General features: G+C 40.8%; 10 protein-coding genes, 1 long non-coding RNA gene and 1 other non-coding gene across 16 annotated transcripts; 11 read left to right on the top strand and 1 right to left on the bottom strand.

The window, feature by feature from the left end:
• Positions 1–224: 224 nt before the first annotated feature.
• Positions 225–17,666, top strand: uba1 (ubiquitin-like modifier activating enzyme 1). Of its 2 annotated transcripts, none has more exons than XM_042408594.1 (26): positions 225–432; positions 3,665–3,781; positions 3,870–3,928; positions 4,025–4,193; positions 7,042–7,176; positions 7,270–7,376; positions 7,476–7,566; positions 7,683–7,815; positions 7,905–8,002; positions 8,991–9,137; positions 9,484–9,660; positions 9,935–10,042; positions 10,150–10,230; positions 11,472–11,624; positions 13,099–13,264; positions 13,357–13,553; positions 13,909–13,973; positions 14,269–14,464; positions 15,255–15,329; positions 15,437–15,626; positions 15,789–15,874; positions 15,994–16,086; positions 16,490–16,681; positions 17,065–17,166; positions 17,258–17,358; positions 17,472–17,665. In XM_042408594.1, the coding sequence occupies exons 2-26, from the start codon at positions 3,665–3,667 to the stop codon at positions 17,605–17,607; spliced, it is 3,174 nt and encodes a 1,057-aa protein (XP_042264528.1). In that variant the 5' UTR covers positions 225–432; the 3' UTR covers positions 17,608–17,665. The 2 variants fall into 2 exon arrangements, with proteins under 2 accessions (XP_042264528.1, XP_042264529.1); XM_042408595.1 differs by lacking the exon at positions 225–432 and adding an exon at positions 1,871–2,108 and having other exon boundaries at positions 17,472–17,666.
• Positions 16,831–16,951, top strand: LOC121896541. The gene has a single exon (XR_006096037.1). It is a non-coding gene; the product is annotated as a small nucleolar RNA U6-53/MBII-28 (small nucleolar RNA).
• A 1,421-nt stretch (positions 17,667–19,087) lies between the features above and the next one.
• On the top strand, positions 19,088–25,686 carry arhgef3l (Rho guanine nucleotide exchange factor (GEF) 3, like). The gene is made up of 13 exons (XM_042408618.1): positions 19,088–19,516; positions 19,954–20,002; positions 20,118–20,168; positions 20,779–20,832; positions 21,004–21,111; positions 21,204–21,362; positions 21,727–21,789; positions 21,973–22,069; positions 22,580–22,656; positions 22,838–23,095; positions 24,036–24,206; positions 24,758–24,947; positions 25,167–25,686. Exons 1-13 carry the CDS (start codon positions 19,479–19,481, stop codon positions 25,412–25,414), a joined length of 1,563 nt encoding a protein of 520 aa, XP_042264552.1. The 5' UTR covers positions 19,088–19,478; the 3' UTR covers positions 25,415–25,686.
• Positions 25,687–26,529: 843 nt separating this feature from the next.
• On the top strand, positions 26,530–31,171 carry usp21 (ubiquitin specific peptidase 21). The gene is made up of 11 exons (XM_042408625.1): positions 26,530–26,870; positions 27,404–27,460; positions 27,554–27,671; positions 27,769–27,883; positions 28,209–28,328; positions 28,439–28,503; positions 28,615–28,802; positions 29,218–29,296; positions 29,389–29,496; positions 30,193–30,307; positions 30,454–31,171. The coding sequence occupies exons 1-11, from the start codon at positions 26,715–26,717 to the stop codon at positions 30,545–30,547; spliced, it is 1,215 nt and encodes a 404-aa protein (XP_042264559.1). The 5' UTR covers positions 26,530–26,714; the 3' UTR covers positions 30,548–31,171.
• A 643-nt stretch (positions 31,172–31,814) lies between these two features.
• Positions 31,815–35,729, top strand: LOC121895481 (rho-related GTP-binding protein RhoA-C-like). Its single transcript, XM_042408651.1, has 5 exons — positions 31,815–31,887; positions 32,486–32,641; positions 33,552–33,672; positions 33,777–33,907; positions 34,007–35,729. The coding sequence occupies exons 2-5, from the start codon at positions 32,486–32,488 to the stop codon at positions 34,178–34,180; spliced, it is 582 nt and encodes a 193-aa protein (XP_042264585.1). The 5' UTR covers positions 31,815–31,887; the 3' UTR covers positions 34,181–35,729.
• A 283-nt stretch (positions 35,730–36,012) lies between these two features.
• Positions 36,013–47,249, top strand: rbm10 (RNA binding motif protein 10). 2 transcript variants are annotated; one of them, XM_042408601.1, is made up of 23 exons: positions 36,013–36,162; positions 36,714–36,785; positions 36,871–37,417; positions 37,518–37,688; positions 37,803–37,872; positions 39,735–39,808; positions 40,736–40,822; positions 40,957–41,017; positions 41,128–41,286; positions 41,770–41,930; positions 42,052–42,149; positions 42,465–42,552; positions 42,681–42,885; positions 43,009–43,118; positions 43,213–43,294; positions 43,542–43,633; positions 43,752–43,946; positions 44,459–44,653; positions 44,842–44,898; positions 45,043–45,237; positions 45,447–45,494; positions 45,588–45,640; positions 46,000–47,249. In XM_042408601.1, exons 2-23 carry the CDS (start codon positions 36,769–36,771, stop codon positions 46,088–46,090), a joined length of 2,856 nt encoding a protein of 951 aa, XP_042264535.1. In that variant the 5' UTR covers positions 36,013–36,162; positions 36,714–36,768; the 3' UTR covers positions 46,091–47,249. The 2 variants fall into 2 exon arrangements, with proteins under 2 accessions (XP_042264535.1, XP_042264536.1); XM_042408602.1 differs by having other exon boundaries at positions 36,017–36,162; positions 36,874–37,417.
• lrrc23 (leucine rich repeat containing 23) lies at positions 47,075–49,965 on the top strand. Its single transcript, XM_042408634.1, has 8 exons — positions 47,075–47,361; positions 48,085–48,194; positions 48,320–48,440; positions 48,547–48,688; positions 48,899–49,029; positions 49,145–49,281; positions 49,404–49,608; positions 49,697–49,965. Exons 1-8 carry the CDS (start codon positions 47,290–47,292, stop codon positions 49,736–49,738), a joined length of 960 nt encoding a protein of 319 aa, XP_042264568.1. The 5' UTR covers positions 47,075–47,289; the 3' UTR covers positions 49,739–49,965.
• Positions 49,966–50,699: 734 nt separating this feature from the next.
• tktb (transketolase b) lies at positions 50,700–58,674 on the top strand. The gene is made up of 14 exons (XM_042408611.1): positions 50,700–50,973; positions 53,241–53,358; positions 53,481–53,594; positions 53,688–53,785; positions 54,744–54,935; positions 55,377–55,504; positions 55,606–55,802; positions 56,111–56,275; positions 56,660–56,816; positions 56,901–57,031; positions 57,125–57,208; positions 57,332–57,428; positions 57,619–57,738; positions 57,844–58,674. Exons 1-14 carry the CDS (start codon positions 50,867–50,869, stop codon positions 58,014–58,016), a joined length of 1,881 nt encoding a protein of 626 aa, XP_042264545.1. The 5' UTR covers positions 50,700–50,866; the 3' UTR covers positions 58,017–58,674.
• Positions 58,675–64,894: 6,220 nt separating this feature from the next.
• On the bottom strand, positions 64,895–69,768 carry LOC121896468. Its single transcript, XR_006096007.1, has 4 exons — positions 69,687–69,768; positions 69,245–69,387; positions 68,463–68,873; positions 64,895–65,709 (listed from the first exon to the last, which is right to left on the bottom strand). It is a non-coding gene; the product is annotated as an uncharacterized LOC121896468 (long non-coding RNA).
• A 3,554-nt stretch (positions 69,769–73,322) lies between these two features.
• On the top strand, positions 73,323–86,054 carry si:dkey-32e6.6 (extracellular matrix protein 2). The gene is made up of 10 exons (XM_042410392.1): positions 73,323–73,527; positions 73,679–73,833; positions 73,988–74,258; positions 74,372–74,620; positions 75,065–75,180; positions 76,911–77,043; positions 77,127–77,284; positions 77,508–77,647; positions 84,394–84,720; positions 85,495–86,054. The coding sequence occupies exons 1-10, from the start codon at positions 73,323–73,325 to the stop codon at positions 85,664–85,666; spliced, it is 1,926 nt and encodes a 641-aa protein (XP_042266326.1). The 3' UTR covers positions 85,667–86,054.
• A 4,754-nt stretch (positions 86,055–90,808) lies between these two features.
• bgnb (biglycan b) lies at positions 90,809–106,239 on the top strand. Of its 2 annotated transcripts, none has more exons than XM_042409320.1 (8): positions 90,809–91,116; positions 99,752–100,016; positions 102,859–102,971; positions 103,569–103,782; positions 103,930–104,040; positions 104,614–104,707; positions 105,241–105,379; positions 105,504–106,239. In XM_042409320.1, exons 2-8 carry the CDS (start codon positions 99,767–99,769, stop codon positions 105,699–105,701), a joined length of 1,119 nt encoding a protein of 372 aa, XP_042265254.1. In that variant the 5' UTR covers positions 90,809–91,116; positions 99,752–99,766; the 3' UTR covers positions 105,702–106,239. The 2 variants fall into 2 exon arrangements, with proteins under 2 accessions (XP_042265254.1, XP_042265253.1); XM_042409319.1 differs by lacking the exon at positions 90,809–91,116 and adding an exon at positions 92,303–92,524.
• Positions 106,240–108,233: 1,994 nt separating this feature from the next.
• Positions 108,234–114,968, top strand: b4galt3 (UDP-Gal:betaGlcNAc beta 1,4- galactosyltransferase, polypeptide 3). Of its 2 annotated transcripts, none has more exons than XM_042410162.1 (8): positions 108,234–108,508; positions 109,091–109,203; positions 109,289–109,845; positions 110,005–110,240; positions 111,736–111,926; positions 112,032–112,154; positions 113,063–113,167; positions 113,711–114,968. In XM_042410162.1, the coding sequence occupies exons 3-8, from the start codon at positions 109,563–109,565 to the stop codon at positions 114,066–114,068; spliced, it is 1,296 nt and encodes a 431-aa protein (XP_042266096.1). In that variant the 5' UTR covers positions 108,234–108,508; positions 109,091–109,203; positions 109,289–109,562; the 3' UTR covers positions 114,069–114,968. The 2 variants fall into 2 exon arrangements, with proteins under 2 accessions (XP_042266096.1, XP_042266097.1); XM_042410163.1 differs by having other exon boundaries at positions 109,114–109,203.
• The last annotated feature ends 6,928 nt before the right edge of the window (positions 114,969–121,896 follow it).

Raw genomic sequence — 121,896 nt, forward strand, 5'->3', positions numbered from 1 at the left:
AAAAAATATTCGAAGTTGCAAACAGTGAATATCCGATTGAAACAAGCAATAGTGTAGAAGTCAATATACATTCGACTTCTAGGTTGTGTGGTTGAAAACTAAGAGTGAATAATAAACGCTACTCGTGATATATCAATCTGATTAACTTTTCGGGGGACCCCCCTGGACCGGAATGATGGTTGTGCCTGTAACGTGCACATGTTGCTGCTTTGCTTTGCTTTCAACTGAAATAGAGTGAGGGGAAACGGTTTGGGAACAGCCGGGCAGGCAGCCGTCCAGCGGAAAAACTCACACACAGCCCGCCACCCTGACACACTTTTCAGGTCGCCACCAACGGCAGAGTTGAATTCTCACGTTGTTTGTTAGGTTTTTTTTGCTTAAATACAAGCCGATTTTTAATACTACAGATCAGGCCGAGTACTATCGGATGTGGTAAGTTCTGCACACTTGTGTAACAAGCTCTCGTCTTGTTCATGTTAGCCCCAGCTAGTTGGCTAATGGTAGCTAGTTAGCTAACGCAGCGGCACAAGAAGGGAAAAAGTCGTTGGGTGGCTAGATAGCTCGAAAGCTAGCTACACACAAGCTAACAACTACGCAGTCGTTTGATCTGCGTTATTGGTAGTCGTTAACGTTAGTTGCCGTCGGCTATCTGAACCATTTCAGCTCTCCACCACGGCTAACCGTTGCTAAAGAGCTACTGTAGCGCAACTGTTAACGTTAAACTAGCATTTGCACATTTGATGTGCACGAGACTGCTGTGTTAATTAATGTTCTGTGATAAGTAACGGTAACTGGAAAGCTAGTTTGCTACAATCATCAAGATGTGCGCAACGTTAAGAGGCAGCCACTTGCTAACTTGCATCACGCAACGTTTGCTAGAAACCTACTGGCAATATTTCATCTTGATAGGTGTATTTTGTTTGGTTAACGTTTCAATAGCACGGCAGTCGATGTTACCACAGTAACGTAATCATCTTAGCATGCCAAGTTAGGCAGCCTGTTAACGTGACATAAATGATTAACATTCGTTTCAACTCTGATAGAATAGTGAAAAATAGTGTTTTTGTAATCAGGTAGCAGTAAGAAGAAGAGAATGGGGATCCCCTCGACATGTGTACCCGAGAATATGCGGCCCACTCTTTTTCCTGGGCCTTTGTCATTTACCAGGCACCCCCTCCCCCAATACTCCTCCTCTGCAAGGAATGCTCACCCCTAACCTCAATGTGACTGAGGGCCCAGACGCTCAGCATCACTACAGCTAGCAAGTAGCCCTACCTAATGTTTTACCTGGCTCCATTTATCGTTGCAGCGCCATCAAACATCATCAGTGATGTGTTTTGCTCAACTCAGGAAATAGGTTTATCTCTTCAAACCACAATACACCAATTGGTGTTGCAGTGAGAATACATCCAATTCGCTTACATACCCTAAGAAGTGTTATTTCCTTTCATAATGCATTGTGGCACCTCTGGTGTGAGCTTTGTGTATGCAGTCTAACGTTTGTTCCACGACGAGTCGGCTTCACAAAGATGCAGTTATTGATGTGTGACGGGTCTTTACTTTTAAGAAAGCACAAATAGTTTATACTTGGCTGGAACTCTTCTTGCACTTTGTGTCAGACTTGCTTTGTGAGCGATTTTTTTTTAGAAGAATAGCGGTGTGTTTCTTGCATGGATAGCTGGAGGTCTTGCAGTTCATTGTACAGTAATACATGGCATGCATCTTCTGGCATCAGGGGGCGGGATGAAAGCGCGTTGGCTTTGGCTTCGCAGCCAATGAGCTGAGGGCCTGGCTGAGCAGCGTGCTCAAAAGCCACCCTTTCCTGTTGAATATTTCAGCCCATGCGTCACAGCTCCTCCGCCCCTTTCTCCCCATCTGCCATTTTGGTTTTGTTCCCGTCTGCAGTCGCAAAGCCAGCAACGCAATTACATAGGAGAGACTCTCAGCACAACGACATAGTGACTCGACAATATAGTGCAGACTATATTAAATCCCGCATCGCGTTTCTCCCCCTCGTACTAATCGTCGAAATCATCGTTATTACTGACATCTAGACACTGCTGGAGAGGAGCGGGTTCGCATTGGGAAGGGCCCGAGAAGGATTATTGGTAAGAAAAGGGAAATCAATGGAGCACGAGTGTAATGGCTAGTCTTTCATTTGCAGAAATTGATTATACTGAGCGATAAAGTTAGATGGTGGTGATTTTTTTGGGTCAGGTGCCGGAACATTGAACCACATCGACAGAGGAGCCGCGTTAGCAAGCTGTCAAAATAAACCCGTTGCTGTCTTTTGCGAGCAGGTTGCAACATAGCTACAGCTGCTAGCTTGTAAAGTTGTGTTCCGCACTGGGGGCAATACAGGCCTCGGCCGAGCTGCTAATGGAGAGGCTGGCAGGCTGCTGTTTTCTTGCCTCTAAGTTATTAATGTTCCGGCTCCTGCCAAATCACTTAACTGATTAGTGACACGCAGCCTACTTAATCGGTTTCCTCTTGGTGGTGGTGGCTGATTTTCACCTTTTCTTAAACCTTGAAAGTTTTGAAAATTGGTTTTAGTTACCATATATTGTGTTTAGCAGATAAAGTAACGTTTACAGTAACAGTACTAACTAACCGTGTTGCTCAGTGCTTTGCTGTATCATGCCGGATGCCTTCATTTTCATTTTTGACGAACAGCGACCGCTTAGGTGAGGCTAAAAAAAAATGTACATTTTGTTTTAGCTGGGTGTATTTGCGTAAAACTTGGCCGGATTCATTTTTATCATTAGAAGTTGTAGAAAGTTTTTTTTATATAAATGTTTAAGTTTGACTTTGGTTACTTAGCTGCATTGGATGCGGAAATTGTCGCTGATCCTGTTCGCCGTGCGGTGGGAATGTGTTCGAGATATTGCGGCCTGTTTCACTTCCCGAAGTGACTCGGTTTGTCTGGATTATTGCCTTAATCACAGTGTGCCTGCGTGTTATTTTTAACCGATTATTATCGCTAATAAGCGTGTCTGTTTCTATATATTTATACCGATGATAGTTCAGCGGTTCAGTCCTTGTGTCCACACCTGCTAGCAACGGTGAGGTGTTGCTCACTTTACCGCAGTGAAGTTTTAATGATTCAGCTCTTTTTGTTGAAACGATGTTGGGGGTCCTTAAATACCGGTATAATAAACAATAGTACTACATAAACAAGCCAGCGCTGTCTCTGAGCATGAAAAGGACTGATAATGCTGCTATTCATGTCTCTTCCCAGGCTCAGTTCGTTTTCTAGCAGATTTGTGTTTGGCTTTCAGCCAGCCCAGCTGCTCCCTAGACTAGAAATCCTTTCTCTCCAACATGAAGATGATTGGGTAGCATTTAACTTGGATACTCATCATAATGGAGTCATGGCAGTGAATTATATTTTTCACTTATTTGGTTCTGAGTGTGAGTCTATTGTTTTTTGTTTTTTTTTTTGTTTTTTTTGTTTTTTTGAAAACCCCTGTGAAATACAAGTGTGGACACTGAGTTGCATCTCTGTTTGATTTAATTGTTAAAGCTGCCAAACTCAAATTATTTCATTTATCCATTGTAAATAAATAAAAACTTTGTAAAAAGGGAATGTGAAGTGCCAGGAACAGCTTGTTGTTCTGCCTTGAATGACTGGTGAATGTTCTTAATGGTGTTTGTTGATGCACAGATGTCCAGCTCGCCGCTGTCCAAGAAGCGTCGCGTGTCAGGAACAGAGACGAAGACGGGATCCCACTGCTCCTCCTCTAACTCTGTCAGAACTGATCTGTCCCACACACCTGCCAACGTAAGCACATACACTTGATACATACATATACATTTTGGTTTAAAAAAAATTACATAAATTGATTGCAACCCCTTTTGTGTCTCTCTAGGGCATGGCTAAGAATGGCAATGATGCTGAGATCGATGAAGGCCTGTACTCCAGACAACTGTAAGTGTTTTCTCTGTATAATCTTTGTCCTAATCAAAAAAAACAAAGAAATATTTTCAATATTCGTTGCTGATGGTATTTTCTCTCCTTCTTTAGTTATGTGTTGGGCCATGACGCCATGAAGCGCATGCAGAACTCCAATGTCCTAATCTCTGGTATGAGAGGTCTTGGAGTGGAGATTGCCAAGAATGTCATCCTTGGAGGAGTTAGAAGTGTCACTGTGCATGACCAAGGAGTTGCAGAATGGAGAGACCTTTCCTCTCAGGTGTGTGGAAGCATGCACAGATATTCCCATTTTGTAGTAGTACAGTTTTTTTTGTTGTTTCAGTGATTTAGACAGTGGTTCACTTGGTCATTCAACTTAATTTGAGATTCGTCTGGTTTTACATAGCCTTTGAACCCGATTACAAAGTGCAGCCTGGCTCTATCTGTTATGAGTCATACATGTTTTATTGTTGCCATCCAAAAAGAGTAGTGCAGCCACCCCCTCCCTTACTAGCCATGGGCTGACCCAGATTTATCAGTGGGTGGCCTCTCCCTGGGTCATAATCACAGTGGAGCTAAGGCCTGTTTTAGGACATTATTACTGTGAGGGATTGTGTTGGTCTATCAGCCTGTGACCCTGAATTCAGACGTGTCTATTCAAGGCAGATTAAAATGTGAATAGACTGCTCAGGTGTGTTCATTCAGGAGTCTCAGCAAACACCTCTTTGTGTGAATTTACAGAAGTGTATATGATTAGAGCCTTATGTCAGCTGCTTCATCATCCAGTCTCAGTTTAACCATGTGCCCTCAAACATTTCTATTTCAGCCCCTGGCATTTTTCCCAGGGTCCCTTTCTCATTCAAGTTTAATTAAATAGCCTATTTATATTTCTGTCACTTACTTGACATGTCATCCATCTTTTATAAAAAGTGGCCTTTAAACTACCACTTTCAAAACGGGTCTTCTCCTCTCTGATGTGCTCTTCCTCCCAAACTAAATCAAAATTTTGTTCACCTGGGAAAAAAGAGCTTTACAAAAACTTTTCCATCTGGATAAACCTGTCTGTCAGTTTCATGTTTTCCAAACAGTGACACATTCCTGTACAGACATGGTCGGGGGTTGTACAGCAAGATTTTGTATGTTTTACAACAATTATGTATTTGTTTTAAATGATCTGCACGTATGTTGTCAGACAACTTCTCAAGTATAAAATAAGTGAAATTGGACAACAAAAGACTGGAGAGAAAAAAAAACTAGAGCTGCAACAGTTAATCGATTAGTTGTCAACTGTTAAATTAATCACCAACTATTTTGATGATTGATTAACCGTCTGGTGTCAACGATGTTGTATACAACATAAAAGTACTCTACTTACTATTTTTAGAATATCTCTAACAGATGTATGTAGCGACTTAACTGCCCTGTAGAGCACTGTTGAGCCATTAGGAGCAGTCACTTGTTCTTATAATCTATCCAGGGCCTTCATAATCCATCATGTTAATTTTGGACACTTCTGAGAAATCACAAAAGTGATAATTTGATGTTTTTTGTGCTTATCTAATATCAACTGTATAAACAACTCTTTCCTGTTTTGGTCGCTGGCAACCAATCACAAGTTGTGTTATTGGGTGGGGACTGTGCGCAAAGGGCTGAACTAATGTCGGTTCCAAAATGTGGTATCGCCGATTTACAAACATGATTGTAGAGATCTATGCTGTGTCCTGAGCATTTAGAAAATCCACTGAAACACGGAAGCGACCATTAGAGAGTAAATAATGTCAAGATAGTCATCTGAAGTTTAATGAGCTACATAAAGACATGATCCTTCCTCTGTGCGCACCACTGGAGCATGAGCATAATCATGCACATAGTGAGATGTGTGTTTGCAAATGTTTTATTACTAAACAGAAATTGAGGAACAACAAGATCAGATTGGTGGAAGGGATGTATCAGGCAAAAATGTTGTTTTCCATTAAACAAAAAACCACACACACCAAGAAACAGATATGGCCAGTTTTGATAAGATAGAGTAATCCAGACTTTGTGAATAGAGATTTTATTTGTTTTTTTTTTGTTTGTTTGTTTTTTATCTGAGGCATTGGTCTACAAATGTGAAGACAGCAAACAGTTGTTTGTTGTAAAAAAAAAAAAAAAAAAAAAAAATCACCCAGACACTAATCTGGACAGTTGTGATAAAAATGTAAATAGTTCTGTTTTTCTTTTGAGACTTCATTTTGTTTTTTACCCAAGGCCTTGAGATATAAATGTGAACATGTTAATCAATTGCACATAGTTTGTTTTTGTGGAAAATGGATGAAATGTGAATTCAAATTCTGTTTTACTTTTTCTTGTGACTTTGTGGTCTTTTAACTTTTATTTGTCATGTGATATCACTGCAGTATGCCTTAAAATAGCCCATGTTGTCCTGAAAAAAAATCAATTACCTGTAATTAACAGTATTGAAATTATACAAATATTTATATATTAAGAGAGTTGTAGCACCAGTAATAGAAAAAATAATGTCTCAGACACCAGGTCGTTAATCAGTGTGAGTTTTTTTTGTTGTTGTTGTTTTTTTTTTAAGGAAAAAAGTCAAAATTCTCTGATTCCAGCTTCTTAAATGCAAATATTTTCTGGTTTCGTTAGTCTTCTATGACAATAATCGGAATATCTGTGGGTTGTAAACGAAACAAGACATTTTGAGGACGTTGTCTTGGGCTTTGGGAAACAGTGATAAATAGTTTACCATTTTCTGGCATTTTCAAGATCAAACAACTAATTGATTAATCGAGAACATAATCGACAGATTAATCAATTAAAATCGTTAGTTGCTGCCCTTGAAAAAACCTGTATGTACAAGTGTAAATACTATATTGAAACACACATTAAATCATTGTGTGGAGTAGTAGGTGACAGAGCTTAAGTTTGACATTTTGTCAGCCAACTGAAAAAGATAGAAAAAGAAGTAAAGTTGTCTTCACTTGTAAACATTTCTTTTCTCTTTCAGATTTATGTGCTCTCTATTCTCCTTTATTATATTTGGCACCAGTTTCCTGGAATTGGCAGTTATTGCTTGATTTACTCGGTATCACTTCTTCCCTTACATTTTACATTTTTTATGTGGTCAGTTTTACCTTCGGGAGGAGGATCTGGGGAAGAACAGGGCAGATGTCAGTCAGCACCGTTTGGCTGAACTCAACAACTACGTTCCTGTGACAGCCTACACCGGAGCACTGACCGAAGACTACGTGACCAAGTTCCAGGTATAACTTGAGTAGAAGCTTGTGCTCTATTCATGTCAACATTCAGGAAAAAAGTGTTTAAAAAGTGTTAATTTTTCACTTTTTGCAACATAGGTGGTCGTGCTGACTAACTCCACTCTGGAAGAGCAACAGCATGTGGGCGAGTTCTGCCACAGCAAGGGAATCAAGCTGATTATCGCAGACACACGCGGTCTGTTCGGGTAAGATCCTGACCATTTGTTTAAGGTTTACATGAAGTGTATACCCACTTGTGTGTCTGACACTGTCTAATATTTATGTTCATACACTCTGTTTTATAGCCAGCTTTTCTGTGACTTTGGTGAGGAGATGATAGTCCATGACACCAATGGAGAGCAGCCACTGAGTGCCATGATTTCCATGATCACCAAGGTTAGTGCTGACATCAAACCCAGAAAGTTTTTCAAACCACTTGCTCCTTTCTGAAATAAGGTCAATTTATTTTTAAAAAAAACAACAAAAAAACTGTTCATTCTTGGTTTCTTCAGGACAATCCAGGTGTTGTGACATGTCTGGACGAGGCTCGTCATGGCTTTGAGAGCGGAGACTATGTCACTTTCACAGAAGTCCAGGGTATGACAGAGCTCAATGGCTGCCAGCCTGTGGAAATCAAAGTTCTAGGTAAGGCCTATTTCCATTTCAGAAAGACATGTTTCGGTTCGTCTGCCTGTGACTGTTACAAATTGACACGACATGCTCTCTCCGTTCAGGTCCATACACCTTCAGCATCTGTGACACAGCTGGCTTCACAGATTATGTAAGAGGAGGAATTGTCTCCCAGGTCAAGATGCCCAAGAAGATCGCTTTCGTAAGTGGCTGCCATTTTCCACACCATATTATGGCATGATGACATGGCAATAAACTTCTCAAAATGCAACTTTTTTTTCCATTGTACAGTCCCTCCAGGATTTTGCTGAGTTTTTTTTCCAATGAAGAGTCTTAAGTTATGATTTCCTTATGAAAAGCATACTCCATATCACAGAAACAACTATATTTCCATGCTAATTTTTTTTATTTAATGAACATTAGAACCATGGTTTCAAAGTTATATAAAAAAGAAAATAATGTCCTCGAGTTTCATTTATAAGCCTTTATTAAATACTTTCACCTCAACATTAGCACCAAATTAAGTAGGTCAATAATACCATTAAAATAAACCCATTAACATAAAAATATAGTCAGTCACAGGCCTCGATGCAGCCACTTCAGTCACAGTAGAAAAGTGACCGTCCAGTGAGGATTTCCGCTCGTACTCTACCACAATGTAACGAATACAAAACCATTTCCCTCCACTGACATGCAAAACACTTGGGAATAGTTTTGCACGGTCAATGGCAGTAATTTTTTGTTGGCAGGTGAGATTTGTCAATCTTCCATCTGAATGCGTGCCTGAATCCTTCCTGAATGCACTCTGCTATGATGCAAGTTACCTCGACACGAAATGCGACAATTAGTCCAATTCACAAGCGGCCTGTTGATTTGGTGATTTTCATGTGGAAAAGGTTGCGGTAATTCAGCGAAATTGCAAGCTCTCACGAATATCGCACAGATTTCTTGAATTTGTGAAAATTACTGTGATTACAAAAGCGCAATTTCCTGGAGGGACTGATTATAGACCTCTTGGATTATGACCCTAATTTTCTGATATTTTTTTCTTTTTTGCCTCTGATCAGCAAAACAACTGTTTCTAATCTCATCACAGTGCTTTTGCCACATTATTTGCTGTTGCTGTCACTAGTGGAAAAATTTCTGCTGAGTCCAAACTTACTATCATGCATGCATGTCTTGCTGTGCAGAAATCCCTCTCTTCCTCCATGGCTGAGCCAGAGTTCATGATGACAGACTTTGCCAAGTTCGAGCGTCCAGGACAGCTGCATGTGGGCTTCCAGGCTATCCACGCCTTCCAGAAGAAACACAACCACCTTCCTGCACCTTGGAGCCAGGTAAACCTCACTCGTGTTGGTGGGAATACTACAGTGGCTGGAAGTTACTTTGATTAAATTTAATGAATATGGATTGAACCCAACTCTTTGCTCTGTGTGATGATGGCCATTTGACTTATTAGAAATATTAGTCATATTGGGGAAACTTGGTGTAAGTAACTACTGTTTTCAGTCTGTTTTCTTCTGAATTTAAATAACCTCTATCATGATATGCAGAAACTAAAATCACTGTGCATGAATATTTGTGCAGCACAGCGTAACAAAACATAAAATCATTTAGTACAAGTCGGTTAGCTTTGTTTAGTATTTTGTAACATTTCATAACATGCTGAGGTCTGTCTTTCAGGCTGATGGTGAGGAGCTGTTGACATTGGCCAAGGAGGTGAACTCTGCCCAGACAGGAGCAGCTAAAGTGGAGCAGTTGGATGAAGCTCTTATTAAAAAGCTGTCATACCTTGCTGCTGGTGACCTGGCCCCTGTCAATGCCTTCATTGGAGGTCTGGCTGCACAAGAAGTAATGAAGGTCAGTGGGGAGCTGTAAGCCAATTGAAGCAGATAGGCCAGTCTTACACTATTTACCTGTGTTCTGTATTTTTTTATTTTTTTAGATCATGTTTTCAGTCATAAACTGCTGTTAAGTCAAAGAAACGGGTTCAGTGTTGTGTGAAGTGGTGTTTTTCCTCCCTGTGGTTCAACATGTTTGGACATGATGCACTGCTCTAACTTGTTTAGATCAATCTATTTGTCTTTCATAAATGCTTTTCAAAAATCTTTACATGCTCTTTGTATTTTTTTAGGCATGCACAGGAAAATTTATGCCCATAATGCAGTGGCTGTACTTTGATGCCTTGGAGTGCCTGGCTGAAGAGGATGGAGTCACTCTCACAGAAGAAGAGTGTGCCCCTGTAGGTGTTCAGAGCAAGTCACACACACACACACTCTAATACTGAAGGCGCATGATGGTGACAAATGATGGTGTTAAACCTGTTTTTGTCTCATCTTTTTCTCCCAGAGGAACAGTCGATACGATGGGCAGATTGCAGTGTTTGGCACCAAACTGCAGGATATGCTTGCCAAACAGCGCTACTTCCTGGTGAGTCGGCCAATGAAAAACTTTCCAACACGTCCTCTGGCACGCTGTTGCTGAGGGAGATTTAAAGGACGAGTCTGGTGATATTTTTCTCTTGTCAACAAATCCCTAAAGGACCAAAACCAGTAATAATCCTGTGATAAACGATCCTACCAACAAGTATTGTCGGCATAGTTGATGTTTCTCTGTGCAATAAACCTCCATTTGTGTCTAAAAATCATTAAAACCATATCAGGGAGCCACATCATTGCACTGGGTGACATGTTCATTTATTATAGAGCTGCAACAATTAGTTGATTAATGGCGTAGCTGACCAACAGAAGATTAGTCCCTGACTATTTTGATAATTGATTAATCGTTTGTCTCCTTTTTTCTTTTTTTTTCTTTTTTTAAAAGAAATTCAAATTCTCTTGTTCCAGTTTCTCAAATGTGAATATTTCCTGGTTTCTTCAGTCCTCTATGATAGCAAACTGAATATCTTTGGGTTATGGACTGTTGGATGGGACAAAACAAGACATTTTAAGGTTGTGCTTTGGGCTTTGGGAAGTGATGATCACCATTTTTTCAGACTGAACGACTAATGGAGAAAATAATCAACGGATTCCTCAATAATGAAAAGTCATTAGCTGCAGCCCTAATTTATTACCATGAACATGGGCCCTGTAGTTTATTTTGAGTTGATTCCACATTCACTGTCCTGGTGCTATAAATATGGACCAAAGCATCAAATCCATGGCTGAAAATAGTCCCTTACAAATGCACTATTTACATCTGTAAAGAGTAATGTTGGCTAGAAACTACAGAACCCATCTTTTAATAAAATTATTAGGGCTTTTTTAAGAATGAAACTATAATATCTGACCTACTTTTGTTTTTGTTAATTATGACTTCAGTGGGAATGAATGGTCTTGGGGCAGAGAGTCACACAGACAGGGGAAGTGGAAAAGTACATAACAGGCAGAATAACAATGTTGTTTTTTGTCTATTTGTGGGATTTGTTGACAATAGCAAACAGAATATTTCCAGCCATATCCTTTAGCAATGGAACTCTCTCTGACAATCTCTGACATTGCCACATTACAACATTTTTGACCTGGTATACTGCAGGCACCATCTGTCACTATGGTAGAATACATGGATTTCTCTTCAGAGTACTGTAAACAGATGGTATTAAATGGTTTCTTAAAATGGATCATACAGTAGAGCTAGGATGACTTAACTTGTTTGTCCTTTGACTGTGCCAGGTTGGAGCCGGTGCCATTGGCTGTGAGCTCATGAAAAATTTTGCCATGATTGGACTGGCTTGCGGGGAGGGTGAGGTCATTGTGACAGACATGGATACCATAGAGAAGTCCAACCTCAACAGACAGTTCCTCTTCAGACCATCAGATGTCACGGTCAGTATTACCACAGTATTATATATATTATTGTGCTCATCTGGTGGATAAGAAGCAGCTAGTGCACATAAGTTCACCATTTATTGATTGACTTTGATATTTCCGAGCAGCGCTGCTTATGGATTTCCTGCATTGTAAACTGAGTGCACTTAATGTAGCTGCTGCTAATAGATGATGTCATGGTGCAACATTACATGGAGGAGACGGAATGCTTTGAGTCATTGTTGGTCATCTTTCATCAGAGTATTATTTCTAGGTTTGCTAAATAAAGATGAGACTTTATTGTCCTAGAGGGAAACTTGCCTTGGACACACAACAGTACTACACATCACACATCTCATGAACACTGTGATTAAAAAAAAAAAAATACAATAAGTGACTCAGGATTAAAAACTGCAAATCAATAAATACTTTGAAAGGTCACTGCGTTTTATTCTCAGTATCTCAGAATTCAAAGTAGAGCTATTGGAACACTTTTATTGATGTAACTGTCTAAATATTGGAACATGACATTGTTCGCTCAGCTTATTCAAGGGCAACATTGTTTCCAAAAAAAATTGTGCATTGAAGAACTAGGGCTGTGACGGTATGGATTTTTTTTCTTACTGCGGTGAAAAAACATCCCTGCTGATAGGTCCCCCCCCCCCATTAACATTTCTTCTTTTTTTTTTTTAGTCTTTCTTGGACTTTACAGTCCAAAAATAGGTTTTAATTGATAAAAGGTCTACATCTGAATGCTAGAACCTCCGTTAATGCTGACCAGTGTGCAGATGATCGCCACGTTCGTACACTTGTCTGTTAATTTAAACACACAGGTCACCGCCTCAGGTGTTACCGGACAATGAAGCAATCCTGTCTGAGTGGAGAGCAGTTAGCCCGGCTAGCTGGATAGCAGAGTCGGAGATACTCTCATGCCACCACATCTCTGCAAAGATGAGAGCACAGCAGTTTGTTTTTTCTCTCCCAAGTCTAGTTTATTGTTGATGGGGCGACGTTGGCGAGGAAGATTGACAGGAGAGCTGGTCAACTGGGGTTAGCCTTTAGTCTAGCTTGGATGCCAGCTTGCTTGCCGTGCTTCCGCTTTCTCAGGCACCACTTTTGGCGTCCCCTAGGCAGTCGTTCTTGTGGGGCGATTTCTAGACCTTGCAACCTGGTGCCCAGAGCAAGCAGAGGCAACTCAGATTTTCCCACGTATCTCCATCCTGTTGTGTTTGGCGTTTAAAGAAAATTTGTGGTGTTGACAGTAATAAGCTCAACCCCGTGGTAGGCGTCACATGACCACGGTTATCGTCACAGCCTTACGAAGAACCCACAGCAGACAGATGTGCATTAGGCCATAATTGTTTAAATGTCCTATTTACCATCATACAGGGCCACAGCTTTTTTTATATAAGTTTTCTCCTTCTTTAAATTTTATGTGTTCTTTGTTCAGTTTAACTAAATTAATATCATTGGTATGTATGTGTGGTAACAGAAAATGAAGAGTGACACAGCTGCTGCAGCAGTGAAGCAGATGAACCCATCCATCAGGATCACAGGTCACCAGAACAGGGTCGGCCCTGACACAGAGAGGATCTACGACGATGACTTCTTTGAAAGCCTTGATGGAGTGGCCAATGCACTGGACAATGTTGATGCACGTAAGTAAAGCAGAAATTTTTAAGTTTTTAAAACATCTTCTTCTCTGTACCTCCTGTATTTAAGCTCTTCCTTGTGTGTGCCTTTTGTACAGGTATGTACATGGATCGGAGGTGTGTGTACTACCGTAAACCCCTACTGGAATCTGGTACTCTTGGTACCAAAGGCAATGTCCAGGTCGTGATCCCCTTCCTCACAGAGTCCTACAGCTCCAGCCAAGACCCACCTGAGAAGTCCATCCCCATCTGTACCCTCAAGAACTTCCCAAATGCCATTGAACACACACTGCAGGTCAGTAGATACAAACGCACAAAGCTGCTCTTAAGATTGATTTTATGATGTTTACAAAGTCAAAATCACACAATCACAAACTCATGGTCATAGCATTCTGTCACATATCTTTTTGTTAATTTACTTGACCCAAGATCTCATGCCATAACTGTATTTAATCATTCATTCAAACATGAGAACTGAAGACTACAATGTCTCTGAGAATTGTGATTAAATGGAGACATAGATGATTTTATTGCACAGCCCTAGACAATGCCACTACCTCACTCTTAATAAAAGTTTTACACACATACTGTACTTCTGACTTACTGAATTGAATGTATTTATTTTGTTTTCTATATTCTCCTCTATTCAGTGGGCCCGTGATGAGTTTGAGGGACTTTTCAAACAGCCACCAGAGAACGCCATGCAGTACCTCTCGTGAGTAGACTTCCCTGGCATTACTGTAGTCACCCGTATATATCTTTTGCTCTATTCATCATGAAAAATTGTTCAGATTACATTAATAAGAAATTTCTTTTGATATTCACAATTGGAACCAGTGATACTGCCTACAAATATTTAAAGAAACAAAATCCCACATTTAAAACAATTCTTAAACTAATCCTGCTAACTCTGGTGAACAGCAACAGATGTTCAAAACTGCTCTCTGCAGCTCTTCGCATGCTCGCATCTAGTTTTTTGATTGTTGTCCTTTATTGGATTGTCCTGGCAGAGATCCTAAGTTCATGGAGCGTACTCTGAAACTTCCCGGAGCTCAGCCCGTGGAGGTGCTGGAGGCTGTTTACAAGAGTCTCGTCACAGACTGCCCCCACAGCTGGGCCGACTGTGTAGCCTGGGCACGCAACCACTGGCAGTGCCAATACAGCAACAACATTCGCCAGCTCCTGCACAACTTCCCCCCAGATCAGGTACACATTGAGCTCACTGCATTCTGAATATCACAGCTGTTTTGGAATCAAAATCTTGATTGTATTGTTAACAAAAAATCCCTAACCATATTGCAAAGTATTGCTCTTGCGCTCCTCTAAGTATATAATAATGAAATAAGTAGAAAGGAGATTGGATGTAGGACTCTCGTCACTGTTGCTGTATGAATCTGATGTTCATTCCTCAAAGAATTGAGTTCACATTCATAGCATCATTTTATAATCTCCTGGCCCACTGCACACATTGTACAACATGTGTACACTTTCAGAATAACCGGTGTTGTGAATAATACAACACTGTAGAATTAACAAGGCTGTATGCCTGCGATAGACTGATGGTTGTTTTCCTGCCTTTTGCCAATCTGATTGGCTACTGTTCTTCTGAAAATGCAAGTATGGAGGAAAGATTTATGGTATGAACAGAAACTCATGCTTCCGTTTTTGATGACTCAGAGCTCAGTTATGGTTTAAGATGCTTCAAATATTATGCATAAGGAGGAGGTGCAGATCATGAACCACAATGTGCTCGGTTTGAGGCTGGAAACTTCAGTTGCGTGTTGTTTTTCTTTCCCCTCACTTCCTGTCATGTATTATTGGTTTAATAAAGGCATGCAGTCCTTAAAAATATCTTTTTAAAATGTAATCCATAAGTAATGGGAAATGTTATTTGGCCATTATTGTAAAATATCCATTACCCAACCCTAGCTTTTTATGTTTTTTTTTTTTTTCTATTTTAGTGCTTAAGTATTAATTTATGATCTGTGTCTTTCAGCTCACTAGCTCTGGTGCCCCCTTCTGGTCTGGCCCAAAGAGATGTCCTCACCCCCTAGAATTCAGTACTAGCAATGTAAGTATGCATTCATTATGCGTTTATTTACGCCTGCTTAAAGCATTATTTGCTCTGAACTAGTCTATCCAGTCTCATGATAATAACAGAACTCCTCTCTTTTGTAGGACCTGCACATGGACTATATAATGGCAGGAGCCAACCTGTTTGCCCAGACATACGGCTTGCCAGGCAGCACTGATCGTGCAGGTGTGGTCAAGCTCTTGCAGGAGATCAAGGTGCCACCCTTTACCCCACGTTCAGGGGTCAAAATCCATGTCTCTGATCAGGAGCTGCAGAATAGCAATTCCTCTGTTGGTAAGATGCAAATCTGTTTTTGGAGAGGTTATATTCTTAGCTAATGTCTTGCATGCATATGAATTATTCATTGTTTGTAATAGCTTATACATTAAAGTCGTGGTACGGGGGTCATTATGGATGCCGTGAGATTTATGGAACCTCTGATCTGTTTGTATTTAGATGACTCCAGATTGGAAGAGCTGAAGGTCCAGCTGCCTTCTCCTGAGACCTCCCAGTTCAAACTCTGCGCCATTGACTTTGAGAAGGTACACATCTCTCCTTCCATGTCTACGTTTCTCCAATCGCCTTGAGTATAATGATGGTCTTCATCCTCCACTGATTGTATTCTTGTTTGTGTGACTGTGGTGGGCTTTTTGTTTAACAGGATGATGACACCAACTTCCACATGGACTTCATTGTGGCAGCATCCAATCTGAGAGCAGAGAACTATGACATTCCCCCTACTGACAGGCACAAGGTGGGGAAACACATGTTTAAGACCTGGCATTGCCTGTGGGGGAAATAATAACCTACCAACTCCTGATCCTTCATGGCCTATGCTCTAGATGCTGCCCAGAAATTTAGAATTTTCCTGTTATTCTTATAATGGAGGATATGTCTCTGTGACAGTAGTACCCACTGCTTATGAGTAAATCTGACATTGTGAAAAAACTATTTCAAACCCAATAAGTTTTATCTGTTAAAACTAAAATGACAAGAACTCTATCAAGCCATGAAGAAAAATATGTTAAACAACCATTTTTTCCCAATGTTGTGTTCTTTTGCTGCAAATCTAACTCTTTCAAATAACAATGAACCCTTTTTTTTTTTTTCATTCTTTCTTTTTTCATTATTCTGGCATTCGTCACCATCCACTCCAGAGCAAACTGATAGCTGGCAAAATCATCCCTGCCATCGCCACCACCACAGCTGCAGTGGTGGGTCTGGTTTGCCTGGAGCTCATCAAGATTGTCCAAGGACACAAAAAACTGGAGTCATACAAGAACGGCTTCATGAACTTGGCCCTGCCTTTCTTTGCCTTCTCTGAGCCCATCGCCGCTCCCAGACACAAGGTAGGCAGCTGCACATTTCCGTCACTGCTTGTATCGGACATCTGATGTATCCCCACTGCAGGAAAAAATGTTTTGCTATTAATACTCCCAATGTGTTTCAAGTGTCCTCTGTAAAAGGCAACACAAATGTAGTCATCAGACGTTTTAAGCTCCAATGATGATCCAGCCATGCTAATACTGATGCACCAGGCAGATGCAGTGCGTCCGCCTGGGTGCAAATGAGTTCAGCTCAACTTCTCACGCTGATGCAATCAGTGTGTGCTGAGGAGAAAAATATAATTTTATAGTGTTTTATGACTTTTAGTAAATGTTTGATGGAAATGTATCATGTCTTTCTGTGTGGCTGACATTAGCATCTCATTATCCCAAAATTATTTTTGCAGTACTATGAAATTGAATGGACGTTGTGGGATCGCTTTGAGGTCACAGGGATGCAGCCCAATGGGGAGGAGATGACACTCCGACAGTTCCTGGACTACTTTAAAGTAAGTTCTCCTCATCTCCTGTTTTCAGTTTGTCACCATGTGGTTCCATACGCCCAATAACTGACCCAGTTTTTTTTTTTTTTTTGGTTAGAATGAGCATAAGTTGGAGATCACCATGCTTTCTCAGGGAGTGTCCATGCTCTATTCCTTCTTCATGCCTGCTGCCAAACTCAAAGAGAGACTGGACCTGCCGTGAGTACAGCGTTCACATGCACACGACTACTTCTCTAGCCTGAGGCATGTAAAGTTTGAATGACTGTTTTATTCATCGCCATAATGGTATTCCTCTTCTGTGTGTCCCATAGGATGACAGAGATTGTGACTAAAGTGTCTAAAAAGAAGCTGGGCAAGCACGTGAAAGCCCTGGTGTTTGAGCTATGCTGTAACGACCTGTCAGACGAAGACGTGGAAGTGCCCTATGTCAGATACACCATCCGCTGAGCTCCACACTGAACCCACCCACAGGAGGGTGGGGGTTGAGGGATGGGGGGGTGGGGAGGTGGATGTTCTAATTGAAGAGTTGAGGTGGGAATTTCGGGGTGGGTGGGTTGATCCAGGTCAGCTGTATTGGATCAATCATTTTTTTTAGGCCTGTGGTTTGTGTAAACCTGTGCCTGAGTGTACATAGCCCCAGTAAGCTGACTTAAGGATACCTGTATGTGTGTTAGGGATCCAGTTGTGCTCAGCTGTAGGAACAGGGGTGTCACCGGAGGAAGGGAGCATGTATACTGGAACTCTTGATGTTTCTAAGTGGCAGAACCTCTCCGCTCAGTTTAATTCTAAGCCTTAGATCTCTTGGTACTTGATAACCCAACTAGTGTCCCTCAGAAACATCCTGACACTCTTCAGCACCGAAGGAGGAATCTTTTAATCCAGCAAACTGTCTCCCTTCCACTCTACTTGCTCTCTTCCCTCCTCTAACCCCTGTCTCTTACACCTGGCCCCACTTACTGTTTTATTTTATTTTTCAAAGATGCACCTCATTAAGTAACGTTCAGCCAAGAAACCCAAATATAGCAACACATGTATTGAGAATCAATTTTGCCCCAATGCCATGTCACTGCCCTTAATTATACCTAAAGCCCCAAATTTTAAACCGTTGAACCTGAAGACATTGAAACCCAACTCGACTGCCTCTCCTGACTGGATAATTATCTGAGTATCTCACGCCTGCAGAATAGGAGCCCTTGCCGGTTTGAGGCGTCACCAGGTGTTTTCAGCACCCGTACTCCAACCTCATCTAGCACTCTGTGGCTTTGGAGGGGCTCTTGCACATGACATCAGTTTTTTTTTTTTTTTTTTTTTTTTTCTTTATTCTCTTTATATTTCGTGTGTTTTGTTATTTTCTATTTTATTTTGGGGGGGCAAACTGAGTTTTTGCTCACACACCTTGTAGATCATAAACTGTCTTCTTTCTACTTTGTTAACTCCAAATGACATTACAATATAAGAGCAAGGCAATGAGATGTATCTTGAAATGGGAGCACTTAGTGTGATAGTGAATAAACATGTTAAAAAAAAAAAAAAAAAAAATTTGAATGTTGTGTCGTTATTTTATGTTTTTTAAGGTACTGAGAGAAATGTGGTTATGTGTCAGGCTGAATATGTCACTTCTGGTTTAACACTTGAAGCCAAACAGAAAATGTGCGTGTCAGATATTTGCAAGGGTTTTCCTGTTTGACCTGCTTCTGGCTCTTTAATCAGAAGTTTCGTTACAGAGCATATCCGGGAAGTACAGTCTAACACCAGCTAAACGCCTACCTGTGAATTTACAATTAAAAACTAAGCAGATTTTTTTTTTTTTTTTTTTTTTTTAATGCAGAGGATGCAAGAAATTATCAAACCTAGCTTTGAAATTGCAGAATATTTCAAAGTCATTTAGTTATTCAAAAGTGCGCTTAATGAACAGTTTGCTGTAGTTACAAATTCGCTGTCACTTCCTCTTGTGTTTCACACAGTATTGTAGTTTATTCAGTCAGGTATTCTGCACTGCAAAGTAGTTTTTTTCTAAAGTTCTCTCATCCAGTTGAAAGTTTGGAGTGATAAGTTTGTACAAACCAAGTTTTGAACTCTTCCTGGCGAGAGCGGATATATGAATAGGTACAACCCTAAAGGATGTGGTTGAGTCTGAGATGAGGAAGAAAGTGAGGAGGAAGGAGAGTGCAGTGAACTCTGAAAAAGCTTCCTGCAAACAGCTTGCCGTAGGTTTACTAAAACAGACTAAGGCTGGTGTAAATTTGGAATATTTCGACAGTTCTCATTTTGAGAAGGTGTAATGGACTTTTGAAGATGCGTTGAAAGACAAAGAGAAGATGGAACTGGAGGAGACTGGTGAAACGAGGACTTCCTGGTATGCTTTTTTACATTCATCGTTATCTGTTTCTGGGTTGCCACATACTGTATCTTAATGCTGAAAACTGACCGATAAGGGGTACTGTAACATTCAACTGAATCTTTTACTTTACTACGTAGGAGGCATGTATATTATTTAAAGTTAGCAGACATCTGGCATCATGGTGACTAAACTTATCGTCTTGACATTACTCAAAAGTACTAATTGAGAAATGAAAGGAAGTTAAGATTGTCCTCAGTAATCAGTAGTGTACTTCTATACAACTGGAATCACAAAAGAAATCTGACAAATCTGTCACTCATTGGGCACACGCTACCCGGATCCCTTTCAGCAATTTGTTGTTTTATTTTTTTTACAGATTTATCTCAAGGAAAATAACACAAGTATGTGTGTGAATGTCTGCTTGGCACCCACTAACAGTTTTACCTTTTTAGGACTGTAGCACCAGGAGAGTCACACTCCATCATCTATGACCATGCTGGGGTAAGTCACACCACCTACCTGTTTTTTATGACCTCTGTCCTCCTGCCTACAGCCTAGCTCAGCACTCTTCTAAAAAACACAAGAAACTCACTTTCACACAAATTTCTGCTTTTAGAAGAAGAGAAAACAAGACCCAGCCCCTGAACATTTGAACAGAACCTTAGAGGTGAGTGATTTCTCACATTCACCATTAAACTCTTTACGTTCCAGTGCCCCATCTTCATCTTCATTTCTCTCTGTTTCTCTGTAACTAGCGGAAGTTAGTCAACCTTACCTTTGTGACCGCAATGCTGTGTGCTGAGCTGAGTGAGAGACGTGAACATGGTGTTCATGTGTGCAGCCACAGAAGCTCTCTGAATGCACAAACCTATAAATGCTATTTATATCATTTCTTGTCGATGTGACTTTCCACCTTTGGTTTTGTACTTTCTTGTTATGCTGTAATCTTTATCATGTCTCTATCATGCACAGAGACATTTACTGCTGTTAATTTAAATATATCATCCCCTTACTATGCTGCACATACAGCTGATGTGGTTAGAGTGGCAAAAAAACAGGCAGACATCTTGTATTTTACTACAGAGGCAGTGTTTCAACCTTCTTCCTCTTTGAAAGAGTCACACAGGAAATGAGAGATCTGCACCACCATGCAACATCTCACACCTCTCGACATCTCTTTCTTTCCACTTTCCTGAACTCTCATGTCTCTATCAGGCTCACTTTTTTTTTTTTTTTTTAAACTCATTCCGTTTTATGTCCGGCTCTTGTTTTATTAGGATGAAGAGGAGGAGGAGGATGAGATGACGTGTGACCATATGAAAGATTCAGAGGTGAAGTTTTACTCATTTGCAGATGCCAGATGTGTGTTCAGTCATGTTTAAGTCCTCTAACATACAGCCAGTAATAGTTGGATGAATTGGCCACCCTGATAAGCGTGTTGACCTTTTTGTGTAGACATATCAAAGCTTGACTCTTGAGTTTGAATGCTGATTTTATTTTAGGAGCCCAGTAATAAAAGGGTCAAACCTGTGGCCAAGTCCAATAGCCTAACAGGTGTCATCACCCCAGTGAAGACCCCTGCTCTTAAACGCATTGGACAGTCTATTTCGGTAAGAACGCATGAACACGTTCTTATTGTTTTATGAAATGAACAACTAACGACTTGTGCATGCAGGCATTCAACTACTCTGCTCCTCCACAGCGGTCTATTAGTTTCCGCACAGAGGCCCGACCTTTGCCCCCAGCTCCCTTACGCTCTCGCCCAAAGGCCTCATCGTTTCCTCGGAGACGCAACAGCCAGTGCTGGAGTGACACCGTGGAGATCCATGACCTCACTGCTAAGGAAATCAAACGTCAAGAGGTAAGAGGGGCAGTGGGAGTTTACTTCAGCTGCAGAAGCTAAACATTCTGCAGGGGATTTAATGTAATATGTAGTTTTTTGGGGGTTGGAGGGTTATGTGGGTCAACCTGTGGAGCTGTGGTTGCACTGTGGGGGCAGGGTGACTAGTGCCTACTCTTCATTTCCGTAAAGCAGCTCTACATGGGGATTATGAAAGAGGATGTGAGCTGGCACTAGAGGCTCAACTTCCTTTATTAAACAATCAGCTGTGAGAGCCCACGCCGTCCTGTCATCTTATGCAAGTGCGTGTTTGTGTGTGTAAATTGTCTGCGCTTGCCTTCAAATGCTGTTGTCCAGTTGTTTAACAGTTTTGACTCTTCTGCAGGTGATCTATGAGCTGACTCAGGGAGAGAGACAACTCATTGAGGACCTCAGTCTGGTCAAGAAGGTATTTGTCTACTAAACGCATCCACAGGATTGACCTCTATTGTTTTACATCAGAACAAATTCTACTGATGCTGGTTGAATATATGGAACCAGTCATTCCAGTTGTCCTGACACAACTTGCACACACTTTCATACACTTCTGACTGCACATAATACGATTCTTTGCCTCTTTGTGTGCTGTCAGGTGTACTATGAGCCCATGTTGAAGTTGGACATCTTGACAGAGAGTGAGCTCGGGCAGATCTTTGGTACTCTGGACTCTCTCATTCCTCTCCATGAAGGTGAACAAATAATCTTTGCATTGCACTTTGCATACTCTTCCATTATCTAATTCTGGGCTTGGTTGGTGATAATAAAACATTATCATTTGTTTACTTTGAGTGGAATCATGTCATGTTTCCAAAAGATTACAGGCAAATAACCAACTATCAAAATTCATTATTGAATGTTGTGTTTTACACATTTGAAGAGTTTTCTCTGATTTATTAGATTGATTTTGTTAAATGTGATTTTGCACACATTTGCCATACATGGATTTATATTTAGTCTTGTAGATATTGTAATATAGATGCTAACTATGTTTCCCAGCCCCAAAAGCAAGTGTGTAAAGCAAAGCTTTAGGGGGAGCGTTCTTGCATTCTTTCACCTATGGTTAATGCTATAAATAAGCCAATGTAATGTCTTTTTTTCAGGTATAGGAAGCTGAATAAGCTGAGTGTGATGTTTTTGTGTTTATCTGTCCTTGAGCTGTAGTAACACAGGCATTCTTGTCTGTTTTTATTTCATACCAGATCTTCTGGGTCGTCTTGAGCGGCTGAGGGGATCAGAGAAGACAGTGGGAGAGGTGGCGCCTACTCTGATAAGTTGGGTGAGTATCTCCATGGAAACCAAGGACAGAGAGAGAAGAAGAGAAAAGGGTACAACCCACCTTCACTCCAGTTCCTGTATCTGCTCTGCTATCTTCCTCTCTAAACCAGAGTCACTGAGTTCAATCTGTCTGTCTACACTCTCATCTGAACCGCATTCTCCTCCCCTCCTCTTCTGTGCAGTTCCCTTGCCTGGAGGCCTATGTTACATACTGCTGTAACCAGGTGGGAGCCAAAGCCCTGCTGGACCAGAAAAAGCACGAGAAGAGAGTGGAGCACTTCCTGCGCCTGTGTCAGGAGTCTTCGTTCAGCAGGAAACTGGACCTCTGGAGCTTCCTGGATCTCCCTCGAAGCCGTTTGGTCAAATACCCCCTTTTGCTGAGAGAGATACAGAAGTGCACACCTCCAGAGCACCCTGATGAGGACGTGTTGCCTGATGCTGTGAGTTGATGTCCGACATGTTCACTTACTTAAGATGATTGCTTAATCGATGTCAACACTCTGGACTTCCTGATGTTGGTCTTACTGTGACAGGTCTGATATTCTCATCCTCATTATATCAAGTTTTTGAGCAGGCTGGGATGTGAGCAGATAAAATGCACAATGATCCACAATTCACTGGTTGCCATGACAATAACGAACACCGCACTGTGGACCCTTTAATTCAAATATGAGTGTTTTTTGGAAAGGCTCTGAATGAGATCACATTGGCAGTTTAAGAAAGATGCGTGTACAGTCTGCTGCTTTAGATAGACCAGAGTTCTCCGTATTCATTCAGTACTGAAACTGCTCATTTAATCATTCTCACAATCTTGTAGGTCAGATTTTTTCATGGTAGCTTGAAAGTAAACCTCTATCTGTCCGACTCTGTAGATTCTAACACAAAAATCCAAATTATTAAGGCCTACATTTACGTACGTATATTCAGTATTAATGGGTTGTGACTAACATACTGTAAATTGGTATATCCACTGAAATCCATCAGTCTGCATGTGTGGGAAGTCAAGGCATTTAGATTCAGCTAATATTTACTTTTTAAATCAACAATACACATTGGCGCCTCCAAATGGCAAACATGATTCAGTAGCTAGTGATCCTGTGATGTGACATTAGCAACTTGAAAATACTTCAGTCATGTTCACTAATTTGGTTGGTCTGTAATTACTTATAGCAAAGGAGACTCAGGGAATGAGAAATGGAAAATATGTTGCTGTTCAGGAGACAATTTTGGCATTTGACATGTTTGCGGTCTCTTAAAATCTGTATAAATGTATATCATATGTAATGAGTTTTATGCCATTCTGTACCCAGCCCAGATTCTTCATTTGGGACAAATTTAGCAACTCTAAAAGGTCTCTGTGTAACACTTTGTTCTGCTCAGATGGACTTGATCCAGAGCATTGTGGCGCAGGTGAACAAGAAGACGGGAGAGGCTGAGTGTCAGTTCTACAGGCGGGGTCTTAACTACATTGAGGACAGCCAGAGAATACCAGAGATCGGGCAGTCCCACTTCCTCCACTGCCACGGAGAGCTCAAGAACAACAAGGGCCAGGTAGCAGCTCAGTGTTGTTATGTTTAACTCTTCTAATGTCCCATTGATTGACCTTTGGTGTTGTTGATTTGTTTGTATCTCAGTTGAAGAAGGTCAAGTCATCCAAGATAGGGGTGTAATGTACTGATAAACAGTCTGGATCCATACACTCACAGACCTTTGCTTCTCTCTGCCTCAGTGTAGATTTTTAGTTCCCTCATATGAGTGTAGCACATTACCCTGTATTTTGAAATAACCAGGAAATCCTGCACAATAGTGACCACTAGATTTGTCTGTAACATTTCAGTCCTCAGACCTTCGTCAGATAAAATAAATAGCACCAGTATCAAATGTACATAAACATTTCTGAATTTATGAATTTCTAATATACAGTATAACAATACAAAGTTTGTTTTATGTGGTAACCATAAAATATGATAATAATAAAATATATTTTATTATCAGAATACAATTTTATTCTTCGTTTTTGACATTTTTATTTCCCCAATGTCTGTTTGAATATTTTTTGTAAAGCCATATCTCTCTCTTTGTGTGTCTGTCTCCTCTGTCAGCGGCTGCATGTATTCCTGTTTGAACAGGCTTTGGTGCTGAGCAGACCCGGGGAGGACAAAGATGGAGGTCAGGTGTTCAATGTCTACAGACAACCTCTGCGCAACGCCCTCTTAAATCTGGAGGAGATCCCAGATGGGGAGGCAGGAGGGAGCTCCTTCAGGGGAGCCTTCACTGGAGGAAATGATAAAGGTAACATATACTATATAAATCATATGAAAACATGATGTAGATCTAATTTCCTTGTGTATGCATGCATGACCTACATACTCTTTGTCACATTGTTTTGAGTTAAATTTAGGCTGCTACAACTAACACTGCCCTGCCACTCCACCCCATTAGCTGAAGTGAAACCTACAATCTCTTGTACTCAATATCCTTCCCTCTTCTGTCTGTCCTTCCCTCTTCTAGTGAAGAACTGTTTCCGTGTTAGCAGCAGAGGGCGCTCCAAAGCTTACTCTTACAGCCTGCAGGCCAACGACTCCTTCAGCAAGCAGCAGTGGATCACCAGTCTGCGCCAAGCAATTGTCCAGATGCGAGATAAGAAAGCTCAGAGCAGTCAGCCGCAGCCACCCCCCCACGCTGATACCCCCCTCCATCACATGTCTTATCTCACCATCAACTCGGATACAGAGATGGTAGACCAAGACAGTCACTGACTGTCTGACTGATCATCAGGAGGCCTTTGGAGTGCCTATATATTTGTACATTGACGTCAGAAGGCATAAAATATGGACTTATGATTGTGCTTGGATGCACACATAGTATTTTCTACCTGGTTAAGTTTCTCTTCTTGCTTTTTCTGATGGATTATATGAATGTAGTAATGTGTACTGTACAGCTTGGCAGTATTATTGACTGTGATTTTAACATGTAAAATGTTTCTGTTGTTATTATGTTGTTTTTTTTAATAAACTGACACTTAAAAGTTTATCGAGGTACTCGTGAAAAGTACACAAAGAGAAGTCTAAGTATAGCCAACAAGATCTACAGAGAAAAGATTAGAGATGATTATCCTCCCTCCCTCTTTCTCTCCCTCTTTCTCTCTCTCACTCTCTCTCGGACACCAGTGACAGGGCAGGGGAGAGGGGTAGACTTTCAGTTCTAGCCTACAGACTCACAGTGAAACAGTAGACGTCCCCTTATGCATTTTTAACAGCTCAGCAGGTGATGGGAACAGTTTGGTTGGGACAGTTTGTCCACAGATAGAGTGACCAAGTGATCAGGTGAGTCCAAACTGCTCTGTTTATTTGCGAATGCTACGATATTTGCCAAGCGTTATTTGCAAACTAACTTTATATGCAAGATTTTATCCTTTACCTGCACAGAACAGCAAAAAAAAGTTGATTTGGCTTTAATAACATGTCAAAAGATACCTTGGTTGTGAGATTGGCATGTCATCTTTTATCGGTTATATAATCTTTCTCTGTACGGATTAATCAATGAACATCTGGGGCGAGGTGTCCAAAAATCTTTTTATAAATATGTGCCCTGAAGCTGTTATGTTAGTATCTGGATTCATTGAGGTCTCTGTCAGACCTTGACATTCCAAGCTGTTCTGCATACTGTAATTACGAGAAAAAATTGTGTGCCAGAATGGATCAACTCAATCTATTCAAGATAAGGATTTACCTTAAAGGGATGGTCATTCACAAATTAATCCTGTTCTCTTTCCCTCAGCTGTGAATGACACCCCACTGCATTTTCCTGGAAAGAAAGGATTAAATACCCTACTGTGCATCATTCATTTAAAAAAAAAAAAAAGAGGGACTCTTTCTCTCTGTCAGGCAGCTTATGAACCACCACCACATTCTGCTCACCTTTGACCCTGCATGTGAGAAAACTGAAACTTACCCAGTCTGATTTGCAAACTACCTGCTTTGCATTTCTTGGGGAAGTCTTCTATCTGTCTCAGGATCACTTTTGGTTGACACATCTGAGGTTTACCAGTAAAATAGGATGCCTGGAGCCAGTGGCGTCAACGTGGAGACCTCCTGTGAGGCCCTGTGTCGAACCCTGGTGTCCCAGAACGGCCTCCAGAGAGAGACGGCCGACATCTCCCAGTCTGTCCTCTACACCTCGCTGATGGGCCTGCTTCTGGTCACTGACGATGAGGTGTGCACAACACAACATCGCATAGATCTTTCATTTATTTTCAGACCTTCAAGTCCGTAGTGATGTGACAACAGAAAATCTGTCAATCCTGTTTTGTTCTTTATGTGGAATTTATTGGACGCTCATGACACAAATGTAAACACAAAGAAATCGTACGAATTAATGGCGAGTACACATCAACACACACGTGTTTAAGCACCTGTCAGCACTCCTTGGTCTCTAATAGGATGAATGCGGCTGACCTCCTTTTAGCCTTTCTTGTTATGCTAACGAGATAAGAGGGCTAAATCTGTCCTAGCTATTTTGAACACACATATACACACAATGACATGGCGGCGGGGTTAGGGCAGACAGACAGTAACATGTTGTACGGACACAGCCAGGGGTCAAATAGTAGGACACACGTTATGACATGCATGTGTATACTTTTACAAACTACTTAGACTAGTTAAATTAGGCTATATACTGTACTTAGATGTGACAGGTTATATATTACTGGTCAGTAGCTCTTCTTTGTTCACTTTATTTTCCAGAAAGAGCAGCTCGCCTTAGGAAGTGGACGGGTTGGCCTTAGAAACATTGGGAACACAGTAAGTGTTGAATGATGCAGGATGTTATTTAAACATTTAAAGAAATACTTTCAGAGTCACCAGAATAAATTTTATACTTTGTCTCCAACTTAGTGTTTCCTGAATGCAGTAGTCCAGTGTTTGTCTCACACGCGTGGCCTACGGGACTACTGCCTCCTCAAATCCTACAGGCATGAGAAGTTCTCCAAAGAGGAGGCAAAACTTATGGAAGGTGTGTTCTCCTCTCCTGCTGTTCCCCTCCTCTGCCTATTATTCTGTCTGTGTTATGTTTTCCTATTGTCTCATTGCTGCTTGTCTTCCTGTGCCAGCTTTCTCTCAGATGCTGTCAGGCTTATGGGATGTAAATGAAGGAGACACAGTTGTAAATCCACGACAATTTTACAATATTTTCAGAGAAGCGGTGCCTTACTTCAGTGGATACAGGTGAGAAGATACGTGGAGGATGTTTTTTCTTTCTATGAAACTTTTGTGCAGGCAACATTTCTGTAGTTCAAAGGCAAATCCATTAACTACTTTGTATATATATATGAAGGTAGATACATTTTTTGACTGTAGATACCAAACAGTATGCCATCCACTTTTGTATCAGCACAACTGTTTCAAGGACAAGAGATTAACTGTAAACTGCTTTGCCACCAGTACAAATGCTCTTTTTTTGGTTTTGTTCTAGAGACTTGTAAAGAAGTAGCTGCCTATAACAGTGACATTAAGAAATCTCTGTGTGTCTTCCTTTCTGTGTTTAATCCAGTCAACAGGATGCTCAGGAGTTTCTCAGGTTCCTATTGGACAAGCTGCACACAGAAATCAACCGCAGACCCTATGTTCGACGAACAGGGAAGGACCCCGAACAAAAATATGCCCGATTTAGGTGAGTATTTTTCTGTGGCAAAAAATTCCATCCTTGACATTTTGAAACCCATCACATGAACACATTTTGCTCTCTCTCTCTCTCTCCCTTCATTTCTAATGCTCCTGCAGGATTTCGGAAGAGGCCGCTGCCATGTGGAAGAAGCACTTAGAGAGAGATGACAGCAGAATAGTAGGTGAGGAGAGCAATCCAGTGATCCTTCAGTCTCATCTGCTACATGAGTTTAATGTAGGCAACCACTGATATTTCTTGCCACTGTTCACCCCCCTTTTCACTCTTCTGACAGACTTATTCTCAGGCCAGCTGCGGAGCTCGCTGCATTGCTCAGTGTGCTCCCACTACTCCAACACATTCGATGTGTTCTGCGATCTGTCGCTGCCCATCCCCAAGAAGAGCTTCGCTGGGGAGGTCACACTGAGGGATTGCCTGGACCTGTTCTCTCAGGAGGAGAAACTGGATAAAGAGAATTCCCCTGTGAGTTAACATAGAGAAATCCATTATGTTAGGGTCAAAGGTCAATGACTTTGTATAGTTCTTGCTGAGAGCAGTGAGCTAGGGGTGGTTTTGTCAAATACTGATTTTTTTTTTATCAGTTTGTACCCCATAATTTATAATTTTATTAATTTAACTCATGATCTTTTCATATATGTACTGTAAACAAGGAGAAAACGTAACTGTAGATAACATGAATTGGTGTAGCTCTCTGATGATGGGTGCTCATCTGAACCCTAGTTACCTGCTCTTAATCGTCTCTTCAAACATACAAGGCAGACATCCTAAAAGACTCACTCAGTTATCACATGGGGTTAGTTATGTACATCAGACCCTGTGCAGTTTCAAATATTTTTTAAAATGTTGAGGTTTGCTTGTGTTTGTTGATGTATTTCAGATGTGTGAGAGGTGTAACAGGCGTACAGAGTGCACCAAGCGGCTGTCCATCCAGAGGTTTCCCCAGGTTATCGTCATACGTATCCTTGGCAACAACTCTTATTTATTAACCTTATTAGTGAGCTATGTTTACATGCAGGAAGTTATGTTTATGCTTAACAATCTCAATCAGATCTGAATCGTTTTACGACGTCACGGTGGTCTATCAGTAAAAGCACCGTGTATGTGTCTTTCCCGCTCACTAACTTGGACCTCAGTCCCTACGGACCTGTCGACTGCGGTAAAACTACCAAACTTTTCTCTCAATTTATCTACTGTGTATACATGTCTCCTTTATTCCTCCATTCATGCATCAGCCCCTTTCATGTGTATGCTTGGGTCAACCGTGTGTGCCACTGAGTATGGTGTAAAGTATGGCGTACAATGGTTGAAATGATAAAATATGCAGGAAAGGTCTGTCCTACCTTAAAAAGAAAGAAAAGCAGCCTATGTTAAAGCAATTATTTGAAAACTTTGACATCAGTGGATAGAGCACACTATATAACACAATAATAATGATACAATATTCCAGCTGTCTCCAGCTGTACTTGAAACATGGATATTATGGTTTCATGGCATGACGGGACACAAGGACAATGATTAATTGATGAATTATTTAGTTTATGAAATGTCAAAAAATAATGACAAATTCTCATCCTTCATTTCATGATACGGAAGTATAAGAGTGTAGAGCTTTAACCAAAAATGTATGTATGTTTGCTTGATAATTAAAACATTTCACTGACTGGCAAAATTATAATCAATTATGTGTAATAATTAACCAACTGAAATACAATGTAATGGAAAATGAAGGTGCTATGTTTCAATTGATATTGTTAGTAGTTTCTTGAATGTAACAAGATGATTTCTTTCTTGGAAAATTCACACAACATTTTAAGTATATAATAAGTCATTGTGTCTCTGTTTGTCCCCATAGGCCCCATTCTGTATGATTTATATGCAATATGTAACCATGCTGGGACGGTGAACATGGGTCACTATACAGCCTGCTGTTCAGATGAGAATGGTTGGTGCTTCTACAATGATTCCAGGTGAGACTTGTCCTGCACTCAAATCATTTTGTTTTAATATGCAATGATCTGCCAACTGCAAAAAACCTTTTTCGTCTGTATTGAGACACCCTCTATATAAACCTGGAGCTGTTCCTCACAGTTACTCTCCATCTACCCACCTACAGTGTGACTCCAGTCTCAGAGAACCAGCTTCAGACCAATCAAGCCTATGTGCTGTTCTACCGGCGCAGCAACAGCACCGCCACCATAAGGAAATAGACCTCAGACTGGCTGAGGCAGGCAGCCAATCAGAGCAACTTTACCTCCAGTGTCCATAGAAACAAATAGAAGCAGCAGTGCTGTAAAACTGGCATCTATGAACTTCTCAATCACAATAAGCATGCCCTCAAATAAACTCTGAGGAGCAGCAGAGAAAAGCCTTGTTCACTGTAGGGGGGCTTGAAAAGGTGATCGACCCTTCTAAATCATGGAGAGGCTGTTGAAGAGTCTCAGTGAGGGTGATAAGACAGCTCAGGCAGACTGTAGCCTTAAGAGTCCCTGTGCCCTAGTTCTCAGGCAGGAGTGAGCGATGTACTCACGCATGATGCAGAGCTCTTATTGTGAGATAATCGTGACTCATGCTTTCTAACATAACCCCAAATAAACAGAAATATATCTTGGGTGAAATAGAAATTAGGCAACATTTTAAGCTACAGTTAATGGAAATGTAGTTTAATTTAATATGTAAATATCTGTAGCCTATGCTATATCTATGCTGTCTTTTTATCTTAATCTCCCTGCACATGGACAGATGATGTATTTATTCCATTCTGGTGACTTGAACATATATATGTATATATATATGGGCTATATTTTCCCTTTAACTAAATTATGATTTCTATGTGTATATATGCATATATGTGTGTATTTTTTTTTTTTTTTACATTTGTGTCTGCTGTTATAGAACAAAAGTTAAAACATATTTTGTATATATGGGCGAATACACAATTGAATGTATTGCATAAGTGATCTTTGAAACAGTTAATAAAAGATCTATGAACAAGTCTGAGACTTTATTTTTAATGAAGTTAGAGCCACGCACTAACTTCTACTAACTGTAATGCAGTATTTTTACATTGTTGTATTGGTACTTTTACTTGAGTAAAGGATCTACACACTGCATACAGCGCTGCCAGGATCCTGATGAGTGTGCGAAAACACAAACATATAACACCAATTCTGTTTTCATTGCATTGGCTCCTTGTTTGCTTCAGGATTGACTACAAAGTCATGCTACTCACATGTTTAAAAAAAGGCCTAAAAAACCTTTCAATTCAGACTTTTTCATCTTTTTCATCTCAACTCTTGTCATTATTATTTTCTCTATGTTTTGTGTTCTATTTTATTAATACTGTAGCACTTTGAGTTTCACTATGAATGAAAACTGAGGTACAGATTAAATGTATTATTATTATTATTGTTATTATTATTATTATATGTAAGTAAGGGGGTGTCAGCCTGCTGTCGAATGACGTCGCTGCGCACATGCGTATGAGCGGTGGGCGGAGTTTTCCAGTCGGTCAGGAAGAGGAGAAAGGCGGACACAGAAACATCAAGCGGTAATCTTTTTCAGCGACGGCTTTTAAACTTTAGCCCGACTCTTGTTTTAGGCACATAAGTATATCAGTAGTGCGATGAATGCTGTCGTTACAATTTCAGAAAGTATACCTTGAGTGACAGCTATAAAAACCACGGGAAACACCATTAGCTTTCCTGCTAGCTAGCTGGTTTGACAGGCCCGGACTAACGTACACTGTACAGCTTTTCAGCCAGGAATGGGAACACAGCACGGAAATGTTTTCTGTTTACACCCTCTACCTCCAAGGCACCCTCCCTGTTAGCCAGCTGGATCGTTTTGGTCTAGATTAATGTCGTGCTTTAGGATTTAATGAAACTCGGAGGATATTAGGAGACCAGTCTGCTACCGTTACCAACGTTTTCTGAGCTGTTACCTTTGCTTAGTGCAAGCCAAGGGGAACTGTTGATAATGCATATCAAGTATTGTAATATCTCCTTATAAAAAGAACGTTTGAACGTCTATTTCACCCTGTTTGTGTGTGTATAATATATATACACTATTGGTTAAAATATGTTTGTGTGTATTCGTAGTGAGAAGTAGTGACATGCAATAACCTTGTTTCGGGCACTTTTCTGTAGATGGCTGCTATCAGGAAGAAGCTGGTGATAGTTGGGGATGGTGCGTGTGGTAAGACCTGTCTGCTCATCGTCTTCAGTAAGGATCAGTTCCCAGAGGTCTACGTCCCAACTGTGTTTGAGAACTATGTGGCAGACATTGAAGTGGATGGGAAACAGGTGAGACATGAAACACTGGCTGCAAACTTGGCATCCCCAGACCAATCCTTGAAGAGTGGGTCCCTAGCAACATGAGTAATAATAGTTCTAGTTATGCTGTCAAAGTTGTTATAATATTGTGAGCGCTTACATGTAGTGTTGTTGCCTGAATGTAAAATGCAAAGTATGCAAAGTAGGGCTGCAACTAACAATTCTTTTCATTAATGATTTATCAGCTTTTTGTTTTTTTGGTTTGTTTGGTTTAAAAAAAAAAATGTTGAAAAATGGTGCAAATGTTCATCACAGTCATGAACAGTACAAAACCTGAAGACTTTAAGTTTGCTATCATAGAAGACTAAGAAATATAGCATATAATCACACTTGAGTGGGTGGAATCAGTGACTTTTTGTCCTTATTGCTTAAAAAATTATTTGAACAATTAATCAGTAATCAAGATAGTTGCAGATTGATTTATCTGGCTATCTAATTGATTAATTAACTAATTGTTCCTGCTCTAAAAGCAATTTCCATTTTTTTCCAAAATTACCTCTGAAAATGACCAATTTGACTTTGCATAGCTAAAACATGCAATGCAATGAACATCTAGACATGATTTTTCATACCTAAAAAGATATTTGTATAGGTATTAATATTGTGAGTCTGCTTTTTCTTGTTTTTCTGTGTCTCCCTATCAGCAGCATAGACGCCCTTCTCGCTCTCTCTCTCTCTCTCTCTCTCTCTCTAGTCTGTCCATCCCCCTATATAAAGTATAAGAATAATATAATATGGGTCTGCTTAACCATGTGACTTAAGTGCTTGGTCTTGAAACTTAAATGCTCAAATGGCCCCCTCTACATATCAATTGTTACAGATTTTCCACTTTATTCATGCATGTATCCGTCCGTGTAACTCTCTCTCTCTCTTTTCTCAGGTGGAGCTAGCACTCTGGGATACAGCAGGTCAGGAAGACTATGACAGACTGAGGCCTCTCTCCTACCCTGACACTGATGTCATCCTCATGTGCTTCTCTGTAGACAGCCCTGATAGTTTAGGTACTGTTTGTGCAACATTCACATCGCTAGGCATTGAACACCTTATGATTATTAAATTAATATATGTCGCTAATTATGGCTCTCTCTCCCTCTGCTTACTGTAGAGAACATTCCAGAAAAGTGGACACCTGAAGTGAAACACTTCTGTCCAAATGTTCCCATCATCCTAGTTGGTAATAAAAAAGATCTGCGCAATGATGAGCACACCCGACGAGAACTTGCCAAAATGAAACAGGTCAATTTTTGTTTTTTTTGTTCAAAACATGCTGGTGTGCCCACAGTTGTGGGTTTAAATGTTGGAAATTAAAACCTTCTCTCTGAAATGTGTTTGTAGGAACCAGTTAAATATGAAGATGGCAAAGAGATGGCGAACCGCATCAGTGCCTACGGCTACCAAGAGTGTTCTGCCAAAACCAAAGATGGCGTGAGGGAAGTCTTTGAGATGGCAACTAGGGCAGCACTGCAGGCCAAGAAACGTGGCAAGAAGTCCACCTGCCTTCTGTTATAGGCCCTGGGAAAAGAGGGAGCTGCTCTCAAGCACAGATGGAGAGGGCAGCTTCCATTGAGATTTGACATAGGGGAGAATATCGGGGAGGGCCCAGAAAAGTTATACGGATACTCAATTTCTGATCACCCAAATACCCTCAGAAAATTAAAGCAGATCTGAAATGATTTGATAGGCTTATACACCTTGGTCCTTGGTCTATAAATAAGGTTATGTGCCATTTTGCTTGTGCCTATCAAAAACTTTGAGATCTAGAGGTCTGATGGGCAGATGGGGGGGTGGTGATTTGAAGTTGAGTAGATGTAAACAGGGGTTAAAATGTGCCATGATGGGAATGAAGAGAGAAAAGGTCCTTTCCAGGCCAAAGACAATGGGGACACAAGAAAGACAGAAAAAAAGACCAGAAAAAAGATAAATATATAAGATGATAAGGATTGAATTAAGACCATGTCTAAGTGGGTTTTACACAGTATCGCCTACATGTAGTGCCTTGAGAGCAGTGGTCAGGAAGAGTAAGGTGAGGGGTAGGGATTCATAACCTAGATGGGGTACTTTGTCATTTGTAGTGTCCAAACCTTACGTTTGTGAATGCTTTCTCCCTGTCATTGGCTTGGCTCCTTCAGGCCCATGTTCTGACTCAGGCGCTATGCAGGGGTATGCCTAAAATAGATTGTATGAGATATTTTCCCATACTGAATTACTTACCTGTACTTAAAAGAGTGTGTGTGTGTGTTTGCGTGTGTGCAACTGTATGGTGGTTTGTTTTCTCCAGTGCAGGTCTGCATGCAGTGAATGTGTGTATATTTGTGTGGGTGTGTATTAACATATGTGTCTATGTACTGTATGCATGGAAAGGCCTTCTGCGTCACTGACTTAACCCCTTGTTTCCATGCCAAAGTTACCACTGATGGCCACATTTTATGCCTCAGATGGGTAATGGAATTAACAGTTACTCAGAGTGACATAGAAACCTTCACTTTACTGGAAGACATTGTACTATAGCTAGAGGCACAATCAGGTTAAACATATTCTGAGTTTTTAGGACCTTTTTTTTGTGTGTATACAAGAGATTCATTCGATTGTGTTAATCAGTGGGTCAAATCATGAGTGGTGTAGTTGGTAAGTTGAATATTATTTCAGATAGATTATAGGCTTATCTTATTACTATAATGTTCATAATGTACTGTATGTCTTACAAGGCCTTGTAAGGACATGTTAATGATGTGTATTTCAAGTTTGCCTTTTACTCCTCAGCCCCCTTTAATGATATTGTCATTATTGTACTATAACTTTTTAATGTTGTTGTCTCTAATTTTCTTAGTATATTTTAATCATTTTACTTAATCCTACTGTTATGATCAGCTTATGATAAACTGTAACCATAGTATTGTGTCATTTAATTAATTGATGGTCAAGCTTTGGGTGCAAGGCTGGAAGGTTTTGGGGGTGGGCTGCTAGATGAGGGTTTTTTTTTTCCTTTTTGTTTTTTGTACTGTGACATCTTGGGATTTCTGGATTTTTTGTTTTATCAAATAAAGCTGGTATTAGGGTTTTCTGTTGTAAGGTGGGTGTGTTTTCTTTTATCCATTTATTCATCAAGAATGACAACAATTTCCAATATGTAATTTACTTTTTTCCCCAAATACAAAGACTCATGACCCGTCAAAATAGCGGTTTTTGTATTATTTATGTGATGGGAATAACACAGTAACATTAATTAGTACTGTGCGTATCTGTCCAGTTTATCAGTCAGGCGCTTCTATGTAGGGTTGGCCTGTTTGTCTTGTCCAATCATCGTCGACATTGATATGTCCGCTCTCCAAACACCAATCACATTCCAGACTGAGCCATCGGTCCCGCCCACTCTGAAATGTTGTCTTGCTGTGGCCATTTTACACTTGGTTCCCTGAAAAATAAAACACACTTCTCACCTGGGCTATCAAGCGTGACATTTAAGGAACTGTTTTTAGTTACATGCTGCACTGGTAAGTGTTTCTCCAGTGTCACATACAACCGCAGTCGTGTTTGCAACGGCTGACAACCGTTTGGAGACAACAGCTTCTCTTGCTTGGACGTGTTAGCCAACGTCAGGCTAGTTAGCTTGCCCGCTAACTGAGATGACCGCCACACGTCATTGTTAAAAATACTCACTTTTAGGGGTGTGAGTATGCTTTCTGCACGCCCAATTTATGTCTAATAGTGGCGCAGAGTTGTACCTCTATTTGTTTATGTGTGGCTTTTGCTAAGTTGTTGCAAAGCAGCGACTAAATGGGATATTTTAAAGTTAAGAGAAGTCTGGAGTAGTACAAAAATTGGTGATAGTACTAAGAGGTAACGTCATGTGCCTCTTGAATGCAAAACCTTGTACAGTACATCACTATAGTGCATCCTGGAAGTCTTCTACTTGGTGCACTTTTTCAGTAGCAGTTGCTCACAAGTTTTGAATCTGTGTTTTTCCTTAACAACAAGGTATATGTACAATCTTTTTGCCTTGATTCTTCTGATGATTGCTTTGTATGCTCTGATGTACTTCCAGGGATCTAATGCTGTAGAAAAAGGACAGAGACTAGGAGCAGTGTCAGTGGATCAGCATGGACTATGAGCGGAGGTGAGTTGACTCATTAATTTCATGCCTTTCCACCCTGAAGAGTACATGTGTCAGACCATTCCCTCAAAGTTTCTTCTGTGGTCAGCAGGGGTGGAAGAGGTGACCGCATAGGTCGATATGGCAACACCCACAACGATCACAACTTTCGGGACATGGACTACCGAGGCTATGGCCAAGAGGACGAGGTGACAGGAACGGGATATGATGTCAGAGCAGAAGAGGACAGACTGTATGGACGTGACGAGCAATCACTGAGTGTCCATGACTTCTCACCAGGTCGTCTTCAAGACCGCCCTGGGTTTCACCAGAGAGGGGATGGGCGAGGGGACATTGGGCGTGAGGGGAAAGGGCTCCAGTGGCCCCCTTGCTCTCAGTCGCAGCCTGATCTAGCCCCTCCCATGCTCCAGAGAGAAGAGGAGGGATCTAGGAGGGAGTTTGAGCAGTTACGGACTGGCCTGCAGGAAAGGGGTAGGGGGAAAGGTGGAAGAGGCTTCCCTGAGAACACTGCCCTGCATTTAGGGAGTAGGGAGGCCAACTGGGGTCGTGGTGGTGCCCATTCTGAACAGATGGAATACAATACAGCAAGACAGAGAGAGGAGGACAGGTTCTCTCGTGGGGCAGGGAAGAGGAGGGTAAGCCATAACAGGTCTAGCATCTTCAGAGAGCTGCTTCAATAAACAAAAGTTTTCTTCTTGGCATTTGTTGCTAATTCATGCCTCATTATGTATCCAGGCTTTTCCAGTGGGGTCAGAGGAGCATGGCTGTGGGAGTGCTGGTCCAGACCTATCTCTTGAGGAGTTGGATCAAAGGGACCAGGACTACCGTGCTGATCAAGACCACAACCAGAGGCCCAGCAACATCATAATGCTTCGCATGCTGCCACCTAATGCCACCGCCAATGAGGTTAGTGCATGTCTCTGGATATTTTTTGTGTCTTGACACTACATTGGTCTAATGTGTCTTGTTAGTAAGTTAGTAAGGTCATGTTTAATAGTAGTGACGCCTCTTTGTCCAAAGATCCGTGCACAACTTCAGGAGCAGGGGATCCAACCAAGAGAGGTTCGCCTCATGAGGAACAAATCATCAGGTGAGAACTTGTCCATTGCCCCAAATTTTTTTTTTTTGTTCTTTACTCTCCCGTTCTCACTGTCTGTCATGATCATCCATTACCAGCTCTTTCATGTTCATTGCTCTTTCATGTTACTTTGTCTTATCTGCTGGGTCTTCTCCCTCTTATTAATAATTTCCTTTTCCTTCTCTCTTACTGTCACTGCCTTCCTTCATACTCTGACAGAAAGATAGATTGCTGATGCAAAGAGCTCATTTATATTTATATACAGGCTTTTGCTTATATTCCCGCTTTGACTCTTTGGTCTTTCAGTGTCTGTAACCCCACTAGTGCCCACAGGGCAACAGCCATGCACCCTCCAAAGGAGTATCTCTATCCATATTGGCCTTTAAGACCATAATGCATGCAAACAGCCATAGGTTTTTGGTCTTCACTCTATGGCTTTCATTTCGCTTCTGGCCTAGGTTCTCTTATTGTCTTTACCCTTCCATGATTCTGCCTCATCCATCTTGAAGAGTTGTGACTGAGTAGATGAACATGCTCACAAACTAACATGTCAACTGAGAAATGAGATGCCGAAGCAGAATGTGTCTGATTGTGTTTGCCATTGTAGTTATGTTTGTGTGTGTGAATGCCAGGATATAGTTGTCGCAACTACCTCTCAGCTATGTGAGCGTCATTCATACCACTCAGAAAAGCTTGTGTTTTTCTAAAGGTTTTCCATTAAGGTCATTGTCTCACTGGCCTCCCCTTTGCTAACTCACTGGTTGTCTGTAAGGTGTGCCTACCTGCCTCAGCCACACTTACAGTCCCCCACACTGCTCTTTTTTTCTCACTCTTACATCACTGTTTCTGAAAATCTTTTTTTGAGGATAAATCACTCTTAGTTTTGAATGTTTAAATGATGATCTTTTAGACTACACACCATATGATGTTTGAAAACGGTTATAAATCTAAATATGTTGTATAATGTGTTGTCAATCAGTTACAGTAATGCATGGATATGGAGCGTTTTAAGATGAGACATTCCACCACAATGCTGCATAGTTAAGACTGCACTCTGACTCTAAGGCCCCATTTACACCTATTATTACCATGTGATCTGTATCTGGATAATGACATCTGATATCTACGGATCTTTGCATTTACACCTGGTATAAAAAATGCGTTCTCATTCTCTCAATTGTGCTCGCATTGTGATTCGATCTCGATATGCAAATTAGCTAGGAGGAGCTGGCACACTTTAACAGGGAAAACTCCTAGTCACTGAAACTACTTGCAGGGGTTGCTTTAGCTGAGGCAGAGCTAGATGACCTCTCAACCTACTGTCTTTCTTTGGAATGTGGTCACGTTGCACAGATTGCATTTACACCTGGCTGAGATCCAATTTACACCTGTATTAACGTGCGTTTTTCCTTATCCTGATCCAGATACATGATGTTAATACCAGGTTTAAATGGGGTATCAGAGCAGCAGAGGTGATATGTGTGTGTGTGTATGTGTGTGTGTGTGTGTGTGTTGGTGTGTGTCTGTTATTTCTGTTGGTGCCTGGGTGCTTCATCATTTAAAGGCAAATAGCTCAGACTCAAACTGATGAGTGGGTAGGATTCTCCCTCTCTCTCTCTCTCCCTCTTTTCCTTGACCCTGTTAAGATACTTGACATTGCGTCCTCCCACCCTTGCTGAGAATTTGACAGTGTCTCTCCAACTGACTGTCAAGTGCATTATTTCCAAGGGAGCGAGGAAGCAATGCTTTGTTTTATTAGTGCTGATACAGGGTCTCTCTCTCCTCTGTACATGAAGCACTAACCCCTCACTGCGTTGTTGTTATGTTGTTGTTGTTGTTGTTGTTCGGTTACCATGGCGCTGGGCGGTGTCCAGGTCAGAGCCGAGGATTCGCCTTCGTCGAGTTTAATGTCATACAGGAGGCCACCCGCTGGATGGAGACCAACCAGGTCACTCTCCCCTACACAGACACACATACACATATATACATGCATACAATGGGATTCAAGGGTTAATATCAAGAGAAATGTACAGTCACAACATGCACTGTCATGATATATTCGAGTATGACATTTGCACAGAGTGGAGAATCATTTTTTTTCCATGAGGTAGGTAGGTTTTTATACTTTGAGGGCAAATTCATCTTTTCTTTCTACTGATACAGAATTCCACAAGCAGGCAAACTCATGTTACATCATGCTGACGTCTGTCTGGGTTGCAACTGCAAAGTTTACATTACTGGACCTTCCATTACATTTGCTTCTTATTTGTCTGATAAAAGATCTCTTTTGATAGAGGACTCCTCTTCCTTCAGTGACATGTTCTCACTCTCTCTCCTAAGTTTACATTACCACCTCTGGGATAGTATGACAGTGTGAATATAACTCCTCACATGGTCTATTGTATGTTGAATCAGAACCAAAATAGTATTTCATTTTCTTGTTTTTTGGGCCTTTCACATCTGGATCATCCACCATTATTACATTTTTAGGATGGAGCTATTGTCTATTTGGGTGACGAAGGTGGTGACAGTGGGATGGGATGTGTGGAAATCTGTGAAGAGGTATCCCCTTAAGGGGGGGGGAATGACACAATTGAACAAAACGCATTCTGTCCTTAAAAAATGGACACCCACACACTACACATACACCATCTCAGTCCGTCCCAATTTCCTAAAGCTGAAGGTTGCAATTCTCTGGTGTCCTCTGTCTTTCAGCCTCAGTTCTACTCTCTCTTTCTCTCTGTCCCTCCCTCCCTCTTGCCCCTTTCATTCTCTCTCATCTCTTGTGAGATGAGGCCTTTCTCTGGCATGTGTGGCCTAATTATCGTTGATAATCATCCTTTGTTCCCTCTCCCTCTCTTTCTTTTTCTTTCAGGGAGTGCTGTTGATTCTGGGACAGAGAGTGTCGATGCACTACAGCGACCCAAAACCACGTGCCAACGAGGACTGGCTCTGCAACAAGGTTGTGTGTGTGTGTTTGCATTGTGTGGCATGCATACATGGAAATGTGTGAATTGCATTCATGTATCAGTCACTGTAGAGGCTCGTTATTTTTTATAAGCATATTTAACAATAGCTCATGTAACATTTCAACAGTGTGGTGTGCAAAACTTTAAAAGGAGGGAGAAGTGCTTCAAATGCAGTGTGCCCAAATCAGGTGAAGTTTAACTCAGCTTCTATAAATATCTAACTGTTCTCTTTCATACAATAACACAAGCTCACTCTCACCAAATGATAATACATAAATAACATGTTGTCTTCCCTCAGAGGCTGAGCTGAAGTTGCCCCAGTTGCAAAGGGATTTGCCCATTGGTCTTCAAAAGGAGAGTGCGCAAGGCTTACTGCCCCTGCCAGCACCCTACCACTCTTCTGGTCCTACTGTCAACCCAGGACAAGCTACACAGCAGGCAGATGTTGCCAATGACAGTAAGTTCATCACCCACCACAGCAATATGTTCTTATATTCAGAAAGACCTACTTTTATTGTAACCGTTTTATTTTTATGTTTTGGTTATTTTATCAATAGATTGATTATGTGTACTTTCGGAAAGTATTGTTTAGCATGGATTATAGCAGGTAATTTTTTTTTTTAGCATTTTTGCCTTTTCCAATTGTGAAAAGTGCAGAAAGACAGGAAATGGTGGTAGAGAGAGTATGACATGCAACAAAGGTTGGAGGCTGGAATAGAAATGCATACGTTGCAGTTATGTGGAATGTGTCTTAACAAGTAGGCCACCAGGGCGCCCCACTTCTACCACGTTTTTAAATAATTTTATCTACCCAGCTTTAGTTTGCAAATCAGAAGGGGGAAGCATGGGATACTTGCTTTCACAACACTGTTTATTATCTGGTACCTGAATTGTTAAATGTTTTTGGAATATAACATTCTCTCATCCTCCTCTACACCAGCTCTGATCCTTAGAAACCTCGGCCCGCATACTTCAGTGGAGGCCATTTTATCTGCTTTGGCTCCATTTGCCACTCTTTCCCCTTCCAACGTTCGCCTGATCAAGGACAAGCACACACATCTCAACAGGGGCTTTGCCTTTCTACAGCTCTCTACCATAGTGGTGAGAAACATCATGAGGCACACATACAGCATACCAATATTTAATCAATTTAACAAACATATGCACTCACACACAAATGCACACTCACTAACTCACAGAGGTCTGTGTGTTTTATCAACAGGAGGCATCTCAGCTGCTCCAGATCTTGCAGGCTCTCCAGCCAGCTCTCTCTATTGACGGGAAAGCTATTGTGGTGGAATTTGCCAAAGGCTCCAAACGGTAAACACTTACACACCCAAACTCGGCTACAAAGAAAACATAAGAGCAATGTGCATCATTACTATGGCACAAAGAATAATATAGTGGATTCAAATCAGTGATTACCACGTTACATTAAAGCTCAAATTGGTCATGTGAATGAAGTGGATCAGAAATAGTTTTGGAGCTAAAGTTAACCTTGAATAAATGAGTAGGCTAAAATAGAAAGACTCTTACGTATTTCCACATCACAAGAAGAGCTATTTTTGAAGTGTACATCACCAGCAGAAAGTCTGAAATCACTGAAACATTCTTTGTGCCTCTTTTCTACGACAGTGATGTGTTTCTGACAGATGGCAGCAGAGTGAGTGCTGCTACAGTGGCCAGCACAGCTATCGCTGCTGCACAGTGGGCTGTAACACAGGTAACCTGTCTGACATATCAACACTCCAAAGAAAACACTAGGGGACAATACATGTTTTCACACATATTTGTATAATTCTGATAGTATTCTCATACTTTGTTCTTGTCTCATGTCTTTTTCATTCTCAGACTGCTCAGAATGGCTCAGGTGGAGGCCAGAGTATAGAGACAGCAGTGTATCAGCAGGGGGAAGCAGTCACATACAATCAGGAGGGGCATGAATACTCTGGGCCAGATGGCACCACTTTCAAGGCCCAGGCAGATACCAGGGTTGCTGCTTTGCCCGGTACAGGAGCAGCCCTGATGGGCGCATACACAGCAGGAGCTGCCCCAGGTTGATATTGCATGTTAAATATAGAGTAAATTACCCATACAGTCTATATAGCTGTATAAATTTGAATTTAACTTTTTTTCCCTTGATCTGTGTGTGTGTGTTTGTATGTGTGCCGCTGTGAAGCTGTCATTTCGTCTGAGGCAGTGACATCTGGCGGAGCCGTCGTGCAGCAGCCTCTTATTCATACACAGACTGCTCTCATCACCACAGCTACCACCATACCAGCCACACAGGTACAATATTATCATCTGACTTTGCTCTTTTGCCTCTTGTATTCTTGCATTATATTTTAGCTTTCTTGTTTTTAAGAGCTCTGTCTCTCAACAGGTTGAGATTGTGGGAAAACCACAACCAGCTACTCCCAGCCAACCTGCAACACCGGGCACTGAACATGAGCTCCAGCAATACCGTAAGTCTTTGTGTCTTCAGTGTCCCCCTCAGGTTGAGAATTTATTTCATGGTGTTCATGGTGTTGACATGTCTGTGTGGGAGAAATGATTGGAACTCTTCAGTAGTCACTTTAACTGCTAGGTGTTGATTCTGTGTTTATCTGAAATAATATGAAGCATTATGCTGCTGAGTAACAGTAAAGCTAACCTTTAAGTTTTTAAATTTTATCTTTGACCCTGAGACAAATATTCTGTCTTTGATTATAGCTGTGCCAGATGTGTCCACATACCAGTATGATGAAAGCTCTGGCTACTATTACGACCCGCTCACAGGACTCTACTATGACCCCAACTCCCAGGTAAAGAGTCAATGTACTGAAATTAGAATGTGAAGCAAGCACTTTTTGAAAGACTTGTCTGAGTATGTCTTCTTCTTCAGCATTTCATCCTCTTTTTTTACGCCCCTTCTTTTTGCAGTACTACTACAACCCTCACACTCAGCAGTACATGTACTGGGATGGAGATAAGCAGACATACATTCCTGCTGCTGCCGGCCAGTCCAACACAGAAGGTGCTCCCACGAGTGACTACGCAGGCCCTTCAGACTCACCGTTTGCTACCCCTGGCAGCAAGGAGAAAAAAGACAAACCCAAGAATAAAACTGCTCAACAGGTACTGAATAAAAGTTGAAGTACTGACAGATGTGTACAGAAAATAATAAATTAAAATTAAACTGACCTTTGGATTTTAAAGTGAACCTCAATCATAAAGTTACTTTTTATTGCTTCTTTGCTCACTTAGGTCTTTGTTTTGTGATTGTACATTTGTACAACTTGGTCAAAGGGTAGTTAGGATAACAGCTGTAAAATACAATATGCATGATTCAACACCTCTGTTACTGGACAACATAACAATGACATCTTACAATACGTTCAGTTCAATATGAACAAACTATGGCTAAAATAACCAGAGTTACTCAACATCTGACATACAGTACCAGTCAAAAGTTTGGACGCACCTTCCCATTCACTTATATGGTACTGTATTCTCTTGCATTACATTGTATAAGTGTTATTGGTATTGTCCCACCCATGTTATATAACATTTGGAAATCGTGAATCTTCTCCACTCCTCTGTTGAGTTCCTTTAATGGCTAACGTGTCTCTTGGTGTTTATGTTAATAGATTGCTAAAGATATGGAACGCTGGGCAAAGAGTCTCAATAGACAGAAGGAGAACATGCGCTCTGTCTCTTCTTCCCCTGCCGTCGGCTCCACTGCTCTTCCACCTGGTTACACTAGGGCACCTGGCCACAGTCGCCTAGATGACCGTCGAGAATCTGCTAGTGCTGATGCAGGCTATGCTGTTCTGGAGAAAAAGGTACATGGCACTTACAAAGACACACATGCTTAGCTGTAAACACCTGTATACTTTTAGGATAGTAGAGTATCACAACCACCCATCCTACTCTGATGCAAGTGAAAAGAAAAATGAAAGAGTATTATATTATTAGTAACATTGTTGACTGCTCTGATTATCCCATGGACTTTGTTTTTTCTGTCCTGCAGGGGGCACTGTCTGAACGGCCTCAGATTTTTCTGGACCAGATCCGACAAACTACAGAGGTAAGAGAATGGTCCCTCTCTGTGTTAGTTTTTCTAGCACCCTGTCATCTTCTAGATGATGTTACAAATATTTTTCTAGATCATCATATATGATCTGTGTCCATTTGTTCCTCAGTCGGTGACCCTGCATCTTTTTTTCTGTAGTCTTCCCCTCCTCTGCAGCAGGGTCTGGTCCCAGCCTACAGTGGAGAAACTGACAGCGAAGAAGAAGGAGGCGAGAAAGACGAGAAAGAAGGGAGAATGACAGACTGGGTTAAACTGGCCTGTCTCCTGTGTAGGAGGCAGTTCCCCAGCAAGGAGGCCCTTATTAGACACCAGCAGCTCTCTGAACTACACAAGGTGGTTATACAAACTGTTTTCATCTCATTTTACACCATTACAACCGCTGCACCTTTGGTTTCTGTGAATGCTGTTAAATGGCTGTCTCATACATTCTTTTTATCTGTGATCTAGTGGATGCCTCAAAAATAGAAAGGTCAAGCTGAACGACATTCCTCTTCTAATCATGTCTAAACTTGCACTTTTTTTTTTAACTTGTCTGCCCTCAGCAAAACCTGGAACAGAGAAGAGCCCAGCAGGACGCTTCAGGAAAAGAGGTTGGTCAAGTCTCTGTCTGTAGCAGTAATTATGTGTTTCACTTATTGCATGCAGTTAGCATTGATTTAATTGTCTTATTTTCTTGGTTGCAGAGATTTGCAGATGGACCTGAACCTCCTGATAAGAAAAGGAAGTTTAGCCCCATGTAAGCAGCAGTGACTTTACAAACAGGTTCTTTAGGTTGATGTCTTTTAGTTGTTTGAGGTTTTCATTGTGACCAAAGTGGTCATTTACAACATACGGGGTACTGCAATGTATTGTTCCTCTTGTACTGTTTTAGGACAGGGTGTTCTATTTTTTTATTATGTTGATGATCTTGCTTGTCATTAGTGATGTTATTGCCTGTAATTAGTTTGTACTAACTGTTATTGTAAGGTCTGTTGCTTACTCCATACAAGACACAAGTGTGCCAACTATAGCAATGGTGGATGTGACATTATCAACTTAGAGGTTTGTATGTGTGTGTGTGTTCAACATTGCTTTTTTCTCTTTTTCTCTCTTTAGCGATGGGATCACAGGCACTAGTCTTGGTGCCAGGATGCTGCAGGGAGGTGTGAAAAAGGGGCTTCTGTTGCACAATATGCAAGTGGAATGAGCCCTCACCCTGAAAAACCTCAACGTCCTGACCCAGACAGGACAAGGACAAAACCCAGCACGCAACACGTCACCATTAACATCTATATAGATATCTATAGATAACCCTCTTGATTTTTGGTTTGACATTACATTTACCTCAACAGTGGTAATACACTCATATGAACTGATCCTGTAGCAGTGGATGTCAGGATATTGCACAGAATGCACCTTTTTTGCTTTCTTCCTGAATGATGCTGTTTTGAGTTCTCACTTGCTTCAGAGCTTGTGTGTGATAAACAAGCTTTATGTGGTTGGGAGACATTTGCTGTGGGAAAATGAAAGATCGGTATCGATCTTTATGGCAGCAAATGGCATTTTCTAATATTACTGTCTATGCACCATAGATTTTTTTTTTTAATTTAATGCTGTATGCCTTGTCATTCAGTGAATGACTGATCTGGGCATGAACTGTGTAAACATTTAAGAATGAGCACTTTTTTTACCGCATAGGGAGCTAAGAGACTGTGGCCGCATGAACTGGACAGGGTCCACACTAACACTAGTGTGTAGACAGTGTCTCAGTTTGTCATATTACAGGTATGAACTCACAATGTAATACATAGTCTTCTCTGGAGAAAGTTATTTTTTATTTCTGTATGTGTTCAGTAATGTGACTGTGTTTCATCAAGCTTATGTAAATTCAGAATAACACGTTTTCAGTATCGATGATTGATGTCTTGTATGAGCAAAGCCAGTAAACAGTAGCTATTATTTCGACATTTTAACTTGAAATTTCCAAACTTGAGTTTCTGCAAACGGTGGTTTTAAAGGGGGATATAATGTAACTCTTGTTATGAGGTCCCTAATGCAACATCCTGACCTGCAGAAATCTTATTATAGGTGTTGCAATGTACATTTATTTGCCCCATCAAATCCACAGCCATGTTGAGGCTGTTTGGTTTCCATGGTAACAACAACAGACGGCTGGGAATCGTTTAGTTAGCTTCAGCTTCAGTTTAGCGTTAGCAAGATTACTTAGTAGCCAAGTAAACGTTGTCTATTACATGTCAGTAGTTTGATATTTGTTTTATAAAGTTACAAAGCTGAACTCGGTGTAACAGGCCAGTTTGCTGCCTTGCTACAGTCACATAAGGTAGCTAGCGTCACTACCTTTTGTGGAAAATATAACGCCATCCCAAACTGACCAGGACGCCTGAGATGGATGAAGATGTCTTGTCGGATGTAGAGGGAGATGAAGAAGTACAGCAAGAAGGACTCGGAGAAGAGGAGGTATAACTAGTTAATCTGCCTGAGTGATAACTTCTAAAGAAATATGAATAAAGAATGGCGGCCAATTTTGTAGCTTAACAGTCGTTAACCTACCTGTAAATTGGGCTTCAAAGCAGTTTATATTATATCATCCTCAGTTCTACATACAGTGTACCACAAGATGCTGGCTTCAAGAGATGTTTAGTCAACGTAGTCTCCTTACTGAAAAATTCCAAGTTTCATCCCAGAAACGCCAAACACAAGGGAGATCATGTCTTTGGATAAGTCGAGACAAGTAGACCCTCCAGCCCCATTACTCCCTCCATCTCCACCACAAGGGCCCGGAGGGCTCCACGCCAACGATGTGCCAACTTTCATTAGAAGCAAATTTGTTGAACTCTTTAACCACATCAATAAATAAAACAATAGCATCTCTATAGAGAAGGCCTTTGTTATGGTGTGGCAGTGTTTCCTCCAAACCTTTGTAATGCCCTAACAAGCTCTGCCAATAAAATACTTTAGATTATAGATGGTTAGGATAGAATCTTGGGTTTATTTGTAAGTAATTCACAAAAAAGCAAAAGTGGGTGGCAGGATTCATGCTAAAAGGTTCCATGAGTGTTATGTAGAGGAGCCTTGTGTGTGGGTGCCTGTAGTTATTTGTTTTTCTGCTCAGTACATTATCCCCCGCAGTAATTTGGGCAAGTGTCATCCGTTCATACTTTTCCTCCATGTGTTCCACAGGCACAGGCTTGCTCTTTGACACAAGAAACTATTACTCAGGGGCTCTCATTACTGTGCCGAACGGGAAATGGACTAGGACATGCGTTTGTTAAACTGGACCTAAAAGACAAGTATGAGAGCAAAATTAAATGCAAAACAAACTGTCTGGATTTTTTTATTCAGATAATCATCTTTTATTGTCTATTCTCTTCTGATATTTTACTTATTTTCCCTTTGTCATCACTGTACTCAACAGACGGCTGAATGACATAGCTGCAATCAGCAGTTATATTCACCTACGTTTCCTGGATGTGTCCAAAAACCGCCTAACTGATCTTTCTCCTCTGGCATCACTGACCCAGCTACTTTGGCTGAAGGCAAGGATCACTCTTCATTATTCATTAAGCAAAGGACCTCTCTGGCGCTGTCACTATCATGCACTCTAACTAGTGGTGAATCTTGAATGCAACTCTTCTTCTTTAGGTTGACAATAATGCTGTAGCATGCTTCAAAGGGCAACCTTTTGCTCAGTTGACCTACCTGCAGTGGCTGAGTATGGCAGTGAACAAGCTGACAGAGCTTGGTGGTCTTGTTGGACCTGCCTTAGAGAGCCTCAATCTTACAGGTTGGTCTGTTGGTTTTATGTCAGGATAATCGGTGGTTATGATACCATGTGAGTGATCAGTGATGTTTTCCGAAAGTGAGGTCAATCAAACGCTCACTATCATTGAGATTTAGGTATATAAACTCTTATCCATCATTAATAAAATATCTGGAGTCTAATGTATATTTTTTTGAAAGGCCTTGATATAACATTTTGGAACCTTTGTGGCAGGTAACAGTATTCGGAAACTGACAGGACTTCAGAGTGCTTGTTTTGCCAACCTGGTAACTCTAGAGCTGAGGGGAAACCAGTTGGATACCACTGATGGCATCAACCTTCCCAACCTGCGGCAACTATATTTGGTAATAAAACTACCATCATTTGGTCCTTGATGAAGTTGATCCATTACCACCAACCTTAATGCACATGCAACAACCCAGAGAACAGTCTGCCTAATGATTCTTCTTCTCCATTCAGGCCCAAAATGTTATTAAACGTCTGGAGGGTTTGGGGAGGTTAGAGCGCCTCACCACCCTTCACCTTCGAGACAACCAGCTAGATTCTCTGAATGGCCTCAGCCCCAACATGAAGTGTCTCCAATACCTCAATGTCAGGTATACAGTTGGCACAAACAGATCATGGTGGTTTCCATCATCAGTTTAGTAAAACACCAAGTAAAATTATATATCCTAGATTATATGTCCATTATTCTTCTGTCTCTTTCTCTCTCCCTTAGAGGTAATGTAATCTTAGATGAGAATGCCCTGCAAAGCCTTGGCCTTGTGTCAAAATCTCTGCGAGCTTTGATCCTCTCTGAGAATCCACTGGTGGAAACGACGGACTACCGGATGTGGGTTCTGATTCTCCTTCCAAAGCTGGAACGAATTGACAAAGATCCTGTCTCCCCTGAGGAGAGGACTGAGGCCTGGGAGAGAATCAAGGTAAAGCTCAGAAACATAATCCTCTGTGGCATGTTCAGGTAATAGTTTTTCTTTGCTGATTGTTTTAATGTCATGTATGTCATTTCAGGAACGTAAAGAAGAGGAAATACCTGAGCCATCAGACTTTTAGTGATGGCCAAAATGAGGAAGTGTTTGACTTCCTTGAAAAGATGGGCTTGGTGTAGATAGGTGGCTGACTTTGTTGAATAGAAAGTGTTGTATATCTTGCATCTTGTATGACGCACTGTGTGTCATCCATTAATTCATACATTAAGGTATATCAAATATAGCTGGTGTCCTGTTCTTACACTATTGCAGCCAATCTATTTTTTTCCACAATAAAACTTTTTAAATGTTTATTTGTCATGCATTCATTGACATGTACAAATTCACATATGCAGCTGAGGAGTTACACAGCAATGTGTCAGTGACTGAGGAATAAGCAAAGGGGGGTATTTGAACCTTGAGTTGTTGGACAAACTGTCCTGTGTGTGTTTCCCTGAGTAAGGATGAGAGGGCAGAATTTACCACCATTTCCCTGTTGGCAGCCATCCAGCTACAGTTTTAAAGGGACAGTGACATAAAAATCTACATATGTATGCTGAGGTATACTGTCCACCTAAACTCACAGTATGCACCTTGTATCAGATAATACAATTGTTTCTGACTAATAGCAGTTACCTGAAGTCACATTCCCACACCTCACCATTACACCACAACCGGGAAGTCAACTGCTCATCTCACTGGAAAGACTGCATATTTTATATTGTCTTCAAAGTGATGGGTGGCAATTTCTGTATGTCTATTTCCTGATAATTCATCTACAAGAAAGCACTCAACTATCTGTAGTTCTCCATGTTTTAGTTGCCTTTTTCTGATTATTTCCAAGCCTATGTCCACTCTACAATCATGATTGTAATACTTTGGTTATTTGCTCATTTTAAAAAAGGGGAACTCATACGAGGTAACCTCAGATTTACGTGTTTCATGAGTTTACAGGGATTTTTGAAAGCAGCAACTTGCACCACTACCGTTCCTCCAATGACTGGATTAGGTGGGAGTGGCTGTTGCAGCAGACTTAAGTCCCCTCCTCTGTCGCCTTCCTCCTCCTCCTCGGTTTGTACTTGGACCGGGCAGCTAGCAGCGGCGTGGCCCAGCACTGAACCTACGACACCGGGAAGTAGCAGCGTTATTTAAAATAACCGCGAGTAACTCTTTCAAGTGCAAGCGACTGTCTGCAGAAAACAATCCGTAAACCATGACTAGCTACCACAAACCCGACGAGAAGACCCTGCAGGGGCTGAAAGACATCGCCAACAAGCTGAGGATCCACTCCATCAAGGCAACATGCGCCTCCAACTCTGGGTAAATGTATTAAAAGTTTCACATATTATGTAAAATAGCATGGCTAAATTACATTACATACAAATAAATTACGTCAACTGTTATAACGTTGCTGTAATTGACGCAGGCTCCACCTGCGGGGCCTTGTCGCACGTGCTGCAGATTAACTAAACGCGGCGGTAACAGTAGCCGCTGCAGACAACGTGCAAGTAATTATAAAGTAGTTATGTAAGCGTTTTAACTTACTTTGGGTGTAAAGTTTGCTTGAATATACCGTCTACGCTAATGCTAGCATAAGCTAACAAGTTGTGGGTGTTTCTCAGACGCGGACATAAATGGAAACAGATGGCAGCGTCTATGTCGACCGTTTGAATTGTCTAGTTTTATAGTCGGTGCTATGCAGGTGAAAATGAAACTTTCTAATCACAGTTACTTTTAAAGGCATAGTACGTAACTAGCTGTTAGCTAACAAAAAAATATCACATGATTGTGCGAAAGGACGTAAGTTATCTCGTGGTCAGTTTGACGCTCTCATTTTTAAAGTTGCAGCTGCATCCTAAATGCCTGACAGACAGACATGTACACAGATGCACTCACACAGTTGAATTGCTTCCAGGAAATCTGTGTCAAGTATGATAACCGCAAAAAGTAGTTACTATCTAGTCAAAAGGTCACGTATTGTGTTACTTCATCTTAAAGGTCAGTGTTCCCAGAAGCGGTGTAGCAACCTGATGTCTTCCTCTTCTCTTCAGGAAATGCAACAGGTTCAACAAGGAATATAATAATACCAGAGTTTCCTTGTAGACAGGGGTGTAGTTTTATAGCTTCTGTGATCTAGACACTATTCTAACATTCAGCCAGGATTATGATTTAAGCCTGTACACGTCCATCATAAATCCAAAACTAAAACTTTCTCAGTTTAATTGGCCTGTAATTGAAATCATGGGTTTTGGATAGCACTAAATTAGCACTAACTGGTTGTTGCGTGTACGAACACCAGTAGTCTGTTAAATTCTGTGTAGGGAGGACTGTTTTTGACACATTTTTTCCTGCTATATTGGTTTGTCATAGATGAGACAACAGCCCCTTTTAACATATGTTTGCATTCTTGTTTCATAGCCTCTTGAATCTAAACCAGAGCACCAAGGAAATAAACATGATTTGTAAATATTCAGTCAAGGACCATAACTATATTATGTTATTTGTAGCATCCATGAATCACCTGGCCAGGCACTTCACATTTAGATTGCCCCCATAGTTACCAGTATAGTGCCTCACATTTGCATTACATCCTCCAAGCAATCTAATATTATGTAGTTTACCCCCCTGGTGCAACTGTAACCTCCTCAAAAAGGAAATGTTTGTTTGGTAAACCTGTTTTGTCACTTTCTTATGTTTGTTAACACGGAAATGGAGGAATGCCTTCCTCAATGTCCTGAGTATGAAACCTTTACAGATGGTGTGATAATGCTGTCACCTTAACAAAAGACATCTTTAACTTTTGACACCTGACACTTGGCACATGATGTTCCTCATTATTTGACTGATGAGGAACCTATTACACCATCTGAGTGTCTGATTGCTTTCATTATGGTGCTCATGAATATACTTGAATTTATTTCCCAGCAGGTTATCCCTCAACAAAAGGACAATGGGTAAACAGAGCACTGGGTTTTTTTATTTTTATTTCAGAGCTTAACAGTGACCATGATTGTTTGTTTAAAATAACTTGGTGTGTTGCAGGCATGGTTGTAATAATGACATTTTAAACTTAACCCACATAGGGAAGCTGAGATGCTGTTGGGTAAAGTGGGATTTCTAAACATGTCTATTTCAATACTCTGACCACTATTCAGCAACTAACAGTTTCACAAGTTTGCCTGTCTTTTTTTTTTTTTTTTTAGTTGTCAAAAGTGGAGTGTGGAAACTTAACTGAGATGATCATTTTAACAATTTTAAATTAACAATTTATTGACATGAGTGATTATTCCTAATCCCAAAAGATAAGAGGCTGTCTTCAAAAGCATAATTTCTTGTAAAATTGACTTTCAAAGTTTGTCAAGACATCATGTTTTCCTGCAATGACTGACTGTTGTATAGAGGTGTCTTGTAGTCAAACCAAAATAAAGTGCTTTTAATGAATTGTAATGGCTGATTAAGTTTAAGGATTCCTGAATGTAGCAACACATGCATGTATGTGCATGGTGTGGATTTTGTTTCCTTCCTTACGTAACGACATGCGTACTGTAAACTCACTAATGAGCTGTTCGTTATTCCTCTCTCCTTAGCCACCCCACGTCATGCTGCAGCGCAGCAGAGCTCATGTCTGTGCTCTTCTTCCACACCATGCGCTATAAAGCAGATGACCCTCGCAACCAGTGTAACGACCGCTTCGTGCTGTCAAAGGTTGGTACATATTTTTGGTTACGAAATGTATTTATTCTGTAGTTGGTCAACACACCTTTTTAGATTGAGCACCACTAGCTAGTGTCCTTTAAAGACCTTCTTTTTTTCCCCCCTGTATCTAGGGCCATGCTGCACCTGTCCTTTATGCTGCCTGGGCAGAGGCTGGTTTCGTGAAGGAGTCTGACCTTCTCAACCTGCGCAAGTTTGACTGTGAACTGGAGGGGCACCCCACACCAGTAAGTCAGGAGTTCTGATTTCCTTTAGAGAACAGATAGAATATGATCTACAAGTCACTTTCTATATCATGTAATTTTTTTTCTTTTCACCAGAAACTGGCTTTTGTTGACGTGGCTACAGGATCTCTGGGACAGGGTCTTGGGGCTGCCTGTGGGATGGCCTACACTGGCAAGCACTTTGACAAATCCAAGTGAGTATGTACACAAAAACTGGACTGAATTAAGAAGGCAAAAGACGACTTGCATTAATCCTGGTTTTTACCATGTTTTATTTTGATCTATCTTTATCTATTATTAGTCCACAGAGCATGTTTGTATTGTATTAAGTCTAAAGTAGATTAATAAAGGGCAGGGGGCTGATGTCTCTGTTGACATACAGCGTCATACATACTGTCTTGTTGACTCAACACTGTTGAACAGGAGTGTAATGTGTTTACTTTCCAGACTAGTAGGCACAGAACTGCTTTGGTTTCCTGTGGTGCCTGATGTACTGTAATCTGGTTACCGGATAAATCTGTAGTGGTGTAGTTGTAATTGAATTAAATTGCTCCCATGCAGGAGCCTGCAGCAAGGCTAAAAGTTTATTGCACTGTTGCAACAGTATAATGTTCTAGATAACAAAAATATTACTAAAAGATTTAGATGTTCCCATTGAGGCTAATATTGGAAACTATTTAACAAGGATGCCTACCAATCTGTTGCTAATTGGATTTTATTAATATCCATTACAAATAATTCAGCTGGTTATTCTTGATGTCACAGGTCAGACAAAATGCAATTTGGGTCAAGTAAATGTTACTCAAACAGGTTTTGAGTACAGTTTTTACTGCTTTTATGGCACTGCTGATATCACTATCAGCAAACTGACAATGAAATAAGATACAGAAAACAAAACTATGTGAAAGTAGAAGATATAATGAATCACTGTTTGTTTTGGTCGGTGCCAGTACAGAATAAGAAACAATCAGTGATTTGAATGACTGGTTTTGGTCGAAATTTAATATTTTTCATTCAGTGGTATATACTGAACTACACTCAGAGAGCAAGATCCCTGCAGTCCTGTGGGCTAATGTTTACTTTCCCCTGAGTAGTCCACCTCAGGTCTCATTTATGCTAATATTCCCCCTCTCTTTCTATATTATGTTTTAGTTACCGCGTATACTGCATGATGGGTGATGGAGAGTGTTCAGAGGGCTCAGTGTGGGAGGCCATGGCCTTTGCCTCCTACTACCAGCTGGACAACCTGGTAGCTATCATGGATGTCAATCGGCTTGGTCAGAGTGAGGCTGCACCACTGAAGCATGACATGGAGACCTATCGCAAGCGCTGTGAAGCCTTCGGGTCAGTACCAACCTACAGCTTTCCGTTCCTCCACTTTTTATCTAATTTCCTTTTGGAAACATTTGATGATAGCCCAGTTTAACCTTTTGATAGTGTATGTTGAGACACTTCAATATTAAAACAGCCTTTCTTGTCATATTTACATTTATCTGAACAATCAGGACCTTAGTATCCATCAGTTTCCAAAGTTGGTTTGGGATTTTATGTTCTAGATTCTTGGCTTGAAATTGCTCTTCTTGCACATTGTTTTTATCACATTGCTTTTATCACATGCTTTTTTTTTTTATCACATGCCTCCTGGGTTTTCTCTGCTCTTCTTTTGGCCTCTTCACCTCTTTTCTGTGTGCTCCCCCTCCCCCAGTTAATAACATCCCTCTGTTAAGGGTTAATAATTGTTGTGATGGAAGGGCTGCTGTTTAAACATGAGCCATATTTGTGTAGGTGGAACACGTATGTCGTGGACGGGCACGATGTGGAGGAGCTGTGCAAAGCCTTCTGGCAGGCTCAGCAGGTCAAGGGCAAACCCACCTGCATTGTTGCCAAGACATTCAAAGGCAGAGGACTCAAAAGTAAGTTGAGTTTTCATTTGGTGAATATTTTATTTACCAAACCTTTATTTTTTTTATTACCTGAATTTGACTCATGAGACATGGTCATCCCTTGGCTATAGATATTGAGGATCATGATAACTGGCACGGAAAGCCCATCCCTAAGGACAAGGTAGATGAGCTCCTGAATGACCTCAAGTCACAGATCCAGGTCCCTAACAAGACCCTGTCCCCTGAGCTGCCCAGTGACGATACAGCCCCTGCAGACCTAAGCCTCATCTCCCTGCCTTCACCCCCAGCATACAAAAAGGGAGACAAGGTACCTTTGCTTGTCACTTATGTGCATCTTCTTTTAATGCAAGCTAGTTTGAGCAGAGCAGTTTTTGAAGCATTTGTAGTAATTTGTACAAAACCCCTTAACGATGAATAGTCAGCAGGTTAAAGTTCACTGTTACCTTTGTTTTAGCATAAGTCTGTTTGTTGGTTTAGTGAGCAGTGGTCTTGTCTGATACCGATGTCCCCACCTGAGATGACCTTTTTAATATATATGTAGAATGTTGTTTTGTTGTATTAATTACCATGTCAATCTGTATTTGCTTATATCGATTTCCTTTTTTGCCCTGTCAGATGTCAACAAGGCGTGCATACGGTGTGGCTCTGGCCAAGATGGGCCAGGCAAGCCAGAGAGTGGTTGCCCTTGATGGAGACACCAAAAACTCTACGTTCTCGGAGACCTTCAAGAAGGCGTTCCCTGAACGTTACATTGAATGCTTCATTGCTGAACAGAACATGGTACACAATTTCAGTCTCCAGTGGTGATTTGAATACTCTTAATGCTCAATTTTTAAAGGTATAGCTAAAGTAAAACTAAGTTTGCATAATTTTCAAAAGACATTTTCGTCAGTTCCTACAGAAGTCAGACTATGAACACTGGCTTGTCAAGTCTTAAAAGTTATGAAAGACAGATAAATTTAGCTCTCTCTACACTGCCATAATCTGATCTAAATTGGTCTAATCTGTTACTATTCATTCTCTAGTCTGATAATCCTAGCCTCTCACTGCTGCTTATCACTTGTGGCTAGTTTACATGAGCCTCCACTCTTAGACACCTGCTTAATCACATCCCCTGTCATTAAGACTAACCCACACCACTGATGTCTGTGCTCCCTGCTGCAGGTTGGAGTGGCCATAGGCTGTGCCACCCGTGACCGCACTGTTGCATTTGCTAGCACATTTGCTGCCTTCTTCTCTAGAGCCTATGACCAGATTCGTATGGGAGCCATCTCTCAGTCAAATGTCAACCTGGTAGGGTCCCACTGCGGAGTCTCCATTGGTAAGATTTAAGTTGACGTGCCACTAGTTTTCTATAGGACAGAATGAGTGTGCTCTGTCCTGAACAATCTAATTCTGCCTTCAGGTGAGGATGGTCCTTCCCAGATGGCCCTGGAGGACCTGGCCATGTTCCGTGCTATCCCAACATGTACTGTGTTCTACCCCAGTGATGCAGTGTCCACAGAGAGAGCTGTCGAGCTAGCAGCGAACACAAAGGTTAGTAGGCTACCCCTTTTGTAGTGCTTTTCCTGTCTTTTGTGGGAGTAACATTCCTATGTTATGTTATAACATGGCACTCTTTGTTCTCAGGGTATCTGTTTCATCCGTACCAGCAGACCAGACACTGCAGTCATCTACTCTCCAGATGAGAAGTTGGAAGTGGGCATAGCCAAGGTTTTGATCAATACGATGATTTTACACATATTAATCCTTAAGATGTGGCTATAAACAATGAAATGAGAATAGACACCAGAAATTTGATGTACAATAGAAATAACTGTGTATATACTTCACCAGGTGGTGCGCCAGTCTGCCAAAGATGTGGTGACTGTGATTGGAGCTGGTGTTACTCTGCATGAGGCCCTTGCTGCTGCTGATATGCTGGCCAGTGAAGGTAAACCCACACTGCCATCTAGTGGATATACTGTATGTAGGAATTAGACCGACTTCCACATTTCATAACTACCATCTAAAACTCCAGCGTTTTGGTAAATCAGGGGACGGGGTTATCAGCTGCTCATTTAGCTGTTATGGTCTAATAAACATGTCCTAAAGTAATAATTTCTTAATGACTTCCTTTTTAGGGAAAAACATTCGTGTGATTGACCCGTTCACCATCAAGCCCCTGGATGCCTCTACTATTTTGGCCAGTGCCAAAGCCACAGGAGGACACATTATCACTGTGGAGGACCACTACAAGGAGGGTGAGTTGTCTTCCTGTTGCTTCTTTCTTTCTGTGCTTGAGTATCCTATTGCAGGATTGAGAGGGTTGAGGGTGCAGATTTTGACGGTTTCTCCACTCTGTTCAGGTGGTCTCGGTGAAGCAGTGCTGTCAGCAGTGGGCTCGGAGCCCGGCATTATCGTGACCCGGCTGGCAGTGAGCGGTGTTCCCCGCAGCGGAAAACCCCAAGAGCTTCTGGACCACTTTGGCATCAGCGCCAAGTACATTGCCCAGGCAGTTCGTCAGACCTTTGCTAACTAAGGACTGCACCTGATCTCCCGCTCATTGCTGTTCCCATCACAACCACCTTTCTGCCCAACTTACAGCTACCTGGCACAATCACATGAAGACCTCTTAACTTGTCTGCTCTAGTGCCATCTTGTCTTTGATTCGAGTGCAGTGTGCTAACCCTGTATTGTTGCTATCACAGATTGAGAGAGATGGGGATAGGAGTGCAGTGTGGTGTCTAAATGGCCCAGATCACTGAATACTGTAAATGTGGTATGTTGGGAGTTGTTGAACCAGCAGCCCGTCCAGGTTCTGATCCTTTGTGAACTGTCAGGCCACGACTTTGTTGCATTCCACTCAACATTTTTTTTCCACATTCCTTACAACCATGCCTCATATTTTCTCACTTGGAAGGCTCTCTTTTTCTATGAAGCACTGTCTGTTTCTCATAAATCTAATGTACTAGATCCCCTTTGTAGTTGTGTTCAATCACAGCCTTTAATGCTTGAGCTTAGTGGTAGAGAGTTGTTTCTTCAAAGCTCTAGTGTGAAAAGTTTAACCAGTTGAGTTTTGAACTGTTTGAGCATTCCTCTAATGATTCCTGACCTCTCGCATACCACACAATGTTACTGTTGTTCCAGGTCACCGGTGTATTGCTCTGGTGTGCTGAATTAAAAAATCATTAACCCAATGCCATTGGTTGTCTTGTTTTGTTTGTTTTTTTGCCATGCTTGCAGTTGTGGCTCTATGGATGACAATGTTTGTCCACTGAAACATTTGATGGATTGTAATGAAATTATGTACAGATGTTGATAGTCAAAACTTCTCTTGTTTAATTTGCTTAATTATTCCGCTACTATTTATTCCACAATCTGTACTTTTTTTGGACCTTTTCAACTGCTGTAACTTTGTGCTGGCAAAAACAATTCAAATCTCAAACTATGCAGCTCATTCAGCAGATGTGTGCTATTTGTTTTCTAGCATATTCCAGCAATTTTATATACCTTTTTTTTAAACATCAAAATGTATAATGGCAGTCTATACGAGAATTTGATCCAACTCAGTTGGAACCTTTGTCACAACTGCTCGGACTTCTCTTATCCTACAGACTCCATTCAAACTTTGAAACGTTCACGAAACTTTGAATTTTCAAAATTGTATTCTATGTTGTGATATCTTTTGTACATTTGGAACAATTTAAGTCCAAAGTGAGGCCTTGTATAGCAGTTTTCAGATATCACCAGTGTCATGTGGCCAGGTAGAGGGGGGAGCAAAGACTTTTTAGACCAGAAATTCTAAACTAATTCCTCAAGCACGTATCATGCATTGAAATGTTGCCACAAGCCTCCTCTCTCTCAAAATAGAAATATATTTCCCACAGGAGTTATAGTTTTTGAGATCGAAACCTTACCTGAAAGGGAGAGTGCAGTCACGCTCTCATTGATTGAAATACAAACCGCAGGTGGTTCCTCCTGTTTCTTAAACTTACACATTCTCTCTTCCTTCAAACATTGTGTGTAACCTTTTTCAAAGGCTTTAACAATCATTATCAGAGACTGAAACATCTGTAGAAACTACAGTATTTATCCTCGGGCACAACCAAGTATTTCACACTGACACATATTTCCAACAGCAGGCTGAAAACAGGAAAGGCACATTTTACATAGCGCTGAACTATTTTTTAATCAATTAATTGTTTTCAGTTACTTTTAGGCCATAATTTCAAACATTCCCTAGTTGCAGTTTCTCAACTGTGAGATTTGCTGCCTATCTTTGTCTTTTGTGATAGCAAATCAAGTACTTTGGGGTTTAGACTGTTGGTGTGACAAACACGCAATATGAGGAGATTACCTTGGGTTTTAGAAATTGCAAATGCCATTTTTATGACATTTTACAATTAATTGATTAATCAGAGAAAGTAATCAGCAAATTAATCGATACTAAAAAACAATTGTTAGTTGCAGCCTTAATCTCACATGAGTAGCGCCATCAAACTGAGAGATGAAAACTAAAATGTGATGGCCTGATTGATTCTAGAGGCAACAATTATTAAAGAACCTCGGATACTTCTAAAAATTTTAGTTACCAGCAACGCCCATAAAGCTGAACAACACTTGCTACTCACCCTTACAGCCAGCACTGTATGTTAAAAAATAACCATATAATTCTATTAGCAGAACAATTACTTTCAGAGTCTAAAAGAAATCAATAAATAAAAAATAAAGAAATAAAAGAAAAGTTTAAGGAAATCTTAAGTACATAAAAATCCCCCATCATTATGTGATTGTTTAAAATAAATAATCACAAAAAGTGCAAATTGTTAGGTGAGGTAGATGAGACAATGGAACAAAAAAAAAAAAAAAAGAATGCTCAGCAAAAACCTGTTTTGAATACCTCTCACCCACTACAAGCTTGTAGGAAACATACTGAGCATGTGAATGAACAATTCAGAGGTGGATCATGCTTATCGAAGTTTCTATGGAAACTGAATAACCACTGGCATCCATTGTACAGAAAACTCCATTATGTAGGAGCAAGTTACCAACATTTCCAAGCTACCTTTCAAGCTTACAAGGTCTTTGATACCAAAACATAGGTTTTCACAGGAGTATTCCTTTAAATTATTGTAGGCTAATGTCTACAATAGGAACTTAATTAATAACAGACTGACAGAAGCAGATTCATATATATACCGTTATAGCACATGTGTGCATTTAAACTTGTCGCTTGTTTCACTCTTTCAACAAGTAATTTTTCAGATTCATAAGGACACATTAGCATTTTCCAACCAATCAGCATGAACTGCTGCCCTCCAAAGCTTTTTAAATGCCTCTGGCATGACAGAATATTTACAAAAACGTCTTCATTCGCAATGCAGTGTGAACTCTGATGTTATATTCTGTCAAGATGTTTTTATTTGACATTTTATTTCAGTTGCTACATGTCAGGTGTTGTGCCTGCCCCCCCCCCCCCCCCCCCCCCCCCCCCCCCCCTCCCCCAGGCTAAGAGTCAATTATCACTCTTGATTGTTCTGAGGTGAAACCAGTTTGGGAAGATGCAATCAGTACAAGAATATGTCTTTATGTCACCTGTCTATTGGGCAGTAAAAATTAAAAGGGAGCATTGTAGAGTGAGACCATATCTCTGAGAGACTGTAACAAGAGTAATCTGACAGAGTCGAAACTTCATCAGATAGTCCAGGAAATCTCCACAAGGCAAGACAACCTGTGTCTGTCTCTGCGTCTTTTCTGCACAACTGTACTGTTATTCTGCTTCTTCAAACAAAATGCACCAAAAGTGGTGACCTGTTGAATGTTTGAATGACTGGAGATACAGGACTGACTTACTTATGACACTCTCAGAAAGAAGGGCTGAGATGAACCAACAGCTGGAAAAATACATCAAATACTTACATACTATCACTGAGATAATGATAATATGAAAAGCCAGGACCAGCCCTCAGGATGTTTTCTGCTACCTTTTCTTCACTAACATTTCCTGTTTGCCCAAACCTTGGGCCATCACAAAGCCATTTGCCTTCAGGGGGGCCATCAGAAAAAGAAATTTCATTGAACCAGGTGAAAAAGTAAACAGGTTTTTTTCTGCATGACTTTTTAAAAACTATGCTGCAAATGCAAAAAGCATTTTTCAGCCTGTGAAGGAGGTGTGTCGTGGCTGAAACGGGGAGGTTAGTTACTCTTTAAAATGCACGTCCTAAACAGTCGTGTGAGAAGTGCAGGTGAAGACATACTGATAACCTGAACCGCAGCAGGTAAACTCAACATTTTATCTCCTTCACTTTGGTTCAGTTTGGTTCAATCTGTTTGTTTTGGAGCAGCGCAGTGAGCAGCAGGGGAGTTGAGTTACCTTGATGCGGAAATTCTATGAGAGATGAAATTCTATGAAAATGTCAAATTTAGGCGAATAGAAGATGAGAGATGCTCTATGTGTCATTTACAACATAAAAATCATTATCAAATTCAATAGCCAAAGTAAAGCTATTTCAACTCCTAGAAGGGTAGGACCCAGTTAGGAAACAGGATCCCTTAATTTAACTGAACCCTGAAAAAAATTAAGGAGTTCTGGGTCTGGATGAAGGAACATTTTGAACAAGATTTTTTATTTAATTATCAATATCAATGCCTGAATTTGTTCTTGAAAATACAACAAATTTGAGGAGCATCAATTGACCTTTAATACAATTTTTAGTGTTTCTTGTGCTTTTCTTTAAAAATCATGTTATTTATGTCATGTTGTCTTTTTCCTCTAAGCTGTTATGTGGGATTGCTGCTAAATGAAATTTCATTATTTGTGCAATGACAATTAAGGATCTATCTATGTATCTACCGACTCAATTTTAAGTAGTTAAGGAGTGTGTTCAGAGGAAATGTGAGGGGAAACTAAAGCCATGTTTAGGGTTTTGTGTTTCATGGTGACATCAGAAGAAAACTAGACACAAAACCCGATTCTTGTAGGAATATTGCAGTGAACAAAGAAATAGAAAAAGTCATTATTTAGTAATACAGACAGGAATATCACAGTGAAGTGAACATGTTTTTGGAAATGTGAGATGAAAGAAAGGAACTCTGTCTCTAAAAAATCCAACCGTTTAATATTTCATATTGAGGTGTAACAAAGTTTTCATTTCTGTGTTGATATCAGACTAATTTATAGAAGTTCACTAAGTTCTGCTTCTTGATAGTTTCATTTCATTGCAGCTAATTAATGTTTTAACCCTTAAACTCTTATTTTCCCTCAAATTTCCCCAAAGTGTCTTCAAAATGATAAAAAACATTTAGTTCCATATTGTAGGACAATGTCACATCCATATTGTGTATCTGCTGGTTGTATCTTCATTGAAGCTACATCACACTTCTATTTAGTGAAATATTCAAGTCAGTGTGCATTAATAAACATTTCTGTAAAAGCAGACCCAGGACAAGATGAAGAACACCATTAAAAGCAGGCTTTAAAATGTTAGGCCAAAGAGGACAAGGTGTAACTCAACTAAAAACACACACACACACAAACACAGGTACTTAGTTTACAATGTTGGTTATAGTTTTCCTGTCAGTGTGCTGATGAACCTGTTTGTCTTTCTGAACAGGTGACCTCTGACCTTCTTCACCTCTGAGTTGTAGTGACCCCGGGCTTCATGGGAGACGTAGTCACAGTGAAAGAGGGCTGGATTATAAAACCAGGTAAACATCTGATTTAAAATCACAAAAACAATCAGATGGATCAGTTCAGAAATGCAGCAGGTCTGGTCAATTATAACAGTTTCTCTGTCTTTCTTTTTTTTTTCTTAAAGGAGAGTACATTAAAAACTGGCAGCAAGGTATTTCCTGCTGAAGAGCGATGGTTCCTTCTTCGGGTACAAAGAAGAACCAAAAGACGCCAAGCAGCTGGAGACGCCGCTCAACCACTTCTCTGTGGCTAGTGAGTTTTGCAGAACCTGCACAGTGCTGTGAGGAACATCTAATATGTAACATATTAGTGAATAAGGCCCATTGAGTCTATAGGGAATGTTGACTTGAAAAACAAAATCTTAACACTGAAGATGAGACTAAATGACGTGTTAACATGGATTTTTTTTTTTTACAGTGCATTGAGTATTTCACAGTAATCTCAGCAGCTGTTTTTTTGTCCTACAGGCTGTAAAGAATTCCTTCCAGACCGATGACCAGCTGTGTTTCATCATGGAGTACTACAGGGGAGAGGTGCGATTGTCTTTATTTATTTATTTATTTATTACATATTCAACAAAAATACATCAAAATACAAAATATCCAGATGGATTCATAACGTGCAGCTTTACAAACACAGGAGAGACATTTCATGTCACAATTTTAAATAAAAATACCAAAATGAACGAATAAGCTCAAGGTTTTTCCACCACTGCACAAAGCAGTCAAAACATGTCAAGGTTTGAGATCAAACATGTAGTCTGTATTTAAGAACATCCTAACATTATCTAAGCTGAGACTAAATGAACCTCTTTGGAGCATTTCACATTTATTTGCCACATAGTGTTGTATGTGCACACTGCCATGGAGGCTTAAAGATTTTGCACCAAAGCAGAGTCAGTACCAGCAGAGTCTAGTTTTCCATTATGACATCTCAAAATGTTAATAGAACAGAAAGTACCTGCAGAAATTTCAAACTTCTTTTTTAACTATAAGCTATTTTCCGCAGTCTACTGATGCCACCTACTGTTCAGAAAGTAAACATCAAACACTTGATTCATGGTTGTGGCCATATGAAATGAACCTCGATCAATACAATATATCCATTAATCGTTATGAATGTGTCTGTGCCGCTCAGGCTTGGAGGAGGAACCAAACCAAAGGGATCTTGAGGCACAAGTTCTTCTCTGGGATCAACTGGCAGGATGTGTACGAGAAGAAGGTGCACACACACACACACACACACACAAACACACACACACACACACACACACACACACACAAACACACACACAGCAGGCTGATAAGCCTACTAGGCCTAAATTAAGCTATGATTTTCGTTCAGAGACATTTCACTGAGCAGAATCCCATTCAGTTCCTCAGTCAGTAAAGTTACAAACACCCAACAGTAAGGAGGTCAGAGGTCACAGCACCCTGACAGCAGACAAAAGCCACAAGAGTTTTGTTTTCAACAGGACAGGTGTGTAGGTAAATCAGTACACTTAGAAACATTTTGGATTATTCTTTGGATTAAATTGTGATGTCTTCTGTTTTTATTCCCCTTTTACTCTTCTACTATGGTTTTATATTTTCTTCTTTTTCTTTATTTGTTGGCATTCTCATTTCAGATGACTCCACCCTTCAAGCCTGATGTGTCATCAGACACAGACACTGGAGGACAGGAGTAGTTTACTGGTCAAACCATCACCATCACTCCTCCTAGACAAGGTACCAACCTGACACCACTCCTCCTCCTCTCTCTCCTGCAGCTCCTCCTGGTGGCTGCTTAATCTCATGATACTTAAAACCAGGGAATTGAGAGATACTGTGAGATTAGATTAGATTAGGTTTGACTAGTTTATATTAGATTGGACTACTCTAGACTAGACTGGAGGGTTATTGTGGCAGCAAATCGTAGCAGGATACAGCAAAGAAGAGTAGAATATAAATAAGAATATAGCACATGGGTTATTATGTATAACAATGAAAACACATTAAAGCATTAAGCACAAACATAAAAATGAAATGTATGAAAAAAGGTGAACATGTCACTGCAATATGTGTGCAGGCTTCAATATAACAACAGTACAAAACAAAAAATTAATGTCAAACACAACATGAAAAAATACAAAAATGACATACAATACATAATAGAATAGTATATATGTAGGCTTCTGAAATAGATGCAGCCAAAAACGAGGTGAAAGTGGAAATCCTAAGGGCTAAACAAAAGTATAAAACTAAAGTAGAACGCAAACTGGCTGAGAGGACCCTTACCTCAGCTTGGTCTGGCATGAAAACAATCACAGGCCACAAAGCAAGAACAGAGCCAACATTCCTATGAATGGCTTCAGGTCAGATAGCGAATTTGACAAAACTTAATAAATTCTACCTGAGATATCAAGGAATTTGTCAGGTGCCAAACCGCACTGATGATAGGGAGAAAAACATTTGGTTGCGTAAAGGTTGTGCCCGTGATTCGCAGTCTAGCTTGAGACCCCGATGGTCGGCCTGTTTGTCCTTGTTCTCTTCTCCATGTGCTGGAACATGTTGTACACGGGCCCACATATGTAGGAAAAAGAGGAATAAATGAGGTAATTCGTTCACAATGGTTTGCTCCAGGCATCACACAAATCTCACAAACATTGGTGAACAGATGTATGACATGTCAACAAACCAGGAGAAAAGATGATGCAATAAAGCACAATCATTTGGAACCACTAGCGAGTCCCTTTGTAAATATGCAAATAGATTTTATACATATGCCAAGTTGCCAAGGATACAAATATTTGTTAATACTGGTGCATATGTTCTCCAAATGGGTAGAAGCATATCCCACGAGGAGAAAGGGTGCAAAAATAGTTGTCAAGTCCTTGCCTGTTAAAAGACGTTATTCTTAGGTTTGCTGTACCGCAGGGAATAAATAGCGACAGAGGCCCAGCTTTTGTGGCAAAGATAACTCAGAGTCTCGCAACAGTGCTAGGATTTCAGTGGCAGTTGCATGTCCCTTATCATCCACAAAGGTTGAAAGGATGAACTCTACTATCAAAGAGAGACTGACCAAAACTATGATGACAACAGGTCTGAGATGGCCTGATGCATTGCACCATGTTTCATTTGTACTGTAACATTGTACTGTGACATCCCGGTCTCCTGACAAGCTCTTCACTTTGGGTTAACCAGCTCCAGCAATTCCTTGACGTGATCAGTTTGACTTTAGAGATGAAGTTGAAGGACTTAGATGTAAACTTTAAGACAATCAGCACTTTGTCCTGGAACAGAGAGAAGTTGAAAAGTCCCTCCTTTCTCTAAAGATAAACAAGAACCCTGGTCCTGACAATATCAGTGGCAAATACAACAACAGGCCTGTGTTCTCTGAAAATTGTGCAATTTTCACTTCCACAGGTCAGTGCTGCCATTGGCCTGTGTTCCCTGAAAATTGCACAAATTGCACCTGTTTAAGCAGGGTAAGCTGTCTGAAGGTTCAGATAGGGAAAGTCTGTGCTCTAATGGACAGTACTGGGCCTACGTTATTTAGGCTGGCTCTTCCATTCTGTGTCTCACTCATCATCATCACCTACCCTTTTGGTTTGCTTTCTTTGTTTTTCCTGCCCAACAACATCTCCCATCACAGACTAAAGATTCATTCATTCATTCATTAAAATACTCTAAATCTTGTGTGATCTGTCTACTAAGTCTAGCTTACTGAGCCTGGGCTGTGAGGATTTTCATGTCCACAGGACGTGCATTGCCTGCATTGGCCTGTGTTCCAGGATAAAAGATTATCGAAAGGACTGTTGAGCATTAATGTGTCAAAATTATTTTCTTTATAATGTATCTATGTGGATAATTTAATGCCACATAATATTGTTTATTTTCATTTTGTTTTATTCGTGGTTCTGAACGGTAATTTCCAGGGGCGTTGGCTGGACTGTTAACCACCAGGGGCTGAGCCCAGATTCTTCTCCATCAAAAAACTTAAAAATATACTTCTAAATAGACTGTTTCCATGCATTTTTTTTCTTGCATGTGAGGGCTACACATTGCTTAAAAATGTGAAAATTGGCGAAGGAAGAAAGGGTTTGGATCTGATTTACCATATAATCTGCACATGAATATTTCAGCCATTTTAATGTCTCAAACCTAAATGAGCCTCATATCAGATACCTACAACCATTATTACTAGGCTTACATGATGGAAAAGCCTCAAAACCCATAATACAATGGCAATTTCACAAATGAGAGTTGAACATGGCTAACTACTGAAAGTGACTGGGTAAACTTTCATAATTTGGTTGCAAAATCATTGCTGATGGACCTACTTGATATGAACCACAATATATTATTGAACACAATATACTGTATATTACACCTGACACTGACCTACAGTGATGTGCGTGACACATCTAAATCATTTAGATTTAGTGTTTATTTCCTAGTTTAACATTTAATGAGTGAGCCAACTTTTTAAACTGACTAAACATTATCAGCTCAGCCTTAAGGTTTGTTTTATGGATTTTGAATTCGTCATAACACTTACCTTGCATGTTATCACTGTTTGTAGGACTACCAGACTGATCAAATATAAAACTTTTTGGCTATCTAACACTAGACTAGGCTAGTTTGGTCTCGCTAGCCAAGTTGAGGCACAATTAAGCTCTCATTGCTAACGGTTTAGCTGGCTACAGTGCAAAGTACATTAGCTATATATAACTTATGCTCTTCTCTTATCATGGTCACATAACTTGGACTGCATACAGACATTTAAACACCTTGTTTTCCTGGCTCAGCATGAGAGGATGTTTGTGCCACTGCTTAAGCTTCAACCCCGTTACCAGTAAAAAATCATATATATATTCATATTCATATATACATTTTTTCCTCACACTGACTGACTGTGTGAACTAGGGTTTGGCATAGTAACCCCACCAATTGAAGAACTGACAGAGACCTGTCAGCCAATAAGACACAAGTATTTCTACATATTATTTCCTGGAAACTTTCTTTCTTTTGTCTTTAGTGACAAATTGCTCAAAGTGGAGAATTATTCAGGGCTAAAGAGAAAATCTTCAGGTCTACGGCCCCAAATGCTCAGGCCTGGCGACAACCATGGTAATTTCTATTCACTCATCTCTGTGAAATTGTGTGAAATTCCAGGTTTGATCTAATTTAAACTTTTTTTGCTTAATGACACTTACTTAATGACACTTGCTTACTTACGGAAGAGGATTAGGGCCATTTGAAAAACTTATTTGAGGTCTAAGTTTAAAGTCAGAATTCTGAGTTCTTCTACCTTAACAGTAGTCACAATAACAGAGTTGTCACCCCCCTCATTCTTCGTAATGTTGATTACACCTGGGGTGCAACGGCGCTTTCCTAATAGTGGACAGTATGGTGTGTACTTGGTTGACCACTGTAAAAAAAAAAAAAAGTACAATTAATCGTATTTTACAGTTTTTCTACCCAGTTGAATATTGTTTCCACAATATTACCTGTTTAGAGGTATTGATGCTAGACACAATACCCCTTAAATCATCATCCCAATCATTTTGTTGTTCACCACAGTTCTTGGCTTTTTCTGTAGGCGGCTCATCCTGTCCATTGGCCTGGGGCTGGTAGGCTGATGTAACAGTGCACAGTTTGATACCCAGAGACTCAAAGACACCACAGTTGACTTGCAGATGTACTGGTTTATGCAAATTACCTGAAAGATATGATTCAATCACAAATATTCTATGTCACACATACACTGTGTTTTATATATATATGTGTGTGTGTGTGTGTGTGTGTGTGTGTGTGTATATATATATATATATATATATATATATACACTGTAACTGTACCTCATTTACAAATTCACGTTCAACATTTACACATTCCTTGGTTAGTAAAAATTCCTCTCCACCACTACAAAGTACAATGTTGACTATTTTCCTGGACACCTCAGTTGCTGTTTTAGTTTAGAGGGAAAAGATCCATGGCTGTCAGGCTGTCACTTTCTTCCTTTCAACCAAGACCTTTGCCTTTACCACCTTCAAAGGGGGTTACACATACTTCAGCCCACCATAATGCTACCTTTTGCCCTTTGCAGTGGTGAGAAGTGGACCAATTAGATCGCCCCAAGGACACTCCATGCTTCTCTGACATGGATGGGATGAAGGACAAGTGCAACTGTCTTGACTGTTTCATGCCACTGACAGCAGGGGACACTCATCAACCTTTAAAACAGTGAAATGAAATTCCATCAAGACTCACTAGTATCAGGGTATTGTAGAGTATGACAAAGTAAAAAACATAAGTGTACTGTATTTGGTGCAATGTCAGGGCAGGTTACAGGAGACTTTGGTTTTACATATTAAAATACTTCTGCAGAATAATTGCATAAAAAATTAAATGAAATGCACCACAATTTATGTAGAACTTAAAAAGTATCAGATCCAATGGTCAGTATATAAATTACAATGAACACACCCATTACATTTCCTTCAGATGCACTAATAACTCAGTCAACTCTCACCCATTTGTTGACATCCTCCCACAAGTTTGACCAGTGGTAGGATGCCAATACCTTCTCCAGTGTTTGGCGTCTGCCCGGATGACATCCAGTGGCAAGGTTGTTTTGGCACTCCTTCAGGACATTACAAGCTTGATCCATGTTACACACCACCAAGTGAAGTTTGTCCTGGAGCTTGTAATACAACTCCTCATCTGAAGCAGCAGGAAAAAACAACATTCATTTAGTAGTGTGTCTGTACAATAACTGGGTAGGTTAGGCAGTTCAAGAAAATCCTGTGGCCTTGACAAGTTGTAAATATGGGTTAAATATAACAGCTATTAGTGGTAGTACTTGGAGGGAAAAAAGGAAAGGAAGAGGGGTTAGACAGAACACCTCATAATAAACAGACAACCTATAATGTTCCTGACATCTCAGTCTTAACAAAGGCTTTATTCACACTGTTACTTAACTTTCACCGGGTTTTTTTTTGATGCCTTGTGAATCACTGCCTCCTTGCTCTCAGGATTTGTGAAGGTGACGGTGAGGTTGTACACACCATTCATCAATTAGTGTTTTATTTCAGTATAGAAATTCTCCATCATTATCTTGGTGAAACTAAATGTAAAAAATCTTAAAATCTGATAGATGATAATATAATGTCACATAATGTTAACACACGGTGAAAATTAATCATATTGTGGCAAGTTTATAGTTCTTCATTAAAGAGCAACAGCTAAAGACTGATTTACACATATAAATTAATATTACTCCTTTTTTTATTCACATGAAAAAAATATAACACAGCACCTCTGGTCTCAAGCTGAAAAACGGATAAATTCTCAATAGAAAGACACGCACTTTCACCAAACAAATGAACATAACTCATGGCACAAAACTTATGAAATTAAAAGTGCTTTAATGTTAATTTGAATTCATCGAGCAATTGATTTTGTAAAGGCCAATATTCTAAGTTAGATTTATTAGCTAGTTAATGTTAGCTAACATTAGCTAACAAACGAAGCACACCTAGCAAGGAGGAGTCGTTTCATCACTGTGTAGCGCGTGAATGCACATTTGTGCCGCATTTGAAAACTCTAGGTGCAGTTAGTGTAATGGTGAATGGGCAGACCTTCATCTCTTCCCTCTCAGTTTCACAGGTTATCAATCTGGGTGATGGAGGCACTGGTATTTTGGTGTGTTGTTATTTAGCTAATATTTCATGTGTTTTCAAGGTACATTTTGTTTGATTTTTATGTTAATTCAATAATTTATTACATGCAAGTTACATTAAGCTTGTAGCAAGTTTTGCTAGATTTATAACAGACTGGAGCTTCTTATGCATATGTAATTGAGGTTAGTAACAGACTACGTTAGTAAGTTAGCTAAACTGTGATAATACCCTAACTAAATCAACTCTGCGCCCAATAGCTAATGTTATGTAACATAATCTATTGTTTTTGGTATGGTGACCAGGTGTTAGGTAGATAGCCACAGCAGGGCACCAAACAAATGGGATTACAGCCAAGGTGTTGATTTTATGCCTTTGTTGTTTTACAGTTAAGGGTTAGTTTATAGCCTACCAATGCACAATTAATAATCAGAGGAGGTTTAAACATTTCATTTGAATGTGTGATATTCCCATAACATTAGCTATTATTAGCCCTGTCAATCATCATAAAGCAGCCTCGGATCGAAATAAAAGGAAGAGAGAAGGAATGAAGAATACAGACTTTGTTAACAATATGAATTTATCCTAAGCTCAATATTTTCAAGGGACACTTCACCTGCAACTTTTGTTTTTTAATTGACTAAATCACCAACACTTGTTGCTGGGACTCTTTCAGAAGCTAGTCCAGCAAGCAGCAGCAGCAGCTGCAGCAACCATACACATTTTCTTCGGGAAATGCAAATATTCTACGAAGCAAATGTTAGCACTAAATGAAGATGGTAAACATACCTGCTAAACATCAGCATGTTAGCATGCTGACTTGAGTATTTATCACAAAGCAAAGTACAGCAAAATACAATCTCATAGAGTTGCTACTTTGGCTGTAAACTCTTTTCTTGTTTTAGTTTAATATCATTTTTGCCACATTTTAACAGATAAGTGTGATGCATGTTATATGGCAGTGGTCAGACAGTCTAGGCCATGTTTATTCTGAGTAAGAAAATAAGTTGCGCTAAGATTGCAGAGAAAGGACAATAGGTCACAGGAGGGATGGTAAAAGGTGCATTGTGTCCTAAACCAATAACTGGACCAGAAGGAGTTCTGTATCTTAAATATTTATGTCTGAGATCCAGACGTCAGCACCCTTCTCTATAGCAAAATATTCCAGGGTGTTGTCAAACTGAGGTTAAGGATGGGGTTGAATGTGGTCAATGGATTACTGCATGTCCCTGTCAAAGAGTTAAATGAATTACACGTTAGTGTACATTTGGACACGTCACTATTTACTTTGGAAGAGCACATCAGGACTTAAGTGTTTCTGTATTTAGTGTTAAGTTGTTCAACGTACCATTTGGTGTCTGGATCCTTCTGTCGTCTCTGTCTCATCAGATCATTGCCAGTTGAGCGAGAAAAAAAACCCTTCATCTGGCCATGAATTAATATATAATTTTCACATAAATGTCAATCACAGAAGCTGTTGTCTGAGACGTGACAACCTGCACACAAAATTTGACAGGTTTTATGTGTATGTGTGGTAACTGGGCAAATAAAGAAGGGCTGTCAGCAGGTTTCACTCCACAGTGAAAATCCCAGCTAGACTTAACACTCAGCCAGTGGCACCTGCTTGGCTTGGTGTTGAGTGTGAGGATGCACACACACCAGAGTACATGTGTAAGCATCACAGTGTATGTAGTGTGTGTACAGACATTATGTACTGTATGTACAGAATGTAAAGATGGGCTCATTGTTCATTTCTCAGTGGTCATGTGTGTTTTCATACATAGCTGCTAGTGGAGCTTGGCCAAACATGGTTGACTCCGATCTGAACTGTCTACCAACCCCGTCTCTTGTTGGAAAATGTCCAAGATCAGCATAAATAACATAGATCACATGATGATGTCCATAAAGAATCTATCACAAGTGTATGACACATATTGTGTACCAGTTTATATCTCCTTCTGCTGGTCCGTCCCTCATCTTCTCCACAAACCTTTCGCTTTCTACCCAGTGTTAGCAGACAGTTATAAAAGGGAGAGGAGACAAGGAGGAGCAGGGCGGGTCTGTGTATTTTATGCTACGATGAACGAGGGCCTTTATTAACAATGTGAGAGTTTATTTTTTTGACCTCTCCGCCTCCTAGATATTCCTTCCCATCCTCTTGCTCTCTCTTCATTTCAGCATTCTCTGAGTTGAGAGAGCATGTCCAATATGTTTAAGTACTGCTATTGGCTGACTCAAAACAGAGAAACTTAATCACAGTTTTTACTCCCAGGGTTCACAATCTCAAATTCTAGGGTTTTCTGGAAATGTTTCCTCTCATGTAAACTCTCATTTTGACTCGCTCTTCACACTTGGCTTGGCGGAGTTTGTTCCCTTCGGTCTGCTCGCTCTTTGGATTTGCTTGATCCTTGCTTCAACTCTGAACATCTGCAAGTCTTGGACTACACTCTCTCGAACTGAAATAACTCAAATTTAATAAACATCCAACAATGCCAAGAACATGGATAATGCTCCTTTGTTTGAGTGGCACAATTTTATCAGGACAAAGCCAAAACTCTGCACGTGACATAGAATCACACTTGGAAACTTCTTCTAAGAGACCGGAGTTAGAAACAGCAGTCATTCATCCACCAGGAATTGATACAGGAGTGACACTGTTAGATACACATGTTTCGGGTACAACTTTCCCTGCAGGTAAGCTGCTGTTTTTGTCTTTTAAATGCTGTCTGTTTCTCTCTGCATGCTCTTAGCTAAAACATGTTTTTATACCTGGAATAGTTTAAAGCACATACATCAGAGTGTCTGTAATTGCTTTTTTAATACTCTGCTTTATGTTTTTGTGAAGAAGAGAGTGAGGATGAGCATTTCCAGGTGGAGGCAGAGGAGGAGAGGAAGCAGCAAAGAATTGATTTTACAAAGATGGAGGCTGGTAGACAAAAGAGAGGTGCCTGGGGGAAGAGGAAACATGCACCTACAGTGGAGGCCAATGCATATAGAATAGTATGACCACACACTTGATTTTGCTGTGTGCATACAGAAATGCACATTTATAGATAAAGATAAAACAACTGCACATGTGATCTTCCATAAAAGCCATTTATGATGGTCATACTCCGCTCTAAGGTGTATGTTGATTTGCTGCTGCTCATTGCAGGCAGGTTTGGGGCGACCCCTAGACGGCTGGAAGAAAAGAAGCAAAGGAGAGATGGAAACCAGCGCTCTCATGGCTGTTCTTAAGGAACTTCACACTGAGTGGAGGCGGCTAATGGATCAAGGAAAAGCAAAAAAGAAGGAGGAGGAGGAGGAAGAGGATGATGATGATGATGATGATGAGGAGGATGAAGATGACGATGATGATGACGAAGAGGAAGAAGAAGAGGAGGAAGAGGTTTCGATTTTTAGTACAAAAGCAGTGCCTTGCTTTAGTTAATTGAATCACCCAGTTGAGTTAATGAAGCAATCTTCTGTCATGTAATTTTTTCACTTTTTTTGTGTCAGGAAGAGGAAGAAGAAGAAGAAGGAGAGGGAGAAGGAGAAGGAGAGGAAGAAGAGGGAGAAGGAGAGGGAGAAGGAGAGGGAGGAGAGGGAGAAGGAGAAGAAGAAGAGGAAGAGGAAGAGGAAGTGACAACTCAGTCTCCCAGCAATCAAACAGCAACATACACCAACTTTACAGAGTCTCCTCTCAGCGAGTGTCAGACTACTGACAGAGAAATCAACTGCAGGGGCATCGGCATGACTCACCCGCCAATCATCCACAACCTGGAGGCCACAAAGCTGGACATGGCAGGTGTGTGTGTGTGTGTCTTTGTTGTGTTGGTAGCTTCATCAAACAAAATGAGCATTTTTGTGCTTAGTAGGGTGATACAAATAAGAAGTGGTGTCACAAAAAGCGATACAGCAGTGATATTGATTACATAAGAACTGGTTTATTATTAAATTTCTTTAGGTTGCCAGTAGCTCTGATTGTCACGTTGATTCCACAAGCCATGTACTTTATTGATTTTTAAAAACCAGTCATAAATTTAGGTTTATTCATGATTTTCTGTCACGGTTACTTCAATGTCTTAACAGCAGTACATATAATGTGGCGGGAAATACTATAGATCAAGATAGTGAATCATTAAACTGAAAAATTACATGTTGCTTTACTTCCAGCAAATTTCACTGATTAGACTGATTATATTATTTAACTTAACCCACTACATCACATATCATATCATCTGATTATAAGAGAACAACATCCAAAGCATCACTCCAGATGTTTTCTCCGGCCTGCCAAACCTGGACACACTGGACCTGAGCAAAAACAAGCTGGATGATGAGTTGTTCAGCCAAAACCCCCTGTCTGTGAGTAACACTGTGTGCATATTACAGCTTTGACCTGCCACTGTCCAACAATACTGTATACTCCATCACTGTCACAGTCAGATATTTAGTCCTGTACTCATCTGCATTAATCACACCCACGACATTCTGTATGTTTAATCATGTTTGAATAATTGCCTTGAGTATGAAGCATGGGATACAAATAATGATGTGAAGCACCCAACCAAGCCCACCCAGTAGCACCTGACTGCAGAGCTGCTGCAATGCTCCAGTAGTGCCTGCTCCACCCTCAGGCAATGAATGTCACAACTGCACCTTTTTTGTTTCTTATTGCTGCTGTTGGTGTGTGTTTGAGGTTTTATACTTGCAAAATGTTAAGTTACCATCAGCATATTTTTATGGTAAACTGTCATCATGTGGCATCTTTTCTCTTCTGTGACTGTCCTACCAGACTTTATTTGCCTTGAGAAAGAGAGACAGTGAGACAGACAGAGAGAGAATGTGTGTGTGTGTGTGTGTGTTATGTAAAGCATCGGGAATTCAGGGTGACCAAGTTCTTTTGTGCTCTGTATTTGAACTAAGAACTTAGGTGTTATTGATATGAACCTTTCAATAAAAAATAAGTGACACTCTCTACAGACAATTAACACTTTTAGGCTTACTTGTCTGATGGTGAATTGCCTAAAAAAGCTTTATGTTACACCAAGAAACAGAAGATAATGATACATGAATTTATAAACCCTTAAATCTAAAATATTATGTTTTATAGCCATATGCTGAATTGTATTTCTGTTTTTAGTATTTAGTAATTAGTATTTAGTACTAGTGTTAAATGTCCACTGGATGTTAGAGTGCCACATTTACGTTCAATTATTTTAGCTATCAAGTGTTAAATGTTGAACGTAAAACCTCAACACACACACACACACACACAAGGAAAACAAATGCGTATCTTAAACAATAGGTTACCTGAGCAGCTACCTTTTTCTATAGGTGGTGTAGTTAAGCTTGTGTAAAACTGGTCTGACGTTGACCCAAACAACTCCCTCTGGTGGAGAATCAGCAGCCTGCTAAATGTCAATGAGTTTTATAAGCCAGTTTTATAAGCATCTTGCATCTAATTAAAATAAAAAGCAGGATGCATCCTGTATCATTACAGTAATATAAGAGCACTGAAAATTACATTAACTAATCCACTCTAAGAATAACCTTTGGTCTAACCTCAAAATGTCCACAGGCCAAACACAGATCCTGACCACACTGCAGCAGCCTACCACACTCTGACCAATCATTATACACCACTTTCAGCATACTCTCACAGTATTGGCTGGATAGACCTGTTGGAAAACCAGCTGCAGCCAATGATGTGGAGAGTGAAGTGAAATTATTTTTAGAGGATTTTTTATTTTTTATTTTCTGCTCACATCCCCGTAATGACAGAGGACTGATGGACTGGCTAGAGGGATACTGCAAAAGATCCAGTCCACTGCTTTTACTTGACACACATCAACCACAGAAGCTTTCAATGAGGAGCCACAAAGAGTGGCTTTACTAAAAATACAACATGATAGATGACATGGAAGAGATGCACAGATTTGTCATTCCCTCATTTAGTGTATTTCTGTGAACTCTGTGTTTGCATCCTGCTTGGCGAGACGGGAGGGAAAATTATGGATTTCGAGACCAGTATCCATTTTGTCTGTTTTATCTTCCTGGCCTGGTTACCCCTCTTTTTGTTGTGTGTTATATAGAACTTGACCTCTCTGAAGAAGCTGAACTTAGATGGCAACCAGCTTACCAGGATCCCGATGCTGCCGCCATCCCTGGAGGAGCTAAAGATTAACAACAACAAGCTTAGTTCACTCAACCCTCCTTGTTTCAAAGGTAGGAATTGTGTCTGTGTACATGGAAGAGACACAAAATCTGTATGCAAATAATGTTAATGATATTGATTGTTCCCTATTGAGGTCTGACGAACCTGTTGAAACTGGAGCTGGAAGAGAATAGTCTACATGACGGCAGTGTGTCACCTCAAACCTTCAGACCACTAAAAAGTCTTCTGTACCTCAAGTTGGACAATAACCGCTTTCGATTACTGCCCCAGGGTCTTCCCCCCTCTCTGAAGGTATGCTGATATCACTTTACTGAATCCTGTAATAAAACCCTCCTTAAAATGTTAAGATAATCTACAGGAGGCAGCTGGGATTCACTATTTTACTCAGGGCCACTTCAGAAAGCCAGACACTGATTTGATGACTATTTATGTTACCTTGATGACCCAAATCATGCAAAAGTCCTGAGTGAACAAACATCCATTTCATCCCTGTCTTTCTGTGTCTTACTTTTAGGTGCTGAAGATGAATCAAAATCTGATTGAAGAGGTGACAGAGGAGGCAGTGAGGGGCTGCGTCCATTTGAGAGTGCTGGACCTGAGTCACAACCTGCTGCATGAACAAGCCATCGCTGACCGTGCCTGGATCCGTCTCAAGTACGTCTATCTATCTATCCATCCACACATCCAATGAGAGCTACTAATTCCTCAAAATAATGTTCTGTAGTTCCTTCATCAGCCACAAGAGGGTAGACTGCTGTTATTTGGAGATGTGAACATTTTTTATATTTTTTTTTGTTCAAGCAGTTATCAGTTTATGCTTGTGGCACTTAAAAGATTTGAAAAACCTATTTCCATTTACAGATTAGCACTTTTCTAGTCAGATCATCAATACTTTACTATTCCTATCATCAATATCAATATCTCAGGCTATGATTCACACATAAAAATGCACATAAACACATTCCAACACAATCCAGCTCAGTCCTCACAGTAGCTCCTTTAGCATGGCTGTCAGTATCAATATTTATGACTGATGTTCTGACACATACTTTTTCTCTCTTCTTCTTCCTCTCTTTCTTTCTCTCTCTCTCTTTCGCACACTCAGACACACACACACACACACACACACACACACACACATGCATGCACACATATCACAGAAGTTTTGACAGCTGACCATGTGTACTTAGATGAGCAGGTGTGTGAGTGAGATCTTGAGGGCAACTGTATGCCTGAATATGTATTTGTGTATGTATGCCTCAATGTGTCTGTGAGGGTGTGTGTGTGTGTGTGTGTGTGTGTGTGTGTGTGTGTGTGTGTGTGTGTGTGTGTGTGTGTGTGTGTGTGTGTGTGTTGTTTAAATATAGTGAATTCCAGTGGGTTTTTCTTTGCTCCCTGGGATCCTTGTGAACCACAGTGGGAGCTTCAGGGAAAACTGAGGAAAAGAAAATGCAAAAGAGAGAAAGAAAGTCAGAAAAGAAATGGAAAAAATTGGAGAGAATATGAATTGTACTTTAAAATGACTGCATGAAAGAGGAAGCAGAAATATAAAATTGAGAAAATAGGAAAGTTAGACAGAAGAAATGATGGGATTGTGTATGCACAGATGGAAAACAGAACAACACAAAACCTTTTCCAGAGAGGAACAAACAGATTATGTGAGGACAGGAAGAGACAACTCAACCTGACCCTTGACCTTATTAGTGGCGATATCAGCAGCCTTCTCATAGGTCCTGTAGGCTTATTAGCAGGCCCACTATCTTAAAAGCTTACCACAGCAATGCATAGACAACAGAGTGTGAACAAATTCAACTTGACCTGAACTCCACAAACACAGCAGGATAGCATGATACCTTAAAGGGCAAAAGTCACTAACGAGATCCGGCATCATTTTCACACTGAATAAAATCTGATCCGCGTTGAACCACTGGTGGAGAAAATATCTACATCATGTAACTCAGCAGGGGTGTGTGGAGAAATAGAAACAGAGGAACAGAATGAAAAGCAAATTGCTTAATGATGAAATAAACTGCAGTGTGCTGGTTTCGATTAGCAAAGCGCCTCTGTTCCATGTTAGGGAACTAGTATTATTGTTGCCTCCTGCTTGGAATTGGAGGTGCGAGAGGAGAATAATGGAGTCTACAGAGAGCTGGGGAATGGAGCCTGGACCTGGTATTTGTTCATCTGACTGCCAGCATCTCTCCTCATTACTTTGTTAATATAATCTCATGTCTATACTGGGTGTTTGTATGTATGTGTAGATGCATGAATTATATAAAAGTATGCAGAGCTTCTGTTTTCCCTGTTTTTTTGCTTGCAGTAAACTTATCCCAGATCTGTCATTAGTTTGTGCTCCTCTGGGTGTGTTTACGGTCGCTGCCAATGTGTGGACAGCATACAAAGCGTGGACACATGCATAACAACTGTGCATCCCTATGCATGGTTCTGTCTCTCAAGGTACATGCGTATTACGTGAGCAGAATCTGCAGTAGCGTACAATTAATGCTATTGCATTAAGAGCCATGAAATTAGTTATCTCTCCTCAGGGGCACAACTAACAGCTTTCATCTTTAAAGACACATGCACACATAAAAAAAGAAATACACACACACACACCCAAGCCTGTTTGCCATCTACTCCCGGCTCTTTATGAAACTGTCAGTTCAAATAACAGTCTTATCCGCTCTCCCTCTAGTCGATCAAAACTTCAAACTGATCACATCACTGCTGCAAGCCAAGAGACCTGACTCCAGTCACCACATGTTTACTGACAGAGCCGCAGCATGTGTTAAGTGATTTCATAAATATCACTCCTTTCAAAAAATCCAAAGCAATAACATTTCATGAGTAACATGTTTTCAATTACAGTTTTTAATTTATGCTGTCAAACATTTTTATTGGGAAAATGATCGTTATCTTGACTTTTTCTCTTTTAATGCTGTGTGGTGCTCTCCAGCTTAACATAACATCCTTGTAAATGTGTCACCAGCTTCAAATATATCCAGTAAAACTACTGGCACAATATTAATTGATAAGTGACACAAAAGTGGTGACTTAGCTCATTTTATTTAGTTTTTAAACAGAAAGCAATTTTTGCTGATTGAATGATTCTTTTTTTTGAGTGTCCATGTGGTTTTTATTAGTTGTGTCATTTTGACAGTGAGGCTGTCCCTGGAGAGAATCTCTTTGTAGATTTATCATAGCTGTGGGCTCATACTGACTGCATGGAGGCACAGGTTCAGTGATCATCACACCAAAGATGTGTGCGTTGTGTTATGACGTGTCTGAGCCTGATAGAACCAGCACAAATTGGTTTCGTAATAAGCTTACATAAATGGGAAAACAAGCACACGGCACTACACAAAAACTCTTTGCCAACAATGCTGATGCATCACACTGAAGTCAAGTGAACACCGCTGACTTTAATCTTTGGTTTATATTTTTGATTTCCTTTATGGTTGCAAATTATATTTGAAATGGCAGCATTTTTAGTCTTACAGTACAGTATGTACACTACACATGCATACAAATACCCACCGTGGATGTGCCATATAGACTGTAGTACTGCTGCAGTAAATTATTAAAGTCATATTCTATGTTCAAATGAATGCAAATGCGCTTCTGTCTGTATTCAACAGATGTGACAAATGTGCTATCTGGAAATAAATATTTCCAGATATCAGCTTGTGTTCATAAATTCAGTGCACATGGAGGCCTGCAGCATAATGACATGATATAGCTGAAGCCATCTGCCATCATCAAGCCTGTGCCATCATCCATCCATCATTCTATTTCTTTAGTCCAGTCTTGGTCCGTCTAGCCTGCTTGGCAGAGCCACTCTGCCTGGCTACGTTACCTATCCTGGTTAGGTTGCCAAAGTGCGTAAGCCAGCTTGTGTAGTGCTGGCACGGTGGGCTCAGCAGACAGGGAACAGAGTATATGTGAGTATTGTACTGCTATATGTGCAGGAGAGCAAGACAAAGCTCTCTGTGTGCTGGTTACCATTAGAACCCAACACCCTTAGGATGAGCAGCCCATCAGATTGATTACTCCTGGCCCTGCTTTACAGAGACACACACACATTTGTGCACACAGAAACTTCTGGTTTTGTGTAATTGCTGTGTGCCTCGCTATAAATGTTTTATAAATTAAGTAATAAAATGTTGCGGTGTGTGTGTATGTGCCTATTTGTTTGAATATATTAGTATCTATTTGTGCATTTGCATTTTCAAATTCATATGTTTGTGTTTTTAATCATCTTTGTTTGTATGAGCATTTTTATTTTTTGTGTATGCACTAATCATGTTGCAAGTTCCTGCGCATGCATGCGTGCGTGTTGGTGTGTGCATGTGTATGTGTAGGTGCTAGTGGCTGGGAGTGTAGAGGGAGGAGGACTGTAAGAAGAGAGGACTGTATGTCCCTCTGCTCATTAATACCATGTGGAGCTCTAAACAGCAACGGACTGCTGCTGAGCTTACTGGCAAAGATTTAGAATATAAATCAGCAGCACACAACTGGTCTGAACTGGTACTGAGAAATGGATGGAGCGATTTATTTTGAAGGTTTAAAAATTCAAGCAGAAACCACATTTTCACAGCAATCCATAACTGCCAAAATATGTGTAGGTTAAACAAAAGGCCTGCAGTGTGTGTTGGCTCGTGTGTTTGTGTATGGGGCTTTTTTCCTATCTTTATTCATGAGTGTGGTCTTTCAATTTGAGAACATGATTTATTGATTTCACATTCAGATTTTGTAATGTTTTCTCTCAAACCCTGCCCTCGCACTTACATAGCCCCTGCTTGCATTTAGATTTGCTCTGCTTCTGCTCAGACTGTATGCTGGCATTCAGATGTATTGTTGCTTGCACAGATTTCCTGCGCTCCAGCTTCAGCCCTTCTCCTCGCACTCAAGCTGCATCTGTGTGTTCATGAAATGTCTACTCTCAGATTTCACCTCTGCTCTTAATATTAATTTTTTTTGTGCAACAACCCTGTCAAAATTCCCCAACCAATAGAAGGCCAGGTGTAGTGTTGACCAATTAAAATGATCTACGCCTCCTTGCGTGCCCATTTGCTTTACTTCTTAGAGCGTCCCATATGAGAATCCTGTCCAGAATGGACATATAATAGTAGCCATTTAGCACACCAACAGGAAGCTGGTTTGCTATATGACTACTATTATATGTAGCTATTATACTAAAAAGTACAGGCACTGGTATATATATTAACTGTCCTTTTATTCCAAAAGTTGTATAAGTAAGCAAGGGAAGTACATTTAATAAAGCTCTGGAGGGTGGGGGCGGATGAACCCAGTTAAAGAGTAACTGCCCATATGCTTTGCAAGGACCAAGGATCAATTCATTGGTCAACACTACACCGTTCTATTGGTTGGGGAATTTTGACAGGGTTGTTGCACAAAAAATCGAAGAGCAGAGCAGAAATCTGAGAATTCACAAATGCAGCTTGAATGCGAGGACAGGGGCTGAAGCTGGAGCAGGAAATCTGTGAAAGCAGCAATACATCTGAGTGCAAGCATACAGTTTGAGCAGAAGCAGAGCAAATCTAAGTGCAAGCAGGGGCTATTTAAGTACGAGGGCAAGATTTGAGGGAAAGCATTACAAAATCTGAACGTAAAATCACTAAATCATGTTCTCAAATTAAAAGACTACGCTCTTGAATAAAGATAGGAAAATAGCCCCATATGTGTGTGTCTTCAGTTAAATCTGTCATTGTGCTCACTCCCTTGTGTCTTTACTTTGTTTTCAGTAAAACATTTATAACTGTGTTAATGTGATGTTTTATTACACCTCTGTAAAGCAGGACCTTGACCTCTCTAGGGGGCCTTGTTTGACCAAACTGAGGGAGGAAGGACTAATGCTAACCATGACCTTTACTGTGATATTGACAAATGATCAGAAATTGCTTAGTCAACCAACGTTTTGATTTATTAAAAGATGTTAACCCCTTCTTTTTTTCACACACCATCTTCCTCATCATTCATCATTATACAAACCTCACAAAAACACAGATGATTAATGTAACCTGGAGTTGAGAGCTCAAGGGAGGGGAGTTAATGCAGAGGTCCTAAGCCTTGTTTATAGTCACGGGAGGCACCGTGGTGCGGGCCTCGGCAGATGGCACGTGAACTATGAGCATGCACAGAGGCTTTTATGGTCAACATGACTATTGAGGGGGGCATGAGGCATACAAACAAAATATTCTGTGAATAAGCAAGAAGTCAATGAGTGTTACTGGCAGAACGTCATTATCTAACATGGCATGCTGAAGAAGAATTTATCTGCTTATGGCTATTAAAACGCGACGCAAGAGGAGATGGTCTGTCTGTCCCTTATATGCAGAGAGAGGTCCCGATGGGGAATATAGACGTATTGTTAGGCCGATGCCTGCTATTGAGGAGGAAATGTACTTCAGCTACTTTTGCATGTCCACGTGCAGCACACGCCTTGTTACAAGTATTCAGAGGTGCATGACCAAGCCCCTCAACAGCTTGTGGGGCCTCCATGCTTGACATGAAAGACACAATGACGTCATTTTTAGTGCTTGCACCCTCGTGCCAGGGACACTGTGTCAAGCATAAACCTAGCTTTACTGTAAGTCATCTTTACGAGTAGCAGAAATGCTGAGGCACTGAAAATCCATCAGACAAATGCCAGTAGTAGCTTCTCCCACATCCATAACACTCCATGCGCTCTTTTCTCATTGGTTCCAATTTCACTTCACTGTGTGGTCATTGGCTCACCACTTGAGGGTGTTCTGAGCCCATTGGCTGTTCAGTGTGGTCTACAAATGGCGGAAGAACAGGACAGGAAATGAGCTTTCTCTCCTGCTGCGAGCTTGTGCTGTAAACTCACAACAGCTGTGCAGGATCTTCTAAAAAAACACTGAGCCCCTATACTGTACTTTAGCCTCAGACCCCACGTATCGTTTGTTCTCTTTTCCCGCAAACCAAAAAGAACATATGGTCGTTCATTCTCTTTCCCACAAACCAAACATTTTCTTGCCTTATCAGCCACAAATTCCATCTCAAACTGACATTGTGCCTCCCAAGGCCCCATAATTTTCTACCCTGCTGCTCCCCTTAACTCCCCACAACCTAGCCTCCCACTCTGCACTCCTGACTCCCTGCCTCCCCAACGGCACCATGCAGGGGTCCAGTAACTATAAAACATGAAGGCCACAGTGAAAAGCCTTGGAATCAGAGTAGAAATGAGCATTATTACAAACATTCTGCGAATATGGTGTTGGAAACTGACCTGCCTTTATAAAAATATCTAAAAAAAAAAAAAAAAAAGATGAAGGAAGAAGAGTTTTCTTTAAAAGGTCTTCTTGTTGATATCTCACTGATACTTGTGATTCTTCTATGTGTTTCCTCTACCTCAGAGCCCTGGAAGCCTTGGATCTGTCTTACAACCGATTGACCTCAGTCCCCATGAATCTGCCTCGCCGTCTCAGTAACCTGACACTTGAGCACAACGACATCAGTTACATCCCTGCCTTTGCGTTCCGCCACCTGCGGCCCGGCCTGCAGTCCCTCTGTCTATCCCACAATTCCTTGAGCAATGAGGGTGCAGAGCGAGTTTCTTTTGTTGGAACATACCGCTCACTTAGTGAGCTCCTACTGGACAACAACCGCCTGGGGGAGGTCCCTCTCTCTGTTCGACAGTTTAAGAAACTGCAGGTGCTGAGACTGGACAACAACAAGATCAGGTAGAACTGCACTTTCTATACAGTCAATTTTTATTTTTCAAATATGATTTTTATAATACAGGGATAAGCCACTGCTTACTTGATACCCAATCCTGGCCTAATATCATTAGCTCTGCTGGTGCAGCTCCCCTTGGAAATGACACAAGGAGCTTGGCAAAGAAGCAAAGAAGGAAATTGTGGTACTTTGAATGTCTTATGCAAATTTATTTATTCAAATCAACATTTCAACAAGTCCTCATCAGCATAAAGATGAAGACAAAGACTATTGTTGTCACAACAATTTTTATTGTTGTATGTGAACTGTACAAAACACTGTGTACCCTTTGATCTAAAACAGTAAATCTGGTGACCCAAGAAAGGATTATGCCATTTCCTTGACCTTGTGTTTGTCATCATGGTCAGCAGCCAATATGGGGCTTTTATCCTATCTTTATTCAAGAGCGTGGTCTTTCAATTTGAAAGCATGATTTATTGATTTCATATTGAGATTTTGCAATGCTTTCTCTGCGCTTAGATTTGCTCTGCTTTCGCTCAGACTGTATCCTGACACTCAGATATATTGTTGCTTGCACAGATTTCCTGCTCCAGCTTCAGCCCTTCTCCTCACATCAGGCTGCATCTGTGCGCTCGTGAAATGTCTGCTCTCAGATCTCAGAAATCTGAGAGCAGACGCACACAACATAGCAGGCAACTAATAAATCAGCGCTTGCGGTAGGAAGGTGAAGAATTCAGTACGTATGTCTAAGTCTTAGTTTTTGTATGTTGTGGTTTCAGGCTGGTGAGAGGGTGGGGAGTGTGCCACCCTAGTAATTCTGGCTCCATCTTGGCTTCAGTCCACTTGGAAAATAATCTGCTGGAGGTGGAGAGGATCCCCCCAAATGCCTTCTCTTGTGTCGTTGATGCTCAGGGACTGGTCCTCTATCCACAGCAGGGACAAAACAAATAGGCTGCACAGTGGGACAGAGATACATGCACAGACAAACACAATATATGCATGTATATCATCATACAACTGTACTTTTCTTTCTTTCAGAGTTTGCAGAAATAAAATCTTTATCAAGTAGTTTGCTCAGTCACTCAAAGCTATCATTTTAACATCCCTAGATCTGTCTTTTTCTCTCAGATCTTATCTTTGATTGGAAAACTGACTGTAATGTTTTGATTTATGTATATTAAAGCAAATGAAGAGTTCATTTGCAAAACAGATATCTCCATTTAAATTAATTTTCATTAAGCATGTTTTTTTATTGTGCATTCCAGGTAATCAAACTGTATCAGGTATCAATCAAACTGCAGCTGGGTTGTTTTGATTAAATAAAAATAGCTCATAGTAACTTACAAAAATTAAACTTTATTGAAAAAATGTTGTTGTTTTTTTTTTTTCAAATATAAAGTTTGTTTGTTTTTTTTGGGGGGGGGGGCAGATAACTCCATATTTCATGTTTCAGAGTTAAACAAGGCAATGTAATGGATATAAGTTTCTCTTAATGTAATATTAACATTCTTTAACATAAAGCAAGTAGGTCAAATGCTGAAAGTTGCAACAAAACAGCCCATTACTGGGCAATATTACACAATTTTAAGATCATACCTTGGAAAATCCTGGCTAGACTACAAAACCACTGAGCATGAATGTGCCAATGTTTTAAACTGCAGAGTGTTATGAAAGACCACAGCTGTCCTTTTTTAAAAGAGGTACGACAGTTGTTAACCAGACAAGCTCATTGCAGAAATGACTCATTGAGCCTTAAGTTTTTCACAGTTTTTTGTTTACAATCAATTCTTTGGGAACTACATTAACCTGGAAAATGATTGAATATTTTACAGTATTCCATAGTGTAACTCCATATTCCATGTTATTTATTGTTACTCCATGTTTCACAGTATTCAGTTTAACTTAGTCCTCCATGTTACTCAGTTTAACTCAGTATTCAGCATTCCTCTTCTTTTTACGCCCTGAAGGAAATAACATCATGAGTTCTTCAGTTTTTTCCAAATTATCCATCTTTAAAGAGGACTTTGAGTCAAAGTTACACCTAAATAGGTCTGTCTGTGGCCTGACTCACAGTACTCTGTGCGTCACACCCATTTTACTACATAACACACCCACTTGGTTAGGTTTAGGCATCAGGCGTGAGATGGTTAGGGTTAAGGTAAGAACATCGGGTTGTGTCATGTAATGAAGTGGGTGTGTTGTCTAAATGTGCAAGATGCAATTGGACCCTTCTGTTTCAGACAGCACATCCCTGGCTGAACAGAGCCGCAGACATAATGTGTCACCTGACCCAAATACTGCGTGCTGATTCACTGAACGGATTCATTGGGTTCTGTTCAAAAACAGCACTGGTGCTTTCTGCTGTAAGACGTGAACTTGCAATCCATTGACAATGGACAGTAATGGTTTTTGTGACAAAACGTATTTAGGGTTCAGAATGTGCTATGTGTTTAAAATAACTCAGTCAGTTCTTTTTTTTAAAGGATGGCATTCATCGTTTTTTGCAAATGAACTCAAGTGTGTAATTTACACAGTAATAGAACTGATCATTGTATAAAATGTTCTTGGAAGTGTTTTGCAGTGGAATCTGGATCTGCTCAAAACTCTGGTTTTATTCTGTCTTTTCATTAAAGTATTAAAGTGATACTTTTGAGAATATTTAGACTGAAATGGATTAACCCATGTCTCTGGTCTAAGCCCCTGGTACTTGCAGGGCTTGCAAGAGGAGCCTTTGGTCAAGGTAAGTAAAAATAAAATAGGGCTGTTTGGATGTGACAGGGATACCGGCGGGGTCATGAAGCAGTCATATAGGGTCTTTGGGGTCCCTGAGAGAAAGTAAAAATGCCTGGTGACACAGTGTGAATCTAAGAGGCCCATTAGGAAGGAAAATATAAACATCACGCAGGTTCTCTATCATCAGATGAGTTCCAACATAAACATCCACCACCAGCCGCTCAGTTAAAATACATAGGGTCACTGACTGTGAGGGGGGCCTCAGTCAGGGCCTCCAAACATGTAGAGGTGACGTCAGTCGCTGTAGGACTGTGTACAGTAATTGGCGTGCAAGTATGTATGCGTGAGAGGAGTGGGTTCGTGGTGGGAGAGGGGAGATAGGGAAAAGGTGAGGGACATGTTGAGGCAGAGAGTGGAGCTAAGGGACAAACAACAAGCTGATTTGGGAGAGACAATACAGCGATTGTTCTTAGAAAGTCTCTAAGCTGATCAGTGAAAAATGAGACGAGTAGCAGTTCATGTCTAGTTGAAACCAATGAGACGTGGCTAGAAGACGGAGAGGAAAAGAGATTTGAAACAGAGGGAGATGACGAAGGGAGGAAGGCAAAGTGCTGGAGCACGTTCAGAGCTTTTTTTCCTGTTTTGGAACTAAAGCCACTGGAGCTCTGGTGTCCTGCCAACCTTATTGACAAAGTGACTTCTCAGATCTCAATGTTCTCTCTGTCTCTTTCTTGCTTGGTGTATTTATCTATTTTTTTTCCAAAGATCTTTGTTGAAAAATTACAAATATAACCTATCAAGTAATAAAATGCGACCACAGCCACAGTGCAAACATTCATTTTTCTTCCTTTGCTGATTTTTCTTTCAATAAATTTCACAATTTACAAAACAAAAACACACACATAAGACACAGATCACAAATACAATGAACAGATAAAGTGCTAAGTGAATAAAGTGCAGAGAGTTCAGTGACTATTCAGGTCAGTCTGGAAACACCTCCTTGAGTGCATGTAGGTCCAGATCAAAGATCCAGCACATGCCAAGGAAGTCTTTGACCCCTACCCAAAGTTCTCCTCCTTCTGAGTTCAGCAAACATGTGTTTAATGACAATGTTGCTGTCAATCACAGTCTGTTTGATGACAATGGCACATCTGGTTTTCCCCACTACTGTATCTCACTGTCCATCTCTCCTGCTGTGTGTCCCTCTCCCTGTGTCTTTTTCTCTCTTGACTCCTCATGCACAGTTAAGCACAAAAAAACCTAACAATGGACCATTCTTCTGTTACATTTCTACAATCTTAGCCTCTTTAGCGATGTTTTGAGCAGTGTGATGAGAGTATGATGCGAGTGAGAGCCTCACCCGTAATATTTATGTGTTAGTTACCCTCAAAGCAGACTTGGTGAAATATGGCTCGAGGAAAAACCACAAACACTTTGGAACTACTCATTTTGAATTTATCCTTTTATTTCTCTCGCTATGTATTATTACCAATAACTCAGGAACATGACGTGAACATTATATGCAGTTTCTTCGATTCACAGCGTACCCTGCTGCAATAAAACTAATATCTGTATTTGCAGTCTCACTCAGAGCAAAAAACAACAAAAAAAAAATAATTAAATATTTTATGATAGCTGATGCAAGTGCCAGCAATTCTCCACTTCAATGTTGCAGTAGTCTCTTTAATTTGCTAATCCACCCATGCAAAGACACAACATACTTCACAATATATCACTCAGAGTAATGAATATAATTAAAATAATAAAACGTCGGGTCGTACTAAGTGTACGAAGTCGTAATTTACAGGCAGTTGCACTTGCTATGTTGACTAGCTGGCTCCAGGTATAAGGTTTCAACAGAGAACAGTGTTTCTGCGGCTCTAAATGAAGAACAGAAGGTCCCCTGCAGACGCTAGAGTTACAAACCCACTCAGAGGGAGAGAGAGAGAGAGAGAGGAAAAGAGGGAGGGAGGAGAACTGAGGTAGGGAGGTATAGACAGTTTTAATGAGAAAGAGAGAAATGAAGCTGGGTTATTGAAAGGAAATCAGATGACAAAGTTTACCAGGTTATGACAGCTCAGCACATACATGCTCTGAATATGTTACAGACATACATATATATACTTTTCACTCTCTCTGCTTGGGCGTGTAATCACATGTTAGTTTCTGCTTTCAGTCTTGTGCATGTGGTGCAGTCTCCATTCTCCATAATTGTACAGTCATTTTGCAAAACAGCACATTACTGTCTAAGAAACTACGCATTCGCATTTATACTGCAGTTCCTGTGCGTACAGGCAGAGCCGAAGCTTCTCACAGAGACGACCATTGGCTCTCTTTTTGCAGTTTTCCTGTCTTTGTGCTTTTTGCACAGATGGATGCTTCAGCTTTGATCTTAAATCCTTAAACCTCCTCTCTACACCCTGTCACACGGGGTATTATCAAATTTGACAGGCTTGCCACTTCAGTGCCGTCCATCATACTGTGTGTGACATGTCTAAATTGTTAAACTGACATACCATCACACCCAACAGATGTTTTGCATCCCATCGAGCCAAGGCCAGAGCCGGTTTGGAAGACGTTGACCAGAGAGCTTTTCCTCGATCATGCTCTGTCTCTGTCAGCTTCCTGTGTTTGTTATTGGAGGAGTGGGGGGAGTGCTTGCTGATAAAATAAAAAACACCAGTACACTCACAGAGAAAATCAGCAAAAGAATTCCTTTCCCTGACTCGGATGGGCATCAGACGTAAACAGATTAAGTGAGACAAGGAGGAAGAGGATGGCTGGAGGGTAAAGGAGTGAGGGCAGTCCCTTTGCTGGAACATGAGGTTGGGTTCCAGTGTTAAGGGTCAACTATTTAGGGTCACCAAGAATGTGCTTGCAGACAGAATAAGCTAACCACTTGGCCAGGCCTGATGTCCTTTAAAGCTACAACATTAATGAGTGGGAAGTAAACTATTAGCGGGCTAAGTTCCAACTCCAAAAATGCAAAAACAACACTTAAGTCAATATTCTTCTCCCCCCTGCATAGAAAGGCTCACTCACTGTATAGCAGCAACCCACGCAAGAGCTAACAAGTGGGTGTGCTAATCTCTGGAGACACGTTAGTTGAACACTCGTAGGACAAAAAGAGTTTAATTTGGATGCCAAGCCCTCTAGCTACAGACCAACACCATAATCAACTGAACCACAGCGAGCGCAAGAGAAAGAGAGACAGGCAGACAGAGAAATAACGAGCGAGATACAGAGAGAAAGACTGAATCTACAAAACGTGAGAGAGAGGAAGCAGAGAAAAGAGGAATGTTATCTGCAAAGGCCTCTATCAAAACTGTTTCCCCTGCCAACACCCCTGCAGGGCATTGATCTGGTCTGCATGCCTTTTCCGCCACTGTGGATACTGCACTCACGGAGAGAAAGAAAGGCATATAACTGAACTAAAACACAGCCAGGAGTGTCAGTCTCTTCTTGTGTTGATATGGATGATCAGGAAAACGATTATGACCTGACACTCATAGAGCTACTGCAGCAGAGCGCATGGATAATGTGTAAATAACTGCAAACGTCTGTGTGGCCGACTTTGTACAAGGTCGGAAAAGCTCCCAGATGGTGGCTTGCCAAACTCACTGCCTCGCTCTGGGTGCTGGCAATACGGAGAGAAAATCAGAGAGTCAGTGAGTAAGAACGCTTCATCCTGCCAAAACAAAATTTAATAGAAAACCGTGAGAAGACACAAAATCATACGTTTTATAATCACAGTCCTAGAAATACATTTTCTCCATGATCCTGACGGAGTTTGGTGGTATCACCATGTTCTCTCCCAGTACTAATCAGTGAGAGAAATGTGTAGCTAGATTTTACACAATTATATAGTGGTTCGTTAAAAAAAAGTTCGCCATGACTCAGCATAGAGTCAAAAAATAAAATCCAGTTAACACTTGCCCTTTAAAAGACAAAACTTCAGGTTTTTGTCGTCCTAAAACAATTTCCAAAAGCAACACTTTATAAAAATAAAAATAGTGGTTAAACAAAATGTCCTGTGAGCGTGGCCTCCATGGCAAGGTGATATTGAAAAAGAGAACATGTTTTCATCTGAGGACACTTACTCTTTACTTAACGATTTCATTACATTCAGCCACAATAAAGGCTTTCTTTGGGTCCCCATGACACTGCATATTGCAATTGCACTGTAGTGAAGTCTGTCTGAGATATTTCAGACAATGCCATGTTTTAGCTTGTGTTTTAATTGGCAGTGCCAAAATTACAATGTCTTTTATCTAAATTGTCTCAAGAGCAGTTAAACATGTCAATTACAGACCTTGGATGCAAAGTTCAAATTGAGTACACTGTCTGCTTCTTCTTCTTCTTTCTCTTCAGGAAACATCACCATGATGTTTCTATAGGGAAAATCATCTTTGTATCTACAGCAATTGCATCTACAGTGGATGTACAAAAATAACAGGAACACCCAATAACATATATATAAGTCTTTACAACAGCCTGGCTATAAATATTATGCTTGTGCATCATAATATTCAGTCTTTTGATGATTGATTTTTTACATAGGCTATTCTAGGGTTGGTGTCATAATATATTCCTATGTAAAGTTTTCTATAATATTTTCATGGAACTTATCATTGGATTACTAATATTAAAACTATAATACAACCAGTAGTACTGTACCAGCAACTATAACAGCACAGAAGTACTGTAGGCTACTCCGGCCTCTCTCCCTCCTCCTCCTCTTCCTCCTCCTCCTCCCTCCATCCAAAAAGGGGAGAAAGGAGGCTGGCTTGTTAACTTTATGGGCTCGACCCCCCCGGCTCTCAGTCATTTCCTCGGTTTGGAGTGAAACGAGCACACACAGTGCCCTGACACGGTTCGCAGTGGCGCACAGTGGTGGAGGAGCTGTGGCTGGATGTCAGAGGACCACAGGGAAATACTGCAATAATCCCTAAATGTGATGAAAATATAGGGCAATTTTTTTTTTAAATCTCCGGGATAATCTGACGCACAGAGGGAGAAAACACCCTTCAACCTATTTTTGGAATTTGGAATTAATATCTTATTTCTGTCCAACAGGTAGGGGAGATGGGTTATTTTATTTATTATTATTATATTGAGTTTTTAATTAGATGGGGGCAACTTTCTCATTCATTGTATAGGCTTACAAAAACAGTAAATATGTATTAAACCAGGGCAACATGAGAAATCAGCATGTTTAATGTGATTTATAGAAACTTTTGAACTATATACTATATAATAGTGATATCAATAAATTGAATTCTAACACATCATAAAGTAGCTATAAACTCTACTGTTACTGCAGATGTGCTACAGATTGCTGTATATTTACGTTTTTTAATGCTTTCTGCAGATTTATGTTCACAACTTTAATATTTTCAGTTAAAGTTTACACATGGTGTGCAGCGCATAATAAATTTGTTGTTTATTTATTTGTTTTTTCCTCAATATTATTGTATTTTAAATATGATATGCATCTTGGGGCTGTTTAATGCAACCTGTTGTCACATGTCACATCAGACATTGTAATTTGCTCTCAGTCCGGATTTGCACTAGATGGCGCGATGAGTCTCAAAAGACGAAGCAGTCATTAGAAGATGAAATAACAACTAAGCAAACCTTTTCATGCTCACTTTATCCTGAAATCAACTCACCCTTATTCTCTCATCAGACTCTAAATGTAACGCATGGCATTTATAGCGGGTCTTTTACATCCATCCCTGCATCATCATTTAGGGAGAATAATTATAGTGAAACGTGCCAATCAAGTCAATCCGTTTTGGTACACAGGCCTGCGCTACCCTCCAATTCAGCCTCTGTATACACACAGTGTTCAGATTGAGATGTGTTGAGAGAACTGTGGCTTGAGGAACGCTACTTGGCAGGGAGATTATTATAGCTGGACAATAAGTGCCTGTTTCACTCACTCATCTGTGTTTTATTTTGTCACATAATCTAATGCAAACAAATATACGCTCCTCAATTTTCTAAGGAAAGAAGGACTTTTTTTTTTTTTCTCTGTGGCCTCATTCTGTCTTGTGCTGATGACCTCATATCCACCAATGGTTAACTACCATGCATGAGCCATTTATACCAGTGTATTTAATTGAGTCACCTTGCTGTACAAAGACAGAGTGTAAGTCTACTGTGGAGTCAATGGTCAGACAGTGAAAATAACGGGCTAAATCTGTCTGTTTCCTGTCCTTCTAGTCAGCCTGCCTATTAGTCAGCTTCCTACACCTGTATGTCTACCTGCTCTGTAAATCCCACTGCCTGTCTGTCCATCCACCTGTCTGTCTTTTTCTGAAGGTTTTATTTCATAATGTTGTTTGTCATCTCCATATTTTCCCCTTACTACTACAATTTTAAATTCAAGCCAGAGTTAAATCTGTGCTCTGGAAAACTTTTTTGGAAACTTTTGACAATAAAACATGCTGATTGTTCCATTTTGGTTCTGCAAAAAGCAGCCATTGTTTACAGTCTCTATTCATAGCCCACTTATAACTGGCACAAACTTTGGAATACTCCACATACTTTGAATGAGGCATATCTGCCCACAGGAATGGATCCACAGGTCAGCTATCCCTCTACTCTTGACTGATTTGGCTCTTTTTTTTTTTTTTTTTTTGTTCTGTGTTGCTCTGCTCTCTGATCTGCCCTGGTTAGGCTTCGTCTCTGCTGCAGTATTGAGAAACTTGCCACCACATCCAAGCTTGGCGGCAACAGAGAAGCTGCCAAATAGTTCCTTTTTTTAGGGATAGCAGTCACCAAATTACAGCCGCTGGGGCAGTTAACTCCACCCGAATGCTTCTACCGGACCCGCCTAGCACTAACAGCCTGTATAAGGGAGTATATGAATTTGGGTTGTGTGTGTGTGTGTCTGTGTGTGTCTGTGTGTGTGTGTATCAGCCTGTCTGGCTGTGTGTGTTCACATGTGTGGAGGGAAGGAGACATGTCATGGGGAAATAAGGGAGGTCAGCAAAATGACCAGATCATTTTCAAAACAGACTTCAGATTTTGAGACAAAAACACATAGATGGTTTACATATGTGTTTGGGCCAGCATGTCATTTCCACAAGCAAACATTTGTGTGAGTTTAACATTTATGTTGTTTTAAGGGTCACAGTTTACTGGAGCATTTTCGAGTTTGAATCTTGTTCAGAATAACATTGGCTTAGGAAAAAACAAAATATCCCGTTGGAGCAACTCCAACCAAAATTAGATTTATTATCTGCAACACAATACAAAGCCATTTCAAATATTTTTTTTGCTCAGTCAGCAATTTGATCACTTTGAACTTCCATGTGACGGTAATCCGCACTGAGTGTTGACGTGGCGGATGCCAATATACCAGCATTCTGGCGCCAGCTGGAACTTTTGGTAAGCTCTCTGCCCCACCTTAACTCCGCTCACACAGCTGCCAATGCAATCGAAGGAGCAGGACTGATGTGACACTGAGTATGAATACACACAGATAAAATGAGCCAGCATTTTATGCCTTGATCGATACTGTAAGGCTTAACGGAGTTTGGCACCTCCGGCTTTGAGGGCTCATGGCAGTGCCAAAGGGTTCATGTAGAACAGCAGCTGTCAATAAAATGTGCAGTAATAAAAGGGTTTGTGTGCATATAAAACTTGATGATTTTTCAGTTAGCAATTAAGGGTTTCTTTGAGTGGTATGATAAAAAAAAAAGGTGGCAGCAGTTCATTATAGTCAGAAGAAAACGGGGGGTGTGTGTGTGACTGGGTGTGAGGTAGCGGTGACTGCCTTTCTCTCGACTGCGGTCATGGGAGACCAAACACTGTGTATTGTATTGCAAAGGAGATGATTATTCTTGGCAACACAGAGTGCATATAGCTTAAATATATGATTGTTTAGTTTGACTGAGGCAAAGGCTTCCTTGTGGAAACTCCAGTCACATCAAAGTAATTGTGGTGGATGGGAGGTCTGACAAGTACCCACCACTTGATGGATAGTGCATATAGGAAATGTAAAGCTAATCTCGGAGGCAGGGTGTGGGAAACTCAAACAACTGATACCCTTGTAGGATGGATTGTTCACCAGATGGTGCTTTCACTGACACTGCTGTCTTTTTAAAATTGTCAGTTGACATTAAACCACCCATAGATTCGTCTCTGAATCCTCTCTCATATCGTCTTCTGTTCCTTAATCCTCGCCTCACCTCTCACACCTATTAGCAAACCACTGGAATTCGTATCTTCATTAACGTGTCTGTCTTCTTTTACTTGTCATAACAGCTTTAACCACTTTTAGAGGCTCAGACAGTCATATTGTGTGTGTGTGTGTGTGTGTGTGTGTGTGTGTGTGTGTGTGTGTGTGTGTGTCTGTGTGCGTGTTTGATTCGCACACTTGGCATGAGCTGACACACCCTCAATACAGATGGGGATTTTCCTGCTGTTTGATCTACTCTTTGTTTTATTGAAGGAAAATAATCATTGTTGTAGGGCAGAGAGAGAAGTCTCCGTCTTATAAACTGTTAAGATGATTCTGAGATAGGATTAGCTAAACAGACCAAAAGTATGTGGACACCCACATGCAATTTCTCATTTTATCTAATGCATCTAATGCATGCGTAACAGCCTCCAATCTTCTGTAGAAGGCTTTCCACAACAGTTTGGAACCTGGCTGCAGGGATTTGGTCCCATTCGGCGACAAAAGCATTAGTGAGGTTTAAACACTGAGGTTAGGCATTAAGGCCTGGCTCACATTCAACATTACAATTTAGGTGGAGATTGTATGCTTTAGGATTAAGATCTTCCTTTGTTGGAACTAAGGGGCTTCGCTCAAACCCAGAAAATCTGTCCTAAATGGAGAAGTACATTACTGCAAAGATGGTATTGCTTTGTATATCTTTAGTAGCTTCATCTCTCACATCCTTCTCTCTGCCGCCAACACACACCTCCCACTCTTTCTTTCTTTCTTTCTGTGTCTGCCCCATAATTGTCATTCTACTCCTCTTTTTTTTCTTTTCAATGCTCTCGTCTCTTCACCACACACACACACACACACACACACACACACACACACACACACACACATGCACACACACACACACCCGCACACTTACTCTACACCACCTCGGAGAAAAACACACTAAGCAAGACAGAAATAGCCGACCATCCATCCATCCATTAAACCGCTCTTGGCCTTTGGATGGGAGGAGAGCCGAGGCAATAACAATTGAGATTGAAGCCTTTGGTTTGTCTTCATCTCAGACCGGATGTTTGACGTCTCACAGTTTAACTGCAGGGAGAGGAGAGGAATTCATACATGCACACACCGGGGCCAGATAAAAGTGGTTATTAGAGCCAAAGTACTGCTTGATTGTGGGATGTAGTTTAGTCTTATCGCCATGTTGTGATTTTAGTAGCCTTACATTTCATTCCTGGATGATGATAGACTGTTCTTGTTCCTGCCTCCCTTTTTTTTTCTCATCCATCATCCCTAACACCTCTGTCTGCGAGGCTCCAGCCACTGCCACATCTCAACAAATGGTAGACAAATCATTGGTTTGAACACTGAAAAATGGCTCCTAAGATTAGAGCTTTGGTGTTATAGTTTTAGATTTACAATCTATGCTTGGTATACCTCCCATCATGCTACACGGCACAAGCTGCAGAAGTTGTGGGTGTATAAATAAGTCTGGTGGTATCTTGTGTGTGTATTCCGGCTCTTTTGTGTGTTGCGTGTCATTGTGTGATGCTGACTATATATGCCCTAGCTGCGTCCGCTTGGCTGTATTCTTCTGGCCAAGCCAAGGCCAGTGGTGTTTTTTCTTTTCTGCAAAATGGTATAATTTGGCAGCTATTTTTATTGCAGGGAACAGACTGCAGAGGCCAGTTATTCATGCCTCCAGGCCAGGTCCACATCATGCACAGGCTTTTTGTTGTACTGATTTTAATGTCCCTCAATAATTCTTTTATTTTTATTTTAAATAGAGCAAAAACGCCTTTAACATTTACAGTTTTAGAGTGCTAATTCATTGCCCACACACTGTATTTGGATCACATATTTGTATTTCTTTATTCAGACACTGTTTTTGTTAAGCCACTACTTTTGCAATTTAAAGGATTAGGAGTATAAGTTTAGAGATCTGTGTGGAATGAGAAGCATTTCCGCAACATTAAGTAGCACCGGAAACTCCCTCACAAGCTTTTTTAAACAGTCTCCCTTTTAGGCAATTCAAAGTCCTGTGAACAACCAGTGGCACCAGAAATTTCCTGGAACATTAAGTGAAATAGCTTAGAAAAATACTAAAAATGGTGTCACATTTAGAAGAATGACACATACGTGACAAAAGTATATGGAGTGTCATGTTATGTCATAGGAGATGTGTTGAAGTTCCACATAAAGTGCAGTGCAAATCCACCAAAACACAATATCCACTTTTACCTTTTTTTTATATTGCTCTTGGTGTCAGTCTCTCTCTAAACCTTCACTTCTTTGTCTGTTGTGTAATCCCTCTCGCTTCTCACTCCGCTGCTCATTCTTTTCATCAATCTCTTGGTGTTGATAATGCTGATAGCCAGAATTTGCTCCTAATCATGTTGTGACATGATCCTTGAACTTCTCTGAAAAGTCTATTTGCATGCTAACTATGGGCACCAAGACTTTTCATCCCTCTGTAGGATTACAGAGCTGAGGATCAGGGAAGGAATTAACACGACAAGGTTAGAGATTATAGGGTTTTAGGTCACCCCAGAGTCCAGTGTAGGACTAGGCTTTTTTTGTGTGTAGGATTAGCCTCTGGTTAAGGGTCACAATTTCCTGTTGCAGGGATCAATTGGCCTGGTCATAATTTGTTATTGTAGGAATTAGATTTTAGGTTGAGTGGGAAGGGGTGGCTGAGCTGAAGTGTTAGTTAGGCCAGTGCAGACAGGATAAAGCAAGCAAATAAACACACACACATACACACACACACACACACACACTCACTCCCATGTCTGGTGACCTCAATTACCTATGACATCATGGAGTCTGTGTTTCATGACATGCGTACACACTCAAACACATGAACATGCACAGACACTTTGCACTTGAATTCCCAGTTTCCCCTCTAAATGAATGGTGGCTTTGTTTGACTGCTCGGTTGCAGGAATAAAGTTTTCCACCGCTGAGGTGAGGCCCTCTACACTATCTGATTGGCCAGTGAGAATAGACTTGCTCTCTTGGGAATCAACTCAGCATGCAGGAAGCAGACAGTGACATTTTGTCGCAGTAGTTTTAAGTGACTTTCGTTCCCAGAGTTGATTCCTGGCAAGTCTACCAGGGGAATGAGTCCATTTCTCCTCACCAGTCTCCAGCTCCTGGTGTGCCTGTTAGGTGTGGCATTAACAGTAAGGCTTTATAATTAAGGATAAGCAGACCATATCATAATATTCTAGTGTCCATTTAACAATGACAACTATGCTTAGTCTACATTGCAATTCATTTATAGCCCTCATGGACATGGCCGCATTAACCTGTTAGGATGACTGTGGTAAAAAGTTTGCCTCCATCTCGCCCGTATCTCCCACCGTCTGTGCATTGTGCATGAACTCTGTCACCTCCATGTCCCTGTTTAGTAAAGTGCACATAACAGACTGTAGATGGCAGCATCATTATTTGCTCTATTCCAGATTAATAGTACCTCGTCCCAGATTATCTGTGTATCAATTTGTGGTAATTAAAGACAATTTAGTTCAGGAATATGCATCATGTGAGCACAATATAATAATGTAGATCTTAAAACTGGATTTTTACACACGACCTCTTCCTTGAATAGACCTAAAGAATAAGTCATGATACACGACCTGCCTTTGTTGATAATCAATTGATAGACAGTGAACTTGGTGTTTTTGGAGCCCCTGGGGCTCTGGGGCCCAAGGGCAGTTGGTAATCCAGCTTTGCTCATGCAATTTTCCTTTCAAGTTTTCTTTTCTTTCCTTTTCTTCTTCTTTTTCTGGCATTTTACAGCACCCCAGCAACATTTAGATGCCATGTACATATTCCCGTCTACCCTTATTGACATAAATGTAATGAACAAAATACTAGAAACACCTCAGTTTAACACTATTACAACAATTTAACAGCACCACATTTTACAGCCTTCACCACAATTGTTGAAGTTTCAACAAAACCTGACCATCATAACTTGTATTAATGTAGTATTTATCCCAGGCTGAACTGGGAACTGTGTGTGTATTTTTTGCAATAAAACTGACACTGCTCTCCTTCTTTCTGCTGTTTTTTTTTTTTTTTTTTTTTTTTTTTAAATTCTACAGGTGTGTGAGATAAAGATGTTGCCACATGGGTCCCTCCTGCTGTTGCTATGCGTGCTCCAGCTACTCTCACCCTCCTCGGCCCTGCCCTTCGAGCAGAAAGGCTTCTGGGACTTTGCCTTGGACAGTATGGACACTGGCGGGATAATGACGATGATGAGGGACGAAGAAGAAGGCTCAGCCATAGACGAGCTCCCCCCGACGCACATGCCCATGTGCCCCTTCGGCTGCCAGTGTCACCTCAGAGTTGTCCAATGTTCTGACCTCGGTCAGTGAGAGTGTGTATGAAGACAGATGCATGTCTGCGACTGTGTGAGTGTGTCAGGAGGTTCAGAAAGGAAAGCTGAGTGTAATATGATTGAGTGACGGAGTGAGAGAGAATAAACTGAGCCTTGTATGACTTTCATAGGTCCAGAGAATAAAGCCCCCCTTTGGTGTATTATCTAAGAGAGGAATTTCTCCCTCGGGATAATGCTAGTGTATTTTGACAAGGGAAGGCATCTCTTTGAGGGATTTTGTGTTCCAGACTTTGTGTGTAGATACTGGGTGGGAGAAGAAAAGAAAGGGTTTGACCAGAAAAACAGGGGGGAAAGACTGAGTTGGCAGAAGGAAGGAGGAAGAGAAAATGAAAGAGATGGAAAGGGATCAAGAGAGTGAAAGAGGAAGGCAGAGAGAAAGAGAGAAAGAGCCATATTAATGTTAGACAAAAAAGGGACACTTTGATGAGAGGAGATGAAAAGTTTATTATTCCCTCACTGTCTTTAAATAGATGTTTCATTGTTTTTGAGACAGGATGTTTAATGGAAACCTAAAACAGGAGGAGAGGATGGAGAGAAGAATGAGTTTAACAGGATTTAAAAATGTAGGAGAGCTGTGGGTTTATGTACAGCATAAGTGTTTTTGTATCAAGATAAGGATGTGAGGATTATGAATATTAACTTTTATGAAAAGGGGAAGTGAAAAGGAGCTATAAGTAATGGTTAATACAAAAATACTTTCTTGACAATTAAAAAAAAACACATAAACTACTTAAAAATATGATTTCATGATGCTTTTATAGTCTGCCTGTGACTTGATTTTAGTTTCCATATGCTACAATTTCCTGGCTGTGGATATTATGAGTGTATGCTGTCTATTCTTATAAGAGCAAAGAAACTGTATTCAAGTCGTATTTATGGATATAAAGATTCCTCATATTATACTGGCTATAACTCCAATAAGCTGTCTGAATTTAGACATAATGGTTTTGTCGAATCATCATTTTACAAGCTCTATATATTTACTGTCCCATGGTCTTTCTGCAGAGGGTAAATGTGGAAGCGTATAATTTCTGAGATGTCAAGTGCTTATTTAGAACAGATGTATTTTGGCGGTGGCGTCTGTCTCCTCTAAGTGTACATCCCAGCATGATGTCAAGCATTTGTGTTGAGGGGCGCTTGGGTTTGAGAGGGTGCTAGTTTTGTCAGTTTGCGGTGAAGGCTTTAAGATTTGTGGTAGATATGGGTGAAGCCGCTGTGGTTTGGGGTTTAGGGGGTTAAGGGATCCAGCTAATCTGGGTGTGGATGAAAGTCTTTTCAGGTCTGTTTATTATGTCTGTTAGGTTTGATGCAGGCGTAAAAATGTGAAGGTTTCCAGCTGGCAGGATGCATGTCGAAAGCTGCAGGTGTTGACTGGAAGGTAAATATTTCTTACCACATGAATCCACCTGATGACACTCTGCGCATGTAGAGTCATATTTCTCTCACAGCTGCTGTAATGACTTTAATAAATTTGGGAAAAGTAATTCATAGAGAGTCTTGTTTATAATTAAAACATAATCCTCAGGAGTTGATCTTTTACCCACATTTTTAATGAATTTGTTCTCTGAAGGTACAAACTTGCAATTTAATTTCTTGGATAAGGCTACATCCTGAAGCTCCAAGCCTCCTCAGATCTCTCAGCTGAATTGAACTCAGAGTTTGGTCCTGTGCGGTGAAATGGAGGGTGTGGTACAGTACAGCCAAAGTCATATATCTAAACATAACTTTAGATGGACAGCTCTGGGTAGAGCCCTCTGGGTCAGATGTGGTTGGTGGCAGACTGGATCCCAGTGGGACAGCTGGCGCTGGCTTCCAAGCCGGCCTGATTGCATCATGGTCGTGGTCCAGATGAGGTTTGCCCGGGTAGGGATTCGCTTACTGTGGCCTGTCTGCGCCACTGACCACATCTAATACACTCGTCCACGTGGCTCTATGATGTGGTCTTGTTAATGATCTCTGGTAGTTCTGTTTGCGCGTGTGCTGAGTCATTTTTCCAGAGAGATTACTAAGTGGAATAATGCAGGTGTATTTCTTAACGCTGTCCACTTGTTGTAACCCATTCTTAGCCTTTATGAATTTATTGCTTGGAAAACAATATTCATAAGCAACCCCAACCATAACAGTCTTTGGTGTTAATGCTCGTAGTTGATGTTGCTGATTGATTTTCAACACTTCTTAGCAGGTGTTTCTGTCACAAAGAAGCTGAAATTAAAACAATTATGTTCTCAAATAGAGTGGCAGCTTCACTGCTCGTACATTAACAAACACAGCTTGTATATTTTTCTGTCTGTATGTGTCAGGGTTGTGCCCATCTCCCTTTTATTTGATGTGTGATTTTTGCTGATGGTATTTAAGTCACGTCTTTTGTGACTTCTGTCAAATGGAAACCAGATGGAAAACATCTGTTGTCCCCATCTGGTGTGAGGGAATTTGCGTTTCTGCATGTGTGTGTGTGCGTGTCTTTGTCAGTGACAAACCAGTAATGTTAGTAATATTCTACTTTGACATCTGTGTGTGACCTCCATGACTGTGTCTATGTCCACCTCTCATTAAAATAATAGCTAAGGAACCCCAAAGTACTCATTTGACATTGTGTGGGACTATGATTGGTTTAATTTTTAGGCCTGATGAAGGTTTTAAAACACACAGTGACTATTTATTTTCCGAGGTCTACATTATGTCTGACTAAGATATCCTAAGAGTGTGCCCATTGAAAACAAAATGGTTTTTAGGGTGTTGGTTTACAGTCATCCATGGAAGCATTTAATGGAGTATGAATCCCTTCTGTGTTTTTATTGGTCTTGTCTTCAGGTCTGACTGAGGTGCCAAAGAATATTCCTCCGGACACCAAGTTCCTGGACCTGCAGAACAACCGTATCACTGAGCTTAAAGAGAATGACTTCAAAGGCCTCACTAACCTATATGTAAGAGACACACACAATCTGGTCACATTCATAAAGTCCCTCTCAGCAGCTCAGCACCTCTCGACGATGTGTAATCGACTCAGCTCAGCTTGTATTGGCTTCAGTAGTGTGAAATATTATTATAACCCTCCGCTTTCCCGGGGATTTAGAGGTTCATCTCCTTTCTTTTTCTCCCTCCACCGCCCTCTGCTCTGAGAGCTTTAATTGTATTAAATTTTGAGCCCCAGGCCAAATGGGAGTAGTCAAGCTCACATCCTTGCCTCTCTTAGCGGGAAGGCTTTACTCACTCCTGACCTGCATTCAAGAGCACTGACCAAGAGCAATATTGAGGCTGGCAGCGTAGGAAACTCCCGACATGACATTATACAATAACATCTCTATTAAGGTCTGTTTATAGGCTACATCTGTCTGCATCTTTCAGCCAGCGCAGGTGGAGAAACAGTCTGCTGGATGATGGGGCTGCTGTGAACAGTTTAATTCAGTCAAACACATTTCAGTAGAGACAGGAAATGCAAACACAAGCTCTTGTGTATTCTTTGATTTTAGTGTTCTTTCTTTGCTCTTTTGACTGTCTGGGTGCTACTGGTGTTTTCACAGGGTCTGTCTCTGAGGAATAACCGTATTTCCAAAGTCCACCCCAGAACGTTCATCCCTCTGAAGAACATGCAGAAGCTCTACTTCTCCAAGAATCTGCTGACAACCATCCCCAAGAACTTGCCGGCCTCTCTGGTTGAGATGAGGATCCACGAGAACCGCATCCAGCAGGTGCCAGCTGGTGCCTTCTCAGGACTGGGCAGCATGAACTGCATAGGTTAGAAATGCTGATGACTACAACAAATCTAGGCTATATTCGGAGGTGCTCACCACTGCCTTTGCCACTGTAGAGCATTGGCATTGGATTTTGAAGATGAAAGGAACTGTATTTTGACATGCCACAAATATTCTCTTTATCTTGCAGAGATGGGAGCAAACCCCATCCAGAACAGCGGTTTTGAGCCTGGAGCCTTCAAGGGACTGAAACTGAATTATTTGCGTATATCAGAGGCCAAACTGACTGGGGTGCCCAAAGGTGAAAACTCATTTCTTGTGGCCAAAATGCAAACATATTCACAATATAGGCAGGAATAGTCCGGCATTTTTAAATACACTAACTCACATTCAGAGGAAAAGATTGATACCACTTTCATTTCTGTTTGGCGAATGTGAAACTACAGCCGGCAGCCAATTATCTTAGCTTAGCATAAAGACTGAAAACAGGGGGAAACAATTAGCCTGGCTCTGCCAAAAAGTAGAAGAAAACCCTAACAATTTGCAGTTTTACAGGAGATTATGTGCTGCGGAGACTCCAGTTTGGCACATAAACCCGCCATAAAACCGCAAATTGCTGTTTTTACAATTTGATTTTGGTGCAGATTTAACAAATGAGATATAACCTCTTAAATAGTGAGCTTTAGGAACTTTTGGACAGACATGAGTGTGGTATCTATCTTCTATTTAATCACTTCTAACCAGAGAGAAAATTTTAATATGGCAAGTAAGGCCTTAGCAGCAGGTAGGAGACAAAAAAACAATTGACAGCTATGGGACAAAATCAAATCTCACCCCAAAGTAGAGCCTTACAGGTATGGTGTCTGTCTTTCAGATCTCCCAGACAGTCTCAATGAGCTTCATCTGGACCACAACCAGATTCAGGCTGTAGAACTGGAGGACTTGAGCCGCTACAAAAACCTGATCAGGTACTTTCCCTCAACAACATCCTAATTTTTTACCATAACTTCTCTTTTCCACTGTGAAGTCTCTGCTTGCATACCTGTAAAGAACTATCCTGTGTTTTTAATACACATTCCCAATCAACAGTGCCCCTTAGGGGTAATAAAATGAACTACATTGACATGTAACTAAAATGTAGAAGAATAAAACTCCAACTTTATGCTTATGTGTGCTTTCCTACTCCAGTCAAAATAGCAGCATTGTCTAATAAATGAAAAAATTACAACAAGTGCCTTAAGTCGATTTCTCCTCCACTACACTAGTTTTATTTCACCTGCTTTATCAACACTTATCTTGGATCATTTACGGCCACATTGCTGCCAGGCTGCTGCTGTGTCTAATTCTCACCTGGCTTAAAATGCTTTTCTTGCAGTGATAATAATCAGGGAATTTTCAGCCACTCCAGCTCACACTTGTTAAACAGTTAAGCTAAATGTACCATGCAGTGCCTTTTTTCTGACTATTTCACATTTTCCTCCCCCTGCCTCCCATTTTCCAGGTTGGGCCTTGGCTTTAACCACATTCGCAACATAGAGAACGGCAGTTTGTCCTACCTCCCCAGGCTGAGAGAGCTGCATCTGGACAACAACCGCCTCAATAGTGTTCCTAAAGGGCTCCCAGATATGAAATACCTACAGGTGAGTCTACCAAAGTCTGCATAATGATAATAAACTTGTTTTGTTTTCAATCTGAAAGCAGTGTCTCTGAAATATTTTACATAATGCCCTGATCACCGTCTGCTTTGCCACTCCTGCTCTCTAGGTGGTGTACCTCCATTCCAACAACATCAGCCAGGTGAGTGTGGATGACTTCTGCCCTCGAGGATTTGGGATGAAGAGGACATTCTATAATGGCATCAGCCTGTTTGCTAACCCTGTCAACTACTGGGAGGTGCAGCCTGCAACGTTCCGCTGTGTCAGCGACCGGCTGGCCATTCAGTTTGGCAACTACAAAAAGTAGAGACGGGGAGAGAGGGAGATACTGAAAGATGGAGAGAGTGAGGGGAAGGGGATGGAGGAGAGCAGATAATTTAAATAACAAAACTTGAGAGATGGAGGGAACAGAGTTAATATTGAAGAATTATTTTCTATTATTATCATTATTGGTTTATTTTTTTGGAGAGAGTGTGATTGATGGAGAAGATGGGAAAGAAACTGACGAAATAGAGAGACAAAAGAAAAATAGAAACACATTCACAGAACCTGAAGGGAGTGGAAAGCAAAGTGCTTCCGGTACTTCATCTGAGTTTTTGCATTCTTGTATTTAAGGGTTTAAAGTTGAATGTTTTGCCATTCGGAGTGGATGAAACAGAGGAGACTGTCTGAGAAGAATGTTTTTCACCAGCCGAAATCAATGAAAAATGAGTACTGAAAACTTGTGAAGCATTTCATTCCATTTTTTTTTTTTTTTTTTTTTTTACACAATAGCGCTTATTGTGACAGATATCATTTTTGTTTAATTAACATTTTGGTTAAGAATATGAGTAAAAACAAATAAATAGAAGAGCAAGGCATTATAGATTTTTTATATATATATATATATATATATAAAAAGTTGCTCAGTTTGACTTTCTGCGTGTGCTGATATGGGAGATACATCACACTGTGCCTGTTTTACTGGTTTGAAGTCACTTGGCCTTCAATTCTGCCATTAATACTGTCTTAATAAACTTTTAGTCACAGAATTGGGGCTATTTTCCACAAAGACAACTGCACAAAAAGTAGACAGTAATTCAACTTTATAACTAGTTCAACAACACTTTTGTATATATCATGGGAGATGATTGATCAACAGGAAAATAGGCACACTTTAAAATTCCCCTCATCAGCGCTAAACATCTTTTCTTATTGATCTGATTGAAAACACCAGCCTGCCTGTTTAAAAAGTCTATTTAGTACAATATTCCTTGAGGGGACGTTAAGTTAGTGGGGGTTTGCCCCAATTAGAGAAAAACACACATCCGCTTTGCTTTGAAACAATGAAGGCAGTGTGTTCACATAGTGCTACAAACAATAGTAGTGTTGATGCATTGTTTTGCACAGTTTTTTATGTTATGCTTTATCTGCTTGAGGGTTATTTGGGGGGGTTAGTCTGTTTACTTATGTGGAACTACTTTAGCCATAAGTATTCTGTCCTGTCTCTGTTCTGTAATCTGACAAGCTACTGCTGCATGTGAATAAAGACATTTCTAGCCTGCTGCATTAAGCCAGAGAACAACTGATACCCTTGGGTTGGATGCTGTGTGAGAAATAAAGAAGAAATATCAAAAATGGGAAACATTTTGATGAACAAATACAACACTTTGTAAAGATTAGAAGCTTAGTCATTTTATTTTGAGCCCATGCTTGAACACGAACACATGCAACACGCCTACGTTAAATGCGATGTACTGTATGACAAAAACTGATGTTTTGGGCATTTGACGGATTTTAGGAGGCTGGATCAGACAGAGTTGTTCATGTTATTTTGATACTGTGGACGGGATGTCATCAGGTCCTTATATGTAAGGCCTTAAAATGTCAGTACAAATACTGGCCTGAAGTAATGAATTTGTCTTCAATTTGAATCCGTATCTTAATTTCAATATGAGCACTTCATCTGGTATGTTTAAAGGGAAAATAAAGTCAAAATAGCCATTTTTTCAATCAGTGTCAACATAGTATTTTTGCGTCAGAGTACAAATACGTAAATTATCTACAACAGTATGTCAGCAAAAGAGATCAACGAGTCTTTTTTTATTTGACGAGCAGAATAAAATTGTAAAGAATGTTTGGAGATAGAAAAAACTCCTTGTTGTGGAAGTTTTGATGAATGTTTTTAGTTATGACAGATGACTTGACCGGTTGTACTATACTTTTGTGTCACATGCTGTATTTTGCAGATGTAGTCCACAGTGTGTGTGTGTGTGTGTGTGTGTGTGTGTGTGTGTGTGTGTGTGTGTGTGTTAGATTACCTTTGTCTGATGGGATTCAATCACACAATTTCGCACTCTTTCATCTGCAGGGTGCTTCTTCAGCACTGATGAACACACACAAACAGGGGAGAAAAAAAGATGAGCAGGCTGAAATCTGCAATCAATCTGCAGCATAAATCTGCACAGTAAAAAATACAACTATAATACAAATACAAACTAATAGTGTAAATAATGTTATATAACTTTAAGGGACAGAGTCAGACTGCATATTTATTATTATGTTTCAGATGAATATAAGGCTACGTTTCAGCTGATATTCTGAACTTCATAATAGTTCAATATTATGTCAGGTGACATAACTGTAGGTCTACTGTATGTAAGCATGATGCATCTAGATTAATACTCTTTAATCTTTATTCTATATGGTTATATATCTATGCATATTTACTATTATGATTAATATGAATCATCAGGGATGAAAATGATCATTTCTTTTCCATTTTCAAAATTGCCGCTCAGTGCGTCACCGCGGTGCGCCCCTGTCCATCTGGCTCAATGATACAGCCGTGTTTCGGCGAGGCAGAGCGCACTTGCCTGTGTTGACACTGGGTGGATATGCGGCGATGCTCTTGCGTGTGAAAGCGTCTGCAGCCGTCTCTAAACAGCTACGGAGAGATTTCGCCTCAGATGAGAGATTAGGAGGAGGAGGAGGAGGAGGAGGAGGAGGAGCGACCAGCATCAGGAAAAAACGGTAGGCCTATCTTTCGGTCCATCGCGTCTACTTGGTGGCAGCGGCCCGTCGATTCTCAATGGAAGCCGGGGGATGGATTTGAAATGTCGCAGGGATGTGCTGGTGAGTCGGCTGGTGCAACAGAGCTTGTAAACAGCCTAGAATTAAAATCTGAGAATTAAGAAGCAGCTTTTGTGGACGACAGGTGAATTCTTGTACCCAGCGATCCTCTCGATTAAATGTTATCGATACATTTTCGCTTTAAAACACACGTTTTCCTGTATAGGCCTAACGACAGATATTGGTAGGCTAATCAACTGGATGGAAGGCTCTCTGTATTGATAAACGTGGCGCTGTTTCAGCTGTGGTCTGATCTGTTTTTGGTATCTATCATATTTTGTTTCCTGTCTTATGAAATTCATCAGCAGCATCCAATGATAACGGCAGGGTTTGCTACTGCATTTAATTGTTTGGAAAAAAAGGGGGAACTCTGATGTTGGATTAATTTGATCTGCAGGCATGAGCCTCTCTTCCACATAGTATATGCCCCATGGAAATGTCACTGCTGAAAATAAGCCATTCTAAATAAAGAAGCAAACATGACATTTGTTTGTAGCTGCTTGTCATTCCCCGGCTTATTTTAGCTTACAGTAGACTACACAGTGGTGCTGAGACAAATCTGCTGGTGCATTTTTACTCCTTCAGGTCTTTTTTTTTTTAACGGAAAGCATGATGATGAAAGGAGGAAGAGGAGGAGAGAGGTGGAGTGAGCCCTTCCTGGCCCAGGGCAGGATTTAATTAGTCTTGTGTAAAATAAGGTACCACATCACGACTCATGTAATACAATAATAATGACTAGCAGTGATTGTCTTTACCAACAATAATTTCCTTCTTCCTTCTCAGTGATATCTGTGGTCAGGAGGTGATGGCAGTGCTGACTGAGCTTCACCACCACTACTACCCATTCCTAACGATGGACAGCCCCTTCCTGCACGCCTGAGCCTGCACTCAGCGCTGCCTCCTTCCCCTCCTCTCCTTCTGCCTCTCCTTGCTCATTTCCCATCTCTTCCTCCACCCTCCTCACCCAGCTGCCACTTGCTCCCCCCCCCCATCGCTCCTCCCATCCCTCAATCCATCCAATTCCCCCACGTGCAATTTCACTGTATCTTACTTTACTATGGCGTGCTGTGGGCGCTCTCTGGACTCCCCATGCACACTAGCCTTGCTGGTGGGCTTCCAGTTTGCTTTTGTGCTCTATTTCTCCCTTGGGGGCTTCAAAGGACTTGTGTCTGTCCTGGTGCACACCACAGAGCCGGAATTTGATTACTCTCGACCCCACGACGTCTACACCAACCTCAGTCATCTGGGAGTGCCGCCTCCCCCTCCTCGCAACTCCGGCACTGGACCCCCTGCTACCGGACCACCACTGAAAGACTGTCAGATCCCCTCCCCGCTGCTGGGTGAGTGAGAGAGCAGGGCTAAGTGTATGCTGTTATAGGTAACATATGTGTATACTGCACAGTCACAGTGAACAATTGTGTGGTAATTTGCTAAATTGTTGGTCGGACAAAAGCCAGACAATCAATATCACTTCAATGATCACTTTCTTTTTCCTCCAGTTGGACCTGTGTCTGTGCATCTTTCCTCTCCTCTGTCACTGGAGGATATCAGACAGAGGAACCCGTTAGTGATGCCAGGCGGACGCTACCGGCCTCCAGATTGTGAACCCCGCCACCACACTGCGATAGTGGTACCATATCGGAACCGGCAGACCCACCTCCGTGCCCTCCTCTATCACCTCCACCCCTTCCTGCAGAGGCAGCAGATCCACTACAGCATCTACATAGTACAGCAGGTCATTTGATTTGTGAAAATGTCCCTGGCAGTATGTTTTTCATTGTGTTTCTCTCCAAGAGCAAAAGCATATTATTGTGCTACTATAACTCATTGATAAACTCATTGCATTGACATTTCATACTGTGTGACACTGGTGTATACTGGTGTGTCACAGATGTAACACACATATTCTTGGCATACTATTAACACAAATATATCACTAATGTACTACTGTTGTTACCATGCTGGTATAACATCGGTGTAATACTGGTATAACATGGTTATATTACTGCTATAATGCTGCTTGGCAGTATTATTTTTATTACTCTCACTCTTTATTGGTGTTATACTGGTGTAATACCTCTGACAGAGAAAGTTAATCAGTGAATGCTAATTGTTAAAGGATAAAGCTGGCAATTTTCTATTTTTCTTTAAACCAACAATGAACTGATCCTACTTACAAGTAAGTGAGTAAGTGTGTGTATCCAAAGCCTGATAAATCTTATTCGTCTGTGCTGTAGAGCTTCGTTTTATCCAAAAAGTTAAAAACACGTCTGTGAGCCACATTGAGGCACTGGGTGACGTATTCCTTTGCTACAAAGATTATGGTCATGGCAATATGTTTAGAAACGGCTCCAAAGAGTAATAACAACAATCACTTTTTTTGTCTCCAGAGAGTAGTTCCATGTACGGCAGATGCCACTGAGCTGTGCAGGAACGCAGTTCTGTTTACAGTGTTTTGCTAGCCTGTTGTGCTACATATCACAACCTCTTGGCTTTGTGCTACATTGTAAATTTCTCAAAAAACTTCAGTACAAAGTCAAGAAGTTGTGATATGTAGCACAACCAGCTAGTGATTATAATCTTGGTGCTGAAGGAACATGTTACCCAGTGCAGCGGTGTAGCTCATTGACGTGTTTTTAATATTTTTTGGACAACAATGGAGGTTTGTGGCACAGAAGAATTCAACATATCAGGCTTTGGATACACGGACAGTACTTGTAAGTACAATGAGTTCATTGTCTGTTTGGCTCCCCACATGAGATTTGTTGACAATAAGAAAAATATAGAAAATCACCGGCCAAATTCTTTAATTTATAATAATATTATAATCTAATTTCTCATTTATTAGGATTCCAATTAGCTTCATTAAAACAGAAGCTATTCGTCTTGGGGTCCACAAACACCACATTATTGCACAACTTCAAAACTACAGTAATTATGCCTTAATGTGTGTAGCCAGCATTCCTGGGCTACCATGTAGAAAAATTGTAACCATAATAACATATGATTGCTGTTCTTCTTGTCAACAGTAAAAAATGTGTGCTCTCCCAATGAACTTATTGTCGGCTCATTTTGATCATCCTACATATTATCAATCATACTTTTTGACCGCAGAGTGACCTCAAATTGTGTTCCTTAGCCATCAGAATGAGTGAATGAGCTCTTAAGACATGTTTTAAAATGAACACATTCCTGTGTGTGTGTGTTACTTTCTCTGTTTACGACTGCAGTGGGGGAATGGTACTTTCAACCGAGCCAAGCTGCTGAACGTTGGTGTGCGGGAGGCCCTCAGAGATGAAGATTGGAGCTGTATCTTCCTGCACGATGTTGACCTGCTGCCTGAGAATGACCACAACACCTACACCTGCCACAAACAGTTTCCCACACACCTGTCTGTGGCCATGGACAAGTTCAGATACAGGTAGACGCACAGAGTGAATTTGTGTGTTGATGTGACTTCTATATAAAACGCATTGCCCTGAGACATTATTTTCAAGATTGTACATTGGTGATGTGACCCTTCCAGGCTGCCGTACCCACAGTATTTTGGTGGGGTGTCTGCAGTGACCCCAGACCAGTATATGAAGATGAATGGCTTCCCTAACCAGTACTGGGGCTGGGGCGGGGAGGATGATGACATTGCTGCCAGGTAAAGAGGATGAATGGAGCACACACACTGCATGATGACAGAGTGAACTGTAAACTGCATGTGACACATGCGTGGGTGTTCAGCATCAGCTCTACATGCTCGGCCATATCAACCTCTCTACTTCTTGTACTTTTTTTTACTGTCTTTTACTCTACTCACTCGTCCTTTTCTCATGTTTACAGTTTCAGTACCACATGTTTTCCTTTTCTTTAACTTTTATTTTATGTGTCTTAACATCATTTGTCATCTTCACGTCCCCTCCCACCGCTGTGGCTTTGCTGTGTGTCTCTTGGAGTGGGCTCAGTGAGTATGTTTGCATGGATTAACTAGCAGAGTTGGGCTGGGCTGCGTGCTTCGGAGTTTTCAGGCAGTTTTCCGACTCCTCTCACTTCTATGCTGCGGTCCCCTTTCTCCGCTCTCTGGCTCCTCTAACATTTACCAATCTCTTATGGCACTGAATGCATCAGATAAATCAAAATCCAGAAGCTTGCACAAAGCAGAACTACATTAAACTTTCTGTAATATTTTGCCCTTTGTGCGTGATGTTTGCAACTTGAAAAATGTATCATATATATATAGGACGATCACAACATTAGTTACATGTTTTGATTGCCTTAGATGACTGGAGTGGTACACAAGGACCAGAGATGGGAAAAGGGAACCACAAAGTTTTCCTCCGCCTATAGTTCACATAGAAGTATGTTATTCTCATGAGTCACCCACAATTCTCTAGATACTTAGATGGAGTAGTGCTATTGCTTTGAGTAATAGAAAATCGCATGAATAGTAAAGCACGAGGCTTTGTTGATCAAATATTATTCTGACGCAGGGATTAAGTTTCTTAGATTTATGCTTTTGATTGAGAATCTGCTGTTTCTGCTGACTCCTGTTGTGTGCTCCCTATCCAGAGTGCGTCTGTCTGGCATGAAGATCGTACGCCCTCCAGTGGCCATTGGTCATTACAAGATGATCAAACATAGAGGGGACCGAGGCAATGAGCAGAACCCACGCAGGTACAGATGGACACACACACACAAAAATGATGTAGAGACTTTAGTGGGATATTTTTAAACTGTAAAAATTACATTTGACACTGGCAAATTCACGCTCATATTACAACACTAGCTTTTGTCCTGGCTTCATTCCCGTTGCTAGAGACAGGCATCAGAATTATTGTCCTCCCCTCGTTGGCTTAATCTTTTCCATCTCCAACGCCCCTAGCATGTTGAGTTTTTCCAATAATGGTTGTTTAATTTTTTTGTTGACAGGCTGTTGCTGTTATGTGGGGTTGGCAATTTTCCTTTGCCGGGTACAACAATTAGTTTTCTCATTATTTTTTTTTCCTGCCCATAATGCTTTGGAAAGACTTTACTGATTATGAAAACAAGATCCTGCAAACCAGCTGTAGTGCCACAAGCTGCATTCACATGGAAATATATCTCAACTATAATAAACCACCACTGTTCTTCAATGCCAGGAGCACTTTATTAACTTTTATGGAGAGGTTTTTTTTTTCATGTGGCACTGTTAAAGCTTGACCCTGTTTGTCATTGTAGATTTGACCTTCTGAAAAGGACAAGACTCAACTGGCGCTCTGACGGCCTCAACTCTCTGACTTATGAGCTCCTTTCCAAAGAGCTGGAGCCCCTCTACACTAACCTCACTGTCAACATCGGAGAGGATCCCCATCTACCCCCGGGGAAAATACCCATTCCTGTAAAAACAACAACCCCTGTTCAACAACGTAGCACCAGCAAGACCGGAGGCACAGCCAAACAGGAGAAGAGTGGTGAAAGCAAAGGGGCTGTGGCGGCAAATATCACTGTGGCCAAGCCGGATGGTGTCAAGACGAAACCTGCTGAGTCAAAGGCAGCAAATCAAACAACACAGGAGAAAACAGGTGTGATGAAATAGAATGAAGTGTATAATAACAGAACTGCATCTTATCTGTAGCATAAAGTGGCTTCTCCTTTCACTTTGATCTGAAAGAAAAAAAAATGGAGGAAAGCAAAGTGTAGATCAGTTCTGCTGTTGGACTGAACCGTACACCAGTTTTCCGTGTCAGTGCAGGTTCAAATTGAAGCAATGGAGCAAACGAAGAAGCCACTTTGTCTACAAGGGTGCATTCAGGAAAACGACTGAGTCACCTCTTCTTGGTTTATCATCCACTGAATGTGACTCTGGCGGTGACTGATATGAGTCTGTGGTCACACACATAACTAGGCTGGGACCAACAGAAGAAAGGCGAACACCTCAGTCGTATCCAAGTAGAGTTGCAAAACAAACTAAATGAAAATGAGGCAGCAAATATATAAATCTCTGCTCTTCTCCAGACATTGCAAGTTGTAAGCAACCCATCTGCTGCCAGCAGACCTGCAGCTTCATCCAGTCTGCTCCCAAAAAAACTGCTGCTGTCAGTCCACCCCCACTCCACGGTGGGTTTGTGTTTCTGTGCCTTCTCTCTTTTATGCGCATTTTATAGACTGGTATAGTTGCTTTTAGACACTGACCTGGGGTTAATTTTATCTCTCCTGCCTTGTGGCAAACATATAAAAGCAGGGAGGCTAAAGCTGATTCTAGGTCAGAACAAATATTTGTTCCAGGACTGCCGTTTTATATTTGTGTGCATTGATCAAGCGCTGACCAACTCCATAGTTATCAGACAATTCTAGAGTTTATATTTATATAGAGAGACTTCTTTATTTGTTTACTGGTTTGTTTTACTTGTCCTTCCTTACAGTCTGGTGCCTCTCTCTCTGAGTTTTAGTTTCTAGACAATCAAATCATACGGAAAGATAACTGTATTCAACAACACAAAGTATATTGTCAATATTATCATGACTATCTTTATGCCTGTCAGATAACCATACATTTAACATGGCATGATAGTTGTTGTCGAGTTTGACTATATTCTCGATAAATGGACAGACTTGTGCTTCTGATATTATCTGTGATTTTATTATTTTTCTTTTAGATTAGTCAGGTATAGAAAAAAGCAAACTTACAGACAATATTTAAGGCACATGACTACACATTTGCAAGTTTCAGATTGTGTTTTAATATCAAAAGTGGTCATAGTTACAATAAATCACTGTGTATAGATTTAGGTCAGCTTTTTACTAGAAGGTCTGACGTATTCACAGAGGGTCTTTCAGTGTATTATGAAAGGCCCAGATGCATCTAAGTGTATAAATGAGTGTCTGCCTCTCCTTGTCTTTCTTCATTCCCTAGAACAAAGCTTTTGTGTCTTGAAGGAAAGGAGACAAGGAAGAAGGAAAAGACAGTGTAATAGTTTTATTCTGAGGGCTGCCAGATCAGGACATGCATGTAGGTCATTTTTATAGACAGATAAATTTATCTAAAAGCCACTTACTTTCTCCGACATTCAGTTTATTTTCCACATCAGCCATTTGGGAATGTATCATTTTGAGTTGTCATCCTAGTTGATCTTTTGCGGAGGGAGAGTTTATCAGGTGAGGTGCTTAGTTTGTGGAGGGGGACTTGAATCTGACCACTTGTAGGCTGTAGGGTTTCTTGCTGCTATTTGACTAGGGAAATGGTTAACTGTATAATCGCATAGCTTGAAAAATGACGTAACACAAATGTTGTAACACAGATTTTATGGTGTGGAATTGTGTTCTATCATACTAACAGGTAATGTAGTACTAATGCTAATTTGAATGTATGTAATTTATTGATTTATTTATTGAGTCACTCATAGAGCTAAATGCGCAGAATTCTAAAGTGATTTTTGCAGTGTGGATGTGTTTTAGTGGTTGAAGCGCCCATTTCCATTGTAGAGCAGATTATTATCCCTTTACACCATATCTCCACGTTTCTTATGTTGACACCGTGCCTCATGAAATGAGTCCATGTTATGCATAGATTGAAGGCACACTGCTGGGTTATACTGTATGTGAGCGCCCTCAAGTGGCATTGTCTGGCATAGCGCCAGCCAAGAGTAACCAAGGACTGAATGAAACTGCAGTGTTGTGACATGAATGTTAATCATGAACGTTGCCCATTCACAGGTTTCAGCCAATCAAATCTTTGCATCACATTGTGTGGAGGGTTTCTCATTTGCATAGTATCACATGATTGATCTTGCCAGCTTAAAGGTGTAGAACAACTCTGAATTTTACTGGTTAAGAGAATGAAAAACTACATGGTGAGAGTTTTATGAATGGATATAGTTTTATAGAAGGAATCTATGTTTATTTATTGAGAAATATTACCTGCTTGAAACAAAGAGTGCTGTACTAACAGATTGTCTTGACGGAGTTCATAGAGAGACAATAAGGCCTAATGTCTTAGCTTTATACAAAATAATCATTTAGTTGCATATCAATATAATATATATCCACCATTTATCATACTGCCAGGGACAATGCCTATGACATGAAGCAGTGACACACTGAAAGCTTTTAAGGGCGTTATGTAATCTCAGCAGATTAATCAGCAAATTGTGAGCTTACCTGAAAATTGTTCTATATTTAATAAATAGGCTAGTTTTTATAAAGGATGTTTCGCATAAGTGTTGGAAATATATGCTGTGTAGTTGAATGCAAATACAGTAATCAGGATTGGGTCTTCATGGTAACATTTTTTTTTTTAATTAAAAGATTTAATTTGATCATGAGGTCATTCTGTCATCAACAACACACTTTTGAGAACATGATTGTTGAGAAGCACCCGACCTGAAAGATGGGATGTTGAGAACTGGTGAATACGTTACATCACTGATAATGAATGACCATGATATTTGCATCAGTATTCTTATTTACTGACCTTCTCTTTAGGATGAAAGATTCTGTGTCTCTGTGTGTGCCTGAGTGTGTGCATGTGTGTGTGTGTGTAGAGAGCAAGGTCAGCAAAAAAGGCAACAGAAGCATTAACTGTGATGGACACTATTGTGACAGAAAGCAAGTATGTAAACCAATAAAACACATAATCAAACATATGTCTCTTTCTATGTTTTTTTTTTTATCATTAACTTACCAAACACAACTCATGCAATGGCATAAATGTGGAGCTACAAATAATTATATAAACACTATACTATAAATACTCTTCAATACTTACAGTGATTACCCTTCCATAACACTTCAGGCCTCTTAATGAATACAGGCTTTAGCGCTGCTCCACCAGCTTAAACATTGCAGAGATGCTCATGCTAGCTGGAAGATTAGCAGTCATATATCATCATCAACACATGCTGTAACGCATCTGAAATGGCACTAACCTGTTACGTCACGCTGTGTGTTGCGAGCTGTGGTGTTATGTGGGCATAAAGAGCAGGATTAAAAAGTTGGATATGAGATCATACCTATAAATAGACAGTAACCCCCAGCTCTGTGTGTTCGATCTGTTTCATAATCTCAAATTGTGTATGACTCACCAAGAGAAGGCCAAACACAGATTCATGAAATGGGCAGACAAAAAGAGCACCTCACCGATCAAGTGCAATACAGACTCCAGCCTCAAAAATATACCAGCAGTAAACTGTTGGTACTACAGGACTACTGTATTTTTAACACATTTCCTGTTATTCAGTCAACCCTTTGCATGATATAATTTCTTTAGAGCAATCAGTGCTTAATGAATACCAAAGCTGTCTTCTATATACAAGATGGAGCTGGATCACATGCAACAGTCACCACATGTAACAATAAGTTAAGAGGAGACTGTCAATAGTAAAGCAGCTCCTAAACTGTCTATACTAACCACCCATGATAGAGAAATGTGTATCCAGTAATGCTGTGAGACACCAAAGCGCAATATCCTCTACTAAAGTCGTCACACCTGGATGTCTTCCCGTGAGATGTTCTGTGACCCTGTCACTCTGTGACGGCAGCAGTGACAGTCTAGTTTGCACTTTTCCTCCAGTGGACTGACACACTGGCCTGCTGAAGTGACTGTGGCAGGCAGACACAGAGGGCTGAGACAGCCTTTAGTCACCTCCTGTTACTGTATGGCCTAGGAGACGCAGCTGACCTCTCAGACCCTCAGCAATACTTTAGCCATCTTAGCACACGCACACGGACATGTCACTCATGCACAAATACGCGCACACAGAATGATATATACATAAATAGCCTTTAATACCATTGCACAAGGACGCACATAGAACACACAGACAGTGAGAGAGATGAGAGACTGTTGTGCGTTGCACTTTGTCATTTCACAACCTAATATGTTGGATTTGTTGAACATTGTGTATATTGACATAGGAAAGTTGTGTCTTTCAGGTTGTTTGTCCCACAAGAAGTTTATCATTCACAGCCACAACAATGTATACATTTTAAAGTCTAGTCTGCATCATTTTCCAAATGTCAATAACAGGACAACAAATATGCACAAGACACTGAAACCATGCTGTCTTGGGTTTTAATATTTAAAACAATTAGCTATGATATTACTTCAAATAACTCAAAGAATCAGGAAAATGCTATTTATATGTGTCATATCCAGTATGTTTTGGCTGTGACACATACTGTATACATAGTAAAACCTTAAATCATAAAAGCTAATATAGAATAACTTACACATTCATTTAACATATTATGTTAGCCATGCAATCTAGTGTCAATTTTGGACTTCTGACATATCTATGAGTTGAGTGCTCAGTGGAAAAGTCTTACACAGACACGAATGTTCATATCTGAATATATAGTATCTCCATATTATGAAGGTTGAACTATTTTAGATTTTAGACATTTAAGACTGATTAATGATGGAAAAACAACAGGATGAATCTCCGATTTTTCTCCGCAGTCACTCTTTTAGTGTGAATCATTGCCACGCATTGATGTGAAAATCTACCAATAGTAGGTCACAACATTTGGTTATATAACCACCCTTAATGTTCTGCTCTGAAAATCATCACATCATTGGATATGGAAATAAAAGATATGAGAGGATATATCAAGACCCTAGGGCATCTCACGCATGGGGGACAAATAATGAGGAGGAAACGGGATCAGCCGTCAGGGTCGTCTGGGTTGGACCCTCGTTCCCGTCTCATCCCACGGCTGCTCAGCTGCTCCTGTCATCCATATTTGCAGCCTCAGTGGACAATTTCCTCAGCCGCGGGCCCCCTCAGTGCTCACAACAACACATAGATCAAGTGAATTAATTCTGCTATTGTGGCACTGCACTGGAGATCTAGGTCATGCAGTCATGGCTCTGTTTTTTTGTTGTTTTTTTTCTGTGGCCACCTAAAGTCGTGTCAACATCTTCCTATCTTCCTACACAATCTGACCTTGACATTCCCAGGTGATTTTCCACAGAGGTGTGTGCGTGTGTCTGTGAGCATGCTCCTGTGACTGATTGTGTTCATGTGTGCGCAGCCGCGTGAGCCAACATGTGTGTGGATAGATGTGTGAGCATGTCTACATGTGTATGAGTGTGTTGTAGGTGGCATAGGTACGATGAGATGTGTTATGAAAAAGAATGAGCTGCTGTCTATACTTAGGGCTTGCCTGCAGCTATGTGTGTGTGAAAGAGAGGAAGAGAAGATAGAGAGCAGAGGAGTGGATGTGGGAGGGTGAGCAGAGTGAAAGAGGCAGAGGGAGGATGACAGAGAAGGGAGTAGGGTGGGAGGGAGAGGAGAGGAGAGGAGAGAAGAGAGGAGGGAGGGTGCAGCGAGGGAACTGTGACGCACGCTGATCGACTCTGCTCACTGCTGATTGGCCACGGTGACTGCCAGTCAGAGGAGCTGGGAGTCAGGCACTGCTAGGAGAGCAGATTATGAAGCGGAGCTCAACCAGCGGCAGTCTCCTCTCATTGTCTCAATGGCTGCACACGCATTCCTCCTCTGCTCCCTCGCCCTGCTGTCTGCACTCAGCCGGCCTGGGCTCTCCTCCTTCGCTGAAGAAGAGTCGCAGCCGGGACTCACCTATGATGAAGTGCCTGAAATCCTGGACAGAAGGTAAATCCATCCTCTCTATGGCTGTGAACAGAGGAGGGGTGTAGGGGAGGGGGAGGGGAGGGGTATGGGGAGATGCATGCAGGGATGCTGGGATGCTGATGTGTTCTCTTAGAGTCTTTTGTTTCTCTCCTTCACCTCCCTTCCCTTCTTCCCATCTCACCTTGGGTGTATCAGAAATCATAAAATGCAGGCAGTATTGGTTGTGTCAGTGAGAGCTGAGCTGCGAGGCTTTGTTTGTCTCAGTCTTGGGGACTGCATCAGACGCTGCTCATCGATCACGGATGGGGCTGTTGTCTCTGTACAGTAGTGTTGGGAGCTAAATAAGGCTGGGGCAGTGGGCCTGCAGGAGAGGTACAGAGACAGAGGAAAAGAGAGAGGAGAGAAGAGGGGGAGCCGCACGGAGGGAAGGTAAACAAGGATGGGACAGGGAGGAGAGGAGAGGATGCATCAGGGATGGTCTATTGGGGTCTGTTTACTGATGCAGTCATTGAGAGAGAGAGGGAGAGAGAGAGAGAGAGGAAGAGTGGAGAAGGGAATTCTAGCCGGCCATGTCTGCATAATGCCCATGCAGTCCTGCAGGTCAAATCTGGATAAAATATTCAGAGCTCAAACATAGAGGCACTCACAACAATGTCACAGGGATGGGACTGAGTAGGCAGCCAGGGCCCTTTGCTAGCCCCAGTTCCTGCCTGCTTACAGAGACATCAAGGCAAAGACCAATAATATTGTGCCAAAGCCATGTAAGGCTCTTGAAACTATGCCATGCATGACGGCTCACACAATCCTCTATAGCGCAAATGCTTCAAAGCCATAATATGCTGCAATTTCTGACACAGTTCTCTTTAATCATTGTTTAAACAATTTGTTAATGTCATACAAAGTGCACTTTCAACACAATAATACACTCGGGTCATTGGAAACTAAAAGATTATTACTGTCATGCTTTCATTTATTGCACAAACAATCTTATCTGTACACATGCTCGCAAGTCTGGAGAACAAATAACTTGGATTTAGAATTCAATATAAAACGTCTCACGGGATTGTTCTCATTCCAGCTCAATCTAGTGTTTGTGAAACCCTGACAGATCCCTATCTTAACTTTTCACCGCAGTCACTCCAACACAGAATGGCTACGTTAATTTCTCCTGGGGTTTTTGAGTCTATTCCCTGGATCAAACTTCGTATGTAACTCCACAACGTAACAGTTCTGGTCTCTAGTCACAGCTCTGACACACTCCAAGATGCTGTTATGTAAGAGCAGCCTTTCATGCCTTTCTTTCATTTCAGGGACCTTGTAGAGTGCATAACATTGGTTGAAAATGCAGAATGAGAGGTACAGTGAGTTAGAAGCCTCTGCTGCTGACAGACTTGGAAATGTAGGGAGATAATGAAGAGAAAATGTTCAGTAGGCCCAGTTTTTCTGTGGTTAGTGACATGTGGTACTATGACAAGTATAGAACTGGACTTGTGCCAGCCGATTTACAAAATTGTTGAAAAAAACAGAAATGCCCTCACGTGTGCTTATATCTTTTTTCTGGTACAATAGTTGTATTCATTATGATTTTTTTTTGGACTCAGAAACTGAACATGAAAGATGTGCATGTGTACTGCACACTATTTGCAAATTTATTATGATCTAAATACTTCATGGGAAAATATGTTAAAAATAGATTTTAGAAATAGTGACGTCTTTCCAGTGGATTTTTGCCTCTTTAAAAGTAAATCACAGGTCAGAAGGTCATAAATAAACTGATAGATTTGCCATTTTTACACGTTTTTATATAACTGTAATAATCTCTATAGTACTATT

This window comes from Thunnus maccoyii, chromosome 4 (genome assembly GCF_910596095.1).
Source record: "Thunnus maccoyii chromosome 4, fThuMac1.1, whole genome shotgun sequence".
Classification (NCBI taxonomy): Eukaryota; Metazoa; Chordata; class Actinopteri; order Scombriformes; family Scombridae; genus Thunnus; species Thunnus maccoyii.

Excerpts from the sequence above, each read along its gene's own strand:
- uba1 (XM_042408594.1), top strand. The coding sequence starts at position 3,665 with ATGTCCAGCTCGCCGCTGTCCAAGAAGCGTCGCGTGTCAGGAACAGAG. Across the intron at positions 9,138-9,483 it reads TTCCTGCACCTTGGAGCCAG|GCTGATGGTGAGGAGCTGTT; the intron begins GTAAACCTCACT and ends TCTGTCTTTCAG. Across the intron at positions 15,875-15,993 it reads GCGCCATTGACTTTGAGAAG|GATGATGACACCAACTTCCA; the intron begins GTACACATCTCT and ends TTTGTTTAACAG.
- arhgef3l (XM_042408618.1), top strand. The coding sequence starts at position 19,479 with ATGGAACTGGAGGAGACTGGTGAAACGAGGACTTCCTG. Across the intron at positions 20,833-21,003 it reads ACCATATGAAAGATTCAGAG|GAGCCCAGTAATAAAAGGGT; the intron begins GTGAAGTTTTAC and ends ATTTTATTTTAG. Across the intron at positions 21,112-21,203 it reads GCATTGGACAGTCTATTTCG|CGGTCTATTAGTTTCCGCAC; the intron begins GTAAGAACGCAT and ends GCTCCTCCACAG.
- usp21 (XM_042408625.1), top strand. The coding sequence starts at position 26,715 with ATGCCTGGAGCCAGTGGCGTCAACGTGGAGACCTCCTGTGAGGCCCTG. Across the intron at positions 26,871-27,403 it reads TTCTGGTCACTGACGATGAG|AAAGAGCAGCTCGCCTTAGG; the intron begins GTGTGCACAACA and ends TTTATTTTCCAG. Across the intron at positions 27,672-27,768 it reads GGAGGCAAAACTTATGGAAG|CTTTCTCTCAGATGCTGTCA; the intron begins GTGTGTTCTCCT and ends TTCCTGTGCCAG.
- LOC121895481 (XM_042408651.1), top strand. The coding sequence starts at position 32,486 with ATGGCTGCTATCAGGAAGAAGCTGGTGATAGTTGGGGATGGTGCGTGT. Across the intron at positions 32,642-33,551 it reads TTGAAGTGGATGGGAAACAG|GTGGAGCTAGCACTCTGGGA; the intron begins GTGAGACATGAA and ends CTCTTTTCTCAG. Across the intron at positions 33,673-33,776 it reads AGACAGCCCTGATAGTTTAG|AGAACATTCCAGAAAAGTGG; the intron begins GTACTGTTTGTG and ends TGCTTACTGTAG.
- rbm10 (XM_042408601.1), top strand. Across the intron at positions 41,018-41,127 it reads ATGCAGTGTGCCCAAATCAG|AGGCTGAGCTGAAGTTGCCC; the intron begins GTGAAGTTTAAC and ends GTCTTCCCTCAG. Across the intron at positions 45,495-45,587 it reads AGGACGCTTCAGGAAAAGAG|AGATTTGCAGATGGACCTGA; the intron begins GTTGGTCAAGTC and ends TCTTGGTTGCAG.
- lrrc23 (XM_042408634.1), top strand. The coding sequence starts at position 47,290 with ATGGATGAAGATGTCTTGTCGGATGTAGAGGGAGATGAAGAAGTACAG. Across the intron at positions 47,362-48,084 it reads AAGGACTCGGAGAAGAGGAG|GCACAGGCTTGCTCTTTGAC; the intron begins GTATAACTAGTT and ends TGTGTTCCACAG. Across the intron at positions 48,195-48,319 it reads AAACTGGACCTAAAAGACAA|ACGGCTGAATGACATAGCTG; the intron begins GTATGAGAGCAA and ends TGTACTCAACAG.
- tktb (XM_042408611.1), top strand. The coding sequence starts at position 50,867 with ATGACTAGCTACCACAAACCCGACGAGAAGACCCTGCAGGGGCTGAAA. Across the intron at positions 54,936-55,376 it reads AAGCGCTGTGAAGCCTTCGG|GTGGAACACGTATGTCGTGG; the intron begins GTCAGTACCAAC and ends ATATTTGTGTAG. Across the intron at positions 56,817-56,900 it reads CCACTGCGGAGTCTCCATTG|GTGAGGATGGTCCTTCCCAG; the intron begins GTAAGATTTAAG and ends TTCTGCCTTCAG.
- si:dkey-32e6.6 (XM_042410392.1), top strand. The coding sequence starts at position 73,323 with ATGCCAAGAACATGGATAATGCTCCTTTGTTTGAGTGGCACAATTTTA. Across the intron at positions 74,621-75,064 it reads CACAAAGCTGGACATGGCAG|AGAACAACATCCAAAGCATC; the intron begins GTGTGTGTGTGT and ends TCTGATTATAAG. Across the intron at positions 77,285-77,507 it reads GTCTTCCCCCCTCTCTGAAG|GTGCTGAAGATGAATCAAAA; the intron begins GTATGCTGATAT and ends TCTTACTTTTAG.
- bgnb (XM_042409320.1), top strand. The coding sequence starts at position 99,767 with ATGTTGCCACATGGGTCCCTCCTGCTGTTGCTATGCGTGCTCCAGCTA. Across the intron at positions 100,017-102,858 it reads TGTCCAATGTTCTGACCTCG|GTCTGACTGAGGTGCCAAAG; the intron begins GTCAGTGAGAGT and ends TCTTGTCTTCAG. Across the intron at positions 105,380-105,503 it reads CAGATATGAAATACCTACAG|GTGGTGTACCTCCATTCCAA; the intron begins GTGAGTCTACCA and ends CCTGCTCTCTAG.
- b4galt3 (XM_042410162.1), top strand. The coding sequence starts at position 109,563 with ATGGCGTGCTGTGGGCGCTCTCTGGACTCCCCATGCACACTAGCCTTG. Across the intron at positions 111,927-112,031 it reads ATGGACAAGTTCAGATACAG|GCTGCCGTACCCACAGTATT; the intron begins GTAGACGCACAG and ends TGACCCTTCCAG. Across the intron at positions 112,155-113,062 it reads GATGATGACATTGCTGCCAG|AGTGCGTCTGTCTGGCATGA; the intron begins GTAAAGAGGATG and ends CTCCCTATCCAG.